Source organism: Hyla sarda, unplaced genomic scaffold (assembly GCF_029499605.1).
Source record: "Hyla sarda isolate aHylSar1 unplaced genomic scaffold, aHylSar1.hap1 scaffold_1108, whole genome shotgun sequence".
NCBI classification, from domain to species: domain Eukaryota; kingdom Metazoa; phylum Chordata; class Amphibia; order Anura; family Hylidae; genus Hyla; species Hyla sarda.
This window is the reverse complement of record NW_026607728.1, coordinates 1-120,939: the sequence shown is the minus strand read 5'-3', so window position 1 is coordinate 120,939 and position 120,939 is coordinate 1. Positions and strand designations below refer to the sequence as shown.

Below are 120,939 nucleotides of genomic sequence, written 5' to 3'. Positions count from 1 at the left end.
CCCTTTCACGGTTATCGCTTCTCGGCCTTTTGGCTAAGATCAAGTGTAGTATCTGTTCTTATCAGTTTAATATCTGATACGTCCCCTATCTGGGGACCATATATTAAATGGATTTTTGAGAACGGGGGCCGATTTCGAAGCTTGCTTCCGTCGCCCTATGCATTGACCCGATATGGCAGTATCTTCGGGTACAGTGCACCACCCCCTTACAGGGTTAAAAAGAAAGATTCCTACTTTCATTGCTACCTGCTTGCTGGCTAGCCAGCTAGCCAGCCCTGTGGGCCTTGCTGCTGCTGCAGCCAAAAAACAAAAGGTGGTGCTGCTGCTTCTGCTGCTTCTGCTTGTGTCTGGCCGCTGTTGGAGCGTCCAGGCACAGGACTTCTGCTGCTGCTGACTAAATGGCCTCCTTAATTGGATCATTTGAGTAGCCAGCACACCTGTGCAGGTAGGGCATGACATGATAGGCAGCTGCCTTGATAGCGGGTGGGTGCTGAATGTTCCTAATTGACAAAATAAGATTAATGCTTATGAAGAAATATAAAATCTCATCCCTTCCCCAATATCGCGCCACACCCCTACCCCTTAATTCCCTGGTTGAACTTGATGGACATATGTCTTTTTTCGACCGTACTAACTATGTAACTATGTAACATAACATGGGGGGGGGGGGGGGTCTCCTGGCTGTTCACACAGGTGTGTCATTGCTGTACATTGACCATGCATTGCTTCTGTGGTATTGCAAAGGCAAAGACAAATGCTTCCAGCCATCCATTGCACTAATGGATTGGTCATCAGCTGGCTGTCTATGTCCCGCATCAATATAGACCAAAGTACAGAGGGTTAGGCTATGCTATTGTGCACCTACCTGATGCATCAGAAGGTGCGAGGCCCTTGCTAAATTCTGTGCACAGACTTTGAGATCTATACTTTAGACTGTATCTAAACCTGCTCCAACATGGACTGACATTCTGGCCTACTTTCAGCCGATGCGACTTGTCTGTCGCTGAACAGTCGCTTTTTATGTATTCAGCACCTATGTATAATGTTGTAAAAATGCTCTAGAAGCTAAAGTCGCAGAAATGTCACACATATTTGGCCTGCAACTTTCTGTGCGACAAATTCAGACAGGAAAAATCAGTATAAATCCTTAGAAAATTATCCCCCAGTGTCTCCATCTGCTGGCGGTATTGAATAAGCATTGCTGCACTGATGGGGTATGCATTAGACGAAAAAAAAGAAGAAAAAGAAGAATAATACGCCCAGAAAAGAGGCGAAAAGGAGAAAAACGTAAAAAAACGTGAAAAAAAAGTAAGAGGAAGAGAAGGGAAAAAAAGGTGGAAATGGGTTTAAAAGTGATTTCGGCGGAGAAATATATATATATATATATATATATATATATATATATATATATATATATATACGCGCACACACACACATATATATAAACGTATTCTCCGTTGAGATATTGCAGCCGCTGCTGTGTCCAGGCCCAGGAGCCTTAGCACTGTGCTGTGATGTCACTCAATACCACTGACATCACTAGGTGTAAACAACATCTCTCCTTTGCTGTGTATGTGACTATGGAGCTGTTTGGTGATGTCGTCTATTATGGCCTTCATAGAAGCAACAGGAGATTGTTGCATCCATCTAGAACCCTCAGAACTACAGTGCTATGATGTCACTCACTTCCACAGGCCTTGCAGAGTGTAAACAACAACAACCCAGCTTTGTTGTGTATGTAACCATAGGGATTTGTGATGTCACCTAGAACCTTCACAGCAGCGACAGCTTTATGAGGAGCATCAGCACTGCTCTGCCTGAGCAGAACCATCACCGCCATAGGTTGTCAAATAACCCGGATTTAACCCACACAGGTAAGTCCAATGGGGTGCAGGCATGTCCTCTATGCTTACAGCTTCCCGTGGGTGTTGGTTTGATACCGTTTGGGGACAGCCAAGGAGGCATCTGCAGGCAACAAAGGTAGGTGTGTGCTTGTGTGTGTGTTTCCTATGCAGATCCTAAGCCCAGTGTCACATGCAAGTAGGAGGAGTAAGAAGGGTTCCTGGCAAATCCGGGTTATGGATTGCATTTAAAAAGGCCCCGTGGGAGTGCAATGGGCCCCTGTCTTGCTGCTTAGCAATAATGGTATGGGTTTAGGTTCTGCTGTGTGTACTGGTGGTTGACTGCCCCCCAGCCCAGAGTGTGCATGGAAAATTGTCTGGCAGCCTCCCTGACAGCAAGCAGTGATAGTGCCCATGAAGGGGACCTTGTTGGGCCTGCCCCTTTCACGGTTATCGCTTCTCGGCCTTTTGGCTAAGATCAAGTGTAGTATCTGTTCTTATCAGTTTAATATCTGATACGTCCCCTATCTGGGGACCATATATTAAATGGATTTTTGAGAACGGGGGCCGATTTCGAAGCTTGCTTCCGTCGCCCTATGCATTGACCCGATATGGCAGTATCTTCGGGTACAGTGCACCACCCCCTTACAGGGTTAAAAAGAAAGATTCCTACTTTCATTGCTACCTGCTTGCTGGCTAGCCAGCTAGCCAGCCCTGTGGGCCTTGCTGCTGCTGCAGCCAAAAAACAAAAGGTGGTGCTGCTGCTGCTTCTGCTGCTTCTGCTTGTGTCTGGCCGCTGTTGGAGCGTCCAGGCACAGGACTTCTGCTGCTGCTGACTAAATGGCCTCCTTAATTGGATCATTTGAGTAGCCAGCACACCTGTGCAGGTAGGGCATGACATGATAGGCAGCTGCCTTGATAGCGGGTGGGTGCTGAATGTTCCTAATTGACAAAATAAGATTAATGCTTATGAAGAAATATAAAATCTCATCCCTTCCCCAATATCGCGCCACACCCCTACCCCTTAATTCCCTGGTTGAACTTGATGGACATATGTCTTTTTTCGACCGTACTAACTATGTAACTATGTAACATAACATGGGGGGGGGGGGGGGGTCTCCTGGCTGTTCACACAGGTGTGTCATTGCTGTACATTGACCATGCATTGCTTCTGTGGTATTGCAAAGGCAAAGACAAATGCTTCCAGCCATCCATTGCACTAATGGATTGGTCATCAGCTGGCTGTCTATGTCCCGCATCAATATAGACCAAAGTACAGAGGGTTAGGCTATGCTATTGTGCACCTACCTGATGCATCAGAAGGTGCGAGGCCCTTGCTAAATTCTGTGCACAGACTTTGAGATCTATACTTTAGACTGTATCTAAACCTGCTCCAACATGGACTGACATTCTGGCCTACTTTCAGCCGATGCGACTTGTCTGTCGCTGAACAGTCGCTTTTTATGTATTCAGCACCTATGTATAATGTTGTAAAAATGCTCTAGAAGCTAAAGTCGCAGAAATGTCACACATATTTGGCCTGCAACTTTCTGTGCGACAAATTCAGACAGGAAAAATCAGTATAAAATCAGTATAAATCCTTAGAAAATTATCCCCCAGTGTCTCCATCTGCTGGCGGTATTGAATAAGCATTGCTGCACTGATGGGGTATGCATTAGACGAAAAAAAAGAAGAAAAAGAAGAATAATACGCCCAGAAAAGAGGCGAAAAGGAGAAAAACGTAAAAAAACGTGAAAAAAAAGTAAGAGGAAGAGAAGGGAAAAAAAGGTGGAAATGGGTTTAAAAGTGATTTCGGCGGAGAAATATATATATATATATATATATATATATATATATATAGTATATATATACGCGCACACACACACATATATATAAACGTATTCTCCGTTGAGATATTGCAGCCGCTGCTGTGTCCAGGCCCAGGAGCCTTAGCACTGTGCTGTGATGTCACTCAATACCACTGACATCACTAGGTGTAAACAACATCTCTCCTTTGCTGTGTATGTGACTATGGAGCTGTTTGGTGATGTCGTCTATTATGGCCTTCATAGAAGCAACAGGAGATTGTTGCATCCATCTAGAACCCTCAGAACTACAGTGCTATGATGTCACTCACTTCCACAGGCCTTGCAGAGTGTAAACAACAACAACCCAGCTTTGTTGTGTATGTAACCATAGGGATTTGTGATGTCACCTAGAACCTTCACAGCAGCGACAGCTTTATGAGGAGCATCAGCACTGCTCTGCCTGAGCAGAACCATCACCGCCATAGGTTGTCAAATAACCCGGATTTAACCCACACAGGTAAGTCCAATGGGGTGCAGGCATGTCCTCTATGCTTACAGCTTCCCGTGGGTGTTGGTTTGATACCGTTTGGGGACAGCCAAGGAGGCATCTGCAGGCAACAAAGGTAGGTGTGTGCTTGTGTGTGTGTTTCCTATGCAGATCCTAAGCCCAGTGTCACATGCAAGTAGGAGGAGTAAGAAGGGTTCCTGGCAAATCCGGGTTATGGATTGCATTTAAAAAGGCCCCGTGGGAGTGCAATGGGCCCCTGTCTTGCTGCTTAGCAATAATGGTATGGGTTTAGGTTCTGCTGTGTGTACTGGTGGTTGACTGCCCCCCAGCCCAGAGTGTGCATGGAAAATTGTCTGGCAGCCTCCCTGACAGCAAGCAGTGATAGTGCCCATGAAGGGGACCTTGTTGGGCCCGCCCCTTTCACGGTTATCGCTTCTCGGCCTTTTGGCTAAGATCAAGTGTAGTATCTGTTCTTATCAGTTTAATATCTGATACGTCCCCTATCTGGGGACCATATATTAAATGGATTTTTGAGAACGGGGGCCGATTTCGAAGCTTGCTTCCGTCGCCCTATGCATTGACCCGATATGGCAGTATCTTCGGGTACAGTGCACCACCCCCTTACAGGTTAAAAAGAAAGATTCCTACTTTCATTGCTACCTGCTTGCTGGCTAGCCAGCTAGCCAGCCCTGTGGGCCTTGCTGCTGCTGCAGCCAAAAAACAAAAGGTGGTGCTGCTGCTTCTGCTGCTTCTGCTTGTGTCTGGCCGCTGTTGGAGCGTCCAGGCACAGGACTTCTGCTGCTGCTGACTAAATGGCCTCCTTAATTGGATCATTTGAGTAGCCAGCACACCTGTGCAGGTAGGGCATGACATGATAGGCAGCTGCCTTGATAGCGGGTGGGTGCTGAATGTTCCTAATTGACAAAATAAGATTAATGCTTATGAAGAAATATAAAATCTCATCCCTTCCCCAATATCGCGCCACACCCCTACCCCTTAATTCCCTTGTTGAACTTGATGGACATATGTCTTTTTCGACCGTACTAACTATGTAACTATGTAACATAACATGGGGGGGGGGGGGGTCTCCTGGCTGTTCACACAGGTGTGTCATTGCTGTACATTGACCATGCATTGCTTCTGTGGTATTGCAAAGGCAAAGACAAATGCTTCCAGCCATCCATTGCACTAATGGATTGGTCATCAGCTGGCTGTCTATGTCCCGCATCAATATAGACCAAAGTACAGAGGGTTAGGCTATGCTATTGTGCACCTACCTGATGCATCAGAAGGTGCGAGGCCCTTGCTAAATTCTGTGCACAGACTTTGAGATCTATACTTTAGACTGTATCTAAACCTGCTCCAACATGGACTGACATTCTGGCCTACTTTCAGCCGATGCGACTTGTCTGTCGCTGAACAGTCGCTTTTTATGTATTCAGCACCTATGTATAATGTTGTAAAAATGCTCTAGAAGCTAAAGTCGCAGAAATGTCACACATATTTGGCCTGCAACTTTCTGTGCGACAAATTCAGACAGGAAAAATCAGTATAAATCCTTAGAAAATTATCCCCCAGTGTCTCCATCTGCTGGCGGTATTGAATAAGCATTGCTGCACTGATGGGGTATGCATTAGACGAAAAAAAAGAAGAAAAAGAAGAATAATACGCCCAGAAAAGAGGCGAAAAGGAGAAAAACGTAAAAAAACGTGAAAAAAAAGTAAGAGGAAGAGAAGGGAAAAAAAGGTGGAAATGGGTTTAAAAGTGATTTCGGCGGAGAAATATATATATATATATATATATATATATATATATATACGCGCACACACACACATATATATAAACGTATTCTCCGTTGAGATATTGCAGCCGCTGCTGTGTCCAGGCCCAGGAGCCTTAGCACTGTGCTGTGATGTCACTCAATACCACTGACATCACTAGGTGTAAACAACATCTCTCCTTTGCTGTGTATGTGACTATGGAGCTGTTTGGTGATGTCGTCTATTATGGCCTTCATAGAAGCAACAGGAGATTGTTGCATCCATCTAGAACCCTCAGAACTACAGTGCTATGATGTCACTCACTTCCACAGGCCTTGCAGAGTGTAAACAACAACAACCCAGCTTTGTTGTGTATGTAACCATAGGGATTTGTGATGTCACCTAGAACCTTCACAGCAGCGACAGCTTTATGAGGAGCATCAGCACTGCTCTGCCTGAGCAGAACCATCACCGCCATAGGTTGTCAATAACCCGGATTTAACCCACACAGGTAAGTCCAATGGGGTGCAGGCATGTCCTCTATGCTTACAGCTTCCCGTGGGTGTTGGTTTGATACCGTTTGGGGACAGCCAAGGAGGCATCTGCAGGCAACAAAGGTAGGTGTGTGCTTGTGTGTGTGTTTCCTATGCAGATCCTAAGCCCAGTGTCACATGCAAGTAGGAGGAGTAAGAAGGGTTCCTGGCAATCCGGGTTATGGATTGCATTTAAAAAGGCCCCGTGGGAGTGCAATGGGCCCCTGTCTTGCTGCTTAGCAATAATGGTATGGGTTTAGGTTCTGCTGTGTGTACTGGTGGTTGACTGCCCCCCAGCCCAGAGTGTGCATGGAAAATTGTCTGGCAGCCTCCCTGACAGCAAGCAGTGATAGTGCCCATGAAGGGGACCTTGTTGGGCCCGCCCCTTTCACGGTTATCGCTTCTCGGCCTTTTGGCTAAGATCAAGTGTAGTATCTGTTCTTATCAGTTTAATATCTGATACGTCCCCTATCTGGGGACCATATATTAAATGGATTTTTGAGAACGGGGGCCGATTTCGAAGCTTGCTTCCGTCGCCCTATGCATTGACCCGATATGGCAGTATCTTCGGGTACAGTGCACCACCCCCTTACAGGGTTAAAAAGAAAGATTCCTACTTTCATTGCTACCTGCTTGCTGGCTAGCCAGCTAGCCAGCCCTGTGGGCCTTGCTGCTGCTGCAGCCAAAAAACAAAAGGTGGTGCTGCTGCTTCTGCTGCTTCTGCTTGTGTCTGGCCGCTGTTGGAGCGTCCAGGCACAGGACTTCTGCTGCTGCTGACTAAATGGCCTCCTTAATTGGATCATTTGAGTAGCCAGCACACCTGTGCAGGTAGGGCATGACATGATAGGCAGCTGCCTTGATAGCGGGTGGGTGCTGAATGTTCCTAATTGACAAAATAAGATTAATGCTTATGAAGAAATATAAAATCTCATCCCTTCCCCAATATCGCGCCACACCCTACCCCTTAATTCCCTGGTTGAACTTGATGGACATATGTCTTTTTTCGACCGTACTAACTATGTAACTATGTAACATAACATGGGGGGGGGGGGGGGTCTCCTGGCTGTTCACACAGGTGTGTCATTGCTGTACATTGACCATGCATTGCTTCTGTGGTATTGCAAAGGCAAAGACAAATGCTTCCAGCCATCCATTGCACTAATGGATTGGTCATCAGCTGGCTGTCTATGTCCCGCATCAATATAGACCAAAGTACAGAGGGTTAGGCTATGCTATTGTGCACCTACCTGATGCATCAGAAGGTGCGAGGCCCTTGCTAAATTCTGTGCACAGACTTTGAGATCTATACTTTAGACTGTATCTAAACCTGCTCCAACATGGACTGACATTCTGGCCTACTTTCAGCCGATGCGACTTGTCTGTCGCTGAACAGTCGCTTTTATGTATTCAGCACCTATGTATAATGTTGTAAAAATGCTCTAGAAGCTAAAGTCGCAGAAATGTCACACATATTTGGCCTGCAACTTTCTGTGCGACAAATTCAGACAGGAAAAATCAGTATAAATCCTTAGAAAATTATCCCCCAGTGTCTCCATCTGCTGGCGGTATTGAATAAGCATTGCTGCACTGATGGGGTATGCATTAGACGAAAAAAAAGAAGAAAAAGAAGAATAATACGCCCAGAAAAGAGGCGAAAAGGAGAAAAACGTAAAAAAACGTGAAAAAAAAGTAAGAGGAAGAGAAGGGAAAAAAAGGTGGAAATGGGTTTAAAGTGATTTCGGCGGAGAAATATATATATATATATATATATTATATATATATATATATATATATATACGCGCACACACACACATATATATAAACGTATTCTCCGTTGAGATATTGCAGCCGCTGCTGTGTCCAGGCCCAGGAGCCTTAGCACTGTGCTGTGATGTCACTCAATACCACTGACATCACTAGGTGTAAACAACATCTCTCCTTTGCTGTGTATGTGACTATGGAGCTGTTTGGTGATGTCGTCTATTATGGCCTTCATAGAAGCAACAGGAGATTGTTGCATCCATCTAGAACCCTCAGAACTACAGTGCTATGATGTCACTCACTTCCACAGGCCTTGCAGAGTGTAAACAACAACAACCCAGCTTTGTTGTGTATGTAACCATAGGGATTTGTGATGTCACCTAGAACCTTCACAGCAGCGACAGCTTTATGAGGAGCATCAGCACTGCTCTGCCTGAGCAGAACCATCACCGCCATAGGTTGTCAAATAACCCGGATTTAACCCACACAGGTAAGTCCAATGGGGTGCAGGCATGTCCTCTATGCTTACAGCTTCCGTGGGTGTTGGTTTGATACCGTTTGGGACAGCCAAGGAGGCATCTGCAGCAACAAAGGTAGGTGTGTGCTTGTGTGTGTGTTTCCTATGCAGATCCTAAGCCCAGTGTCACATGCAAGTAGGAGGAGTAAGAAGGGTTCCTGGCAAATCCGGGTTATGGATTGCATTTAAAAAGGCCCCGTGGGAGTGCAATGGGCCCCTGTCTTGCTGCTTAGCAATAATGGTATGGGTTTAGGTTCTGCTGTGTGTACTGGTGGTTGACTGCCCCCCAGCCCAGAGTGTGCATGGAAAATTGTCTGGCAGCCTCCCTGACAGCAAGCAGTGATAGTGCCCATGAAGGGGACCTTGTTGGGCCCGCCCCTTTCACGGTTATCGCTTCTCGGCCTTTTGGCTAAGATCAAGTGTAGTATCTGTTCTTATCAGTTTAATATCTGATACGTCCCCTATCTGGGGACCATATATTAAATGGATTTTTGAGAACGGGGGCCGATTTCGAAGCTTGCTTCCGTCGCCCTATGCATTGACCCGATATGGCAGTATCTTCGGGTACAGTGCACCACCCCCTTACAGGGTTAAAAAGAAAGATTCCTACTTTCATTGCTACCTGCTTGCTGGCTAGCCAGCTAGCCAGCCCTGTGGGCCTTGCTGCTGCTGCAGCCAAAAAACAAAAGGTGGTGCTGCTGCTTCTGCTGCTTCTGCTTGTGTCTGGCCGCTGTTGGAGCGTCCAGGCACAGGACTTCTGCTGCTGCTGACTAAATGGCCTCCTTAATTGGATCATTTGAGTAGCCAGCACACCTGTGCAGGTAGGGCATGACATGATAGGCAGCTGCCTTGATAGCGGGTGTGGTGCTGAATGTTCCTAATTGACAAATAAGATTAATGCTTATGAAGAAATATAAATCTCATTCCTTCCCAATATCGCGCCACACCCCTACCCTTAATTCCCTGGTTGAACTTGATGGACATATGTCTTTTTTCGACCGTACTAACTATGTAACTATGTAACATAACATGGGGGGGTGGGGGGGGGGTCTCCTGGCTGTTCACACAGGTGTGTCATTGCTGTACATTGACCATGCATTGCTTCTGTGGTATTGCAAAGGCAAAGACAAATGCTTCCAGCCATCCATTGCACTAATGGATTGGTCATCAGCTGGCTGTCTATGTCCCGCATCAATATAGACCAAAGTACAGAGGGTTAGGCTATGCTATTGTGCACCTACCTGATGCATCAGAAGGTGCGAGGCCCTTGCTAAATTCTGTGCACAGACTTTGAGATCTATACTTTAGACTGTATCTAAACCTGCTCCAACATGGACTGACATTCTGGCCTACTTTCAGCCGATGCGACTTGTCTGTCGCTGAACAGTCGCTTTTTATGTATTCAGCACCTATGTATAATGTTGTAAAAATGCTCTAGAAGCTAAAGTCGCAGAAATGTCACACATATTTGGCCTGCAACTTTCTGTGCGACAAATTCAGACAGGAAAAATCAGTATAAATCCTTAGAAAATTATCCCCCAGTGTCTCCATCTGCTGGCGGTATTGAATAAGCATTGCTGCACTGATGGGGTATGCATTAGACGAAAAAAAAGAAGAAAAAGAAGAATAATACGCCCAGAAAAGAGGCGAAAAGGAGAAAAACGTAAAAAAACGTGAAAAAAAAGTAAGAGGAAGAGAAGGGAAAAAAAGGTGGAAATGGGTTTAAAAGTGATTTCGGCGGAGAAATATATATATATATATATATATATATATATATATATATATATGTATATATACGCGCACACACACACATATATATATAAACGTATTCTCCGTTGAGATATTGCAGCCGCTGCTGTGTCCAGGCCCAGGAGCCTTAGCACTGTGCTGTGATGTCACTCAATACCACTGACATCACTAGGTGTAAACAACATCTCTCCTTTGCTGTGTATGTGACTATGGAGCTGTTTGGTGATGTCGTCTATTATGGCCTTCATAGAAGCAACAGGAGATTGTTGCATCCATCTAGAACCCTCAGAACTACAGTGCTATGATGTCACTCACTTCCACAGGCCTTGCAGAGTGTAAACAACAACAACCCAGCTTTGTTGTGTATGTAACCATAGGGATTTGTGATGTCACCTAGAACCTTCACAGCAGCGACAGCTTTATGAGGAGCATCAGCACTGCTCTGCCTGAGCAGAACCATCACCGCCATAGGTTGTCAAATAACCCGGATTTAACCCACACAGGTAAGTCCAATGGGGTGCAGGCATGTCCTCTATGCTTACAGCTTCCCGTGGGTGTTGGATTGATACCGTTTGGGGACAGCCAAGGAGGCATCTGCAGGCAACAAAGGTAGGTGTGTGCTTGTGTGTGTGTTTCCTATGCAGATCCTAAGCCCAGTGTCACATGCAAGTAGGAGGAGTAAGAAGGGTTCCTGGCAAATCCGGGTTATGGATTGCATTTAAAAAGGCCCCGTGGGAGTGCAATGGGCCCCTGTCTTGCTGCTTAGCAATAATGGTATGGGTTTAGGTTCTGCTGTGTGTACTGGTGGTTGACTGCCCCCCAGCCCAGAGTGTGCATGGAAAATTGTCTGGCAGCCTCCCTGACAGCAAGCAGTGATAGTGCCCATGAAGGGGACCTTGTTGGGCCCGCCCCTTTCACGGTTATCGCTTCTCGGCCTTTTGGCTAAGATCAAGTGTAGTATCTGTTCTTATCAGTTTAATATCTGATACGTCCCCTATCTGGGGACCATATATTAAATGGATTTTTGAGAACGGGGGCCGATTTCGAAGCTTGCTTCCGTCGCCCTATGCATTGACCCGATATGGCAGTATCTTCGGGTACAGTGCACCACCCCCTTACAGGGTTAAAAAGAAAGATTCCTACTTTCATTGCTACCTGCTTGCTGGCTAGCCAGCTAGCCAGCCCTGTGGGCCTTGCTGCTGCTGCAGCCAAAAAACAAAAGGTGGTGCTGCTGCTTCTGCTGCTTCTGCTTGTGTCTGGCCGCTGTTGGAGCGTCCAGGCACAGGACTTCTGCTGCTGCTGACTAAATGGCCTCCTTAATTGGATCATTTGAGTAGCCAGCACACCTGTGCAGGTAGGGCATGACATGATAGGCAGCTGCCTTGATAGCGGGTGGGTGCTGAATGTTCCTAATTGACAAAATAAGATTAATGCTTATGAAGAAATATAAAATCTCATCCCTTCCCCAATATCGCGCAACACCCCTACCCCTTAATTCCCTGGTTGAACTTGATGGACATATGTCTTTTTTCGACCGTACTAACTATGTAACTATGTAACATAACATGGGGGGGGGGGGGGGGTCTCCTGGCTGTTCACACAGGTGTGTCATTGCTGTACATTGACCATGCATTGCTTCTGTGGTATTGCAAAGGCAAAGACAAATGCTTCCAGCCATCCATTGCACTAATGGATTGGTCATCAGCTGGCTGTCTATGTCCCGCATCAATATAGACCAAAGTACAGAGGGTTAGGCTATGCTATTGTGCACCTACCTGATGCATCAGAAGGTGCGAGGCCCTTGCTAAATTCTGTGCACAGACTTTGAGATCTATACTTTAGACTGTATCTAAACCTGCTCCAACATGGACTGACATTCTGGCCTACTTTCAGCCGATGCGACTTGTCTGTCGCTGAACAGTCGCTTTTTATGTATTCAGCACCTATGTATAATGTTGTAAAAATGCTCTAGAAGCTAAAGTCGCAGAAATGTCACACATATTTGGCCTGCAACTTTCTGTGCGACAAATTCAGACAGGAAAAATCAGTATAAATCCTTAGAAAATTATCCCCCAGTGTCTCCATCTGCTGGCGGTATTGAATAAGCATTGCTGCACTGATGGGGTATGCATTAGACGAAAAAAAAGAAGAAAAAGAAGAATAATACGCCCAGAAAAGAGGCGAAAAGGAGAAAAACGTAAAAAAACGTGAAAAAAAAGTAAGAGGAAGAGAAGGGAAAAAAAGGTGGAAATGGGTTTAAAAGTGATTTCGGCGGAGAAATATATATATATATATATATATATATATATATATATATATATACGCGCACACACACACACATATATATAAACGTATTCTCCGTTGAGATATTGCAGCCGCTGCTGTGTCCAGGCCCAGGAGCCTTAGCACTGTGCTGTGATGTCACTCAATACCACTGACATCACTAGGTGTAAACAACATCTCTCCTTTGCTGTGTATGTGACTATGGAGCTGTTTGGTGATGTCGTCTATTATGGCCTTCATAGAAGCAACAGGAGATTGTTGCATCCATCTAGAACCCTCAGAACTACAGTGCTATGATGTCACTCACTTCCACAGGCCTTGCAGAGTGTAAACAACAACAACCCAGCTTTGTTGTGTATGTAACCATAGGGATTTGTGATGTCACCTAGAACCTTCACAGCAGCGACAGCTTTATGAGGAGCATCAGCACTGCTCTGCCTGAGCAGAACCATCACCGCCATAGGTTGTCAAATAACCCGGATTTAACCCACACAGGTAAGTCCAATGGGGTGCAGGCATGTCCTCTATGCTTACAGCTTCCCGTGGGTGTTGGTTTGATACCGTTTGGGGACAGCCAAGGAGGCATCTGCAGGCAACAAAGGTAGGTGTGTGCTTGTGTGTGTGTTTCCTATGCAGATCCTAAGCCCAGTGTCACATGCAAGTAGGAGGAGTAAGAAGGGTTCCTGGCAAATCCGGGTTATGGATTGCATTTAAAAAGGCCCCGTGGGAGTGCAATGGGCCCCTGTCTTGCTGCTTAGCAATAATGGTATGGGTTTAGGTTCTGCTGTGTGTACTGGTGGTTGACTGCCCCCCAGCCCAGAGTGTGCATGGAAAATTGTCTGGCAGCCTCCCTGACAGCAAGCAGTGATAGTGCCCATGAAGGGGACCTTGTTGGGCCCGCCCCTTTCACGGTTATCGCTTCTCGGCCTTTTGGCTAAGATCAAGTGTAGTATCTGTTCTTATCAGTCTTTCATGCCGGTGGACAGTAACGCCGGTATGGGGCTGGTGGGGATGGGTGCTGCATGGAGGATGCAGGTGTACCAGGGCTTTCCGGGGCTGGTTCTGAGGAATCAGCTCGACGGCTGCCCCGATGTGACCTGTTCCCTCCGGGTCTCGCCATGAGGCTGAGAGGGTCTAGAGCCGAGGTACTTTGTGCCTCGGGGAGTGGTGACCCCGAGGTGCCGAAACTCACTGGGAGAATAGGCTCACTGAGTTGAAGCACGGGCACCATAATCTCTTCACCTTGTGGCACTCACCTCTTGATTCCCGGCCTTCTGGCTAGGATCAGAGAAATTTTTTATAGATCCGGCCGGATGTCCGGGCAGTATATCTGCACACATTCACTTATTTATTTCTTTTTTGTCTCACTGTGTCACTTTTTGCGTGTTGTGTGTTCACAGGATTGGTCAGGATGCGGTAGCCCTTCTGGGTGTCCCTCCTGGCGGTCTAGGGGAGGTGTGTGTGGCCATTAGGTTCCGCACCTCCCTGCAAACACCCCGGGTACTCCTGCTTTGGCAGGGTACCTACCGTAATCGGCTCTGCGGGCAGATACCTTGGCTAACGCCAAGGGGGATGCCGGGAGCATTTGTGGTCCCCTAGTAGCTTCGGCGAAAAGGGACATCGAACCTGGAACCTCGCAGGTACCTTTTGGTCCGGAGGCGAAGGGTAAGGTTTGTTGGGGGGCCTCTCTCCTATCGGAGAAGGGCTTGCGATAGACCGCATCCTTTGTGCACGTTTTTTTAGTGTAACACGTTTGCACTTTTTCTTGCACTTTGGGTGAATCGAAAGCACGTTCCTCGGCTTTAGAAATTTAAAAAAAAAAAAAAAAAAAAAATCTGTTCTTATCAGTTTAATATCTGATACGTCCCCTATCTGGGGACCATATATTAAATGGATTTTTGAGAACGGGGGCCGATTTCGAAGCTTGCTTCCGTCGCCCTATGCATTGACCCGATATGGCAGTATCTTCGGGTACAGTGCACCACCCCCTTACAGGGTTAAAAAGAAAGATTCCTACTTTCATTGCTACCTGCTTGCTGGCTAGCCAGCTAGCCAGCCCTGTGGGCCTTGCTGCTGCTGCAGCCAAAAAACAAAAGGTGGTTCTGCTGCTTCTGCTTGTGTCTGGCCGCTGTTGGAGCGTCCAGGCACAGGACTTCTGCTGCTGCTGACTAAATGGCCTCCTTAATTGGATCATTTGAGTAGCCAGCACACCTGTGCAGGTAGGGCATGACATGATAGGCAGCTGCCTTGATAGCGGGTGGGTGCTGAATGTTCCTAATTGACAAAATAAGATTAATGCTTATGAAGAAATATAAAATCTCATCCCTTCCCCAATATCGCGCCACACCCCTACCCCTTAATTCCCTGGTTGAACTTGATGGACATATGTCTTTTTTCGACCGTACTAACTATGTAACTATGTAACATAACATGGGGGGGGGGGGGGGGTGGTCTCCTGGCTGTTCACACAGGTGTGTCATTGCTGTACATTGACCATGCATTGCTTCTGTGGTATTGCAAAGGCAAAGACAAATGCTTCCAGCCATCCATTGCACTAATGGATTGGTCATCAGCTGGCTGTCTATGTCCCGCATCAATATAGACCAAAGTACAGAGGGTTAGGCTATGCTATTGTGCACCTACCTGATGCATCAGAAGGTGCGAGGCCCTTGCTAAATTCTGTGCACAGACTTTGAGATCTATACTTTAGACTGTATCTAAACCTGCTCCAACATGGACTGACATTCTGGCCTACTTTCAGCCGATGCGACTTGTCTGTCGCTGAACAGTCGCTTTTTATGTATTCAGCACCTATGTATAATGTTGTAAAAATGCTCTAGAAGCTAAAGTCGCAGAAATGTCACACATATTTGGCCTGCAACTTTCTGTGCGACAAATTCAGACAGGAAAAATCAGTATAAATCCTTAGAAAATTATCCCCCAGTGTCTCCATCTGCTGGCGGTATTGAATAAGCATTGCTGCACTGATGGGGTATGCATTAGACGAAAAAAAAGAAGAAAAAGAAGAATAATACGCCCAGAAAAGAGGCGAAAAGGAGAAAAACGTAAAAAAACGTGAAAAAAAAGTAAGAGGAAGAGAAGGGAAAAAAAGGTGGAAATGGGTTTAAAAGTGATTTCGGCGGAGAAATATATATATATATATATATATATATATATATATATACGCGCACACACACACATATATATAAACGTATTCTCCGTTGAGATATTGCAGCCGCTGCTGTGTCCAGGCCCAGGAGCCTTAGCACTGTGCTGTGATGTCACTCAATACCACTGACATCACTAGGTGTAAACAACATCTCTCCTTTGCTGTGTATGTGACTATGGAGCTGTTTGGTGATGTCGTCTATTATGGCCTTCATAGAAGCAACAGGAGATTGTTGCATCCATCTAGAACCCTCAGAACTACAGTGCTATGATGTCACTCACTTCCACAGGCCTTGCAGAGTGTAAACAACAACAACCCAGCTTTGTTGTGTATGTAACCATAGGGATTTGTGATGTCACCTAGAACCTTCACAGCAGCGACAGCTTTATGAGGAGCATCAGCACTGCTCTGCCTGAGCAGAACCATCACCGCCATAGGTTGTCAAATAACCCGGATTTAACCCACACAGGTAAGTCCAATGGGGTGCAGGCATGTCCTCTATGCTTACAGCTTCCCGTGGGTGTTGGTTTGATACCGTTTGGGGACAGCCAAGGAGGCATCTGCAGGCAACAAAGGTAGGTGTGTGCTTGTGTGTGTGTTTCCTATGCAGATCCTAAGCCCAGTGTCACATGCAAGTAGGAGGAGTAAGAAGGGTTCCTGGCAAATCCGGGTTATGGATTGCATTTAAAAAGGCCCCGTGGGAGTGCAATGGGCCCCTGTCTTGCTGCTTAGCAATAATGGTATGGGTTTAGGTTCTGCTGTGTGTACTGGTGGTTGACTGCCCCCCAGCCCAGAGTGTGCATGGAAAATTGTCTGGCAGCCTCCCTGACAGCAAGCAGTGATAGTGCCCATGAAGGGGACCTTGTTGGGCCCGCCCCTTTCACGGTTATCGCTTCTCGGCCTTTTGGCTAAGATCAAGTGTAGTATCTGTTCTTATCAGTTTAATATCTGATACGTCCCCTATCTGGGGACCATATATTAAATGGATTTTTGAGAACGGGGGCCGATTTCGAAGCTTGCTTCCGTCGCCCTATGCATTGACCCGATATGGCAGTATCTTCGGGTACAGTGCACCACCCCCTTACAGGGTTAAAAAGAAAGGTTCCTACTTTCATTGCTACCTGCTTGCTGGCTAGCCAGCTAGCCAGCCCTGTGGGCCTTGCTGCTGCTGCAGCCAAAAAACAAAAGGTGGTGCTGCTGCTTCTGCTGCTTCTGCTTGTGTCTGGCCGCTGTTGGAGCGTCCAGGCACAGGACTTCTGCTGCTGCTGACTAAATGGCCTCCTTAATTGGATCATTTGAGTAGCCAGCACACCTGTGCAGGTAGGGCATGACATGATAGGCAGCTGCCTTGATAGCGGGTGGGTGCTGAATGTTCCTAATTGACAAAATAAGATTAATGCTTATGAAGAAATATAAAATCTCATCCCTTCCCCAATATCGCGCCACACCCCTACCCCTTAATTCCCTGGTTGAACTTGATGGACATATGTCTTTTTTCGACCGTACTAACTATGTAACTATGTAACATAACATGGGGGGGGGGGGGGGGGTCTCCTGGCTGTTCACACAGGTGTGTCATTGCTGTACATTGACCATGCATTGCTTCTGTGGTATTGCAAAGGCAAAGACAAATGCTTCCAGCCATCCATTGCACTAATGGATTGGTCATCAGCTGGCTGTCTATGTCCCGCATCAATATAGACCAAAGTACAGAGGGTTAGGCTATGCTATTGTGCACCTACCTGATGCATCAGAAGGTGCGAGGCCCTTGCTAAATTCTGTGCACAGACTTTGAGATCTATACTTTAGACTGTATCTAAACCTGCTCCAACATGGACTGACATTCTGGCCTACTTTCAGCCGATGCGACTTGTCTGTCGCTGAACAGTCGCTTTTTATGTATTCAGCACCTATGTATAATGTTGTAAAAATGCTCTAGAAGCTAAAGTCGCAGAAATGTCACACATATTTGGCCTGCAACTTTCTGTGCGACAAATTCAGACACGAAAAATCAGTATAAATCCTTAGAAAATTATCCCCCAGTGTCTCCATCTGCTGGCGGTATTGAATAAGCATTGCTGCACTGATGGGGTATGCATTAGACGAAAAAAAAGAAGAAAAAGAAGAATAATACGCCCAGAAAAGAGGCGAAAAGGAGAAAAACGTAAAAAAACGTGAAAAAAAAGTAAGAGGAAGAGAAGGGAAAAAAAGGTGGAAATGGGTTTAAAAGTGATTTCGGCGGAGAAATATATATATATATATATATATATATATATATATATATATATATACGCGCACACACACACATATATATAAACGTATTCTCCGTTGAGATATTGCAGCCGCTGCTGTGTCCAGGCCCAGGAGCCTTAGCACTGTGCTGTGATGTCACTCAATACCACTGACATCACTAGGTGTAAACAACATCTCTCCTTTGCTGTGTATGTGACTATGGAGCTGTTTGGTGATGTCGTCTATTATGGCCTTCATAGAAGCAACAGGAGATTGTTGCATCCATCTAGAACCCTCAGAACTACAGTGCTATGATGTCACTCACTTCCACAGGCCTTGCAGAGTGTAAACAACAACAACCCAGCTTTGTTGTGTATGTAACCAAAGGGATTTGTGATGTCACCTAGAACCTTCACAGCAGCGACAGCTTTATGAGGAGCATCAGCACTGCTCTGCCTGAGCAGAACCATCACCGCCATAGGTTGTCAAATAACCCGGATTTAACCCACACAGGTAAGTCCAATGGGGTGCAGGCATGTCCTCTATGCTTACAGCTTCCCGTGGGTGTTGGTTTGATACCGTTTGGGGACAGCCAAGGAGGCATCTGCAGGCAACAAAGGTAGGTGTGTGCTTGTGTGTGTGTTTCCTATGCAGATCCTAAGCCCAGTGTCACATGCAAGTAGGAGGAGTAAGAAGGGTTCCTGGCAAATCCGGGTTATGGATTGCATTTAAAAAGGCCCCGTGGGAGTGCAATGGGCCCCTGTCTTGCTGCTTAGCAATAATGGTATGGGTTTAGGTTCTGCTGTGTGTACTGGTGGTTGACTGCCCCCCAGCCCAGAGTGTGCATGGAAAATTGTCTGGCAGCCTCCCTGACAGCAAGCAGTGATAGTGCCCATGAAGGGGACCTTGTTGGGCCCGCCCCTTTCACGGTTATCGCTTCTCGGCCTTTTGGCTAAGATCAAGTGTAGTATCTGTTCTTATCAGTTTAATATCTGATACGTCCCCTATCTGGGGACCATATATTAAATGGATTTTTGAGAACGGGGGCCGATTTCGAAGCTTGCTTCCGTCGCCCTATGCATTGACCCGATATGGCAGTATCTTCGGGTACAGTGCACCACCCCCTTACAGGGTTAAAAAGAAAGATTCCTACTTTCATTGCTACCTGCTTGCTGGCTAGCCAGCTAGCCAGCCCTGTGGGCCTTGCTGCTGCTGCAGCCAAAAAACAAAAGGTGGTGCTGCTGCTTCTGCTGCTTCTGCTTGTGTCTGGCCGCTGTTGGAGCGTCCAGGCACAGGACTTCTGCTGCTGCTGACTAAATGGCCTCCTTAATTGGATCATTTGAGTAGCCAGCACACCTGTGCAGGTAGGGCATGACATGATAGGCAGCTGCCTTGATAGCGGGTGGGTGCTGAATGTTCCTAATTGACAAAATAAGATTAATGCTTATGAAGAAATATAAAATCTCATCCCTTCCCCAATATCGCGCCACACCCCTACCCCTTAATTCCCTGGTTGAACTTGATGGACATATGTCTTTTTTCGACCGTACTAACTATGTAACTATGTAACATAACATGGGGGGGGGGGGGGGGGTCTCCTGGCTGTTCACACAGGTGTGTCATTGCTGTACATTGACCATGCATTGCTTCTGTGGTATTGCAAAGGCAAAGACAAATGCTTCCAGCCATCCATTGCACTAATGGATTGGTCATCAGCTGGCTGTCTATGTCCCGCATCAATATAGACCAAAGTACAGAGGGTTAGGCTATGCTATTGTGCACCTACCTGATGCATCAGAAGGTGCGAGGCCCTTGCTAAATTCTGTGCACAGACTTTGAGATCTATACTTTAGACTGTATCTAAACCTGCTCCAACATGGACTGACATTCTGGCCTACTTTCAGCCGATGCGACTTGTCTGTCGCTGAACAGTCGCTTTTTATGTATTCAGCACCTATGTATAATGTTGTAAAAATGCTCTAGAAGCTAAAGTCGCAGAAATGTCACACATATTTGGCCTGCAACTTTCTGTGCGACAAATTCAGACAGGAAAAATCAGTATAAATCCTTAGAAAATTATCCCCCAGTGTCTCCATCTGCTGGCGGTATTGAATAAGCATTGCTGCACTGATGGGGTATGCATTAGACGAAAAAAAAGAAGAAAAAGAAGAATAATACGCCCAGAAAAGAGGCGAAAAGGAGAAAAACGTAAAAAAACGTGAAAAAAAAGTAAGAGGAAGAGAAGGGAAAAAAAGGTGGAAATGGGTTTAAAAGTGATTTCGGCGGAGAAATATATATATATATATATATATATATATATATATATATATACGCGCACACACACACATATATATAAACGTATTCTCCGTTGAGATATTGCAGCCGCTGCTGTGTCCAGGCCCAGGAGCCTTAGCACTGTGCTGTGATGTCACTCAATACCACTGACATCACTAGGTGTAAACAACATCTCTCCTTTGCTGTGTATGTGACTATGGAGCTGTTTGGTGATGTCGTCTATTATGGCCTTCATAGAAGCAACAGGAGATTGTTGCATCCATCTAGAACCCTCAGAACTACAGTGCTATGATGTCACTCACTTCCACAGGCCTTGCAGAGTGTAAACAACAACAACCCAGCTTTGTTGTGTATGTAACCATAGGGATTTGTGATGTCACCTAGAACCTTCACAGCAGCGACAGCTTTATGAGGAGCATCAGCACTGCTCTGCCTGAGCAGAACCATCACCGCCATAGGTTGTCAAATAACCCGGATTTAACCCACACAGGTAAGTCCAATGGGGTGCAGGCATGTCCTCTATGCTTACAGCTTCCCGTGGGTGTTGGTTTGATACCGTTTGGGGACAGCCAAGGAGGCATCTGCAGGCAACAAAGGTAGGTGTGTGCTTGTGTGTGTGTTTCCTATGCAGATCCTAAGCCCAGTGTCACATGCAAGTAGGAGGAGTAAGAAGGGTTCCTGGCAAATCCGGGTTATGGATTGCATTTAAAAAGGCCCCGTGGGAGTGCAATGGGCCCCTGTCTTGCTGCTTAGCAATAATGGTATGGGTTTAGGTTCTGCTGTGTGTACTGGTGGTTGACTGCCCCCCAGCCCAGAGTGTGCATGGAAAATTGTCTGGCAGCCTCCCTGACAGCAAGCAGTGATAGTGCCCATGAAGGGGACCTTGTTGGGCCCGCCCCTTTCACGGTTATCGCTTCTCGGCCTTTTGGCTAAGATCAAGTGTAGTATCTGTTCTTATCAGTTTAATATATGATACGTCCCCTATCTGGGGACCATATATTAAATGGATTTTTGAGAACGGGGGCCGATTTCGAAGCTTGCTTCCGTCGCCCTATGCATTGACCCGATATGGCAGTATCTTCGGGTACAGTGCACCACCCCCTTACAGGGTTAAAAAGAAAGATTCCTACTTTCATTGCTACCTGCTTGCTGGCTAGCCAGCTAGCCAGCCCTGTGGGCCTTGCTGCTGCTGCAGCCAAAAAACAAAAGGTGGTGCTGCTGCTTCTGCTGCTTCTGCTTGTGTCTGGCCGCTGTTGGAGCGTCCAGGCACAGGACTTCTGCTGCTGCTGACTAAATGGCCTCCTTAATTGGATCATTTGAGTAGCCAGCACACCTGTGCAGGTAGGGCATGACATGATAGGCAGCTGCCTTGATAGCGGGTGGGTGCTGAATGTTCCTAATTGACAAAATAAGATTAATGCTTATGAAGAAATATAAAATCTCATCCCTTCCCCAATATCGCGCCACACCCCTACCCCTTAATTCCCTGGTTGAACTTGATGGACATATGTCTTTTTTCGACCGTACTAACTATGTAACTATGTAACATAACATGGGGGGGGGGGGGGGGGTCTCCTGGCTGTTCACACAGGTGTGTCATTGCTGTACATTGACCATGCATTGCTTCTGTGGTATTGCAAAGGCAAAGACAAATGCTTCCAGCCATCCATTGCACTAATGGATTGGTCATCAGCTGGCTGTCTATGTCCCGCATCAATATAGACCAAAGTACAGAGGGTTAGGCTATGCTATTGTGCACCTACCTGATGCATCAGAAGGTGTGAGGCCCTTGCTAAATTCTGTGCACAGACTTTGAGATCTATACTTTAGACTGTATCTAAACCTGCTCCAACATGGACTGACATTCTGGCCTACTTTCAGCCGATGCGACTTGTCTGTCGCTGAACAGTCGCTTTTTATGTATTCAGCACCTATGTATAATGTTGTAAAAATGCTCTAGAAGCTAAAGTCGCAGAAATGTCACACATATTTGGCCTGCAACTTTCTGTGCGACAAATTCAGACAGGAAAAATCAGTATAAATCCTTAGAAAATTATCCCCCAGTGTCTCCATCTGCTGGCGGTATTGAATAAGCATTGCTGCACTGATGGGGTATGCATTAGACGAAAAAAAAGAAGAAAAAGAAGAATAATACGCCCAGAAAAGAGGCGAAAAGGAGAAAAACGTAAAAAAACGTGAAAAAAAAGTAAGAGGAAGAGAAGGGAAAAAAAGGTGGAAATGGGTTTAAAAGTGATTTCGGCGGAGAAATATATATATATATATATATATATATATATATATATATATACGCGCACACACACACATATATATAAACGTATTCTCCGTTGAGATATTGCAGCCGCTGCTGTGTCCAGGCCCAGGAGCCTTAGCACTGTGCTGTGATGTCACTCAATACCACTGACATCACTAGGTGTAAACAACATCTCTCCTTTGCTGTGTATGTGACTATGGAGCTGTTTGGTGATGTCGTCTATTATGGCCTTCATAGAAGCAACAGGAGATTGTTGCATCCATCTAGAACCCTCAGAACTACAGTGCTATGATGTCACTCACTTCCACAGGCCTTGCAGAGTGTAAACAACAACAACCCAGCTTTGTTGTGTATGTAACCATAGGGATTTGTGATGTCACCTAGAACCTTCACAGCAGCGACAGCTTTATGAGGAGCATCAGCACTGCTCTGCCTGAGCAGAACCATCACCGCCATAGGTTGTCAAATAACCCGGATTTAACCCACACAGGTAAGTCCAATGGGGTGCAGGCATGTCCTCTATGCTTACAGCTTCCCGTGGGTGTTGGTTTGATACCGTTTGGGGACAGCCAAGGAGGCATCTGCAGGCAACAAAGGTAGGTGTGTGCTTGTGTGTGTGTTTCCTATGCAGATCCTAAGCCCAGTGTCACATGCAAGTAGGAGGAGTAAGAAGGGTTCCTGGCAAATCCGGGTTATGGATTGCATTTAAAAAGGCCCCGTGGGAGTGCAATGGGCCCCTGTCTTGCTGCTTAGCAATAATGGTATGGGTTTAGGTTCTGCTGTGTGTACTGGTGGTTGACTGCCCCCCAGCCCAGAGTGTGCATGGAAAATTGTCTGGCAGCCTCCCTGACAGCAAGCAGTGATAGTGCCCATGAAGGGGACCTTGTTGGGCCCGCCCCTTTCACGGTTATCGCTTCTCGGCCTTTTGGCTAAGATCAAGTGTAGTATCTGTTCTTATCAGTTTAATATCTGATACGTCCCCTATCTGGGGACCATATATTAAATGGATTTTTGAGAACGGGGGCCGATTTCGAAGCTTGCTTCCGTCGCCCTATGCATTGACCCGATATGGCAGTATCTTCGGGTACAGTGCACCACCCCCTTACAGGGTTAAAAAGAAAGATTCCTACTTTCATTGCTACCTGCTTGCTGGCTAGCCAGCTAGCCAGCCCTGTGGGCCTTGCTGCTGCTGCAGCCAAAAAACAAAAGGTGGTGCTGCTGCTTCTGCTGCTTCTGCTTGTGTCTGGCCGCTGTTGGAGCGTCCAGGCACAGGACTTCTGCTGCTGCTGACTAAATGGCCTCCTTAATTGGATCATTTGAGTAGCCAGCACACCTGTGCAGGTAGGGCATGACATGATAGGCAGCTGCCTTGATAGCGGGTGGGTGCTGAATGTTCCTAATTGACAAAATAAGATTAATGCTTATGAAGAAATATAAAATCTCATCCCTTCCCCTATATCGCGCCACACCCCTACCCCTTAATTCCCTGGTTGAACTTGATGGACATATGTCTTTTTTCGACCGTACTAACTATGTAACTATGTAACATAACATGGGGGGGGGGGGGGTCTCCTGGCTGTTCACACAGGTGTGTCATTGCTGTACATTGACCATGCATTGCTTCTGTGGTATTGCAAAGGCAAAGACAAATGCTTCCAGCCATCCATTGCACTAATGGATTGGTCATCAGCTGGCTGTCTATGTCCCGCATCAATATAGACCAAAGTACAGAGGGTTAGGCTATGCTATTGTGCACCTACCTGATGCATCAGAAGGTGCGAGGCCCTTGCTAAATTCTGTGCACAGACTTTGAGATCTATACTTTAGACTGTATCTAAACCTGCTCCAACATGGACTGACATTCTGGCCTACTTTCAGCCGATGCGACTTGTCTGTCGCTGAACAGTCGCTTTTTATGTATTCAGCACCTATGTATAATGTTGTAAAAATGCTCTAGAAGCTAAAGTCGCAGAAATGTCACACATATTTGGCCTGCAACTTTCTGTGCGACAAATTCAGACAGGAAAAATCAGTATAAATCCTTAGAAAATTATCCCCCAGTGTCTCCATCTGCTGGCGGTATTGAATAAGCATTGCTGCACTGATGGGGTATGCATTAGACGAAAAAAAAGAAGAAAAAGAAGAATAATACGCCCAGAAAAGAGGCGAAAAGGAGAAAAACGTAAAAAAACGTGAAAAAAAAGTAAGAGGAAGAGAAGGGAAAAAAAGGTGGAAATGGGTTTAAAAGTGATTTCGGCGGAGAAATATATATATATATATATATATATATATATATATATATATACGCGCACACACACACATATATATAAACGTATTCTCCGTTGAGATATTGCAGCCGCTGCTGTGTCCAGGCCCAGGAGCCTTAGCACTGTGCTGTGATGTCACTCAATACCACTGACATCACTAGGTGTAAACAACATCTCTCCTTTGCTGTGTATGTGACTATGGAGCTGTTTGGTGATGTCGTCTATTATGGCCTTCATAGAAGCAACAGGAGATTGTTGCATCCATCTAGAACCCTCAGAACTACAGTGCTATGATGTCACTCACTTCCACAGGCCTTGCAGAGTGTAAACAACAACAACCCAGCTTTGTTGTGTATGTAACCATAGGGATTTGTGATGTCACCTAGAACCTTCACAGCAGCGACAGCTTTATGAGGAGCATCAGCACTGCTCTGCCTGAGCAGAACCATCACCGCCATAGGTTGTCAAATAACCCGGATTTAACCCACACAGGTAAGTCCAATGGGGTGCAGGCATGTCCTCTATGCTTACAGCTTCCCGTGGGTGTTGGTTTGATACCGTTTGGGGACAGCCAAGGAGGCATCTGCAGGCAACAAAGGTAGGTGTGTGCTTGTGTGTGTGTTTCCTATGCAGATCCTAAGCCCAGTGTCACATGCAAGTAGGAGGAGTAAGAAGGGTTCCTGGCAAATCCGGGTTATGGATTGCATTTAAAAAGGCCCCGTGGGAGTGCAATGGGCCCCTGTCTTGCTGCTTAGCAATAATGGTATGGGTTTAGGTTCTGCTGTGTGTACTGGTGGTTGACTGCCCCCCAGCCCAGAGTGTGCATGGAAAATTGTCTGGCAGCCTCCCTGACAGCAAGCAGTGATAGTGCCCATGAAGGGGACCTTGTTGGGCCCGCCCCTTTCACGGTTATCGCTTCTCGGCCTTTTGGCTAAGATCAAGTGTAGTATCTGTTCTTATCAGTTTAATATCTGATACGTCCCCTATCTGGGGACCATATATTAAATGGATTTTTGAGAACGGGGGCCGATTTCGAAGCTTGCTTCCGTCGCCCTATGCATTGACCCGATATGGCAGTATCTTCGGGTACAGTGCACCACCCCCTTACAGGGTTAAAAAGAAAGATTCCTACTTTCATTGCTACCTGCTTGCTGGCTAGCCAGCTAGCCAGCCCTGTGGGCCTTGCTGCTGCTGCAGCCAAAAAACAAAAGGTGGTGCTGCTGCTTCTGCTGCTTCTGCTTGTGTCTGGCCGCTGTTGGAGCGTCCAGGCACAGGACTTCTGCTGCTGCTGACTAAATGGCCTCCTTAATTGGATCATTTGAGTAGCCAGCACACCTGTGCAGGTAGGGCATGACATGATAGGCAGCTGCCTTGATAGCGGGTGGGTGCTGAATGTTCCTAATTGACAAAATAAGATTAATGCTTATGAAGAAATATAAAATCTCATCCCTTCCCCAATATCGCGCCACACCCCTACCCCTTAATTCCCTGGTTGAACTTGATGGACATATGTCTTTTTTCGACCGTACTAACTATGTAACTATGTAACATAACATGGGGGGGGGGGGTCTCCTGGCTGTTCACACAGGTGTGTCATTGCTGTACATTGACCATGCATTGCTTCTGTGGTATTGCAAAGACAAATGCTTCCAGCCATCCATTGCACTAATGGATTGGTCATCAGCTGGCTGTCTATGTCCCGCATCAATATAGACCAAAGTACAGAGGGTTAGGCTATGCTATTGTGCACCTACCTGATGCATCAGAAGGTGCGAGGCCCTTGCTAAATTCTGTGCACAGACTTTGAGATCTATACTTTAGACTGTATCTAAACCTGCTCCAACATGGACTGACATTCTGGCCTACTTTCAGCCGATGCGACTTGTCTGTCGCTGAACAGTCGCTTTTTATGTATTCAGCACCTATGTATAATGTTGTAAAAATGCTCTAGAAGCTAAAGTCGCAGAAATGTCACACATATTTGGCCTGCAACTTTCTGTGCGACAAATTCAGACAGGAAAAATCAGTATAAATCCTTAGAAAATTATCCCCCAGTGTCTCCATCTGCTGGCGGTATTGAATAAGCATTGCTGCACTGATGGGGTATGCATTAGACGAAAAAAAAGAAGAAAAAGAAGAATAATACGCCCAGAAAAGAGGCGAAAAGGAGAAAAACGTAAAAAAACGTGAAAAAAAAGTAAGAGGAAGAGAAGGGAAAAAAAGGTGGAAATGGGTTTAAAAGTGATTTCGGCGGAGAAATATATATATATATATATATATATATATATATATATATATATATATACGCGCACACACACACATATATATAAACGTATTCTCCGTTGAGATATTGCAGCCGCTGCTGTGTCCAGGCCCAGGAGCCTTAGCACTGTGCTGTGATGTCACTCAATACCACTGACATCACTAGGTGTAAACAACATCTCTCCTTTGCTGTGTATGTGACTATGGAGCTGTTTGGTGATGTCGTCTATTACGGCCTTCATAGAAGCAACAGGAGATTGTTGCATCCATCTAGAACCCTCAGAACTACAGTGCTATGATGTCACTCACTTCCACAGGCCTTGCAGAGTGTAAACAACAACAACCCAGCTTTGTTGTGTATGTAACCATAGGGATTTGTGATGTCACCTAGAACCTTCACAGCAGCGACAGCTTTATGAGGAGCATCAGCACTGCTCTGCCTGAGCAGAACCATCACCGCCATAGGTTGTCAAATAACCCGGATTTAACCCACACAGGTAAGTCCAATGGGGTGCAGGCATGTCCTCTATGCTTACAGCTTCCCGTGGGTGTTGGTTTGATACCGTTTGGGGACAGCCAAGGAGGCATCTGCAGGCAACAAAGGTAGGTGTGTGCTTGTGTGTGTGTTTCCTATGCAGATCCTAAGCCCAGTGTCACATGCAAGTAGGAGGAGTAAGAAGGGTTCCTGGCAAATCCGGGTTATGGATTGCATTTAAAAAGGCCCCGTGGGAGTGCAATGGGCCCCTGTCTTGCTGCTTAGCAATAATGGTATGGGTTTAGGTTCTGCTGTGTGTACTGGTGGTTGACTGCCCCCCAGCCCAGAGTGTGCATGGAAAATTGTCTGGCAGCCTCCCTGACAGCAAGCAGTGATAGTGCCCATGAAGGGGACCTTGTTGGGCCCGCCCCTTTCACGGTTATCGCTTCTCGGCCTTTTGGCTAAGATCAAGTGTAGTATCTGTTCTTATCAGTTTAATATCTGATACGTCCCCTATCTGGGGACCATATATTAAATGGATTTTTGAGAACGGGGGCCGATTTCGAAGCTTGCTTCCGTCGCCCTATGCATTGACCCGATATGGCAGTATCTTCGGGTACAGTGCACCACCCCCTTACAGGGTTAAAAAGAAAGATTCCTACTTTCATTGCTACCTGCTTGCTGGCTAGCCAGCTAGCCAGCCCTGTGGGCCTTGCTGCTGCTGCAGCCAAAAAACAAAAGGTGGTGCTGCTGCTTCTGCTGCTTCTGCTTGTGTCTGGCCGCTGTTGGAGCGTCCAGGCACAGGACTTCTGCTGCTGCTGACTAAATGGCCTCCTTAATTGGATCATTTGAGTAGCCAGCACACCTGTGCAGGTAGGGCATGACATGATAGGCAGCTGCCTTGATAGCGGGTGGGTGCTGAATGTTCCTAATTGACAAAATAAGATTAATGCTTATGAAGAAATATAAAATCTCATCCCTTCCCCAATATCGCGCCACACCCCTACCCCTTAATTCCCTGGTTGAACTTGATGGACATATGTCTTTTTTCGACCGTACTAACTATGTAACTATGTAACATAACATGGGGGGGGGGGGGGGGTCTCCTGGCTGTTCACACAGGTGTGTCATTGCTGTACATTGACCATGCATTGCTTCTGTGGTATTGCAAAGGCAAAGACAAATGCTTCCAGCCATCCATTGCACTAATGGATTGGTCATCAGCTGGCTGTCTATGTCCCGCATCAATATAGACCAAAGTACAGAGGGTTAGGCTATGCTATTGTGCACCTACCTGATGCATCAGAAGGTGCGAGGCCCTTGCTAAATTCTGTGCACAGACTTTGAGATCTATACTTTAGACTGTATCTAAACCTGCTCCAACATGGACTGACATTCTGGCCTACTTTCAGCCGATGCGACTTGTCTGTCGCTGAACAGTCGCTTTTTATGTATTCAGCACCTATGTATAATGTTGTAAAAATGCTCTAGAAGCTAAAGTCGCAGAAATGTCACACATATTTGGCCTGCAACTTTCTGTGCGACAAATTCAGACAGGAAAAATCAGTATAAATCCTTAGAAAATTATCCCCCAGTGTCTCCATCTGCTGGCGGTATTGAATAAGCATTGCTGCACTGATGGGGTATGCATTAGACGAAAAAAAAGAAGAAAAAGAAGAATAATACGCCCAGAAAAGAGGCGAAAAGGAGAAAAACGTAAAAAAACGTGAAAAAAAAGTAAGAGGAAGAGAAGGGAAAAAAAGGTGGAAATGGGTTTAAAAGTGATTTCGGCGGAGAAATATATATATATATATATATATATATATATATATATATATATATACGCGCACACACACACATATATATAAACGTATTCTCCGTTGAGATATTGCAGCCGCTGCTGTGTCCAGGCCCAGGAGCCTTAGCACTGTGCTGTGATGTCACTCAATACCACTGACATCACTAGGTGTAAACAACATCTCTCCTTTGCTGTGTATGTGACTATGGAGCTGTTTGGTGATGTCGTCTATTATGGCCTTCATAGAAGCAACAGGAGATTGTTGCATCCATCTAGAACCCTCAGAACTACAGTGCTATGATGTCACTCACTTCCACAGGCCTTGCAGAGTGTAAACAACAACAACCCAGCTTTGTTGTGTATGTAACCATAGGGATTTGTGATGTCACCTAGAACCTTCACAGCAGCGACAGCTTTATGAGGAGCATCAGCACTGCTCTGCCTGAGCAGAACCATCACCGCCATAGGTTGTCAAATAACCCGGATTTAACCCACACAGGTAAGTCCAATGGGGTGCAGGCATGTCCTCTATGCTTACAGCTTCCCGTGGGTGTTGGTTTGATACCGTTTGGGGACAGCCAAGGAGGCATCTGCAGGCAACAAAGGTAGGTGTGTGCTTGTGTGTGTGTTTCCTATGCAGATCCTAAGCCCAGTGTCACATGCAAGTAGGAGGAGTAAGAAGGGTTCCTGGCAAATCCGGGTTATGGATTGCATTTAAAAAGGCCCCGTGGGAGTGCAATGGGCCCCTGTCTTGCTGCTTAGCAATAATGGTATGGGTTTAGGTTCTGCTGTGTGTACTGGTGGTTGACTGCCCCCCAGCCCAGAGTGTGCATGGAAAATTGTCTGGCAGCCTCCCTGACAGCAAGCAGTGATAGTGCCCATGAAGGGGACCTTGTTGGGCCCGCCCCTTTCACGGTTATCGCTTCTCGGCCTTTTGGCTAAGATCAAGTGTAGTATCTGTTCTTATCAGTTTAATATCTGATACGTCCCCTATCTGGGGACCATATATTAAATGGATTTTTGAGAACGGGGGCCGATTTCGAAGCTTGCTTCCGTCGCCCTATGCATTGACCCGATATGGCAGTATCTTCGGGTACAGTGCACCACCCCCTTACAGGGTTAAAAAGAAAGATTCCTACTTTCATTGCTACCTGCTTGCTGGCTAGCCAGCTAGCCAGCCCTGTGGGCCTTGCTGCTGCTGCAGCCAAAAAACAAAAGGTGGTGCTGCTGCTTCTGCTGCTTCTGCTTGTGTCTGGCCGCTGTTGGAGCGTCCAGGCACAGGACTTCTGCTGCTGCTGACTAAATGGCCTCCTTAATTGGATCATTTGAGTAGCCAGCACACCTGTGCAGGTAGGGCATGACATGATAGGCAGCTGCCTTGATAGCGGGTGGGTGCTGAATGTTCCTAATTGACAAAATAAGATTAATGCTTATGAAGAAATATAAAATCTCATCCCTTCCCCAATATCGCGCCACACCCCTACCCCTTAATTCCCTGGTTGAACTTGATGGACATATGTCTTTTTTCGACCGTACTAACTATGTAACTATGTAACATAACATGGGGGGGGGGGGGGGGGGGGTCTCCTGGCTGTTCACACAGGTGTGTCATTGCTGTACATTGACCATGCATTGCTTCTGTGGTATTGCAAAGGCAAAGACAAATGCTTCCAGCCATCCATTGCACTAATGGATTGGTCATCAGCTGGCTGTCTATGTCCCGCATCAATATAGACCAAAGTACAGAGGGTTAGGCTATGCTATTGTGCACCTACCTGATGCATCAGAAGGTGCGAGGCCCTTGCTAAATTCTGTGCACAGACTTTGAGATCTATACTTTAGACTGTATCTAAACCTGCTCCAACATGGACTGACATTCTGGCCTACTTTCAGCCGATGCGACTTGTCTGTCGCTGAACAGTCGCTTTTTATGTATTCAGCACCTATGTATAATGTTGTAAAAATGCTCTAGAAGCTAAAGTCGCAGAAATGTCACACATATTTGGCCTGCAACTTTCTGTGCGACAAATTCAGACAGGAAAAATCAGTATAAATCCTTAGAAAATTATCCCCCAGTGTCTCCATCTGCTGGCGGTATTGAATAAGCATTGCTGCACTGATGGGGTATGCATTAGACGAAAAAAAAGAAGAAAAAGAAGAATAATACGCCCAGAAAAGAGGCGAAAAGGAGAAAAACGTAAAAAAACGTGAAAAAAAAGTAAGAGGAAGAGAAGGGAAAAAAAGGTGGAAATGGGTTTAAAAGTGATTTCGGCGGAGAAATATATATATATATATATATATATATATATATATATATATATATATACGCGCACACACACACATATATATAAACGTATTCTCCGTTGAGATATTGCAGCCGCTGCTGTGTCCAGGCCCAGGAGCCTTAGCACTGTGCTGTGATGTCACTCAATACCACTGACATCACTAGGTGTAAACAACATCTCTCCTTTGCTGTGTATGTGACTATGGAGCTGTTTGGTGATGTCGTCTATTATGGCCTTCATAGAAGCAACAGGAGATTGTTGCATCCATCTAGAACCCTCAGAACTACAGTGCTATGATGTCACTCACTTCCACAGGCCTTGCAGAGTGTAAACAACAACAACCCAGCTTTGTTGTGTATGTAACCATAGGGATTTGTGATGTCACCTAGAACCTTCACAGCAGCGACAGCTTTATGAGGAGCATCAGCACTGCTCTGCCTGAGCAGAACCATCACCGCCATAGGTTGTCAAATAACCCGGATTTAACCCACACAGGTAAGTCCAATGGGGTGCAGGCATGTCCTCTATGCTTACAGCTTCCCGTGGGTGTTGGTTTGATACCGTTTGGGGACAGCCAAGGAGGCATCTGCAGGCAACAAAGGTAGGTGTGTGCTTGTGTGTGTGTTTCCTATGCAGATCCTAAGCCCAGTGTCACATGCAAGTAGGAGGAGTAAGAAGGGTTCCTGGCAAATCCGGGTTATGGATTGCATTTAAAAAGGCCCCGTGGGAGTGCAATGGGCCCCTGTCTTGCTGCTTAGCAATAATGGTATGGGTTTAGGTTCTGCTGTGTGTACTGGTGGTTGACTGCCCCCCAGCCCAGAGTGTGCATGGAAAATTGTCTGGCAGCCTCCCTGACAGCAAGCAGTGATAGTGCCCATGAAGGGGACCTTGTTGGGCCCGCCCCTTTCACGGTTATCGCTTCTCGGCCTTTTGGCTAAGATCAAGTGTAGTATCTGTTCTTATCAGTTTAATATCTGATACGTCCCCTATCTGGGGACCATATATTAAATGGATTTTTGAGAACGGGGGCCGATTTCGAAGCTTGCTTCCGTCGCCCTATGCATTGACCCGATATGGCAGTATCTTCGGGTACAGTGCACCACCCCCTTACAGGGTTAAAAAGAAAGATTCCTACTTTCATTGCTACCTGCTTGCTGGCTAGCCAGCTAGCCAGCCCTGTGGGCCTTGCTGCTGCTGCAGCCAAAAAACAAAAGGTGGTGCTGCTGCTTCTGCTGCTTCTGCTTGTGTCTGGCCGCTGTTGGAGCGTCCAGGCACAGGACTTCTGCTGCTGCTGACTAAATGGCCTCCTTAATTGGATCATTTGAGTAGCCAGCACACCTGTGCAGGTAGGGCATGACATGATAGGCAGCTGCCTTGATAGCGGGTGGGTGCTGAATGTTCCTAATTGACAAAATAAGATTAATGCTTATGAAGAAATATAAAATCTCATCCCTTCCCCAATATCGCGCCACACCCCTACCCCTTAATTCCCTGGTTGAACTTGATGGACATATGTCTTTTTTCGACCGTACTAACTATGTAACTATGTAACATAACATGGGGGGGGGGGGGGGGGGTCTCCTGGCTGTTCACACAGGTGTGTCATTGCTGTACATTGACCATGCATTGCTTCTGTGGTATTGCAAAGGCAAAGACAAATGCTTCCAGCCATCCATTGCACTAATGGATTGGTCATCAGCTGGCTGTCTATGTCCCGCATCAATATAGACCAAAGTACAGAGGGTTAGGCTATGCTATTGTGCACCTACCTGATGCATCAGAAGGTGCGAGGCCCTTGCTAAATTCTGTGCACAGACTTTGAGATCTATACTTTAGACTGTATCTAAACCTGCTCCAACATGGACTGACATTCTGGCCTACTTTCAGCCGATGCGACTTGTCTGTCGCTGAACAGTCGCTTTTTATGTATTCAGCACCTATGTATAATGTTGTAAAAATGCTCTAGAAGCTAAAGTCGCAGAAATGTCACACATATTTGGCCTGCAACTTTCTGTGCGACAAATTCAGACAGGAAAAATCAGTATAAATCCTTAGAAAATTATCCCCCAGTGTCTCCATCTGCTGGCGGTATTGAATAAGCATTGCTGCACTGATGGGGTATGCATTAGACGAAAAAAAAGAAGAAAAAGAAGAATAATACGCCCAGAAAAGAGGCGAAAAGGAGAAAAACGTAAAAAAACGTGAAAAAAAAGTGAGAGAAAGAGAAGGGAAAAAAAGGTGGAAATGGGTTTAAAAGTGATTTCGGCGGAGATATATATATATATATATATATATATATATATATATATATACGCGCACACACACACATATATATAAACGTATTCTCCGTTGAGATATTGCAGCCGCTGCTGTGTCCAGGCCCAGGAGCCTTAGCACTGTGCTGTGATGTCACTCAATACCACTGACATCACTAGGTGTAAACAACATCTCTCCTTTGCTGTGTATGTGACTATGGAGCTGTTTGGTGATGTCGTCTATTACGGCCTTCATAGAAGCAACAGGAGATTGTTGCATCCATCTAGAACCCTCAGAACTACAGTGCTATGATGTCACTCACTTCCACAGGCCTTGCAGAGTGTAAACAACAACAACCCAGCTTTGTTGTGTATGTAACCATAGGGATTTGTGATGTCACCTAGAACCTTCACAGCAGCGACAGCTTTATGAGGAGCATCAGCACTGCTCTGCCTGAGCAGAACCATCACCGCCATAGGTTGTCAAATAACCCGGATTTAACCCACACAGGTAAGTCCAATGGGGTGCAGGCATGTCCTCTATGCTTACAGCTTCCCGTGGGTGTTGGTTTGATACCGTTTGGGGACAGCCAAGGAGGCATCTGCAGGCAACAAAGGTAGGTGTGTGCTTGTGTGTGTGTTTCCTATGCAGATCCTAAGCCCAGTGTCACATGCAAGTAGGAGGAGTAAGAAGGGTTCCTGGCAAATCCGGGTTATGGATTGCATTTAAAAAGGCCCCGTGGGAGTGCAATGGGCCCCTGTCTTGCTGCTTAGCAATAATGGTATGGGTTTAGGTTCTGCTGTGTGTACTGGTGGTTGACTGCCCCCCAGCCCAGAGTGTGCATGGAAAATTGTCTGGCAGCCTCCCTGACAGCAAGCAGTGATAGTGCCCATGAAGGGGACCTTGTTGGGCCCGCCCCTTTCACGGTTATCGCTTCTCGGCCTTTTGGCTAAGATCAAGTGTAGTATCTGTTCTTATCAGTTTAATATCTGATACGTCCCCTATCTGGGGACCATATATTAAATGGATTTTTGAGAACGGGGGCCGATTTCGAAGCTTGCTTCCGTCGCCCTATGCATTGACCCGATATGGCAGTATCTTCGGGTACAGTGCACCACCCCCTTACAGGGTTAAAAAGAAAGATTCCTACTTTCATTGCTACCTGCTTGCTGGCTAGCCAGCTAGCCAGCCCTGTGGGCCTTGCTGCTGCTGCAGCCAAAAAACAAAAGGTGGTGCTGCTGCTTCTGCTGCTTCTGCTTGTGTCTGGCCGCTGTTGGAGCGTCCAGGCACAGGACTTCTGCTGCTGCTGACTAAATGGCCTCCTTAATTGGATCATTTGAGTAGCCAGCACACCTGTGCAGGTAGGGCATGACATGATAGGCAGCTGCCTTGATAGCGGGTGGGTGCTGAATGTTCCTAATTGACAAAATAAGATTAATGCTTATGAAGAAATATAAAATCTCATCCCTTCCCCAATATCGCGCCACACCCCTACCCCTTAATTCCCTGGTTGAACTTGATGGACATATGTCTTTTTTCGACCGTACTAACTATGTAACTATGTAACATAACATGGGGGGGGGGGGGGGGGTCTCCTGGCTGTTCACACAGGTGTGTCATTGCTGTACATTGACCATGCATTGCTTCTGTGGTATTGCAAAGGCAAAGACAAATGCTTCCAGCCATCCATTGCACTAATGGATTGGTCATCAGCTGGCTGTCTATGTCCCGCATCAATATAGACCAAAGTACAGAGGGTTAGGCTATGCTATTGTGCACCTACCTGATGCATCAGAAGGTGCGAGGCCCTTGCTAAATTCTGTGCACAGACTTTGAGATCTATACTTTAGACTGTATCTAAACCTGCTCCAACATGGACTGACATTCTGGCCTACTTTCAGCCGATGCGACTTGTCTGTCGCTGAACAGTCGCTTTTTATGTATTCAGCACCTATGTATAATGTTGTAAAAATGCTCTAGAAGCTAAAGTCGCAGAAATGTCACACATATTTGGCCTGCAACTTTCTGTGCGACAAATTCAGACAGGAAAAATCAGTATAAATCCTTAGAAAATTATCCCCCAGTGTCTCCATCTGCTGGCGGTATTGAATAAGCATTGCTGCACTGATGGGGTATGCATTAGACGAAAAAAAAGAAGAAAAAGAAGAATAATACGCCCAGAAAAGAGGCGAAAAGGAGAAAAACGTAAAAAAACGTGAAAAAAAAGTAAGAGAAAGAGAAGGGAAAAAAAGGTGGAAATGGGTTTAAAAGTGATTTCGGCGGAGAAATATATATATATATATATATATATATATATATATATACGCGCACACACACACATATATATAAACGTATTCTCCGTTGAGATATTGCAGCCGCTGCTGTGTCCAGGCCCAGGAGCCTTAGCACTGTGCTGTGATGTCACTCAATACCACTGACATCACTAGGTGTAAACAACATCTCTCCTTTGCTGTGTATGTGACTATGGAGCTGTTTGGTGATGTCGTCTATTACGGCCTTCATAGAAGCAACAGGAGATTGTTGCATCCATCTAGAACCCTCAGAACTACAGTGCTATGATGTCACTCACTTCCACAGGCCTTGCAGAGTGTAAACAACAACAACCCAGCTTTGTTGTGTATGTAACCATAGGGATTTGTGATGTCACCTAGAACCTTCACAGCAGCGACAGCTTTATGAGGAGCATCAGCACTGCTCTGCCTGAGCAGAACCATCACCGCCATAGGTTGTCAAATAACCCGGATTTAACCCACACAGGTAAGTCCAATGGGGTGCAGGCATGTCCTCTATGCTTACAGCTTCCCGTGGGTGTTGGTTTGATACCGTTTGGGGACAGCCAAGGAGGCATCTGCAGGCAACAAAGGTAGGTGTGTGCTTGTGTGTGTGTTTCCTATGCAGATCCTAAGCCCAGTGTCACATGCAAGTAGGAGGAGTAAGAAGGGTTCCTGGCAAATCCGGGTTATGGATTGCATTTAAAAAGGCCCCGTGGGAGTGCAATGGGCCCCTGTCTTGCTGCTTAGCAATAATGGTATGGGTTTAGGTTCTGCTGTGTGTACTGGTGGTTGACTGCCCCCCAGCCCAGAGTGTGCATGGAAAATTGTCTGGCAGCCTCCCTGACAGCAAGCAGTGATAGTGCCCATGAAGGGGACCTTGTTGGGCCCGCCCCTTTCACGGTTATCGCTTCTCGGCCTTTTGGCTAAGATCAAGTGTAGTATCTGTTCTTATCAGTTTAATATCTGATACGTCCCCTATCTGGGGACCATATATTAAATGGATTTTTGAGAACGGGGGCCGATTTCGAAGCTTGCTTCCGTCGCCCTATGCATTGACCCGATATGGCAGTATCTTCGGGTACAGTGCACCACCCCCTTACAGGGTTAAAAAGAAAGATTCCTACTTTCATTGCTACCTGCTTGCTGGCTAGCCAGCTAGCCAGCCCTGTGGGCCTTGCTGCTGCTGCAGCCAAAAAACAAAAGGTGGTGCTGCTGCTTCTGCTGCTTCTGCTTGTGTCTGGCCGCTGTTGGAGCGTCCAGGCACAGGACTTCTGCTGCTGCTGACTAAATGGCCTCCTTAATTGGATCATTTGAGTAGCCAGCACACCTGTGCAGGTAGGGCATGACATGATAGGCAGCTGCCTTGATAGCGGGTGGGTGCTGAATGTTCCTAATTGACAAAATAAGATTAATGCTTATGAAGAAATATAAAATCTCATCCCTTCCCCAATATCGCGCCACACCCCTACCCCTTAATTCCCTGGTTGAACTTGATGGACATATGTCTTTTTTCGACCGTACTAACTATGTAACTATGTAACATAACATGGGGGGGGGGGGGGGGGTCTCCTGGCTGTTCACACAGGTGTGTCATTGCTGTACATTGACCATGCATTGCTTCTGTGGTATTGCAAAGGCAAAGACAAATGCTTCCAGCCATCCATTGCACTAATGGATTGGTCATCAGCTGGCTGTCTATGTCCCGCATCAATATAGACCAAAGTACAGAGGGTTAGGCTATGCTATTGTGCACCTACCTGATGCATCAGAAGGTGCGAGGCCCTTGCTAAATTCTGTGCACAGACTTTGAGATCTATACTTTAGACTGTATCTAAACCTGCTCCAACATGGACTGACATTCTTGCCTACTTTCAGCCGATGCGACTTGTCTGTCGCTGAACAGTCGCTTTTTATGTATTCAGCACCTATGTATAATGTTGTAAAAATGCTCTAGAAGCTAAAGTCGCAGAAATGTCACACATATTTGGCCTGCAACTTTCTGTGCGACAAATTCAGACAGGAAAAATCAGTATAAATCCTTAGAAAATTATCCCCCAGTGTCTCCATCTGCTGGCGGTATTGAATAAGCATTGCTGCACTGATGGGGTATGCATTAGACGAAAAAAAAGAAGAAAAAGAAGAATAATACGCCCAGAAAAGAGGCGAAAAGGAGAAAAACGTAAAAAAACGTGAAAAAAAAGTAAGAGGAAGAGAAGGGAAAAAAAGGTGGAAATGGGTTTAAAAGTGATTTCGGCGGAGAATATATATATATATATATATATATATATATATATATATATATATACGCGCACACACACACATATATATAAACGTATTCTCCGTTGAGATATTGCAGCCGCTGCTGTGTCCAGGCCCAGGAGCCTTAGCACTGTGCTGTGATGTCACTCAATACCACTGACATCACTAGGTGTAAACAACATCTCTCCTTTGCTGTGTATGTGACTATGGAGCTGTTTGGTGATGTCGTCTATTATGGCCTTCATAGAAGCAACAGGAGATTGTTGCATCCATCTAGAACCCTCAGAACTACAGTGCTATGATGTCACTCACTTCCACAGGCCTTGCAGAGTGTAAACAACAACAACCCAGCTTTGTTGTGTATGTAACCATAGGGATTTGTGATGTCACCTAGAACCTTCACAGCAGCGACAGCTTTATGAGGAGCATCAGCACTGCTCTGCCTGAGCAGAACCATCACCGCCATAGGTTGTCAAATAACCCGGATTTAACCCACACAGGTAAGTCCAATGGGGTGCAGGCATGTCCTCTATGCTTACAGCTTCCCGTGGGTGTTGGTTTGATACCGTTTGGGGACAGCCAAGGAGGCATCTGCAGGCAACAAAGGTAGGTGTGTGCTTGTGTGTGTGTTTCCTATGCAGATCCTAAGCCCAGTGTCACATGCAAGTAGGAGGAGTAAGAAGGGTTCCTGGCAAATCCGGGTTATGGATTGCATTTAAAAAGGCCCCGTGGGAGTGCAATGGGCCCCTGTCTTGCTGCTTAGCAATAATGGTATGGGTTTAGGTTCTGCTGTGTGTACTGGTGGTTGACTGCCCCCCAGCCCAGAGTGTGCATGGAAAATTGTCTGGCAGCCTCCCTGACAGCAAGCAGTGATAGTGCCCATGAAGGGGACCTTGTTGGGCCCGCCCCTTTCACGGTTATCGCTTCTCGGCCTTTTGGCTAAGATCAAGTGTAGTATCTGTTCTTATCAGTTTAATATCTGATACGTCCCCTATCTGGGGACCATATATTAAATGGATTTTTGAGAACGGGGGCCGATTTCGAAGCTTGCTTCCGTCGCCCTATGCATTGACCCGATATGGCAGTATCTTCGGGTACAGTGCACCACCCCCTTACAGGGTTAAAAAGAAAGATTCCTACTTTCATTGCTACCTGCTTGCTGGCTAGCCAGCTAGCCAGCCCTGTGGGCCTTGCTGCTGCTGCAGCCAAAAAACAAAAGGTGGTGCTGCTGCTTCTGCTGCTTCTGCTTGTGTCTGGCCGCTGTTGGAGCGTCCAGGCACAGGACTTCTGCTGCTGCTGACTAAATGGCCTCCTTAATTGGATCATTTGAGTAGCCAGCACACCTGTGCAGGTAGGGCATGACATGATAGGCAGCTGCCTTGATAGCGGGTGGGTGCTGAATGTTCCTAATTGACAAAATAAGATTAATGCTTATGAAGAAATATAAAATCTCATCCCTTCCCCAATATCGCGCCACACCCCTACCCCTTAATTCCCTGGTTGAACTTGATGGACATATGTCTTTTTTCGACCGTACTAACTATGTAACTATGTAACATAACATGGGGGGGGGGGGGGGGGGTCTCCTGGCTGTTCACACAGGTGTGTCATTGCTGTACATTGACCATGCATTGCTTCTGTGGTATTGCAAAGGCAAAGACAAATGCTTCCAGCCATCCATTGCACTAATGGATTGGTCATCAGCTGGCTGTCTATGTCCCGCATCAATATAGACCAAAGTACAGAGGGTTAGGCTATGCTATTGTGCACCTACCTGATGCATCAGAAGGTGCGAGGCCCTTGCTAAATTCTGTGCACAGACTTTGAGATCTATACTTTAGACTGTATCTAAACCTGCTCCAACATGGACTGACATTCTGGCCTACTTTCAGCCGATGCGACTTGTCTGTCGCTGAACAGTCGCTTTTTATGTATTCAGCACCTATGTATAATGTTGTAAAAATGCTCTAGAAGCTAAAGTCGCAGAAATGTCACACATATTTGGCCTGCAACTTTCTGTGCGACAAATTCAGACAGGAAAAATCAGTATAAATCCTTAGAAAATTATCCCCCAGTGTCTCCATCTGCTGGCGGTATTGAATAAGCATTGCTGCACTGATGGGGTATGCATTAGACGAAAAAAAAGAAGAAAAAGAAGAATAATACGCCCAGAAAAGAGGCGAAAAGGAGAAAAACGTAAAAAAACGTGAAAAAAAAGTAAGAGGAAGAGAAGGGAAAAAAAGGTGGAAATGGGTTTAAAAGTGATTTCGGCGGAGAAATATATATATATATATATATATATATATATATATATATATATATATACGCGCACACACACACATATATATAAACGTATTCTCCGTTGAGATATTGCAGCCGCTGCTGTGTCCAGGCCCAGGAGCCTTAGCACTGTGCTGTGATGTCACTCAATACCACTGACATCACTAGGTGTAAACAACATCTCTCCTTTGCTGTGTATGTGACTATGGAGCTGTTTGGTGATGTCGTCTATTATGGCCTTCATAGAAGCAACAGGAGATTGTTGCATCCATCTAGAACCCTCAGAACTACAGTGCTATGATGTCACTCACTTCCACAGGCCTTGCAGAGTGTAAACAACAACAACCCAGCTTTGTTGTGTATGTAACCATAGGGATTTGTGATGTCACCTAGAACCTTCACAGCAGCGACAGCTTTATGAGGAGCATCAGCACTGCTCTGCCTGAGCAGAACCATCACCGCCATAGGTTGTCAAATAACCCGGATTTAACCCACACAGGTAAGTCCAATGGGGTGCAGGCATGTCCTCTATGCTTACAGCTTCCCGTGGGTGTTGGTTTGATACCGTTTGGGGACAGCCAAGGAGGCATCTGCAGGCAACAAAGGTAGGTGTGTGCTTGTGTGTGTGTTTCCTATGCAGATCCTAAGCCCAGTGTCACATGCAAGTAGGAGGAGTAAGAAGGGTTCCTGGCAAATCCGGGTTATGGATTGCATTTAAAAAGGCCCCGTGGGAGTGCAATGGGCCCCTGTCTTGCTGCTTAGCAATAATGGTATGGGTTTAGGTTCTGCTGTGTGTACTGGTGGTTGACTGCCCCCCAGCCCAGAGTGTGCATGGAAAATTGTCTGGCAGCCTCCCTGACAGCAAGCAGTGATAGTGCCCATGAAGGGGACCTTGTTGGGCCCGCCCCTTTCACGGTTATCGCTTCTCGGCCTTTTGGCTAAGATCAAGTGTAGTATCTGTTCTTATCAGTTTAATATCTGATACGTCCCCTATCTGGGGACCATATATTAAATGGATTTTTGAGAACGGGGGCCGATTTCGAAGCTTGCTTCCGTCGCCCTATGCATTGACCCGATATGGCAGTATCTTCGGGTACAGTGCACCACCCCCTTACAGGGTTAAAAAGAAAGATTCCTACTTTCATTGCTACCTGCTTGCTGGCTAGCCAGCTAGCCAGCCCTGTGGGCCTTGCTGCTGCTGCAGCCAAAAAACAAAAGGTGGTGCTGCTGCTTCTGCTGCTTCTGCTTGTGTCTGGCCGCTGTTGGAGCGTCCAGGCACAGGACTTCTGCTGCTGCTGACTAAATGGCCTCCTTAATTGGATCATTTGAGTAGCCAGCACACCTGTGCAGGTAGGGCATGACATGATAGGCAGCTGCCTTGATAGCGGGTGGGTGCTGAATGTTCCTAATTGACAAAATAAGATTAATGCTTATGAAGAAATATAAAATCTCATCCCTTCCCCAATATCGCGCCACACCCCTACCCCTTAATTCCCTGGTTGAACTTGATGGACATATGTCTTTTTTCGACCGTACTAACTATGTAACTATGTAACATAACATGGGGGGGGGGGGTCTCCTGGCTGTTCACACAGGTGTGTCATTGCTGTACATTGACCATGCATTGCTTCTGTGGTATTGCAAAGGCAAAGACAAATGCTTCCAGCCATCCATTGCACTAATGGATTGGTCATCAGCTGGCTGTCTATGTCCCGCATCAATATAGACCAAAGTACAGAGGGTTAGGCTATGCTATTGTGCACCTACCTGATGCATCAGAAGGTGCGAGGCCCTTGCTAAATTCTGTGCACAGACTTTGAGATCTATACTTTAGACTGTATCTAAACCTGCTCCAACATGGACTGACATTCTGGCCTACTTTCAGCCGATGCGACTTGTCTGTCGCTGAACAGTCGCTTTTTATGTATTCAGCACCTATGTATAATGTTGTAAAAATGCTCTAGAAGCTAAAGTCGCAGAAATGTCACACATATTTGGCCTGCAACTTTCTGTGCGACAAATTCAGACAGGAAAAATCAGTATAAATCCTTAGAAAATTATCCCCCAGTGTCTCCATCTGCTGGCGGTATTGAATAAGCATTGCTGCACTGATGGGGTATGCATTAGACGAAAAAAAAGAAGAAAAAGAAGAATAATACGCCCAGAAAAGAGGCGAAAAGGAGAAAAACGTAAAAAAACGTGAAAAAAAAGTAAGAGGAAGAGAAGGGAAAAAAAGGTGGAAATGGGTTTAAAAGTGATTTCGGCGGAGAAATATATATATATATATATATATATATATATATATATATATATATATATATACGCGCACACACACACATATATATAAACGTATTCTCCGTTGAGATATTGCAGCCGCTGCTGTGTCCAGGCCCAGGAGCCTTAGCACTGTGCTGTGATGTCACTCAATACCACTGACATCACTAGGTGTAAACAACATCTCTCCTTTGCTGTGTATGTGACTATGGAGCTGTTTGGTGATGTCGTCTATTATGGCCTTCATAGAAGCAACAGGAGATTGTTGCATCCATCTAGAACCCTCAGAACTACAGTGCTATGATGTCACTCACTTCCACAGGCCTTGCAGAGTGTAAACAACAACAACCCAGCTTTGTTGTGTATGTAACCATAGGGATTTGTGATGTCACCTAGAACCTTCACAGCAGCGACAGCTTTATGAGGAGCATCAGCACTGCTCTGCCTGAGCAGAACCATCACCGCCATAGGTTGTCAAATAACCCGGATTTAACCCACACAGGTAAGTCCAATGGGGTGCAGGCATGTCCTCTATGCTTACAGCTTCCCGTGGGTGTTGGTTTGATACCGTTTGGGGACAGCCAAGGAGGCATCTGCAGGCAACAAAGGTAGGTGTGTGCTTGTGTGTGTGTTTCCTATGCAGATCCTAAGCCCAGTGTCACATGCAAGTAGGAGGAGTAAGAAGGGTTCCTGGCGGGTTATGGATTGCATTTAAAAAGGCCCCGTGGGAGTGCAATGGGCCCCTGTCTTGCTGCTTAGCAATAATGGTATGGGTTTAGGTTCTGCTGTGTGTACTGGTGGGTTGACTGCCCCCCAGCCCAGAGTGTGCATGGAAAAATGTCTGGGCAGCCTCCCTGACAGCAAGCAGTGATAGTGCCCATGAAGGGGACCTTGTTGGGCCCGCCCCTTTCACGGTTATCGCTTCTCGGCCTTTTGGCTAAGATCAAGTGTAGTATCTGCATTTGGTCTGGTCGGAAGGTGTCTGTGGTACCCCGCTTCTCGGCCTTGGGGGATTGTCTCTCCTTACGAGGACTTCACCCCCTTGCTGCTATTGGGGAGCGGGCTTAGTCCACAGACAACGGGTTGCGATCCCCCTGTCTCTGGGACCCTTTGTGTCTCAGAAGGCATTTTCGGTACGTTGAGCGTTACCTGTAGCTTCGGAAGCACCTAGGGTACCCCCGACCTCTGCCTTGGGTAAGGGTTCCGCTATTATAGCGGGGATATTCCGAGCCCCTGCTGCTATTGGGGAAGGGGCTTAGTCCTGGGTGTGGAAGATGGCCGTTCTCCTGGGCTTTTCCCCTCTGGGGAAATGTCGATGCGAAATACCATCCGCATAGAGGTGTCGGAGAGCCATCGTCAGTTGAAGAACCTCCGCTTCATTGCGGAGGGTGATTCTTCTTGACTACTTCCGCCTCAATAGGGAGGACATCCTGTGTCTAAATGACCAGAAAGCCGTGGCCTGTATACCGTCACCTTCACGGCCACGGCGTGTTGCGATAACATCTATGCAGACCTTGTCTGGTGCGGACCAGAGGGACGATCGACTCGACGGTCTTTCGTTCCAGTTCCTCTATGGTGAGGAACATATACCGTTGGTGGTGGCTATGCACAGCCCTCATTGTGACCACGGAGGATATAGCCACTTTTCTTTGGCGATACTCGCGAAGAGGTGCGATTCGCAAACAAAATATTGAACTCCGTGCGGTTCTGGAACGGCAAGAGGAAGTTCTGGGTCAAGCTCCGTAAGGATCCCGGTGGTATTGGGGGTCTTTGCCATCCGCCCCCCAAATTTTGCCATCGGAGAGTTCGGGGCTTCCTGTTCTATCCTCAAATGCCTATGTATTGCCGAAATTGCTTGAAGGTTTGGCCACACCCAGGAGACCTGCGGCGCGGAGCGTGTGATTCGCTGCAATAGGTGTGGCCAAGAAGGTCACATAGCCTCAAGATGTAGCCATACGATAAGGTGTAACCTCTGCGGAGAGGAAAATCATGATTTTAATTCCTGTCCCCATAAAGCAAAAACTACGATGGGTGGGTCAAGGCTGGGCCCACCCAAAGAGGGGACAGGACAAAAGACGTCCTTTTTAAGATGCCCAAACCCCAGAAGGCAGGTACTGATGGGTCCAGGCCCAAGACCTCTGGTGCTCCATCGGGGGGCCCACCGGTGTAGTGCTAGGGGGAGGCCATGGGGATTCCACGAAGCCCGGCGGGTGATCGAGTTTACTGCCCGGAAATTGAAAGACGTCGATCGACTTCCTACCTGGCTCAAGAGCCCGCCGAAACTTCTGAAGGGGGCTCACCTGTGGCGGGTGGCAGCCGACGGGCCTCGGTGGGGGCAGAGGTGGACCCAAAATTGCAGCATAAGCCAGGTACTGGCTTGGCCCAGGGTCGCCCTGCTCCGGACGAAGAGGCCCCGGTGAAAGCCCGCCGGAAGGGGAGCCAGGTGGCCAGGTCTGAGCCCGGTCCTGTTACTCCGCCTATACAGGACAGGGCCAAGAAGACAAGTGGCGCCAAACCAGGGTTTGCTGCCCCGCCAGCAGTGGACCCGATGGGTAAAACTGGCCATCGTCGATCGATGGGGAAGTTGGAGCAACAGTCCTCAGCAACGCTTGCTGGGGAACTAAGCGATGAAAACTTCCCAAGGTAGCGGCAAAGGTTCCGGAAAAGAGGCCTCACAGGCCCCTGTGCAGCAGTTCCAGTCGTCAAAAGATGAAAGAAGACGCAGATCCATCAGCCGGGGCCAGAGATTACATCGAGTGAGAGCAACACAGAGGATATGGACAGCAGTATGACATTTAAAAGACAAAGAGAAGAAGAAGAGGAAGACATTCAAAGGAAAGCGGCGTGCCGTAGTTCGGACGAGAGCGAGCTCAGGGTCGGGGCATCATCGATCTCAAGCTCCGACCCTCAGAACATTAAGGAGCTGATGACCCCGCAGGCGGGGGATGACGGTACGCAGGCTTATTATTGGACTTTGATTCTCCAAGCACGGACTCTCCATAAACTATGCCTATCCCTGTAAAAATTGCCTCACTCAATGTGAGGTCCTTAAAGAGCCCTGATCGCAGGGCTGCTTTATTTTCTTATCTAGAGACATGTGACTTTGACCTTTGCCTGCTACAAGAATGTGGAATCCCTAGTAAAATGGACTATAAAGACTTAAAAGAAGACTGGAAGCTGGGCCCATCCATATGGTCCGGTGCAAATGACTGTCGTTCTGTGGGTGTTCGGCTGCTCTGCCGAGGCCAGTCCTTTTCTATTCATACAGTAACTGAGATTGGTGCCTGGCAGAGCTCTTTTAATTCATCTATATTTTAATGGACTTTTAATTCGTGTTTTTAAATGTGTATGCCCCTCCTGATAAACAGGAGCGGGCAGAACTATTTGAAATTTTACCACTGTTTTGTGTTGGGTCTTCCCCCCTGCTGGTGGGAGGTGATTTTAAACTGCATACGTGATGGGGGAACACCGGCAGGGTGGGGATATTAATCGTAAAGACCGCACTTCTTACCTGCTTAAAAATTTTATTGATGATTTTAACTTGAAAGATTGCTGGAAGGATCTCTTGCCGGAGGACCCGGGCGCCACATGGTCCCAATGGGAAGAGTGAGCTCCAGAATCGATTTTATTTTTTCCTCTAGAGCTTTTAAACCCCTGAAATGCACGCTCGAGCAGAATATCTTCTCTGATCATAAGCTCCTCTTGGTGGGTCCTGGAGCTAGAGGGGGGAGCAAAAAGCAAAAAGGGGCCTCTGGGAGATTAAACACCACACTCCTAGAGGACCCTGAGATAAAAGAGGAGTTTGTGCGGACACTACCAATGCTGGCAATCACAAAGAAAACCCCACGAGCCTATGCTGCACTGGTGGGAGGGCACCAAATCTAAAATCAGATTTTTTTTTATCAAAGCAGGTAAGAAGAAGGCAAAAATGGAAAAACAGTGGTTTTATGTTCTTAACATGCGTTTAAATGTACTTTTTAATTGAAAGAAGCCTGGTATGGATGTAGAAAATGATATTTTAAACCTTAAAACTGAAATAAAACATGCCATAGAAAAGAAAGGGAAACAAATCATTTTTAACTCACATGTGCAAGCACCTGGAGGAGGGCGAGAAATGTTCCCGTTTTCTTTTTAAAAAAGTGATGAATAGGAGGGATATCATCCAAAACCTTGAGGGTGAATCCACTCCAAAAGGCATGTTAGATGCAGTTTTTAACTTCTACCAAGCTTCTTTTTTAATAAGAAAGATCTTAATCCATCCTTTTTAGAACATGTTCTTAATTCCCTTGATTTTAAGCTAGATGTTTTAGACCAGGAGGTTTTATCCCGTGATCTTAACTTAGATGAACTTTTATTTGTTTTAAAAGTTTTCTAGTGGGAAGGCCCCTGGGGAAGATGGTTTACCCATCGAATTTTATTTAGCTTTTTGGGATATTTTAAAGGATGATATGGTTTTATTGTATAAAGAAACTTTTATTGTTAATGAACTTCCCCCTTCTGGAGGAGGGGGATTGTATCATTACTTTTTAAAAAGGGTGAAAAGGATATGCTAAAAAATTGGCGCCCCATCACACTTTTAAATGTCGATTATAAAGTTTTAGCCAAGTTATTAGCTGTCCGTTTTAAACCTTTTATTCATAAATTAATTCACCTCAAATCAGGTTTGTGGGTACCTGGAAGGTCTATAGCTGGAATCCCTAAATATTTTAAGAGATGTTTTATGGTATTTTAAGGATAGAAATCAAACTGTAGCAATTTTATCTTAGACTTTGAAAAAGCCTTTGATAGGGTCTCCATGAATACCTGTTTTAGTTCTTAAAAAGATGGCAGTGCCTGAAACGATTTTAAGCCGAATCATGCTTTTATACCGATCCTGTTTTAGTCAAGTCTCTGTTAATGGCTTTTTAACCAGCGGTGTTCCTCTTTTATCAGGTGTCAAACAGGGCTGCCCCCTGTCCCCACTCCTTTTTATTTGCGCAATCGAACCACTGATGGCCCTCCTCAGAAAAGACCGGGTAGTAAGAGGGAAGAGGCGTACCGATACCTGGTGGAGGAGGGACCCATCTAAAGGTGTTGGGGTACATGGATGATGTCACCATACTGTGCCCGGACTCTCCATCCATGAGGGGGGCATTGAGGAACACCAGCTATTTCTGCGAGGTCTCTGGTTTTAAGCTAAACACAGATAAATGTGACTGTTTTTATATTGGCTCCTGGGATTCATCCATCACCCCAGGAGTCACAATGCAACAGGATCAAATTAAAGTTTTAGGTATTGTTTTTAACCAGGTCAATGATGGGAGCCCTAACTGGGATTCAGCTATAGCTAAGATGGAGAAGAAGATTTTAATGTGGAATCTTAGAAACCTTACCATGGAGGGGAAGATTTTAATAATAAAGATGGTTTTACTCCCTATTATGCTATACATTGCCATGGTATTTCCTCCATCTATTTTATACATTAAAAAAGTAACTAGAATTGTTTTTACTTTTTTATGGGGTTCAAAAATGGAGAAATTAAAGCGTGATTTTATGTACAAAAGTAAAGATAATGGCGGGAAAGATGTTCCTAACCTTTTTACTTTCTTTTACATAAAGTATTTCTGTTTCTGTTTTAAAATTATTAAATCCGATGGCATTTTTAGCTGCTTTTTAAGGTACGCTGCGGGCATGGTTTTTAAAAGATGGTTGCGCATCCCTCTGAACGCTCCGGTGCTTCTGTGTCCCCCAAAACATTATGTGGTGTTGGAAAAGACAGTCAGGCTCCTAGGTCTCCAAGATTTGGAGCCTGACATACTGGGGGACCAGAGAAAGGTATCAAAGGTCCTCAGGCGGAGTGAGGTTACCCTGGCAGTGTCCAATTTCACACAGGCAAGATCCAAAAAGGTATGGCGGAACGTGTACGGGAAGTTTCTGGCGAATGTACACAGGGATCTTGCCTGGGCAATCGTCCACCAGTGCCTCCCTACTCGTGAGTTCCAGCACAGGCGAGGACTGGTGGCGAGAGCCAAGTGCCCGAGAGATGGCTGCGGAGTGGACGAAACGGTGCTGCACATATTTTGGAACTGCCCTTTTGCACGGGAGCTTTGGAGGAAGGTAGGCCCACTTTTGAAGTGGGCCTGCGGCCTAAAAGATTTTAATCACGAATGTGTCTTTTACGGTCTTTTTAACTGCCCCAATTTTAAACAGCAGATGATCTGCTGGATGATTATTAATTGTTTTAAAAATGCCATCTGGAAAGTTAGGAACATCTTACTTTTTAAACATGATTTTATTGATGTTAAAAACTGTATAAAGCTGGCCCTGAGTGAGATGTACATCTATTACCTAAGAGACAAGAAACAGTTGGGGGCCAGCGAGGCAGCATCCATGTGGTGTCTGCCTCTATGGAACGAAATAACAATATAATCAGTTTTTATGACATTTGTATAATGTTTTATCCTGCCATTTTTATTTTTTCTCCTTTTATAACTGGTTTTATTATTTGTATTTTAAAACTTTTGTGAACCTTTTATTATTTTGCATTTTAAATTCTGTATGGTTTCTTATTTATTCAATAAAATTTTGTTGAAACCTTATCTGTTCTTATCAGTTTAATATCTGATACGTCCCCTATCTGGGGACCATATATTAAATGGATTTTTGAGAACGGGGGCCGATTTCGAAGCTTGCTTCCGTCGCCCTATGCATTGACCCGATATGGCAGTATCTTCGGGTACAGTGCACCACCCCCTTACAGGGTTAAAAAGAAAGATTCCTACTTTCATTGCTACCTGCTTGCTGGCTAGCCAGCTAGCCAGCCCTGTGGGCCTTGCTGCTGCTGCAGCCAAAAAACAAAAGGTGGTGCTGCTGCTTCTGCTGCTTCTGCTTGTGTCTGGCCGCTGTTGGAGCGTCCAGGCACAGGACTTCTGCTGCTGCTGACTAAATGGCCTCCTTAATTGGATCATTTGAGTAGCCAGCACACCTGTGCAGGTAGGGCATGACATGATAGGCAGCTGCCTTGATAGCGGGTGGGTGCTGAATGTTCCTAATTGACAAAATAAGATTAATGCTTATGAAGAAATATAAAATCTCATCCCTTCCCCAATATCGCGCCACACCCCTACCCCTTAATTCCCTGGTTGAACTTGATGGACATATGTCTTTTTTCGACCGTACTAACTATGTAACTATGTAACATAACATGGGGGGGGGGGGGGGGTCTCCTGGCTGTTCACACAGGTGTGTCATTGCTGTACATTGACCATGCATTGCTTCTGTGGTATTGCAAAGGCAAAGACAAATGCTTCCAGCCATCCATTGCACTAATGGATTGGTCATCAGCTGGCTGTCTATGTCCCGCATCAATATAGACCAAAGTACAGAGGGTTAGGCTATGCTATTGTGCACCTACCTGATGCATCAGAAGGTGCGAGGCCCTTGCTAAATTCTGTGCACAGACTTTGAGATCTATACTTTAGACTGTATCTAAACCTGCTCCAACATGGACTGACATTCTGGCCTACTTTCAGCCGATGCGACTTGTCTGTCGCTGAACAGTCGCTTTTTATGTATTCAGCACCTATGTATAATGTTGTAAAAATGCTCTAGAAGCTAAAGTCGCAGAAATGTCACACATATTTGGCCTGCAACTTTCTGTGCGACAAATTCAGACAGGAAAAATCAGTATAAATCCTTAGAAAATTATCCCCCAGTGTCTCCATCTGCTGGCGGTATTGAATAAGCATTGCTGCACTGATGGGGTATGCATTAGACGAAAAAAAAGAAGAAAAAGAAGAATAATACGCCCAGAAAAGAGGCGAAAAGGAGAAAAACGTAAAAAAACGTGAAAAAAAAGTAAGAGGAAGAGAAGGGAAAAAAAGGTGGAAATGGGTTTAAAAGTGATTTCGGCGGAGAAATATATATATATATATATATATATATATATATATATATATATATACGCGCACACACACACATATATATAAACGTATTCTCCGTTGAGATATTGCAGCCGCTGCTGTGTCCAGGCCCAGGAGCCTTAGCACTGTGCTGTGATGTCACTCAATACCACTGACATCACTAGGTGTAAACAACATCTCTCCTTTGCTGTGTATGTGACTATGGAGCTGTTTGGTGATGTCGTCTATTATGGCCTTCATAGAAGCAACAGGAGATTGTTGCATCCATCTAGAACCCTCAGAACTACAGTGCTATGATGTCACTCACTTCCACAGGCCTTGCAGAGTGTAAACAACAACAACCCAGCTTTGTTGTGTATGTAACCATAGGGATTTGTGATGTCACCTAGAACCTTCACAGCAGCGACAGCTTTATGAGGAGCATCAGCACTGCTCTGCCTGAGCAGAACCATCACCGCCATAGGTTGTCAAATAACCCGGATTTAACCCACACAGGTAAGTCCAATGGGGTGCAGGCATGTCCTCTATGCTTACAGCTTCCCGTGGGTGTTGGTTTGATACCGTTTGGGGACAGCCAAGGAGGCATCTGCAGGCAACAAAGGTAGGTGTGTGCTTGTGTGTGTGTTTCCTATGCAGATCCTAAGCCCAGTGTCACATGCAAGTAGGAGGAGTAAGAAGGGTTCCTGGCAAATCCGGGTTATGGATTGCATTTAAAAAGGCCCCGTGGGAGTGCAATGGGCCCCTGTCTTGCTGCTTAGCAATAATGGTATGGGTTTAGGTTCTGCTGTGTGTACTGGTGGTTGACTGCCCCCCAGCCCAGAGTGTGCATGGAAAATTGTCTGGCAGCCTCCCTGACAGCAAGCAGTGATAGTGCCCATGAAGGGGACCTTGTTGGGCCCGCCCCTTTCACGGTTATCGCTTCTCGGCCTTTTGGCTAAGATCAAGTGTAGTATCTGTTCTTATCAGTTTAATATCTGATACGTCCCCTATCTGGGGACCATATATTAAATGGATTTTTGAGAACGGGGGCCGATTTCGAAGCTTGCTTCCGTCGCCCTATGCATTGACCCGATATGGCAGTATCTTCGGGTACAGTGCACCACCCCCTTACAGGGTTAAAAAGAAAGATTCCTACTTTCATTGCTACCTGCTTGCTGGCTAGCCAGCTAGCCAGCCCTGTGGGCCTTGCTGCTGCTGCAGCCAAAAAACAAAAGGTGGTGCTGCTGCTTCTGCTGCTTCTGCTTGTGTCTGGCCGCTGTTGGAGCGTCCAGGCACAGGACTTCTGCTGCTGCTGACTAAATGGCCTCCTTAATTGGATCATTTGAGTAGCCAGCACACCTGTGCAGGTAGGGCATGACATGATAGGCAGCTGTCTTGATAGCGGGTGGGTGCTGAATGTTCCTAATTGACAAAATAAGATTAATGCTTATGAAGAAATATAAAATCTCATCCCTTCCCCAATATCGCGCCACACCCCTACCCCTTAATTCCCTGGTTGAACTTGATGGACATATGTCTTTTTTCGACCGTACTAACTATGTAACTATGTAACATAACATGGGGGGGGGGGGGGGGGGGTCTCCTGGCTGTTCACACAGGTGTGTCATTGCTGTACATTGACCATGCATTGCTTCTGTGGTATTGCAAAGGCAAAGACAAATGCTTCCAGCCATCCATTGCACTAATGGATTGGTCATCAGCTGGCTGTCTATGTCCCGCATCAATATAGACCAAAGTACAGAGGGTTAGGCTATGCTATTGTGCACCTACCTGATGCATCAGAAGGTGCGAGGCCCTTGCTAAATTCTGTGCACAGACTTTGAGATCTATACTTTAGACTGTATCTAAACCTGCTCCAACATGGACTGACATTCTGGCCTACTTTCAGCCGATGCGACTTGTCTGTCGCTGAACAGTCGCTTTTTATGTATTCAGCACCTATGTATAATGTTGTAAAAATGCTCTAGAAGCTAAAGTCGCAGAAATGTCACACATATTTGGCCTGCAACTTTCTGTGCGACAAATTCAGACAGGAAAAATCAGTATAAATCCTTAGAAAATTATCCCCCAGTGTCTCCATCTGCTGGCGGTATTGAATAAGCATTGCTGCACTGATGGGGTATGCATTAGACGAAAAAAAAGAAGAAAAAGAAGAATAATACGCCCAGAAAAGAGGCGAAAAGGAGAAAAACGTAAAAAAACGTGAAAAAAAAGTAAGAGGAAGAGAAGGGAAAAAAAGGTGGAAATGGGTTTAAAAGTGATTTCGGCGGAGAAATATATATATATATATATATATATATATATATATATACGCGCACACACACACATATATATAAACGTATTCTCCGTTGAGATATTGCAGCCGCTGCTGTGTCCAGGCCCAGGAGCCTTAGCACTGTGCTGTGATGTCACTCAATACCACTGACATCACTAGGTGTAAACAACATCTCTCCTTTGCTGTGTATGTGACTATGGAGCTGTTTGGTGATGTCGTCTATTATGGCCTTCATAGAAGCAACAGGAGATTGTTGCATCCATCTAGAACCCTCAGAACTACAGTGCTATGATGTCACTCACTTCCACAGGCCTTGCAGAGTGTAAACAACAACAACCCAGCTTTGTTGTGTATGTAACCATAGGGATTTGTGATGTCACCTAGAACCTTCACAGCAGCGACAGCTTTATGAGGAGCATCAGCACTGCTCTGCCTGAGCAGAACCATCACCGCCATAGGTTGTCAAATAACCCGGATTTAACCCACACAGGTAAGTCCAATGGGGTGCAGGCATGTCCTCTATGCTTACAGCTTCCCGTGGGTGTTGGTTTGATACCGTTTGGGGACAGCCAAGGAGGCATCTGCAGGCAACAAAGGTAGGTGTGTGCTTGTGTGTGTGTTTCCTATGCAGATCCTAAGCCCAGTGTCACATGCAAGTAGGAGGAGTAAGAAGGGTTCCTGGCAAATCCGGGTTATGGATTGCATTTAAAAAGGCCCCGTGGGAGTGCAATGGGCCCCTGTCTTGCTGCTTAGCAATAATGGTATGGGTTTAGGTTCTGCTGTGTGTACTGGTGGTTGACTGCCCCCCAGCCCAGAGTGTGCATGGAAAATTGTCTGGCAGCCTCCCTGACAGCAAGCAGTGATAGTGCCCATGAAGGGGACCTTGTTGGGCCCGCCCCTTTCACGGTTATCGCTTCTCGGCCTTTTGGCTAAGATCAAGTGTAGTATCTGTTCTTATCAGTTTAATATCTGATACGTCCCCTATCTGGGGACCATATATTAAATGGATTTTTGAGAACGGGGGCCGATTTCGAAGCTTGCTTCCGTCGCCCTATGCATTGACCCGATATGGCAGTATCTTCGGGTACAGTGCACCACCCCCTTACAGGGTTAAAAAGAAAGATTCCTACTTTCATTGCTACCTGCTTGCTGGCTAGCCAGCTAGCCAGCCCTGTGGGCCTTGCTGCTGCTGCAGCCAAAAAACAAAAGGTGGTGCTGCTGCTTCTGCTGCTTCTGCTTGTGTCTGGCCGCTGTTGGAGCGTCCAGGCACAGGACTTCTGCTGCTGCTGACTAAATGGCCTCCTTAATTGGATCATTTGAGTAGCCAGCACACCTGTGCAGGTAGGGCATGACATGATAGGCAGCTGCCTTGATAGCGGGTGGGTGCTGAATGTTCCTAATTGACAAAATAAGATTAATGCTTATGAAGAAATATAAAATCTCATCCCTTCCCCAATATCGCGCCACACCCCTACCCCTTAATTCCCTGGTTGAACTTGATGGACATATGTCTTTTTTCGACCGTACTAACTATGTAACTATGTAACATAACATGGGGGGGGGGGGGGGTCTCCTGGCTGTTCACACAGGTGTGTCATTGCTGTACATTGACCATGCATTGCTTCTGTGGTATTGCAAAGGCAAAGACAAATGCTTCCAGCCATCCATTGCACTAATGGATTGGTCATCAGCTGGCTGTCTATGTCCCGCATCAATATAGACCAAAGTACAGAGGGTTAGGCTATGCTATTGTGCACCTACCTGATGCATCAGAAGGTGCGAGGCCCTTGCTAAATTCTGTGCACAGACTTTGAGATCTATACTTTAGACTGTATCTAAACCTGCTCCAACATGGACTGACATTCTGGCCTACTTTCAGCCGATGCGACTTGTCTGTCGCTGAACAGTCGCTTTTTATGTATTCAGCACCTATGTATAATGTTGTAAAAATGCTCTAGAAGCTAAAGTCGCAGAAATGTCACACATATTTGGCCTGCAACTTTCTGTGCGACAAATTCAGACAGGAAAAATCAGTATAAATCCTTAGAAAATTATCCCCCAGTGTCTCCATCTGCTGGCGGTATTGAATAAGCATTGCTGCACTGATGGGGTATGCATTAGACGAAAAAAAAGAAGAAAAAGAAGAATAATACGCCCAGAAAAGAGGCGAAAAGGAGAAAAACTTAAAAAAACGTGAAAAAAAAGTAAGAGGAAGAGAAGGGAAAAAAAGGTGGAAATGGGTTTAAAAGTGATTTCGGCGGAGAAATATATATATATATATATATATATATATATACGCGCACACACACACATATATATAAACGTATTCTCCGTTGAGATATTGCAGCCGCTGCTGTGTCCAGGCCCAGGAGCCTTAGCACTGTGCTGTGATGTCACTCAATACCACTGACATCACTAGGTGTAAACAACATCTCTCCTTTGCTGTGTATGTGACTATGGAGCTGTTTGGTGATGTCGTCTATTATGGCCTTCATAGAAGCAACAGGAGATTGTTGCATCCATCTAGAACCCTCAGAACTACAGTGCTATGATGTCACTCACTTCCACAGGCCTTGCAGAGTGTAAACAACAACAACCCAGCTTTGTTGTGTATGTAACCATAGGGATTTGTGATGTCACCTAGAACCTTCACAGCAGCGACAGCTTTATGAGGAGCATCAGCACTGCTCTGCCTGAGCAGAACCATCACCGCCATAGGTTGTCAAATAACCCGGATTTAACCCACACAGGTAAGTCCAATGGGGTGCAGGCATGTCCTCTATGCTTACAGCTTCCCGTGGGTGTTGGTTTGATACCGTTTGGGGACAGCCAAGGAGGCATCTGCAGGCAACAAAGGTAGGTGTGTGCTTGTGTGTGTGTTTCCTATGCAGATCCTAAGCCCAGTGTCACATGCAAGTAGGAGGAGTAAGAAGGGTTCCTGGCAAATCCGGGTTATGGATTGCATTTAAAAAGGCCCCGTGGGAGTGCAATGGGCCCCTGTCTTGCTGCTTAGCAATAATGGTATGGGTTTAGGTTCTGCTGTGTGTACTGGTGGTTGACTGCCCCCCAGCCCAGAGTGTGCATGGAAAATTGTCTGGCAGCCTCCCTGACAGCAAGCAGTGATAGTGCCCATGAAGGGGACCTTGTTGGGCCCGCCCCTTTCACGGTTATCGCTTCTCGGCCTTTTGGCTAAGATCAAGTGTAGTATCTGTTCTTATCAGTTTAATATCTGATACGTCCCCTATCTGGGGACCATATATTAAATGGATTTTTGAGAACGGGGGCCGATTTCGAAGCTTGCTTCCGTCGCCCTATGCATTGACCCGATATGGCAGTATCTTCGGGTACAGTGCACCACCCCCTTACAGGGTTAAAAAGAAAGATTCCTACTTTCATTGCTACCTGCTTGCTGGCTAGCCAGCTAGCCAGCCCTGTGGGCCTTGCTGCTGCTGCAGCTAAAAAACAAAAGGTGGTGCTGCTGCTTCTGCTGCTTCTGCTTGTGTCTGGCCGCTGTTGGAGCGTCCAGGCACAGGACTTCTGCTGCTGCTGACTAAATGGCCTCCTTAATTGGATCATTTGAGTAGCCAGCACACCTGTGCAGGTAGGGCATGACATGATAGGCAGCTGCCTTGATAGCGGGTGGGTGCTGAATGTTCCTAATTGACAAAATAAGATTAATGCTTATGAAGAAATATAAAATCTCATCCCTTCCCCAATATCGCGCCACACCCCTACCCCTTAATTCCCTGGTTGAACTTGATGGACATATGTCTTTTTTCGACCGTACTAACTATGTAACTATGTAACATAACATGGGGGGGGGGGGGGGGGGTCTCCTGGCTGTTCACACAGGTGTGTCATTGCTGTACATTGACCATGCATTGCTTCTGTGGTATTGCAAAGGCAAAGACAAATGCTTCCAGCCATCCATTGCACTAATGGATTGGTCATCAGCTGGCTGTCTATGTCCCGCATCAATATAGACCAAAGTACAGAGGGTTAGGCTATGCTATTGTGCACCTACCTGATGCATCAGAAGGTGCGAGGCCCTTGCTAAATTCTGTGCACAGACTTTGAGATCTATACTTTAGACTGTATCTAAACCTGCTCCAACATGGACTGACATTCTGGCCTACTTTCAGCCGATGCGACTTGTCTGTCGCTGAACAGTCGCTTTTTATGTATTCAGCACCTATGTATAATGTTGTAAAAATGCTCTAGAAGCTAAAGTCGCAGAAATGTCACACATATTTGGCCTGCAACTTTCTGTGCGACAAATTCAGACAGGAAAAATCAGTATAAATCCTTAGAAAATTATCCCCCAGTGTCTCCATCTGCTGGCGGTATTGAATAAGCATTGCTGCACTGATGGGGTATGCATTAGACGAAAAAAAAGAAGAAAAAGAAGAATAATACGCCCAGAAAAGAGGCGAAAAGGAGAAAAACGTAAAAAAACGTGAAAAAAAAGTAAGAGGAAGAGAAGGGAAAAAAAGGTGGAAATGGGTTTAAAAGTGATTTCGGCGGAGAAATATATATATATATATATATATATATATATATATATATATATATATACGCGCACACACACACATATATATAAACGTATTCTCCGTTGAGATATTGCAGCCGCTGCTGTGTCCAGGCCCAGGAGCCTTAGCACTGTGCTGTGATGTCACTCAATACCACTGACATCACTAGGTGTAAACAACATCTCTCCTTTGCTGTGTATGTGACTATGGAGCTGTTTGGTGATGTCGTCTATTATGGCCTTCATAGAAGCAACAGGAGATTGTTGCATCCATCTAGAACCCTCAGAACTACAGTGCTATGATGTCACTCACTTCCACAGGCCTTGCAGAGTGTAAACAACAACAACCCAGCTTTGTTGTGTATGTAACCATAGGGATTTGTGATGTCACCTAGAACCTTCACAGCAGCGACAGCTTTATGAGGAGCATCAGCACTGCTCTGCCTGAGCAGAACCATCACCGCCATAGGTTGTCAAATAACCCGGATTTAACCCACACAGGTAAGTCCAATGGGGTGCAGGCATGTCCTCTATGCTTACAGCTTCCCGTGGGTGTTGGTTTGATACCGTTTGGGGACAGCCAAGGAGGCATCTGCAGGCAACAAAGGTAGGTGTGTGCTTGTGTGTGTGTTTCCTATGCAGATCCTAAGCCCAGTGTCACATGCAAGTAGGAGGAGTAAGAAGGGTTCCTGGCAAATCCGGGTTATGGATTGCATTTAAAAAGGCCCCGTGGGAGTGCAATGGGCCCCTGTCTTGCTGCTTAGCAATAATGGTATGGGTTTAGGTTCTGCTGTGTGTACTGGTGGTTGACTGCCCCCCAGCCCAGAGTGTGCATGGAAAATTGTCTGGCAGCCTCCCTGACAACAAGCAGTGATAGTGCCCATGAAGGGGACCTTGTTGGGCCCGCCCCTTTCACGGTTATCGCTTCTCGGCCTTTTGGCTAAGATCAAGTGTAGTATCTGTTCTTATCAGTTTAATATCTGATACGTCCCCTATCTGGGGACCATATATTAAATGGATTTTTGAGAACGGGGGCCGATTTCGAAGCTTGCTTCCGTCGCCCTATGCATTGACCCGATATGGCAGTATCTTCGGGTACAGTGCACCACCCCCTTACAGGGTTAAAAAGAAAGATTCCTACTTTCATTGCTACCTGCTTGCTGGCTAGCCAGCTAGCCAGCCCTGTGGGCCTTGCTGCTGCTGCAGCCAAAAAACAAAAGGTGGTGCTGCTGCTTCTGCTGCTTCTGCTTGTGTCTGGCCGCTGTTGGAGCGTCCAGGCACAGGACTTCTGCTGCTGCTGACTAAATGGCCTCCTTAATTGGATCATTTGAGTAGCCAGCACACCTGTGCAGGTAGGGCATGACATGATAGGCAGCTGCCTTGATAGCGGGTGGGTGCTGAATGTTCCTAATTGACAAAATAAGATTAATGCTTATGAAGAAATATAAAATCTCATCCCTTCCCCAATATCGCGCCACACCCCTACCCCTTAATTCCCTGGTTGAACTTGATGGACATATGTCTTTTTTCGACCGTACTAACTATGTAACTATGTAACATAACATGGGGGGGGGGGGGGGGGGGTCTCCTGGCTGTTCACACAGGTGTGTCATTGCTGTACATTGACCATGCATTGCTTCTGTGGTATTGCAAAGGCAAAGACAAATGCTTCCAGCCATCCATTGCACTAATGGATTGGTCATCAGCTGGCTGTCTATGTCCCGCATCAATATAGACCAAAGTACAGAGGGTTAGGCTATGCTATTGTGCACCTACCTGATGCATCAGAAGGTGCGAGGCCCTTGCTAAATTCTGTGCACAGACTTTGAGATCTATACTTTAGACTGTATCTAAACCTGCTCCAACATGGACTGACATTCTGGCCTACTTTCAGCCGATGCGACTTGTCTGTCGCTGAACAGTCGCTTTTTATGTATTCAGCACCTATGTATAATGTTGTAAAAATGCTCTAGAAGCTAAAGTCGCAGAAATGTCACACATATTTGGCCTGCAACTTTCTGTGCGACAAATTCAGACAGGAAAAATCAGTATAAATCCTTAGAAAATTATCCCCCAGTGTCTCCATCTGCTGGCGGTATTGAATAAGCATTGCTGCACTGATGGGGTATGCATTAGACGAAAAAAAAGAAGAAAAAGAAGAATAATACGCCCAGAAAAGAGGCGAAAAGGAGAAAAACGTAAAAAAACGTGAAAAAAAAGTAAGAGGAAGAGAAGGGAAAAAAAGGTGGAAATGGGTTTAAAAGTGATTTCGGCGGAGAAATATATATATATATATATATATATATATATATATATATACGCGCACACACACACATATATATAAACGTATTCTCCGTTGAGATATTGCAGCCGCTGCTGTGTCCAGGCCCAGGAGCCTTAGCACTGTGCTGTGATGTCACTCAATACCACTGACATCACTAGGTGTAAACAACATCTCTCCTTTGCTGTGTATGTGACTATGGAGTTGTTTGGTGATGTCGTCTATTATGGCCTTCATAGAAGCAACAGGAGATTGTTGCATCCATCTAGAACCCTCAGAACTACAGTGCTATGATGTCACTCACTTCCACAGGCCTTGCAGAGTGTAAACAACAACAACCCAGCTTTGTTGTGTATGTAACCATAGGGATTTGTGATGTCACCTAGAACCTTCACAGCAGCGACAGCTTTATGAGGAGCATCAGCACTGCTCTGCCTGAGCAGAACCATCACCGCCATAGGTTGTCAAATAACCCGGATTTAACCCACACAGGTAAGTCCAATGGGGTGCAGGCATGTCCTCTATGCTTACAGCTTCCCGTGGGTGTTGGTTTGATACCGTTTGGGGACAGCCAAGGAGGCATCTGCAGGCAACAAAGGTAGGTGTGTGCTTGTGTGTGTGTTTCCTATGCAGATCCTAAGCCCAGTGTCACATGCAAGTAGGAGGAGTAAGAAGGGTTCCTGGCAAATCCGGGTTATGGATTGCATTTAAAAAGGCCCCGTGGGAGTGCAATGGGCCCCTGTCTTGCTGCTTAGCAATAATGGTATGGGTTTAGGTTCTGCTGTGTGTACTGGTGGTTGACTGCCCCCCAGCCCAGAGTGTGCATGGAAAATTGTCTGGCAGCCTCCCTGACAGCAAGCAGTGATAGTGCCCATGAAGGGGACCTTGTTGGGCCCGCCCCTTTCACGGTTATCGCTTCTCGGCCTTTTGGCTAAGATCAAGTGTAGTATCTGTTCTTATCAGTTTAATATCTGATACGTCCCCTATCTGGGGACCATATATTAAATGGATTTTTGAGAACGGGGGCCGATTTCGAAGCTTGCTTCCGTCGCCCTATGCATTGACCCGATATGGCAGTATCTTCGGGTACAGTGCACCACCCCCTTACAGGGTTAAAAAGAAAGATTCCTACTTTCATTGCTACCTGCTTGCTGGCTAGCCAGCTAGCCAGCCCTGTGGGCCTTGCTGCTGCTGCAGCCAAAAAACAAAAGGTGGTGCTGCTGCTGCTTCTGCTTCTGCTTGTGTCTGGCCGCTGTTGGAGCGTCCAGGCACAGGACTTCTGCTGCTGCTGACTAAATGGCCTCCTTAATTGGATCATTTGAGTAGCCAGCACACCTGTGCAGGTAGGGCATGACATGATAGGCAGCTGCCTTGATAGCGGGTGGGTGCTGAATGTTCCTAATTGACAAAATAAGATTAATGCTTATGAAGAAATATAAAATCTCATCCCTTCCCCAATATCGCGCCACACCCCTACCCCTTAATTCCCTGGTTGAACTTGATGGACATATGTCTTTTTTCGACCGTACTAACTATGTAACTATGTAACATAACATGGGGGGGGGGTCTCCTGGCTGTTCACACAGGTGTGTCATTGCTGTACATTGACCATGCATTGCTTCTGTGGTATTGCAAAGGCAAAGACAAATGCTTCCAGCCATCCATTGCACTAATGGATTGGTCATCAGCTGGCTGTCTATGTCCCGCATCAATATAGACCAAAGTACAGAGGGTTAGGCTATGCTATTGTGCACCTACCTGATGCATCAGAAGGTGCGAGGCCCTTGCTAAATTCTGTGCACAGACTTTGAGATCTATACTTTAGACTGTATCTAAACCTGCTCCAACATGGACTGACATTCTGGCCTACTTTCAGCCGATGCGACTTGTCTGTCGCTGAACAGTCGCTTTTTATGTATTCAGCACCTATGTATAATGTTGTAAAAATGCTCTAGAAGCTAAAGTCGCAGAAATGTCACACATATTTGGCCTGCAACTTTCTGTGCGACAAATTCAGACAGGAAAAATCAGTATAAATCCTTAGAAAATTATCCCCCAGTGTCTCCATCTGCTGGCGGTATTGAATAAGCATTGCTGCACTGATGGGGTATGCATTAGACGAAAAAAAAGAAGAAAAAGAAGAATAATACGCCCAGAAAAGAGGCGAAAAGGAGAAAAACGTAAAAAAACGTGAAAAAAAAGTAAGAGGAAGAGAAGGGAAAAAAAGGTGGAAATGGGTTTAAAAGTGATTTTGGCGGAGAAATATATATATATATATATATATATATATATATATATATATATACGCGCACACACACACATATATATATAAACGTATTCTCCGTTGAGATATTGCAGCCGCTGCTGTGTCCAGGCCCAGGAGCCTTAGCACTGTGCTGTGATGTCACTCAATACCACTGACATCACTAGGTGTAAACAACATCTCTCCTTTGCTGTGTATGTGACTATGGAGCTGTTTGGTGATGTCGTCTATTATGGCCTTCATAGAAGCAACAGGAGATTGTTGCATCCATCTAGAACCCTCAGAACTACAGTGCTATGATGTCACTCACTTCCACAGGCCTTGCAGAGTGTAAACAACAACAACCCAGCTTTGTTGTGTATGTAACCATAGGGATTTGTGATGTCACCTAGAACCTTCACAGCAGCGACAGCTTTATGAGGAGCATCAGCACTGCTCTGCCTGAGCAGAACCATCACCGCCATAGGTTGTCAAATAACCCGGATTTAACCCACACAGGTAAGTCCAATGGGGTGCAGGCATGTCCTCTATGCTTACAGCTTCCCGTGGGTGTTGGTTTGATACCGTTTGGGGACAGCCAAGGAGGCATCTGCAGGCAACAAAGGTAGGTGTGTGCTTGTGTGTGTGTTTCCTATGCAGATCCTAAGCCCAGTGTCACATGCAAGTAGGAGGAGTAAGAAGGGTTCCTGGCAAATCCGGGTTATGGATTGCATTTAAAAAGGCCCCGTGGGAGTGCAATGGGCCCCTGTCTTGCTGCTTAGCAATAATGGTATGGGTTTAGGTTCTGCTGTGTGTACTGGTGGTTGACTGCCCCCCAGCCCAGAGTGTGCATGGAAAATTGTCTGGCAGCCTCCCTGACAGCAAGCAGTGATAGTGCCCATGAAGGGGACCTTGTTGGGCCCGCCCCTTTCACGGTTATCGCTTCTCGGCCTTTTGGCTAAGATCAAGTGTAGTATCTGTTCTTATCAGTTTAATATCTGATACGTCCACTATCTGGGGACCATATATTAAATGGATTTTTGAGAACGGGGGCCGATTTCGAAGCTTGCTTCCGTCGCCCTATGCATTGACCCGATATGGCAGTATCTTCGGGTACAGTGCACCACCCCCTTACAGGGTTAAAAAGAAAGATTCCTACTTTCATTGCTACCTGCTTGCTGGCTAGCCAGCTAGCCAGCCCTGTGGGCCTTGCTGCTGCTGCAGCCAAAAAACAAAAGGTGGTGCTGCTGCTTCTGCTGCTTCTGCTTGTGTCTGGCCGCTGTTGGAGCGTCCAGGCACAGGACTTCTGCTGCTGCTGACTAAATGGCCTCCTTAATTGGATCATTTGAGTAGCCAGCACACCTGTGCAGGTAGGGCATGACATGATAGGCAGCTGCCTTGATAGCGGGTGGGTGCTGAATGTTCCTAATTGACAAAATAAGATTAATGCTTATGAAGAAATATAAAATCTCATCCCTTCCCCAATATCGCGCCACACCCCTACCCCTTAATTCCCTGGTTGAACTTGATGGACATATGTCTTTTTTCGACCGTACTAACTATGTAACTATGTAACATAACATGGGGGGGGGGGGGGGGGTCTCCTGGCTGTTCACACAGGTGTGTCATTGCTGTACATTGACCATGCATTGCTTCTGTGGTATTGCAAAGGCAAAGACAAATGCTTCCAGCCATCCATTGCACTAATGGATTGGTCATCAGCTGGCTGTCTATGTCCCGCATCAATATAGACCAAAGTACAGAGGGTTAGGCTATGCTATTGTGCACCTACCTGATGCATCAGAAGGTGCGAGGCCCTTGCTAAATTCTGTGCACAGACTTTGAGATCTATACTTTAGACTGTATCTAAACCTGCTCCAACATGGACTGACATTCTGGCCTACTTTCAGCCGATGCGACTTGTCTGTCGCTGAACAGTCGCTTTTTATGTATTCAGCACCTATGTATAATGTTGTAAAAATGCTCTAGAAGCTAAAGTCGCAGAAATGTCACACATATTTGGCCTGCAACTTTCTGTGCGACAAATTCAGACAGGAAAAATCAGTATAAATCCTTAGAAAATTATCCCCCAGTGTCTCCATCTGCTGGCGGTATTGAATAAGCATTGCTGCACTGATGGGGTATGCATTAGACGAAAAAAAAGAAGAAAAAGAAGAATAATACGCCCAGAAAAGAGGCGAAAAGGAGAAAAACGTAAAAAAACGTGAAAAAAAAGTAAGAGGAAGAGAAGGGAAAAAAAGGTGGAAATGGGTTTAAAAGTGATTTCGGCGGAGAAATATATATATATATATATATATATATATATATATATATATATATATATACGCGCACACACACACATATATATAAACGTATTCTCCGTTGAGATATTGCAGCCGCTGCTGTGTCCAGGCCCAGGAGCCTTAGCACTGTGCTGTGATGTCACTCAATACCACTGACATCACTAGGTGTAAACAACATCTCTCCTTTGCTGTGTATGTGACTATGGAGCTGTTTGGTGATGTCGTCTATTATGGCCTTCATAGAAGCAACAGGAGATTGTTGCATCCATCTAGAACCCTCAGAACTACAGTGCTATGATGTCACTCACTTCCACAGGCCTTGCAGAGTGTAAACAACAACAACCCAGCTTTGTTGTGTATGTAACCATAGGGATTTGTGATGTCACCTAGAACCTTCACAGCAGCGACAGCTTTATGAGGAGCATCAGCACTGCTCTGCCTGAGCAGAACCATCACCGCCATAGGTTGTCAAATAACCCGGATTTAACCCACACAGGTAAGTCCAATGGGGTGCAGGCATGTCCTCTATGCTTACAGCTTCCCGTGGGTGTTGGTTTGATACCGTTTGGGGACAGCCAAGGAGGCATCTGCAGGCAACAAAGGTAGGTGTGTGCTTGTGTGTGTGTTTCCTATGCAGATCCTAAGCCCAGTGTCACATGCAAGTAGGAGGAGTAAGAAGGGTTCCTGGCAAATCCGGGTTATGGATTGCATTTAAAAAGGCCCCGTGGGAGTGCAATGGGCCCCTGTCTTGCTGCTTAGCAATAATGGTATGGGTTTAGGTTCTGCTGTGTGTACTGGTGGTTGACTGCCCCCCAGCCCAGAGTGTGCATGGAAAATTGTCTGGCAGCCTCCCTGACAGCAAGCAGTGATAGTGCCCATGAAGGGGACCTTGTTGGGCCCGCCCCTTTCACGGTTATCGCTTCTCGGCCTTTTGGCTAAGATCAAGTGTAGTATCTGTTCTTATCAGTTTAATATCTGATACGTCCCCTATCTGGGGACCATATATTAAATGGATTTTTGAGAACGGGGGCCGATTTCGAAGCTTGCTTCCGTCGCCCTATGCATTGACCCGATATGGCAGTATCTTCGGGTACAGTGCACCACCCCCTTACAGGGTTAAAAAGAAAGATTCCTACTTTCATTGCTACCTGCTTGCTGGCTAGCCAGCTAGCCAGCCCTGTGGGCCTTGCTGCTGCTGCAGCCAAAAAACAAAAGGTGGTGCTGCTGCTTCTGCTGCTTCTGCTTGTGTCTGGCCGCTGTTGGAGCGTCCAGGCACAGGACTTCTGCTGCTGCTGACTAAATGGCCTCCTTAATTGGATCATTTGAGTAGCCAGCACACCTGTGCAGGTAGGGCATGACATGATAGGCAGCTGCCTTGATAGCGGGTGGGTGCTGAATGTTCCTAATTGACAAAATAAGATTAATGCTTATGAAGAAATATAAAATCTCATCCCTTCCCCAATATCGCGCCACACCCCTACCCCTTAATTCCCTGGTTGAACTTGATGGACATATGTCTTTTTTCGACCGTACTAACTATGTAACTATGTAACATAACATGGGGGGGGGGGGGGGGTCTCCTGGCTGTTCACACAGGTGTGTCATTGCTGTACATTGACCATGCATTGCTTCTGTGGTATTGCAAAGGCAAAGACAAATGCTTCCAGCCATCCATTGCACTAATGGATTGGTCATCAGCTGGCTGTCTATGTCCCGCATCAATATAGACCAAAGTACAGAGGGTTAGGCTATGCTATTGTGCACCTACCTGATGCATCAGAAGGTGCGAGGCCCTTGCTAAATTCTGTGCACAGACTTTGAGATCTATACTTTAGACTGTATCTAAACCTGCTCCAACATGGACTGACATTCTGGCCTACTTTCAGCCGATGCGACTTGTCTGTCGCTGAACAGTCGCTTTTTATGTATTCAGCACCTATGTATAATGTTGTAAAAATGCTCTAGAAGCTAAAGTCGCAGAAATGTCACACATATTTGGCCTGCAACTTTCTGTGCGACAAATTCAGACAGGAAAAATCAGTATAAATCCTTAGAAAATTATCCCCCAGTGTCTCCATCTGCTGGCGGTATTGAATAAGCATTGCTGCACTGATGGGGTATGCATTAGACGAAAAAAAAGAAGAAAAAGAAGAATAATACGCCCAGAAAAGAGGCGAAAAGGAGAAAAACGTAAAAAAACGTGAAAAAAAAGTAAGAGGAAGAGAAGGGAAAAAAAGGTGGAAATGGGTTTAAAAGTGATTTCGGCGGAGAAATATATATATATATATATATATATATATATATATATATATATATATACGCGCACACACACACATATATATAAACGTATTCTCCGTTGAGATATTGCAGCCGCTGCTGTGTCCAGGCCCAGGAGCCTTAGCACTGTGCTGTGATGTCACTCAATACCACTGACATCACTAGGTGTAAACAACATCTCTCCTTTGCTGTGTATGTGACTATGGAGCTGTTTGGTGATGTCGTCTATTATGGCCTTCATAGAAGCAACAGGAGATTGTTGCATCCATCTAGAACCCTCAGAACTACAGTGCTATGATGTCACTCACTTCCACAGGCCTTGCAGAGTGTAAACAACAACAACCCAGCTTTGTTGTGTATGTAACCATAGGGATTTGTGATGTCACCTAGAACCTTCACAGCAGCGACAGCTTTATGAGGAGCATCAGCACTGCTCTGCCTGAGCAGAACCATCACCGCCATAGGTTGTCAAATAACCCGGATTTAACCCACACAGGTAAGTCCAATGGGGTGCAGGCATGTCCTCTATGCTTACAGCTTCCCGTGGGTGTTGGTTTGATACCGTTTGGGGACAGCCAAGGAGGCATCTGCAGGCAACAAAGGTAGGTGTGTGCTTGTGTGTGTGTTTCCTATGCAGATCCTAAGCCCAGTGTCACATGCAAGTAGGAGGAGTAAGAAGGGTTCCTGGCAAATCCGGGTTATGGATTGCATTTAAAAAGGCCCCGTGGGAGTGCAATGGGCCCCTGTCTTGCTGCTTAGCAATAATGGTATGGGTTTAGGTTCTGCTGTGTGTACTGGTGGTTGACTGCCCCCCAGCCCAGAGTGTGCATGGAAAATTGTCTGGCAGCCTCCCTGACAGCAAGCAGTGATAGTGCCCATGAAGGGGACCTTGTTGGGCCCGCCCCTTTCACGGTTATCGCTTCTCGGCCTTTTGGCTAAGATCAAGTGTAGTATCTGTTCTTATCAGTTTAATATCTGATACGTCCCCTATCTGGGGACCATATATTAAATGGATTTTTGAGAACGGGGGCCGATTTCGAAGCTTGCTTCCGTCGCCCTATGCATTGACCCGATATGGCAGTATCTTCGGGTACAGTGCACCACCCCCTTACAGGGTTAAAAAGAAAGATTCCTACTTTCATTGCTACCTGCTTGCTGGCTAGCCAGCTAGCCAGCCCTGTGGGCCTTGCTGCTGCTGCAGCCAAAAAACAAAAGGTGGTGCTGCTGCTTCTGCTGCTTCTGCTTGTGTCTGGCCGCTGTTGGAGCGTCCAGGCACAGGACTTCTGCTGCTGCTGACTAAATGGCCTCCTTAATTGGATCATTTGAGTAGCCAGCACACCTGTGCAGGTAGGGCATGACATGATAGGCAGCTGCCTTGATAGCGGGTGGGTGCTGAATGTTCCTAATTGACAAAATAAGATTAATGCTTATGAAGAAATATAAAATCTCATCCCTTCCCCAATATCGCGCCACACCCCTACCCCTTAATTCCCTGGTTGAACTTGATGGACATATGTCTTTTTTCGACCGTACTAACTATGTAACTATGTAACATAACATGGGGGGGGGGGGGGGGGTCTCCTGGCTGTTCACACAGGTGTGTCATTGCTGTACATTGACCATGCATTGCTTCTGTGGTATTGCAAAGGCAAAGACAAATGCTTCCAGCCATCCATTGCACTAATGGATTGGTCATCAGCTGGCTGTCTATGTCCCGCATCAATATAGACCAAAGTACAGAGGGTTAGGCTATGCTATTGTGCACCTACCTGATGCATCAGAAGGTGCGAGGCCCTTGCTAAATTCTGTGCACAGACTTTGAGATCTATACTTTAGACTGTATCTAAACCTGCTCCAACATGGACTGACATTCTGGCCTACTTTCAGCCGATGCGACTTGTCTGTCGCTGAACAGTCGCTTTTTATGTATTCAGCACCTATGTATAATGTTGTAAAAATGCTCTAGAAGCTAAAGTCGCAGAAATGTCACACATATTTGGCCTGCAACTTTCTGTGCGACAAATTCAGACAGGAAAAATCAGTATAAATCCTTAGAAAATTATCCCCCAGTGTCTCCATCTGCTGGCGGTATTGAATAAGCATTGCTGCACTGATGGGGTATGCATTAGACGAAAAAAAAGAAGAAAAAGAAGAATAATACGCCCAGAAAAGAGGCGAAAAGGAGAAAAACGTAAAAAAACGTGAAAAAAAAGTAAGAGGAAGAGAAGGGAAAAAAAGGTGGAAATGGGTTTATAAGTGATTTCGGCGGAGAAATATATATATATATATATATATATATATATATATATATATATATATACGCGCACACACACACATATATATAAACGTATTCTCCGTTGAGATATTGCAGCCGCTGCTGTGTCCAGGCCCAGGAGCCTTAGCACTGTGCTGTGATGTCACTCAATACCACTGACATCACTAGGTGTAAACAACATCTCTCCTTTGCTGTGTATGTGACTATGGAGCTGTTTGGTGATGTCGTCTATTATGGCCTTCATAGAAGCAACAGGAGATTGTTGCATCCATCTAGAACCCTCAGAACTACAGTGCTATGATGTCACTCACTTCCACAGGCCTTGCAGAGTGTAAACAACAACAACCCAGCTTTGTTGTGTATGTAACCATAGGGATTTGTGATGTCACCTAGAACCTTCACAGCAGCGACAGCTTTATGAGGAGCATCAGCACTGCTCTGCCTGAGCAGAACCATCACCGCCATAGGTTGTCAAATAACCCGGATTTAACCCACACAGGTAAGTCCAATGGGGTGCAGGCATGTCCTCTATGCTTACAGCTTCCCGTGGGTGTTGGTTTGATACCGTTTGGGGACAGCCAAGGAGGCATCTGCAGGCAACAAAGGTAGGTGTGTGCTTGTGTGTGTGTTTCCTATGCAGATCCTAAGCCCAGTGTCACATGCAAGTAGGAGGAGTAAGAAGGGTTCCTGGCAAATCCGGGTTATAGATTGCATTTAAAAAGGCCCCGTGGGAGTGCAATGGGCCCCTGTCTTGCTGCTTAGCAATAATGGTATGGGTTTAGGTTCTGCTGTGTGTACTGGTGGTTGACTGCCCCCCAGCCCAGAGTGTGCATGGAAAATTGTCTGGCAGCCTCCCTGACAGCAAGCAGTGATAGTGCCCATGAAGGGGACCTTGTTGGGCCCGCCCCTTTCACGGTTATCGCTTCTCGGCCTTTTGGCTAAGATCAAGTGTAGTATCTGTTCTTATCAGTTTAATATCTGATACGTCCCCTATCTGGGGACCATATATTAAATGGATTTTTGAGAACGGGGGCCGATTTCGAAGCTTGCTTCCGTCGCCCTATGCATTGACCCGATATGGCAGTATCTTCGGGTACAGTGCACCACCCCCTTACAGGGTTAAAAAGAAAGATTCCTACTTTCATTGCTACCTGCTTGCTGGCTAGCCAGCTAGCCAGCCCTGTGGGCCTTGCTGCTGCTGCAGCCAAAAAACAAAAGGTGGTGCTGCTGCTTCTGCTGCTTCTGCTTGTGTCTGGCCGCTGTTGGAGCGTCCAGGCACAGGACTTCTGCTGCTGCTGACTAAATGGCCTCCTTAATTGGATCATTTGAGTAGCCAGCACACCTGTGCAGGTAGGGCATGACATGATAGGCAGCTGCCTTGATAGCGGGTGGGTGCTGAATGTTCCTAATTGACAAAATAAGATTAATGCTTATGAAGAAATATAAAATCTCATCCCTTCCCCAATATCGCGCCACACCCCTACCCCTTAATTCCCTGGTTGAACTTGATGGACATATGTCTTTTTTCGACCGTACTAACTATGTAACTATGTAACATAACATGGGGGGGGGGGGGGGGGTCTCCTGGCTGTTCACACAGGTGTGTCATTGCTGTACATTGACCATGCATTGCTTCTGTGGTATTGCAAAGGCAAAGACAAATGCTTCCAGCCATCCATTGCACTAATGGATTGGTCATCAGCTGGCTGTCTATGTCCCGCACCAATATAGACCAAAGTACAGAGGGTTAGGCTATGCTATTGTGCACCTACCTGATGCATCAGAAGGTGCGAGGCCCTTGCTAAATTCTGTGCACAGACTTTGAGATCTATACTTTAGACTGTATCTAAACCTGCTCCAACATGGACTGACATTCTGGCCTACTTTCAGCCGATGCGACTTGTCTGTCGCTGAACAGTCGCTTTTTATGTATTCAGCACCTATGTATAATGTTGTAAAAATGCTCTAGAAGCTAAAGTCGCAGAAATGTCACACATATTTGGCCTGCAACTTTCTGTGCGACAAATTCAGACAGGAAAAATCAGTATAAATCCTTAGAAAATTATCCCCCAGTGTCTCCATCTGCTGGCGGTATTGAATAAGCATTGCTGCACTGATGGGGTATGCATTAGACGAAAAAAAAGAAGAAAAAGAAGAATAATACGCCCAGAAAAGAGGCGAAAAGGAGAAAAACGTAAAAAAACGTGAAAAAAAAGTAAGAGGAAGAGAAGGGAAAAAAAGGTGGAAATGGGTTTAAAAGTGATTTCGGCGGAGAAATATATATATATATATATATATATATATATATATATATATATGCGCACACACACATATAGATATAAACGTATTCTCCGTTGAGATATTGCAGCCGCTGCTGTGTCCAGGCCCAGGAGCCTTAGCACTGTGCTGTGATGTCACTCAATACCACTGACATCACTAGGTGTAAACAACATCTCTCCTTTGCTGTGTATGTGACTATGGAGCTGTTTGGTGATGTCGTCTATTACGGCCTTCATAGAAGCAACAGGAGATTGTTGCATCCATCTAGAACCCTCAGAACTACAGTGCTATGATGTCACTCACTTCCACAGGCCTTGCAGAGTGTAAACAACAACAACCCAGCTTTGTTGTGTATGTAACCATAGGGATTTGTGATGTCACCTAGAACCTTCACAGCAGCGACAGCTTTATGAGGAGCATCAGCACTGCTCTGCCTGAGCAGAACCATCACCGCCATAGGTTGTCAAATAACCCGGATTTAACCCACACAGGTAAGTCCAATGGGGTGCAGGCATGTCCTCTATGCTTACAGCTTCCCGTGGGTGTTGGTTTGATACCGTTTGGGGACAGCCAAGGAGGCATCTGCAGGCAACAAAGGTAGGTGTGTGCTTGTGTGTGTGTTTCCTATGCAGATCCTAAGCCCAGTGTCACATGCAAGTAGGAGGAGTAAGAAGGGTTCCTGGCAAATCCGGGTTATGGATTGCATTTAAAAAGGCCCCGTGGGAGTGCAATGGGCCCCTGTCTTGCTGCTTAGCAATAATGGTATGGGTTTAGGTTCTGCTGTGTGTACTGGTGGTTGACTGCCCCCCAGCCCAGAGTGTGCATGGAAAATTGTCTGGCAGCCTCCCTGACAGCAAGCAGTGATAGTGCCCATGAAGGGGACCTTGTTGGGCCCGCCCCTTTCACGGTTATCGCTTCTCGGCCTTTTGGCTAAGATCAAGTGTAGTATCTGTTCTTATCAGTTTAATATCTGATACGTCCCCTATCTGGGGACCATATATTAAATGGATTTTTGAGAACGGGGGCCGATTTCGAAGCTTGCTTCCGTCGCCCTATGCATTGACCCGATATGGCAGTATCTTCGGGTACAGTGCACCACCCCCTTACAGGGTTAAAAAGAAAGATTCCTACTTTCATTGCTACCTGCTTGCTGGCTAGCCAGCTAGCCAGCCCTGTGGGCCTTGCTGCTGCTGCAGCCAAAAAACAAAAGGTGGTGCTGCTGCTTCTGCTGCTTCTGCTTGTGTCTGGCCGCTGTTGGAGCGTCCAGGCACAGGACTTCTGCTGCTGCTGACTAAATGGCCTCCTTAATTGGATCATTTGAGTAGCCAGCACACCTGTGCAGGTAGGGCATGACATGATAGGCAGCTGCCTTGATAGCGGGTGGGTGCTGAATGTTCCTAATTGACAAAATAAGATTAATGCTTATGAAGAAATATAAAATCTCATCCCTTCCCCAATATCGCGCCACACCCCTACCCCTTAATTCCCTGGTTGAACTTGATGGACATATGTCTTTTTTCGACCGTACTAACTATGTAACTATGTAACATAACATGGGGGGGGGGGGGGGGTCTCCTGGCTGTTCACACAGGTGTGTCATTGCTGTACATTGACCATGCATTGCTTCTGTGGTATTGCAAAGGCAAAGACAAATGCTTCCAGCCATCCATTGCACTAATGGATTGGTCATCAGCTGGCTGTCTATGTCCCGCATCAATATAGACCAAAGTACAGAGGGTTAGGCTATGCTATTGTGCACCTACCTGATGCATCAGAAGGTGCGAGGCCCTTGCTAAATTCTGTGCACAGACTTTGAGATCTATACTTTAGACTGTATCTAAACCTGCTCCAACATGGACTGACATTCTGGCCTACTTTCAGCCGATGCGACTTGTCTGTCGCTGAACAGTCGCTTTTTATGTATTCAGCACCTATGTATAATGTTGTAAAAATGCTCTAGAAGCTAAAGTCGCAGAAATGTCACACATATTTGGCCTGCAACTTTCTGTGCGACAAATTCAGACAGGAAAAATCAGTATAAATCCTTAGAAAATTATCCCCCAGTGTCTCCATCTGCTGGCGGTATTGAATAAGCATTGCTGCACTGATGGGGTATGCATTAGACGAAAAAAAAGAAGAAAAAGAAGAATAATACGCCCAGAAAAGAGGCGAAAAGGAGAAAAACGTAAAAAAACGTGAAAAAAAAGTAAGAGGAAGAGAAGGGAAAAAAAGGTGGAAATGGGTTTAAAAGTGATTTCGGCGGAGAAATATATATATATATATATATATATATATATATATATATATACGCGCACACACACACATATATATAAACGTATTCTCCGTTGAGATATTGCAGCCGCTGCTGTGTCCAGGCCCAGGAGCCTTAGCACTGTGCTGTGATGTCACTCAATACCACTGACATCACTAGGTGTAAACAACATCTCTCCTTTGCTGTGTATGTGACTATGGAGCTGTTTGGTGATGTCGTCTATTATGGCCTTCATAGAAGCAACAGGAGATTGTTGCATCTATCTAGAACCCTCAGAACTACAGTGCTATGATGTCACTCACTTCCACAGGCCTTGCAGAGTGTAAACAACAACAACCCAGCTTTGTTGTGTATGTAACCATAGGGATTTGTGATGTCACCTAGAACCTTCACAGCAGCGACAGCTTTATGAGGAGCATCAGCACTGCTCTGCCTGAGCAGAACCATCACCGCCATAGGTTGTCAAATAACCCGGATTTAACCCACACAGGTAAGTCCAATGGGGTGCAGGCATGTCCTCTATGCTTACAGCTTCCCGTGGGTGTTGGTTTGATACCGTTTGGGGACAGCCAAGGAGGCATCTGCAGGCAACAAAGGTAGGTGTGTGCTTGTGTGTGTGTTTCCTATGCAGATCCTAAGCCCAGTGTCACATGCAAGTAGGAGGAGTAAGAAGGGTTCCTGGCAAATCCGGGTTATGGATTGCATTTAAAAAGGCCCCGTGGGAGTGCAATGGGCCCCTGTCTTGCTGCTTAGCAATAATGGTATGGGTTTAGGTTCTGCTGTGTGTACTGGTGGTTGACTGCCCCCCAGCCCAGAGTGTGCATGGAAAATTGTCTGGCAGCCTCCCTGACAGCAAGCAGTGATAGTGCCCATGAAGGGGACCTTGTTGGGCCCGCCCCTTTCACGGTTATCGCTTCTCGGCCTTTTGGCTAAGATCAAGTGTAGTATCTGTTCTTATCAGTTTAATATCTGATACGTCCCCTATCTGGGGACCATATATTAAATGGATTTTTGAGAACGGGGGCCGATTTCGAAGCTTGCTTCCGTCGCCCTATGCATTGACCCGATATGGCAGTATCTTCGGGTACAGTGCACCACCCCCTTACAGGGTTAAAAAGAAAGATTCCTACTTTCATTGCTACCTGCTTGCTGGCTAGCCAGCTAGCCAGCCCTGTGGGCCTTGCTGCTGCTGCAGCCAAAAAACAAAAGGTGGTGCTGCTGCTTCTGCTGCTTCTGCTGCTTCTGCTTGTGTCTGGCCGCTGTTGGAGCGTCCAGGCACAGGACTTCTGCTGCTGCTGACTAAATGGCCTCCTTAATTGGATCATTTGAGTAGCCAGCACACCTGTGCAGGTAGGGCATGACATGATAGGCAGCTGCCTTGATAGCGGGTGGGTGCTGAATGTTCCTAATTGACAAAATAAGATTAATGCTTATGAAGAAATATAAAATCTCATCCCTTCCCCAATATCGCGCCACACCCCTACCCCTTAATTCCCTGGTTGAACTTGATGGACATATGTCTTTTTTCGACCGTACTAACTATGTAACTATGTAACATAACATGGGGGGGGGGGGGGGGGGTCTCCTGGCTGTTCACACAGGTGTGTCATTGCTGTACATTGACCATGCATTGCTTCTGTGGTATTGCAAAGGCAAAGACAAATGCTTCCAGCCATCCATTGCACTAATGGATTGGTCATCAGCTGGCTGTCTATGTCCCGCATCAATATAGACCAAAGTACAGAGGGTTAGGCTATGCTATTGTGCACCTACCTGATGCATCAGAAGGTGCGAGGCCCTTGCTAAATTCTGTGCACAGACTTTGAGATCTATACTTTAGACTGTATCTAAACCTGCTCCAACATGGACTGACATTCTGGCCTACTTTCAGCCGATGCGACTTGTCTGTCGCTGAACAGTCGCTTTTTATGTATTCAGCACCTATGTATAATGTTGTAAAAATGCTCTAGAAGCTAAAGTCGCAGAAATGTCACACATATTTGGCCTGCAACTTTCTGTGCGACAAATTCAGACAGGAAAAATCAGTATAAATCCTTAGAAAATTATCCCCCAGTGTCTCCATCTGCTGGCGGTATTGAATAAGCATTGCTGCACTGATGGGGTATGCATTAGACGAAAAAAAAGAAGAAAAAGAAGAATAATACGCCCAGAAAAGAGGCGAAAAGGAGAAAAACGTAAAAAAACGTGAAAAAAAAGTAAGAGGAAGAGAAGGGAAAAAAAGGTGGAAATGGGTTTAAAAGTGATTTCGGCGGAGAAATATATATATATATATATATATATATATATATATATATATATATATATACGCGCACACACACACATAGATATAAACGTATTCTCCGTTGAGATATTGCAGCCGCTGCTGTGTCCAGGCCCAGGAGCCTTAGCACTGTGCTGTGATGTCACTCAATACCACTGACATCACTAGGTGTAAACAACATCTCTCCTTTGCTGTGTATGTGACTATGGAGCTGTTTGGTGATGTCGTCTATTATGGCCTTCATAGAAGCAACAGGAGATTGTTGCATCCATCTAGAACCCTCAGAACTACAGTGCTATGATGTCACTCACTTCCACAGGCCTTGCAGAGTGTAAACAACAACAACCCAGCTTTGTTGTGTATGTAACCATAGGGATTTGTGATGTCACCTAGAACCTTCACAGCAGCGACAGCTTTATGAGGAGCATCAGCACTGCTCTGCCTGAGCAGAACCATCACCGCCATAGGTTGTCAAATAACCCGGATTTAACCCACACAGGTAAGTCCAATGGGGTGCAGGCATGTCCTCTATGCTTACAGCTTCCCGTGGGTGTTGGTTTGATACCGTTTGGGGACAGCCAAGGAGGCATCTGCAGGCAACAAAGGTAGGTGTGTGCTTGTGTGTGTGTTTCCTATGCAGATCCTAAGCCCAGTGTCACATGCAAGTAGGAGGAGTAAGAAGGGTTCCTGGCAAATCCGGGTTATGGATTGCATTTAAAAAGGCCCCGTGGGAGTGCAATGGGCCCCTGTCTTGCTGCTTAGCAATAATGGTATGGGTTTAGGTTCTGCTGTGTGTACTGGTGGTTGACTGCCCCCCAGCCCAGAGTGTGCATGGAAAATTGTCTGGCAGCCTCCCTGACAGCAAGCAGTGATAGTGCCCATGAAGGGGACCTTGTTGGGCCCGCCCCTTTCACGGTTATCGCTTCTCGGCCTTTTGGCTAAGATCAAGTGTAGTATCTGTTCTTATCAGTTTAATATCTGATACGTCCCCTATCTGGGGACCATATATTAAATGGATTTTTGAGAACGGGGGCCGATTTCGAAGCTTGCTTCCGTCGCCCTATGCATTGACCCGATATGGCAGTATCTTCGGGTACAGTGCACCACCCCCTTACAGGGTTAAAAAGAAAGATTCCTACTTTCATTGCTACCTGCTTGCTGGCTAGCCAGCTAGCCAGCCCTGTGGGCCTTGCTGCTGCTGCAGCCAAAAAACAAAAGGTGGTGCTGCTGCTTCTGCTGCTTCTGCTTGTGTCTGGCCGCTGTTGGAGCGTCCAGGCACAGGACTTCTGCTGCTGCTGACTAAATGGCCTCCTTAATTGGATCATTTGAGTAGCCAGCACACCTGTGCAGGTAGGGCATGACATGATAGGCAGCTGCCTTGATAGCGGGTGGGTGCTGAATGTTCCTAATTGACAAAATAAGATTAATGCTTATGAAGAAATATAAAATCTCATCCCTTCCCCAATATCGCGCCACACCCCTACCCCTTAATTCCCTGGTTGAACTTGATGGACATATGTCTTTTTTCGACCGTACTAACTATGTAACTATGTAACATAACATGGGGGGGGGGGGGGGGGGGGTCTCCTGGCTGTTCACACAGGTGTGTCATTGCTGTACATTGACCATGCATTGCTTCTGTGGTATTGCAAAGGCAAAGACAAATGCTTCCAGCCATCCATTGCACTAATGGATTGGTCATCAGCTGGCTGTCTATGTCCCGCATCAATATAGACCAAAGTACAGAGGGTTAGGCTATGCTATTGTGCACCTACCTGATGCATCAGAAGGTGCGAGGCCCTTGCTAAATTCTGTGCACAGACTTTGAGATCTATACTTTAGACTGTATCTAAACCTGCTCCAACATGGACTGACATTCTGGCCTACTTTCAGCCGATGCGACTTGTCTGTCGCTGAACAGTCGCTTTTTATGTATTCAGCACCTATGTATAATGTTGTAAAAATGCTCTAGAAGCTAAAGTCGCAGAAATGTCACACATATTTGGCCTGCAACTTTCTGTGCGACAAATTCAGACAGGAAAAATCAGTATAAATCCTTAGAAAATTATCCCCCAGTGTCTCCATCTGCTGGCGGTATTGAATAAGCATTGCTGCACTGATGGGGTATGCATTAGACGAAAAAAAAGAAGAAAAAGAAGAATAATACGCCCAGAAAAGAGGCGAAAAGGAGAAAAACGTAAAAAAACGTGAAAAAAAAGTAAGAGGAAGAGAAGGGAAAAAAAGGTGGAAATGGGTTTAAAAGTGATTTCGGCGGAGAAATATATATATATATATATATATATATATATATATATATATATATATACGCGCACACACACACATATATATAAACGTATTCTCCGTTGAGATATTGCAGCCGCTGCTGTGTCCAGGCCCAGGAGCCTTAGCACTGTGCTGTGATGTCACTCAATACCACTGACATCACTAGGTGTAAACAACATCTCTCCTTTGCTGTGTATGTGACTATGGAGCTGTTTGGTGATGTCGTCTATTATGGCCTTCATAGAAGCAACAGGAGATTGTTGCATCCATCTAGAACCCTCAGAACTACAGTGCTATGATGTCACTCACTTCCACAGGCCTTGCAGAGTGTAAACAACAACAACCCAGCTTTGTTGTGTATGTAACCATAGGGATTTGTGATGTCACCTAGAACCTTCACAGCAGCGACAGCTTTATGAGGAGCATCAGCACTGCTCTGCCTGAGCAGAACCATCACCGCCATAGGTTGTCAAATAACCCGGATTTAACCCACACAGGTAAGTCCAATGGGGTGCAGGCATGTCCTCTATGCTTACAGCTTCCCGTGGGTGTTGGTTTGATACCGTTTGGGGACAGCCAAGGAGGCATCTGCAGGCAACAAAGGTAGGTGTGTGCTTGTGTGTGTGTTTCCTATGCAGATCCTAAGCCCAGTGTCACATGCAAGTAGGAGGAGTAAGAAGGGTTCCTGGCAAATCCGGGTTATGGATTGCATTTAAAAAGGCCCCGTGGGAGTGCAATGGGCCCCTGTCTTGCTGCTTAGCAATAATGGTATGGGTTTAGGTTCTGCTGTGTGTACTGGTGGTTGACTGCCCCCCAGCCCAGAGTGTGCATGGAAAATTGTCTGGCAGCCTCCCTGACAGCAAGCAGTGATAGTGCCCATGAAGGGGACCTTGTTGGGCCCGCCCCTTTCACGGTTATCGCTTCTCGGCCTTTTGGCTAAGATCAAGTGTAGTATCTGTTCTTATCAGTTTAATATCTGATACGTCCCCTATCTGGGGACCATATATTAAATGGATTTTTGAGAACGGGGGCCGATTTCGAAGCTTGCTTCCGTCGCCCTATGCATTGACCCGATATGGCAGTATCTTCGGGTACAGTGCACCACCCCCTTACAGGGTTAAAAAGAAAGATTCCTACTTTCATTGCTACCTGCTTGCTGGCTAGCCAGCTAGCCAGCCCTGTGGGCCTTGCTGCTGCTGCAGCCAAAAAACAAAAGGTGGTGCTGCTGCTTCTGCTGCTTCTGCTTGTGTCTGGCCGCTGTTGGAGCGTCCAGGCACAGGACTTCTGCTGCTGCTGACTAAATGGCCTCCTTAATTGGATCATTTGAGTAGCCAGCACACCTGTGCAGGTAGGGCATGACATGATAGGCAGCTGCCTTGATAGCGGGTGGGTGCTGAATGTTCCTAATTGACAAAATAAGATTAATGCTTATGAAGAAATATAAAATCTCATCCCTTCCCCAATATCGCGCCACACCCCTACCCCTTAATTCCCTGGTTGAACTTGATGGACATATGTCTTTTTTCGACCGTACTAACTATGTAACTATGTAACATAACATGGGGGGGGGGGTCTCCTGGCTGTTCACACAGGTGTGTCATTGCTGTACATTGACCATGCATTGCTTCTGTGGTATTGCAAAGGCAAAGACAAATGCTTCCAGCCATCCATTGCACTAATGGATTGGTCATCAGCTGGCTGTCTATGTCCCGCATCAATATAGACCAAAGTACAGAGGGTTAGGCTATGCTATTGTGCACCTACCTGATGCATCAGAAGGTGCGAGGCCCTTGCTAAATTCTGTGCACAGACTTTGAGATCTATACTTTAGACTGTATCTAAACCTGCTCCAACATGGACTGACATTCTGGCCTACTTTCAGCCGATGCGACTTGTCTGTCGCTGAACAGTCGCTTTTTATGTATTCAGCACCTATGTATAATGTTGTAAAAATGCTCTAGAAGCTAAAGTCGCAGAAATGTCACACATATTTGGCCTGCAACTTTCTGTGCGACAAATTCAGACAGGAAAAATCAGTATAAATCCTTAGAAAATTATCCCCCAGTGTCTCCATCTGCTGGCGGTATTGAATAAGCATTGCTGCACTGATGGGGTATGCATTAGACGAAAAAAAAGAAGAAAAAGAAGAATAATACGCCCAGAAAAGAGGCGAAAAGGAGAAAAACGTAAAAAAACGTGAAAAAAAAGTAAGAGGAAGAGAAGGGAAAAAAAGGTGGAAATGGGTTTAAAAGTGATTTCGGCGGAGAAATATATATATATATATATATATATATATATATATATATACGCGCACACACACACATATATATAAACGTATTCTCCGTTGAGATATTGCAGCCGCTGCTGTGTCCAGGCCCAGGAGCCTTAGCACTGTGCTGTGATGTCACTCAATACCACTGACATCACTAGGTGTAAACAACATCTCTCCTTTGCTGTGTATGTGACTATGGAGCTGTTTGGTGATGTCGTCTATTATGGCCTTCATAGAAGCAACAGGAGATTGTTGCATCCATCTAGAACCCTCAGAACTACAGTGCTATGATGTCACTCACTTCCACAGGCCTTGCAGAGTGTAAACAACAACAACCCAGCTTTGTTGTGTATGTAACCATAGGGATTTGTGATGTCACCTAGAACCTTCACAGCAGCGACAGCTTTATGAGGAGCATCAGCACTGCTCTGCCTGAGCAGAACCATCACCGCCATAGGTTGTCAAATAACCCGGATTTAACCCACACAGGTAAGTCCAATGGGGTGCAGGCATGTCCTCTATGCTTACAGCTTCCCGTGGGTGTTGGTTTGATACCGTTTGGGGACAGCCAAGGAGGCATCTGCAGGCAACAAAGGTAGGTGTGTGCTTGTGTGTGTGTTTCCTATGCAGATCCTAAGCCCAGTGTCACATGCAAGTAGGAGGAGTAAGAAGGGTTCCTGGCAAATCCGGGTTATGGATTGCATTTAAAAAGGCCCCGTGGGAGTGCAATGGGCCCCTGTCTTGCTGCTTAGCAATAATGGTATGGGTTTAGGTTCTGCTGTGTGTACTGGTGGTTGACTGCCCCCCAGCCCAGAGTGTGCATGGAAAATTGTCTGGCAGCCTCCCTGACAGCAAGCAGTGATAGTGCCCATGAAGGGGACCTTGTTGGGCCCGCCCCTTTCACGGTTATCGCTTCTCGGCCTTTTGGCTAAGATCAAGTGTAGTATCTGTTCTTATCAGTTTAATATCTGATACGTCCCCTATCTGGGGACCATATATTAAATGGATTTTTGAGAACGGGGGCCGATTTCGAAGCTTGCTTCCGTCGCCCTATGCATTGACCCGATATGGCAGTATCTTCGGGTACAGTGCACCACCCCCTTACAGGGTTAAAAAGAAAGATTCCTACTTTCATTGCTACCTGCTTGCTGGCTAGCCAGCTAGCCAGCCCTGTGGGCCTTGCTGCTGCTGCAGCCAAAAAACAAAAGGTGGTGCTGCTGCTTCTGCTGCTTCTGCTTGTGTCTGGCCGCTGTTGGAGCGTCCAGGCACAGGACTTCTGCTGCTGCTGACTAAATGGCCTCCTTAATTGGATCATTTGAGTAGCCAGCACACCTGTGCAGGTAGGGCATGACATGATAGGCAGCTGCCTTGATAGCGGGTGGGTGCTGAATGTTCCTAATTGACAAAATAAGATTAATGCTTATGAAGAAATATAAAATCTCATCCCTTCCCCAATATCGCGCCACACCCCTACCCCTTAATTCCCTGGTTGAACTTGATGGACATATGTCTTTTTTCGACCTCACTAACTATGTAACTATGTAACATAACATGGGGGGGGGGGGGGGGGGGTCTCCTGGCTGTTCACACAGGTGTGTCATTGCTGTACATTGACCATGCATTGCTTCTGTGGTATTGCAAAGGCAAAGACAAATGCTTCCAGCCATCCATTGCACTAATGGATTGGTCATCAGCTGGCTGTCTATGTCCCGCATCAATATAGACCAAAGTACAGAGGGTTAGGCTATGCTATTGTGCACCTACCTGATGCATCAGAAGGTGCGAGGCCCTTGCTAAATTCTGTGCACAGACTTTGAGATCTATACTTTAGACTGTATCTAAACCTGCTCCAACATGGACTGACATTCTGGCCTACTTTCAGCCGATGCGACTTGTCTGTCGCTGAACAGTCGCTTTTTATGTATTCAGCACCTATGTATAATGTTGTAAAAATGCTCTAGAAGCTAAAGTCGCAGAAATGTCACACATATTTGGCCTGCAACTTTCTGTGCGACAAATTCAGACAGGAAAAATCAGTATAAATCCTTAGAAAATTATCCCCCAGTGTCTCCATCTGCTGGCGGTATTGAATAAGCATTGCTGCACTGATGGGGTATGCATTAGACGAAAAAAAAGAAGAAAAAGAAGAATAATACGCCCAGAAAAGAGGCGAAAAGGAGAAAAACGTAAAAAAACGTGAAAAAAAAGTAAGAGGAAGAGAAGGGAAAAAAAGGTGGAAATGGGTTTAAAAGTGATTTCGGCGGAGAAATATATATATATATATATATATATATATATATATACGCGCACACACACACATATATATAAACGTATTCTCCGTTGAGATATTGCAGCCGCTGCTGTGTCCAGGCCCAGGAGCCTTAGCACTGTGCTGTGATGTCACTCAATACCACTGACATCACTAGGTGTAAACAACATCTCTCCTTTGCTGTGTATGTGACTATGGAGCTGTTTGGTGATGTCGTCTATTATGGCCTTCATAGAAGCAACAGGAGATTGTTGCATCCATCTAGAACCCTCAGAACTACAGTGCTATGATGTCACTCACTTCCACAGGCCTTGCAGAGTGTAAACAACAACAACCCAGCTTTGTTGTGTATGTAACCATAGGGATTTGTGATGTCACCTAGAACCTTCACAGCAGCGACAGCTTTATGAGGAGCATCAGCAATGCTCTGCCTGAGCAGAACCATCACCGCCATAGGTTGTCAAATAACCCGGATTTAACCCACACAGGTAAGTCCAATGGGGTGCAGGCATGTCCTCTATGCTTACAGCTTCCCGTGGGTGTTGGTTTGATACCGTTTGGGGACAGCCAAGGAGGCATCTGCAGGCAACAAAGGTAGGTGTGTGCTTGTGTGTGTGTTTCCTATGCAGATCCTAAGCCCAGTGTCACATGCAAGTAGGAGGAGTAAGAAGGGTTCCTGGCAAATCCGGGTTATGGATTGCATTTAAAAAGGCCCCGTGGGAGTGCAATGGGCCCCTGTCTTGCTGCTTAGCAATAATGGTATGGGTTTAGGTTCTGCTGTGTGTACTGGTGGTTGACTGCCCCCCAGCCCAGAGTGTGCATGGAAAATTGTCTGGCAGCCTCCCTGACAGCAAGCAGTGATAGTGCCCATGAAGGGGACCTTGTTGGGCCCGCCCCTTTCACGGTTATCGCTTCTCGGCCTTTTGGCTAAGATCAAGTGTAGTATCTGCATTTGGTCTGGTCGGAAGGTGTCTGTGGTACCCCGCTTCTCGGCCTTGGGGGATTGTCTCTCCTTACGGAGGGACTTCACCCCCTTGCTGCTATTGGGGAGCGGGCTTAGTCCACGGACAACGGGTTGCGATCCCCCTGTCTCTGGGACCTTGTGTCTCAGAAGGCATTTTCGGTACGTTGAGCGTTACCTGTAGCTTCGGAAGCACCTAGGGTACCCCCGACCTCTGCCTTGGGTAAGGGTTCCGCTTTTATAGCGGGATTCCGAGCCCCTGCTGCTATTGGGGAAGGGGCTTAGTCCCTGGGTGTGGAAGATGCCGTTCTCCTGGGCTTTCCCCTCTGGGGAAATGTCGATGCGAAATACCATCCGCATAGAGGTGTCGGAGAGCCATCGTCAGTTGAAGAACCTCCGCTTCATTGCGGAGGTGATTCTTCTTGACTACTTCCGCCTCAACAGGGAGGACATCCTGTGTCTAAATGACCAGGAAAGCCGTGGCCTGTATACCGTCACCTTCACGGCCACGGCGTGTTGCGATAACATCTATGCAACCTTGTCTGGTGCGGACCAGAGGGACGATCGACTCGACGGTCTTTCGTTCCAGTTCCTCTATGGTGAGGAACATATACCGTTGGTGGTGGCTATGCACAGCCCTCATGTGACCACGGAGGATATAGCCACTTTTCTTCGGCGATACTGCGAAGAGGTGCGATTCGCAAACAAAATCTTGAACTCCGTGCGGTTCTGGAACGGCAAGAGGAAGTTCTGGGTCAAGCTCCGTAAGGATCCCGGTGGTATTGGGGGTCTTTGCCATCCGCCCCCAAATTTTGCCATCGGGAGAGTTCGGGGCTTCCTGTTCTATCCTCAAATGCCTATGTATTGCCGAAATTGCTTGAGGTTTGGCCACACCCAGGAGACCTGCGGCGCGGAGCGTGTGATTCGCTGCAATAGGTGTGGCCAAGAAGGTCACATAGCCTCAAGATGTAGCCATACGAAAAGGTGCAACCTCTGCGGAGAGGAAAATCACGATTTTAATTCCTGTCCCCATAAAGCAAAAACTACGATGGGTGGGTCAAGGCTGGGCCCACCCAAAGAGGGGACAGGACAAAAGACGTCCTTTTTTAAGATGCCCAAACCCCAGATGGCAGGTACTGATGGGTCCAGGCCCAAGACCTCTGGTGCTCCATCGGGGGGCCCACCGGTGGTAGTGCTAGGGGGAGGCCATGGGGATTCCACGAAGCCCGGGCGGGTGATCGAGTTTACTGCCCGGGAAATTGAAAGACGTCGATCGACTTCCTACCTGGCTCAAGAGCCCGCCGAAACTTCTGAAGGGGGCTCACCTGTGGCGGGTGGCAGCCGACGGGCCTCGGTGGGGGCAAAAGTGGACCCAAAATTGCAGCATAAGCCAGGTACTGGCTTGGCCCAGGGTCGCCCTGCTCCGGACGAAGAGGCCCCGGTGAAAGCCCGCCGGAAGGGGAGCCAGGTGGCCAGGTCTGAGCCCGGTCCTGTTACTCCGCCTATACAGGACAGGGCCAAGAAGACAAGTGGCGCCAAACCAGGGTTTGCTGCCCCGCCAGCAGTGGACCCGGTGGGTAAAACTGGCCATCGTCGATCGATGGGGAAGTTGGAGCAACAGTCCTCAGCAACGCTTGCTGGGGAACAAGCGATGAAAACTTCCCAAGGTAGCGGCAAAGGTTCCGGAAAAGAGGCCTCACAGGCCCCTGTGCAGCAGTTCCAGTCGTCAAATGATGAAAGAAGACGCAGATCCATCAGCCGGGGGCCAGAGATTACATCGAGTGAGAGCAACACAGAGGATATGGACAGCAGTGTGACATTTAAAAGACAAAGAGAAGAAGAAGAGGAAGACATTCAAAGGAAAGCGGCGTGCCGTAGTTCGGACGAGAGCGAGCTCAGGGTCGGGGCATCATCGATCTCAAGCTCCGACCCTCAGAACATCAAGGAGCTGATGACCCCGCAGGCGGGGGATGACGGTACGCAGCTTATTATTGACTTTGATTCTCCAAGCACGGACTCTCCATAAACTATGCCTATCCCTGTAAAAATTGCCTCACTCAATGTGAGGTCCTTAAAGAGCCCTGATCGCAGGGCTGCTTTATTTTCTTATCTAGAGACATGTGACTTTGACCTTTGCCTGCTACAAGAATGTGGAATCCCTAGTAAAATGGACTATAAAGACTTAAAAGAAGACTGGAAGCTGGGCCCATCCATATGGTCCGGTGCAAATGACTGTCGTTCTGTGGGTGTTGGGCTGCTCTGCCGAGGCCAGTCCTTTTCTATTCATACAGTAACTGAGATTGTGCCTGGCAGAGCTCTTTTAATTCATCTATATTTTAATGGACTTTTAATTCGTGTTTTAAATGTGTATGCCCCTCCTGATAAACAGGAGCGGGCAGAACTATTTGAAATTTTACCACTGTTTTGTGTTGGGTCTTCCCCCCTGCTGGTGGGAGGTGATTTTAACTGCATACGTGATGGGGAACACCGGCAGGGTGGGGATATTAATCGTAAAGACCGCACTTCTTACCTGCTTAAAAATTTTATTGATGATTTTAATTTGAAAGATTGCTGGAAGGATCTCTTGCCGGAGGACCCAGGCGCCACATGGTCCAATGGAAGAGTGAGCTCCAGAATCGATTTTATTTTTTCCTCTAGAGCTTTTAAACCCCTGAAATGCACGCTCGAGCAGAATATCTTCTCTGATCATAAGCTCCTCTTGGTGGGCCTGGAGCTAGAGGGGGAGCAAAAAGCAAAAAGGGGCCTCTGGAGATTAAACACCACACTCCTAGAGGACCCTGAGATAAAAGAGGAGTTTGTGCGGACCTACCAATGCTGGCAATCACAAAGAAAACCCCACGAGCCTATGCTGCACTGGTGGGAGGGCACCAAATCTAAAATCAGATTTTTTTTTATCAAAGCAGGTAAGAAGAAGGCAAAAATGGAAAAACAGTGGTTTTATGTTCTTAACATGCGTTTAAATGTACTTTTTAAATTGAAAGAAGCTGGTATGGATGTAGAAAATGATATTTTAAACCTTAAAACTGAAATAAAACATGCCATAGAAAAGAAAGGGAAACAAATCATTTTTAACTCACATGTGCAGCACCTGGAGGAGGGCGAGAAATGTTCCCGTTTCTTTTTTAAAAAAGTGATGAATAGGAGGGATATCATCCAAAACCTTGAGGGTGAATCCACTCCAAAAGGCATGTTAGATGCAGTTTTTAACTTCTACCAGCTTCTTTTTAATAAGAAAGATCTTAATCCATCCTTTTTAGAACATGTTCTTAATTCCCTTGATTTTAAGCTAGATGTTTTAGACCAGGAGGTTTTATCCCGTGATCTTAACTTAGATGAACTTTTATTTGTTTTTAAAAGTTTTTCTAGTGGGAAGGCCCCTGGGGAAGATGGTTTACCCATCGAATTTTATTTAGCTTTTTGGGATATTTTAAAGGATGATATGGTTTTATTGTATAAAGAAACTTTTATTGTTAATGAACTTCCCCCTTCCTGGAGGAGGGGGATTGTATCATTACTTTTTAAAAAGGGTGAAAAGGATATGCTAAAAAATTGGCGCCCCATCACACTTTTAAATGTTGATTATAAAGTTTTAGCCAAGTTATTAGCTGTCCGTTTTAAACCTTTTATTCATAAATTAATTCACCCAAATCAGGTTTGTGGGGTACCTGGAAGGTCTATAGCTGAATCCCTAAATATTTTAAGAGATGTTTTATGGTATTTTAAGGATAGAAATCAAACTGTAGCAATTTTATCCTTAGACTTTGAAAAAGCCTTTGATAGGGTCTCCCATGAATACCTGTTTTTAGTTCTTAAAAAGATGGCAGTGCCTGAAACGATTTTAAGCCGAATCATGCTTTTATACCGATCCTGTTTTAGTCAAGTCTCTGTTAATGGCTTTTTAACCAGCGGTGTTCCTCTTTTATCAGGTGTCAAACAGGGCTGCCCCCTGTCCCCACTCCTTTTTATTTGCGCAATCGAACCACTGATGGCCCTCCTCAGAAAAGACCGGGTAGTAAGAGGCGTACCGATACCTGGTGGAGGAGGGACCCATCTAAAGGTGTTGGGGTACATGGATGATGTCACCATACTGTGCCCGGACTCTCCATCCATGAGGGGGGCATTGAGGAACACCAGCTATTTCTGCGAGGTCTCTGGTTTTAAGCTAAACACAGATAAATGTGACTGTTTTTATATTGGCTCCTGGGATTCATCCATCACCCCAGGAGTCACAATGCAACAGGATCAAATTAAAGTTTTAGGTATTGTTTTTAACCAGGTCAATGATGGGAGCCCTAACTGGGATTCAGCTATAGCTAAGATGGAGAAGAAGATTTTAATGTGGAATCTTAGAAACCTTACCATGGAGGGGAAGATTTTAATAATAAAGATGGTTTTACTCCCTATTATGCTATACATTGCCATGGTATTTCCTCCATCTATTTTATACATTAAAAAAGTAACTAGAATTGTTTTTACTTTTTTATGGGGTTCAAAAATGGAGAAATTAAAGCGTGATTTTATGTACAAAAGTAAAGATAATGGCGGGAAAGATGTTCCTAACCTTTTTACTTTCTTTTACATAAAGTATTTCTGTTTCTGTTTTAAAATTATTAAATCCGATGGCATTTTTAGCTGCTTTTTAAGGTACGCTGCGGGCATGGTTTTTAAAAGATGGTTGCGCATCCCTCTGAACGCTCCGGTGCTTCTGTGTCCCCCAAAACATTATGTGGTGTTGGAAAAGACAGTCAGGCTCCTAGGTCTCCAAGATTTGGAGCCTGACATACTGGGGGACCAGAGAAAGGTATCAAAGGTCCTCAGGCGGAGTGAGGTTACCCTGGCAGTGTCCAATTTCACACAGGCAAGATCCAAAAAGGTATGGCGGAACGTGTACGGGAAGTTTCTGGCGAATGTACACAGGGATCTTGCCTGGGCAATCGTCCACCAGTGCCTCCCTACTCGTGAGTTTCAGCACAGGCGAGGACTGGTGGCGAGAGCCAAGTGCCCGAGAGATGGCTGCGGAGTGGACGAAACGGTGCTGCACATATTTTGGAACTGCCCTTTTGCACGGGAGCTTTGGAGGAAGGTAGGCCCACTTTTGAAGTGGGCCTGCGGCCTAAAAGATTTTAATCACGAATGTGTCTTTTACGGTCTTTTTAACTGCCCCAATTTTAAACAGCAGATGATCTGCTGGATGATTATTAATTGTTTTAAAAATGCCATCTGGAAAGTTAGGAACATCTTACTTTTTAAACATGATTTTATTGATGTTAAAAACTGTATAAAGCTGGCCCTGAGTGAGATGTACATCTATTACCTAAGAGACAAGAAACAGTTGGGGGCCAGCGAGGCAGCATCCATGTGGTGTCTGCCTCTATGGAACGAAATAACAGTATAATCAGTTTTTATGACATTTGTATAATGTTTTATCCTGCCATTTTTATTTTTTCTCCTTTTATTACTGGTTTTATTATTTGTATTTTAAAACTTTTGTGAACCTTTTATTATTTTGCATTTTAAATTTTGTATGGTTTCTTATTTATTCAATAAAATTTTGTTGAAACCTTATCTGTTCTTATCAGTTTAATATCTGATACGTCCCCTATCTGGGGACCATATATTAAATGGATTTTTGAGAACGGGGGCCGATTTCGAAGCTTGCTTCCGTCGCCCTATGCATTGACCCGATATGGCAGTATCTTCGGGTACAGTGCACCACCCCCTTACAGGGTTAAAAAGAAAGATTCCTACTTTCATTGCTACCTGCTTGCTGGCTAGCCAGCTAGCCAGCCCTGTGGGCCTTGCTGCTGCTGCAGCCAAAAAACAAAAGGTGGTGCTGCTGCTTCTGCTGCTTCTGCTTGTGTCTGGCCGCTGTTGGAGCGTCCAGGCACAGGACTTCTGCTGCTGCTGACTAAATGGCCTCCTTAATTGGATCATTTGAGTAGCCAGCACACCTGTGCAGGTAGGGCATGACATGATAGGCAGCTGATAGCGGGTGGGTGCTGAATGTTCCTAATTGACAAAATAAGATTAATGCTTATGAAGAAATATAAAATCTCATCCCTTCCCCAATATCGCGCCACACCCCTACCCCTTAATTCCCTGGTTGAACTTGATGGACATATGTCTTTTTTCGACCGTACTAACTATGTAACTATGTAACATAACATGGGGGGGGGGGGGGGGTCTCCTGGCTGTTCACACAGGTGTGTCATTGCTGTACATTGACCATGCATTGCTTCTGTGGTATTGCAAAGGCAAAGACAAATGCTTCCAGCCATCCATTGCACTAATGGATTGGTCATCAGCTGGCTGTCTATGTCCCGCATCAATATAGACCAAAGTACAGAGGGTTAGGCTATGCTATTGTGCACCTACCTGATGCATCAGAAGGTGCGAGGCCCTTGCTAAATTCTGTGCACAGACTTTGAGATCTATACTTTAGACTGTATCTAAACCTGCTCCAACATGGACTGACATTCTGGCCTACTTTCAGCCGATGCGACTTGTCTGTCGCTGAACAGTCGCTTTTTATGTATTCAGCACCTATGTATAATGTTGTAAAAATGCTCTAGAAGCTAAAGTCGCAGAAATGTCACACATATTTGGCCTGCAACTTTCTGTGCGACAAATTCAGACAGGAAAAATCAGTATAAATCCTTAGAAAATTATCCCCCAGTGTCTCCATCTGCTGGCGGTATTGAATAAGCATTGCTGCACTGATGGGGTATGCATTAGACGAAAAAAAAGAAGAAAAAGAAGAATAATACGCCCAGAAAAGAGGCGAAAAGGAGAAAAACGTAAAAAAACGTGAAAAAAAAGTAAGAGGAAGAGAAGGGAAAAAAAGGTGGAAATGGGTTTAAAAGTGATTTCGGCGGAGAAATATATATATATATATATATATATATATATATATATATATATATATACGCGCACACACACACATATATATAAACGTATTCTCCGTTGAGATATTGCAGCCGCTGCTGTGTCCAGGCCCAGGAGCCTTAGCACTGTGCTGTGATGTCACTCAATACCACTGACATCACTAGGTGTAAACAACATCTCTCCTTTGCTGTGTATGTGACTATGGAGCTGTTTGGTGATGTCGTCTATTATGGCCTTCATAGAAGCAACAGGAGATTGTTGCATCCATCTAGAACCCTCAGAACTACAGTGCTATGATGTCACTCACTTCCACAGGCCTTGCAGAGTGTAAACAACAACAACCCAGCTTTGTTGTGTATGTAACCATAGGGATTTGTGATGTCACCTAGAACCTTCACAGCAGCGACAGCTTTATGAGGAGCATCAGCACTGCTCTGCCTGAGCAGAACCATCACCGCCATAGGTTGTCAAATAACCCGGATTTAACCCACACAGGTAAGTCCAATGGGGTGCAGGCATGTCCTCTATGCTTACAGCTTCCCGTGGGTGTTGGTTTGATACCGTTTGGGGACAGCCAAGGAGGCATCTGCAGGCAACAAAGGTAGGTGTGTGCTTGTGTGTGTGTTTCCTATGCAGATCCTAAGCCCAGTGTCACATGCAAGTAGGAGGAGTAAGAAGGGTTCCTGGCAAATCCGGGTTATGGATTGCATTTAAAAAGGCCCCGTGGGAGTGCAATGGGCCCCTGTCTTGCTGCTTAGCAATAATGGTATGGGTTTAGGTTCTGCTGTGTGTACTGGTGGTTGACTGCCCCCCAGCCCAGAGTGTGCATGGAAAATTGTCTGGCAGCCTCCCTGACAGCAAGCAGTGATAGTGCCCATGAAGGGGACCTTGTTGGGCCCGCCCCTTTCACGGTTATCGCTTCTCGGCCTTTTGGCTAAGATCAAGTGTAGTATCTGTTCTTATCAGTTTAATATCTGATACGTCCCCTATCTGGGGACCATATATTAAATGGATTTTTGAGAACGGGGGCCGATTTCGAAGCTTGCTTCCGTCGCCCTATGCATTGACCCGATATGGCAGTATCTTCGGGTACAGTGCACCACCCCCTTACAGGGTTAAAAAGAAAGATTCCTACTTTCATTGCTACCTGCTTGCTGGCTAGCCAGCTAGCCAGCCCTGTGGGCCTTGCTGCTGCTGCAGCCAAAAAACAAAAGGTGGTGCTGCTGCTTCTGCTTGTGTCTGGCCGCTGTTGGAGCGTCCAGGCACAGGACTTCTGCTGCTGCTGACTAAATGGCCTCCTTAATTGGATCATTTGAGTAGCCAGCACACCTGTGCAGGTAGGGCATGACATGATAGGCAGCTGCCTTGATAGCGGGTGGGTGCTGAATGTTCCTAATTGACAAAATAAGATTAATGCTTATGAAGAAATATAAAATCTCATCCCTTCCCCAATATCGCGCCACACCCCTACCCCTTAATTCCCTGGTTGAACTTGATGGACATATGTCTTTTTTCGACCGTACTAACTATGTAACTATGTAACATAACATGGGGGGGGGGGGGTCTCCTGGCTGTTCACACAGGTGTGTCATTGCTGTACATTGACCATGCATTGCTTCTGTGGTATTGCAAAGGCAAAGACAAATGCTTCCAGCCATCCATTGCACTAATGGATTGGTCATCAGCTGGCTGTCTATGTCCCGCATCAATATAGACCAAAGTACAGAGGGTTAGGCTATGCTATTGTGCACCTACCTGATGCATCAGAAGGTGCGAGGCCCTTGCTAAATTCTGTGCACAGACTTTGAGATCTATACTTTAGACTGTATCTAAACCTGCTCCAACATGGACTGACATTCTGGCCTACTTTCAGCCGATGCGACTTGTCTGTCGCTGAACAGTCGCTTTTTATGTATTCAGCACCTATGTATAATGTTGTAAAAATGCTCTAGAAGCTAAAGTCGCAGAAATGTCACACATATTTGGCCTGCAACTTTCTGTGCGACAAATTCAGACAGGAAAAATCAGTATAAATCCTTAGAAAATTATCCCCCAGTGTCTCCATCTGCTGGCGGTATTGAATAAGCATTGCTGCACTGATGGGGTATGCATTAGACGAAAAAAAAGAAGAAAAAGAAGAATAATACGCCCAGAAAAGAGGCGAAAAGGAGAAAAACGTAAAAAAACGTGAAAAAAAAGTAAGAGGAAGAGAAGGGAAAAAAAGGTGGAAATGGGTTTAAAAGTGATTTCGGCGGAGAAATATATATATATATATATATATATATATATATATATACGCGCACACACACACATATATATAAACGTATTCTCCGTTGAGATATTGCAGCCGCTGCTGTGTCCAGGCCCAGGAGCCTTAGCACTGTGCTGTGATGTCACTCAATACCACTGACATCACTAGGTGTAAACAACATCTCTCCTTTGCTGTGTATGTGACTATGGAGCTGTTTGGTGATGTCGTCTATTATGGCCTTCATAGAAGCAACAGGAGATTGTTGCATCCATCTAGAACCCTCAGAACTACAGTGCTATGATGTCACTCACTTCCACAGGCCTTGCAGAGTGTAAACAACAACAACCCAGCTTTGTTGTGTATGTAACCATAGGGATTTGTGATGTCACCTAGAACCTTCACAGCAGCGACAGCTTTATGAGGAGCATCAGCACTGCTCTGCCTGAGCAGAACCATCACCGCCATAGGTTGTCAAATAACCCGGATTTAACCCACACAGGTAAGTCCAATGGGGTGCAGGCATGTCCTCTATGCTTACAGCTTCCCGTGGGTGTTGGTTTGATACCGTTTGGGGACAGCCAAGGAGGCATCTGCAGGCAACAAAGGTAGGTGTGTGCTTGTGTGTGTGTTTCCTATGCAGATCCTAAGCCCAGTGTCACATGCAAGTAGGAGGAGTAAGAAGGGTTCCTGGCAAATCCGGGTTATGGATTGCATTTAAAAAGGCCCCGTGGGAGTGCAATGGGCCCCTGTCTTGCTGCTTAGCAATAATGGTATGGGTTTAGGTTCTGCTGTGTGTACTGGTGGTTGACTGCCCCCCAGCCCAGAGTGTGCATGGAAAATTGTCTGGCAGCCTCCCTGACAGCAAGCAGTGATAGTGCCCATGAAGGGGACCTTGTTGGGCCCGCCCCTTTCACGGTTATCGCTTCTCGGCCTTTTGGCTAAGATCAAGTGTAGTATCTGTTCTTATCAGTTTAATATCTGATACGTCCCCTATCTGGGGACCATATATTAAATGGATTTTTGAGAACGGGGGCCGATTTCGAAGCTTGCTTCCGTCGCCCTATGCATTGACCCGATATGGCAGTATCTTCGGGTACAGTGCACCACCCCCTTACAGGGTTAAAAAGAAAGATTCCTACTTTCATTGCTACCTGCTTGCTGGCTAGCCAGCTAGCCAGCCCTGTGGGCCTTGCTGCTGCTGCAGCCAAAAAACAAAAGGTGGTGCTGCTGCTTCTGCTGCTTCTGCTTGTGTCTGGCCGCTGTTGGAGCGTCCAGGCACAGGACTTCTGCTGCTGCTGACTAAATGGCCTCCTTAATTGGATCATTTGAGTAGCCAGCACACCTGTGCAGGTAGGGCATGACATGATAGGCAGCTGCCTTGATAGCGGGTGGGTGCTGAATGTTCCTAATTGACAAAATAAGATTAATGCTTATGAAGAAATATAAAATCTCATCCCTTCCCCAATATCGCGCCACACCCCTACCCCTTAATTCCCTGGTTGAACTTGATGGACATATGTCTTTTTTCGACCGTACTAACTATGTAACTATGTAACATAACATGGGGGGGGGGGGGGGGGTCTCCTGGCTGTTCACACAGGTGTGTCATTGCTGTACATTGACCATGCATTGCTTCTGTGGTATTGCAAAGGCAAAGACAAATGCTTCCAGCCATCCATTGCACTAATGGATTGGTCATCAGCTGGCTGTCTATGTCCCGCATCAATATAGACCAAAGTACAGAGGGTTAGGCTATGCTATTGTGCACCTACCTGATGCATCAGAAGGTGCGAGGCCCTTGCTAAATTCTGTGCACAGACTTTGAGATCTATACTTTAGACTGTATCTAAACCTGCTCCAACATGGACTGACATTCTGGCCTACTTTCAGCCGATGCGACTTGTCTGTCGCTGAACAGTCGCTTTTTATGTATTCAGCACCTATGTATAATGTTGTAAAAATGCTCTAGAAGCTAAAGTCGCAGAAATGTCACACATATTTGGCCTGCAACTTTCTGTGCGACAAATTCAGACAGGAAAAATCAGTATAAATCCTTAGAAAATTATCCCCCAGTGTCTCCATCTGCTGGCGGTATTGAATAAGCATTGCTGCACTGATGGGGTATGCATTAGACGAAAAAAAAGAAGAAAAAGAAGAATAATACGCCCAGAAAAGAGGCGAAAAGGAGAAAAACGTAAAAAAACGTGAAAAAAAAGTAAGAGGAAGAGAAGGGAAAAAAAGGTGGAAATGGGTTTAAAAGTGATTTCGGCGGAGAAATATATATATATATATATATATATATATATATATATATATATATATATATATATACGCGCACACACACACATATATATAAACGTATTCTCCGTTGAGATATTGCAGCCGCTGCTGTGTCCAGGCCCAGGAGCCTTAGCACTGTGCTGTGATGTCACTCAATACCACTGACATCACTAGGTGTAAACAACATCTCTCCTTTGCTGTGTATGTGACTATGGAGCTGTTTGGTGATGTCGTCTATTATGGCCTTCATAGAAGCAACAGGAGATTGTTGCATCCATCTAGAACCCTCAGAACTACAGTGCTATGATGTCACTCACTTCCACAGGCCTTGCAGAGTGTAAACAACAACAACCCAGCTTTGTTGTGTATGTAACCATAGGGATTTGTGATGTCACCTAGAACCTTCACAGCAGCGACAGCTTTATGAGGAGCATCAGCACTGCTCTGCCTGAGCAGAACCATCACCGCCATAGGTTGTCAAATAACCCGGATTTAACCCACACAGGTAAGTCCAATGGGGTGCAGGCATGTCCTCTATGCTTACAGCTTCCCGTGGGTGTTGGTTTGATACCGTTTGGGGACAGCCAAGGAGGCATCTGCAGGCAACAAAGGTAGGTGTGTGCTTGTGTGTGTGTTTCCTATGCAGATCCTAAGCCCAGTGTCACATGCAAGTAGGAGGAGTAAGAAGGGTTCCTGGCAAATCCGGGTTATGGATTGCATTTAAAAAGGCCCCGTGGGAGTGCAATGGGCCCCTGTCTTGCTGCTTAGCAATAATGGTATGGGTTTAGGTTCTGCTGTGTGTACTGGTGGTTGACTGCCCCCCAGCCCAGAGTGTGCATGGAAAATTGTCTGGCAGCCTCCCTGACAGCAAGCAGTGATAGTGCCCATGAAGGGGACCTTGTTGGGCCCGCCCCTTTCACGGTTATCGCTTCTCGGCCTTTTGGCTAAGATCAAGTGTAGTATCTGTTCTTATCAGTTTAATATCTGATACGTCCCCTATCTGGGGACCATATATTAAATGGATTTTTGAGAACGGGGGCCGATTTCGAAGCTTGCTTCCGTCGCCCTATGCATTGACCCGATATGGCAGTATCTTCGGGTACAGTGCACCACCCCCTTACAGGGTTAAAAAGAAAGATTCCTACTTTCATTGCTACCTGCTTGCTGGCTAGCCAGCTAGCCAGCCCTGTGGGCCTTGCTGCTGCTGCAGCCAAAAAACAAAAGGTGGTGCTGCTGCTTCTGCTGCTTCTGCTTGTGTCTGGCCGCTGTTGGAGCGTCCAGGCACAGGACTTCTGCTGCTGCTGACTAAATGGCCTCCTTAATTGGATCATTTGAGTAGCCAGCACACCTGTGCAGGTAGGGCATGACATGATAGGCAGCTGCCTTGATAGCGGGTGGGTGCTGAATGTTCCTAATTGACAAAATAAGATTAATGCTTATGAAGAAATATAAAATCTCATCCCTTCCCCAATATCGCGCCACACCCCTACCCCTTAATTCCCTGGTTGAACTTGATGGACATATGTCTTTTTTCGACCGTACTAACTATGTAACTATGTAACATAACATGGGGGGGGGGGGGGGGTCTCCTGGCTGTTCACACAGGTGTGTCATTGCTGTACATTGACCATGCATTGCTTCTGTGGTATTGCAAAGGCAAAGACAAATGCTTCCAGCCATCCATTGCACTAATGGATTGGTCATCAGCTGGCTGTCTATGTCCCGCATCAATATAGACCAAAGTACAGAGGGTTAGGCTATGCTATTGTGCACCTACCTGATGCATCAGAAGGTGCGAGGCCCTTGCTAAATTCTGTGCACAGACTTTGAGATCTATACTTTAGACTGTATCTAAACCTGCTCCAACATGGACTGACATTCTGGCCTACTTTCAGCCGATGCGACTTGTCTGTCGCTGAACAGTCGCTTTTTATGTATTCAGCACCTATGTATAATGTTGTAAAAATGCTCTAGAAGCTAAAGTCGCAGAAATGTCACACATATTTGGCCTGCAACTTTCTGTGCGACAAATTCAGACAGGAAAAATCAGTATAAATCCTTAGAAAATTATCCCCCAGTGTCTCCATCTGCTGGCGGTATTGAATAAGCATTGCTGCACTGATGGGGTATGCATTAGACGAAAAAAAAGAAGAAAAAGAAGAATAATACGCCCAGAAAAGAGGCGAAAAGGAGAAAAACGTAAAAAAACGTGAAAAAAAAGTAAGAGGAAGAGAAGGGAAAAAAAGGTGGAAATGGGTTTAAAAGTGATTTCGGCGGAGAAATATATATATATATATATATATATATATATATATATATACGCGCACACACACACATATATATAAACGTATTCTCCGTTGAGATATTGCAGCCGCTGCTGTGTCCAGGCCCAGGAGCCTTAGCACTGTGCTGTGATGTCACTCAATACCACTGACATCACTAGGTGTAAACAACATCTCTCCTTTGCTGTGTATGTGACTATGGAGCTGTTTGGTGATGTCGTCTATTACGGCCTTCATAGAAGCAACAGGAGATTGTTGCATCCATCTAGAACCCTCAGAACTACAGTGCTATGATGTCACTCACTTCCACAGGCCTTGCAGAGTGTAAACAACAACAACCCAGCTTTGTTGTGTATGTAACCATAGGGATTTGTGATGTCACCTAGAACCTTCACAGCAGCGACAGCTTTATGAGGAGCATCAGCACTGCTCTGCCTGAGCAGAACCATCACCGCCATAGGTTGTCAAATAACCCGGATTTAACCCACACAGGTAAGTCCAATGGGGTGCAGGCATGTCCTCTATGCTTACAGCTTCCCGTGGGTGTTGGTTTGATACCGTTTGGGGACAGCCAAGGAGGCATCTGCAGGCAACAAAGGTAGGTGTGTGCTTGTGTGTGTGTTTCCTATGCAGATCCTAAGCCCAGTGTCACATGCAAGTAGGAGGAGTAAGAAGGGTTCCTGGCAAATCCGGGTTATGGATTGCATTTAAAAAGGCCCCGTGGGAGTGCAATGGGCCCCTGTCTTGCTGCTTAGCAATAATGGTATGGGTTTAGGTTCTGCTGTGTGTACTGGTGGTTGACTGCCCCCCAGCCCAGAGTGTGCATGGAAAATTGTCTGGCAGCCTCCCTGACAGCAAGCAGTGATAGTGCCCATGAAGGGGACCTTGTTGGGCCCGCCCCTTTCACGGTTATCGCTTCTCGGCCTTTTGGCTAAGATCAAGTGTAGTATCTGTTCTTATCAGTTTAATATCTGATACGTCCCCTATCTGGGGACCATATATTAAATGGATTTTTGAGAACGGGGGCCGATTTCGAAGCTTGCTTCCGTCGCCCTATGCATTGACCCGATATGGCAGTATCTTCGGGTACAGTGCACCACCCCCTTACAGGGTTAAAAAGAAAGATTCCTACTTTCATTGCTACCTGCTTGCTGGCTAGCCAGCTAGCCAGCCCTGTGGGCCTTGCTGCTGCTGCAGCCAAAAAACAAAAGGTGGTGCTGCTGCTTCTGCTGCTTCTGCTTGTGTCTGGCCGCTGTTGGAGCGTCCAGGCACAGGACTTCTGCTGCTGCTGACTAAATGGCCTCCTTAATTGGATCATTTGAGTAGCCAGCACACCTGTGCAGGTAGGGCATGACATGATAGGCAGCTGCCTTTATAGCGGGTGGGTGCTGAATGTTCCTAATTGACAAAATAAGATTAATGCTTATGAAGAAATATAAAATCTCATCCCTTCCCCAATATCGCGCCACACCCCTACCCCTTAATTCCCTGGTTGAACTTGATGGACATATGTCTTTTTTCGACCGTACTAACTATGTAACTATGTAACATAACATGGGGGGGGGGGGGGTCTCCTGGCTGTTCACACAGGTGTGTCATTGCTGTACATTGACCATGCATTGCTTCTGTGGTATTGCAAAGGCAAAGACAAATGCTTCCAGCCATCCATTGCACTAATGGATTGGTCATCAGCTGGCTGTCTATGTCCCGCATCAATATAGACCAAAGTACAGAGGGTTAGGCTATGCTATTGTGCACCTACCTGATGCATCAGAAGGTGCGAGGCCCTTGCTAAATTCTGTGCACAGACTTTGAGATCTATACTTTAGACTGTATCTAAACCTGCTCCAACATGGACTGACATTCTGGCCTACTTTCAGCCGATGCGACTTGTCTGTCGCTGAACAGTCGCTTTTTATGTATTCAGCACCTATGTATAATGTTGTAAAAATGCTCTAGAAGCTAAAGTCGCAGAAATGTCACACATATTTGGCCTGCAACTTTCTGTGCGACAAATTCAGACAGGAAAAATCAGTATAAATCCTTAGAAAATTATCCCCCAGTGTCTCCATCTGCTGGCGGTATTGAATAAGCATTGCTGCACTGATGGGGTATGCATTAGACGAAAAAAAAGAAGAAAAAGAAGAATAATACGCCCAGAAAAGAGGCGAAAAGGAGAAAAACGTAAAAAAACGTGAAAAAAAAGTAAGAGGAAGAGAAGGGAAAAAAAGGTGGAAATGGGTTTAAAAGTGATTTCGGCGGAGAAATATATATATATATATATATATATATATATATATATATATATATACGCGCACACACACACATATATATAAACGTATTCTCCGTTGAGATATTGCAGCCGCTGCTGTGTCCAGGCCCAGGAGCCTTAGCACTGTGCTGTGATGTCACTCAATACCACTGACATCACTAGGTGTAAACAACATCTCTCCTTTGCTGTGTATGTGACTATGGAGCTGTTTGGTGATGTCGTCTATTATGGCCTTCATAGAAGCAACAGGAGATTGTTGCATCCATCTAGAACCCTCAGAACTACAGTGCTATGATGTCACTCACTTCCACAGGCCTTGCAGAGTGTAAACAACAACAACCCAGCTTTGTTGTGTATGTAACCATAGGGATTTGTGATGTCACCTAGAACCTTCACAGCAGCGACAGCTTTATGAGGAGCATCAGCACTGCTCTGCCTGAGCAGAACCATCACCGCCATAGGTTGTCAAATAACCCGGATTTAACCCACACAGGTAAGTCCAATGGGGTGCAGGCATGTCCTCTATGCTTACAGCTTCCCGTGGGTGTTGGTTTGATACCGTTTGGGGACAGCCAAGGAGGCATCTGCAGGCAACAAAGGTAGGTGTGTGCTTGTGTGTGTGTTTCCTATGCAGATCCTAAGCCCAGTGTCACATGCAAGTAGGAGGAGTAAGAAGGGTTCCTGGCAAATCCGGGTTATGGATTGCATTTAAAAAGGCCCCGTGGGAGTGCAATGGGCCCCTGTCTTGCTGCTTAGCAATAATGGTATGGGTTTAGGTTCTGCTGTGTGTACTGGTGGTTGACTGCCCCCCAGCCCAGAGTGTGCATGGAAAATTGTCTGGCAGCCTCCCTGACAGCAAGCAGTGATAGTGCCCATGAAGGGGACCTTGTTGGGCCCGCCCCTTTCACGGTTATCGCTTCTCGGCCTTTTGGCTAAGATCACGTGTGGATTTCTGTGCGTGGTTTGGGTTGAAAGGAGTGGTGATCGGGGCCCTCTTTACGGGGGGCCCTGGATTGTTGCTGAGCTGCGATCGTGGGTTATACCTGCGAGAAGGCGCGTGGACTTGAGGACACGGTGCGGATCTACGTTCCTGGCGAGCACCGGGGGACGATCGGACTTGACCAAATCGTTGTGGAGATTCTTCGCAAGCTTGATTACCTACAGGTATGGAATGTATTGGCTATACAGGATTTTCCTAGGCAAGGAATTTATGATATTACTTTTTGTGGTTCTGAGATTTGCCAGAGAGTCTATATGGATCTTGAAGAAATGAAGAGGAAAAGTGAGCCTGCTATAATGAAGAAGATTAAAGTGGAACCGTTATTTATGAATACAACAAAGGTAGTAATTGTCCACATGTATAATCCTAAGGTTTCTGATGAAATGGTTACAAACTTTTTGTTCCGGTATTGCGAGGAAGTGAAATTTATAGGAAGACTTAAGAACAAGTTTGGGTACTTTAATTGTAAGAGAAAGTTTATTGTAAAATTTAAAAAAGATGAAGGAATGCAAGATGGAAGGAAGAGCATACCACAGGTGTTTTCTATCGGAGGAGAGAGAGGTTTCTGCTTTTATGAAGGCCAGTTGCAATATTGTAGAAAGTGCCATGCCTATGGCCATGTGCAGGATTATTGCCCTGAGAAAGGAGAATGTTGCAGAAATTGTGGGAAAACTGGTCATGAAGCAAGTATTTGTACAGAGAAGAAGACATGTGATATCTGTGGAAGTGAGGAACATTTGGCAAGAGGCTGTGATATGTGGTATAAAAAGAAGAGAAGTTATGCTGATGCAGCTGGGAATAGAGGAGAACAAAGAGAAAAAGGGGGAGGGAGGTTTGTTCCTGGAGTTGGTGAGAGTGTGAGTGTGAGTGTTAATGTGGCACAGGTGGCTGAGGAAAGTTCTGTGATAGTGGAGCACATTAGCACTCAGGAGAGGTCAGGGGAGGAGGGTGTTTCCACTGCTGTGACTGGTGAGGAGACAGGTGTGGGAGGTGAATTTACCTTGGTGAAAAAGAAAAAAGCAAAAAAAGTGAAAGTGGTGGAGAAAATTGAGACAGTGTATGGTGATGTTCTTTCTAGTGAAGAGGCTATGGATGATATTGAATGTCCAAACCCAATTGTGGGGGAGGAGGAGGGAATGGAAGTTGTTGGGTCATCTCAGAGATCTCTAACACCTGGTCAGAGAGTTTCTCGCAGTAAGGAAGAAGAGGAGGAGGAAGATGAGGATGTGCAGGTTGTGAATAAAAGGTGTAAGACAGGGAGCTGGTCTGAGGATCAGGAAGCCCTTGTTCTTGGTAGTGATAATGAAATAGACAGGGACTCTAACATAGGGTCGCCTGATTGTTTTGCAAGTTTACATAGGAAAGTTGAAGGCCAAAATGTTAATTTCTAAGTTAAGATGGATTTTAAAGCATTTGGTTTTCTTTTCCTAGTTATTATGACTTTGGTTGTAACAACTATTAATGTAAGAAGTATTGAGTCTGAAATTAGGAGAGCTGCAATTTTTGATATTCTTGAGAATGTTAGAAGTGATGTGATATGTTTACAGGAGTGTGCAATAAAGTCAGCACCTTATGCAAATGAGTGGAAGTGTGGGCAGTCCTTCTGGTCCACATGTGCAGAAAACAAAAATGAAGGTGTTGGGATTTTATTGCGAAACAGGGACATTAAAGTTTTAAATTGCCAAACTTTAGTACCTGGTCGTTGTATGGTTTTAATTTTTGAGGTTTTGGGCAAGAGGATGAGAATTTTTAATGTGTATGCTCCAGCAGAAAAACAAGCACGTTTGTCTTTTTTAGAGTCCCTTAAGTTTTTTATCCCTGGTCGTGAAGATACTATTATTGTTGGCGATTTTAACTGCATTAGATCCGTCAATGATCGTGAGAGCTCTGCTGAGGTTAGAACTGATATTACTTCCAATGTTTTAAATCAAATTATTCAAGACTTGCATTTTACTGATGTTGGACTGATGGTTAGCACTGATGAAAGATATACGTACATATCAGATAGTGGCCGCTGTAAATCCCGGATCGATTACATCCTGGTCTCTGATGGGATTAAGGTGGTCCGGTGCAATCAAATGATGTCAACTTTCTCAGACCACAAGATGGTGTCGGCTGAGATAAGTGTCACAGAGTCCCTTCATTTTGGGAGGGGGCTCTGGAAATTAAATGTAAGTCTATTGGAAGATGAGGAAGTAATGGCTGGTTTTAATCATGTGTTTTTATCCTGTGTTTCTAAACAACCTGATTTTAGTAATGTCTTAGTGTGGTGGGAATGGGCTAAAGGAGAGTTTTCTAATTTCTTTAAGATGTTTTGCATAAAGAGAGCACAAGAGAAGAGGAGGAGTGATGAAAGGCTTGTATCCCGGTTAGAGACTCTCTATAAGTTTAAACGTGTTGGTGTGGAGGTGGAGGATGAGATTGTTAAGGTGAAGGGGGAGATGAAAAAAAGGTTGTTGGAAAAGGGAAGGAATATTGTATATAAGTCTAAAGTGCAGCACCTAGAAGAAAATGAGCAGTGTACACGGTATTTCTTTAAAAAATGTTTTAATGCTAAAGGTGTTTTTAAATCTGTTTTTACCCCTACGGGGGAAGTTTTTGGAGAGGAGATGGTGAAGGAGATTGGCAGATTTTATGAGACACTCTTTAGTAATAAGAGCAGAGCCAGTGAGACGGAGATGAATGATTATTGTAATATTTTGGAGAATAATGTTCCTGTTGAAAAAGTAGATTTTTTGATTGATGATGTTAGTGAAGGGGAGATCAAGCAGGCCCTGGGTAAGATGGCCAAAGGGAAGACACCAGGCTGTGATGGTCTCCCCGCTGAGTTTTATTCCGCGTTCTGGAATATTTTAAGTAAAGAGTTTACACGGGTGGTGCAATATGTTTTTAACTCAGGTGTTTTAGCTGAATCTATGAAGAAAGGGGTCATAACATTAATTCATAAAAAAGGTGATGGCAGAGATCTTAAAAATTGGAGACCTATAACTTTATTAAATTGTGACTACAAGATAATTGCTAAGATTGTGGCTAATAGACTGAGTGATGTAGTGGACCACCTTGTGGGAGAATACCAAGTTTGTGCAGTACCGAAAAGAAAAATAACAGATAATTTATTGCTTTTAAGAGACTCTATTTATTACAGTAACTTTAACAAGAATGCACTGTTTGTTGAGTCCATAGATTTCGAAAAGGCTTATGATAAGGTTGCACATGATTTTATGTTCATTGCTTTAAAACACTTAGGTATTCCAGAAAAGTTATTATCTGTTATTATGAGTTTTTATCATGGGGTGACAAGTCAGATTTTAGTAAATGGGCATGTGGGGCCTGCTTTTAATGTCTTGTCTGGAGTCAGACAGGGATGCCCACTCTCCCCAATTCTGTTTATATGCGTTATAGAGGGCCTGTTGAAGAATGTGCAGAAAGATAAATGTGTGAGTGGTTTTTTTATTCCAGGTAGTGATGGTAGTAAGTTAAAGGTTTTCAGTTATATGGACGATGTGGTTTTTACTTGTACATCCCAAGCAGATCTCAACAGAGTAAATTTGCATGTGAGGATTTTTTGTTGTGTGGCTGGGATGAATGTGAACTGGGGGAAGTGCCAATTATGCAGTTTTGGGAACCAAGAGAATATAGTAGTGGATGGTGTTAAGGAAAAAGAAGACATTGAAGTGCTAGGAGTGATATTTGATAAAGACCTCAAAGGAAAGAAAAGTTATGAGACTTTGGACAGTAAAATTGAGAAGAAGCTATCCTTCTGGAGGTTAAGGAACTTGTCACTTAAAGGGAAAGTTCTTATCATTAAGTCTGTAATCCTACCGCTTCTCTTGTATACGGCTATGGTGCTTCCTCCAGGGAAGTTATGGACTAGGAGAGTCACAAGGAAGCTTTTTGTGTTCTTCTGGGGGTCTAAGATGGAGAAAATGAGAAGAGAAGAAGTGATGAAGAGTATGAATTTGGGCGGATATAACTTTCCAAACATTGATCTGTTTTTAAAGGTGCACTATTTTCTTTTAATTTTTAAATTGATACAGTGCAATAATAGGGCGGCAGACATGAGTAAATACCTTGCAGGATGGTTGTTTTCCAAATGGGGCTGGTGTGAGAGGGATTTGAGGAGACCCATAGCACATGTGATACCTACCTTCTATGTGCTCCTCAGGTCTTTCAATGATCAATTTGGTTTGAGCTCTTTAGGTGAACCTGATAAAAAGAAAATAGAACAAGAAATAAGGAAAAATGAGAGATTATATGAAGTACCATTCTGCACTAATGCTCAGTCTGTGAAGATTTGGAAGTTTTTTAAAGTTATTGGACTATCAAACAGACAAAAAGACGTTAGTTGGATGTCCTTTCATGGCTGCCTCCCAACCCGATCTTTTTTAAATGGAAGAGGTTTGAGAATAAGTGACAGATGCCCAAGAGAGGGTTGTGGAGGTAGAGAAGACTTAGTGCACCTTTATTGGGACTGTTTTTATGCAAAATAATTTTTTATGTTTTTAAAGAAGTTTTTAATCCAACTCACTGGATATAACAGTTTTTCTTTTGAGAAAGTTTTTATTGGTCAAGATCTTAGTAAAAAGGAAGATACACGTACTAATTGGATTCTTTTTTCTGTTTTTAAAGAGGTTTTATGGGACTCACGCAATTTGCTTGTTTTTAAAAATGTTGTTATTTCTCCGAGGGAATTGAAAAGATTGTTTTTAGGAAGGATTTTTACTATCTTTCTACTGGACAAAAAGAGAATTGGTGAAGAAGAAGCGGAGAAAATCTGGATGCATACACGATGGAAAAATTTATAAGAAGTACGTAAAGGAGAAAGCTGTAAGTTTTTGACCAATTTCTGTGATTGTTTTTGACATGTTTTTTTGTTTGGTCACTTTTTCTTGGCACTCGGTTCCCTTAGTTAGTTTTTTCCGTATGATGTTTTTTCAGATATTGTTTTAAGTGACGAGTCTTGGTAGGTGACCTGATGATCGTCCAAACAATAGTCTGTAACTGAGGAAAAAAAAAAAAAAAAAAAAAATCTGTTCTTATCAGTTTAATATCTGATACGTCCCCTATCTGGGGACCATATATTAAATGGATTTTTGAGAACGGGGGCCGATTTCGAAGCTTGCTTCCGTCGCCCTATGCATTGACCCGATATGGCAGTATCTTCGGGTACAGTGCACCACCCCCTTACAGGGTTAAAAAGAAAGATTCCTACTTTCATTGCTACCTGCTTGCTGGCTAGCCAGCTAGCCAGCCCTGTGGGCCTTGCTGCTGCTGCAGCCAAAAAACAAAAGGTGGTGCTGCTGCTTCTGCTGCTTCTGCTTGTGTCTGGCCGCTGTTGGAGCGTCCAGGCACAGGACTTCTGCTGCTGCTGACTAAATGGCCTCCTTAATTGGATCATTTGAGTAGCCAGCACACCTGTGCAGGTAGGGCATGACATGATAGGCAGCTGCCTTGATAGCGGGTGGGTGCTGAATGTTCCTAATTGACAAAATAAGATTAATGCTTATGAAGAAATATAAAATCTCATCCCTTCCCCAATATCGCGCCACACCCCTACCCCTTAATTCCCTGGTTGAACTTGATGGACATATGTCTTTTTTCGACCGTACTAACTATGTAACTATGTAACATAACATGGGGGGGGGGGGGGGGGGTCTCCTGGCTGTTCACACAGGTGTGTCATTGCTGTACATTGACCATGCATTGCTTCTGTGGTATTGCAAAGGCAAAGACAAATGCTTCCAGCCATCCATTGCACTAATGGATTGGTCATCAGCTGGCTGTCTATGTCCCGCATCAATATAGACCAAAGTACAGAGGGTTAGGCTATGCTATTGTGCACCTACCTGATGCATCAGAAGGTGCGAGGCCCTTGCTAAATTCTGTGCACAGACTTTGAGATCTATACTTTAGACTGTATCTAAACCTGCTCCAACATGGACTGACATTCTGGCCTACTTTCAGCCGATGCGACTTGTCTGTCGCTGAACAGTCGCTTTTTATGTATTCAGCACCTATGTATAATGTTGTAAAAATGCTCTAGAAGCTAAAGTCGCAGAAATGTCACACATATTTGGCCTGCAACTTTCTGTGCGACAAATTCAGACAGGAAAAATCAGTATAAATCCTTAGAAAATTATCCCCCAGTGTCTCCATCTGCTGGCGGTATTGAATAAGCATTGCTGCACTGATGGGGTATGCATTAGACGAAAAAAAAGAAGAAAAAGAAGAATAATACGCCCAGAAAAGAGGCGAAAAGGAAAAAAACGTAAAAAAACGTGAAAAAAAAGTAAGAGGAAGAGAAGGGAAAAAAAGGTGGAAATGGGTTTAAAAGTGATTTCGGCGGAGAAATATATATATATATATATATATATATATATATATATATATACGCGCACACACACACATATATATAAACGTATTCTCCGTTGAGATATTGCAGCCGCTGCTGTGTCCAGGCCCAGGAGCCTTAGCACTGTGCTGTGATGTCACTCAATACCACTGACATCACTAGGTGTAAACAACATCTCTCCTTTGCTGTGTATGTGACTATGGAGCTGTTTGGTGATGTCGTCTATTATGGCCTTCATAGAAGCAACAGGAGATTGTTGCATCCATCTAGAACCCTCAGAACTACAGTGCTATGATGTCACTCACTTCCACAGGCCTTGCAGAGTGTAAACAACAACAACCCAGCTTTGTTGTGTATGTAACCATAGGGATTTGTGATGTCACCTAGAACCTTCACAGCAGCGACAGCTTTATGAGGAGCATCAGCACTGCTCTGCCTGAGCAGAACCATCACCGCCATAGGTTGTCAAATAACCCGGATTTAACCCACACAGGTAAGTCCAATGGGGTGCAGGCATGTCCTCTATGCTTACAGCTTCCCGTGGGTGTTGGTTTGATACCGTTTGGGGACAGCCAAGGAGGCATCTGCAGGCAACAAAGGTAGGTGTGTGCTTGTGTGTGTGTTTCCTATGCAGATCCTAAGCCCAGTGTCACATGCAAGTAGGAGGAGTAAGAAGGGTTCCTGGCAAATCCGGGTTATGGATTGCATTTAAAAAGGCCCCGTGGGAGTGCAATGGGCCCCTGTCTTGCTGCTTAGCAATAATGGTATGGGTTTAGGTTCTGCTGTGTGTACTGGTGGTTGACTGCCCCCCAGCCCAGAGTGTGCATGGAAAATTGTCTGGCAGCCTCCCTGACAGCAAGCAGTGATAGTGCCCATGAAGGGGACCTTGTTGGGCCCGCCCCTTTCACGGTTATCGCTTCTCGGCCTTTTGGCTAAGATCAAGTGTAGTATCTGTTCTTATCAGTTTAATATCTGATACGTCCCCTATCTGGGGACCATATATTAAATGGATTTTTGAGAACGGGGGCCGATTTCGAAGCTTGCTTCCGTCGCCCTATGCATTGACCCGATATGGCAGTATCTTCGGGTACAGTGCACCACCCCCTTACAGGGTTAAAAAGAAAGATTCCTACTTTCATTGCTACCTGCTTGCTGGCTAGCCAGCTAGCCAGCCCTGTGGGCCTTGCTGCTGCTGCAGCCAAAAAACAAAAGGTGGTGCTGCTGCTTCTGCTGCTTCTGCTTGTGTCTGGCCGCTGTTGGAGCGTCCAGGCACAGGACTTCTGCTGCTGCTGACTAAATGGCCTCCTTAATTGGATCATTTGAGTAGCCAGCACACCTGTGCAGGTAGGGCATGACATGATAGGCAGCTGCCTTGATAGCGGGTGGGTGCTGAATGTTCCTAATTGACAAAATAAGATTAATGCTTATGAAGAAATATAAAATCTCATCCCTTCCCCAATATCGCGCCACACCCCTACCCCTTAATTCCCTGGTTGAACTTGATGGACATATGTCTTTTTTCGACCGTACTAACTATGTAACTATGTAACATAACATGGGGGGGGGGGGGTCTCCTGGCTGTTCACACAGGTGTGTCATTGCTGTACATTGACCATGCATTGCTTCTGTGGTATTGCAAAGGCAAAGACAAATGCTTCCAGCCATCCATTGCACTAATGGATTGGTCATCAGCTGGCTGTCTATGTCCCGCATCAATATAGACCAAAGTACAGAGGGTTAGGCTATGCTATTGTGCACCTACCTGATGCATCAGAAGGTGCGAGGCCCTTGCTAAATTCTGTGCACAGACTTTGAGATCTATACTTTAGACTGTATCTAAACCTGCTCCAACATGGACTGACATTCTGGCCTACTTTCAGCCGATGCGACTTGTCTGTCGCTGAACAGTCGCTTTTTATGTATTCAGCACCTATGTATAATGTTGTAAAAATGCTCTAGAAGCTAAAGTCGCAGAAATGTCACACATATTTGGCCTGCAACTTTCTGTGCGACAAATTCAGACAGGAAAAATCAGTATAAATCCTTAGAAAATTATCCCCCAGTGTCTCCATCTGCTGGCGGTATTGAATAAGCATTGCTGCACTGATGGGGTATGCATTAGACGAAAAAAAAGAAGAAAAAGAAGAATAATACGCCCAGAAAAGAGGCGAAAAGGAGAAAAACGTAAAAAAAACGTGAAAAAAAAGTAAGAGGAAGAGAAGGGAAAAAAAGGTGGAAATGGGTTTAAAAGTGATTTCGGCGGAGAAATATATATATATATATATATATATATATATATATATATATATATATATACGCGCACACACACACATATATATAAACGTATTCTCCGTTGAGATATTGCAGCCGCTGCTGTGTCCAGGCCCAGGAGCCTTAGCACTGTGCTGTGATGTCACTCAATACCACTGACATCACTAGGTGTAAACAACATCTCTCCTTTGCTGTGTATGTGACTATGGAGCTGTTTGGTGATGTCGTCTATTATGGCCTTCATAGAAGCAACAGGAGATTGTTGCATCCATCTAGAACCCTCAGAACTACAGTGCTATGATGTCACTCACTTCCACAGGCCTTGCAGAGTGTAAACAACAACAACCCAGCTTTGTTGTGTATGTAACCATAGGGATTTGTGATGTCACCTAGAACCTTCACAGCAGCGACAGCTTTATGAGGAGCATCAGCACTGCTCTGCCTGAGCAGAACCATCACCGCCATAGGTTGTCAAATAACCCGGATTTAACCCACACAGGTAAGTCCAATGGGGTGCAGGCATGTCCTCTATGCTTACAGCTTCCCGTGGGTGTTGGTTTGATACCGTTTGGGGACAGCCAAGGAGGCATCTGCAGGCAACAAAGGTAGGTGTGTGCTTGTGTGTGTGTTTCCTATGCAGATCCTAAGCCCAGTGTCACATGCAAGTAGGAGGAGTAAGAAGGGTTCCTGGCAAATCCGGGTTATGGATTGCATTTAAAAAGGCCCCGTGGGAGTGCAATGGGCCCCTGTCTTGCTGCTTAGCAATAATGGTATGGGTTTAGGTTCTGCTGTGTGTACTGGTGGTTGACTGCCCCCCAGCCCAGAGTGTGCATGGAAAATTGTCTGGCAGCCTCCCTGACAGCAAGCAGTGATAGTGCCCATGAAGGGGACCTTGTTGGGCCCGCCCCTTTCACGGTTATCGCTTCTCGGCCTTTTGGCTAAGATCAAGTGTAGTATCTGTTCTTATCAGTTTAATATCTGATACGTCCCCTATCTGGGGACCATATATTAAATGGATTTTTGAGAACGGGGGCCGATTTCGAAGCTTGCTTCCGTCGCCCTATGCATTGACCCGATATGGCAGTATCTTCGGGTACAGTGCACCACCCCCTTACAGGGTTAAAAAGAAAGATTCCTACTTTCATTGCTACCTGCTTGCTGGCTAGCCAGCTAGCCAGCCCTGTGGGCCTTGCTGCTGCTGCAGCCAAAAAACAAAAGGTGGTGCTGCTGCTTCTGCTGCTTCTGCTTGTGTCTGGCCGCTGTTGGAGCGTCCAGGCACAGGACTTCTGCTGCTGCTGACTAAATGGCCTCCTTAATTGGATCATTTGAGTAGCCAGCACACCTGTGCAGGTAGGGCATGACATGATAGGCAGCTGCCTTGATAGCGGGTGGGTGCTGAATGTTCCTAATTGACAAAATAAGATTAATGCTTATGAAGAAATATAAAATCTCATCCCTTCCCCAATATCGCGCCACACCCCTACCCCTTAATTCCCTGGTTGAACTTGATGGACATATGTCTTTTTTCGACCGTACTAACTATGTAACTATGTAACATAACATGGGGGGGGGGGGGGGGTCTCCTGGCTGTTCACACAGGTGTGTCATTGCTGTACATTGACCATGCATTGCTTCTGTGGTATTGCAAAGGCAAAGACAAATGCTTCCAGCCATCCATTGCACTAATGGATTGGTCATCAGCTGGCTGTCTATGTCCCGCATCAATATAGACCAAAGTACAGAGGGTTAGGCTATGCTATTGTGCACCTACCTGATGCATCAGAAGGTGCGAGGCCCTTGCTAAATTCTGTGCACAGACTTTGAGATCTATACTTTAGACTGTATCTAAACCTGCTCCAACATGGACTGACATTCTGGCCTACTTTCAGCCGATGCGACTTGTCTGTCGCTGAACAGTCGCTTTTTATGTATTCAGCACCTATGTATAATGTTGTAAAAATGCTCTAGAAGCTAAAGTCGCAGAAATGTCACACATATTTGGCCTGCAACTTTCTGTGCGACAAATTCAGACAGGAAAAATCAGTATAAATCCTTAGAAAATTATCCCCCAGTGTCTCCATCTGCTGGCGGTATTGAATAAGCATTGCTGCACTGATGGGGTATGCATTAGACGAAAAAAAAGAAGAAAAAGAAGAATAATACGCCCAGAAAAGAGGCGAAAAGGAGAAAAACGTAAAAAAACGTGAAAAAAAAGTAAGAGGAAGAGAAGGGAAAAAAAGGTGGAAATGGGTTTAAAAGTGATTTCGGCGGAGAAATATATATATATATATATATATATATATATATATATATACGCGCACACACACACATATATATAAACGTATTCTCCGTTGAGATATTGCAGCCGCTGCTGTGTCCAGGCCCAGGAGCCTTAGCACTGTGCTGTGATGTCACTCAATACCACTGACATCACTAGGTGTAAACAACATCTCTCCTTTGCTGTGTATGTGACTATGGAGCTGTTTGGTGATGTCGTCTATTATGGCCTTCATAGAAGCAACAGGAGATTGTTGCATCCATCTAGAACCCTCAGAACTACAGTGCTATGATGTCACTCACTTCCACAGGCCTTGCAGAGTGTAAACAACAACAACCCAGCTTTGTTGTGTATGTAACCATAGGGATTTGTGATGTCACCTAGAACCTTCACAGCAGCGACAGCTTTATGAGGAGCATCAGCACTGCTCTGCCTGAGCAGAACCATCACCGCCATAGGTTGTCAAATAACCCGGATTTAACCCACACAGGTAAGTCCAATGGGGTGCAGGCATGTCCTCTATGCTTACAGCTTCCCGTGGGTGTTGGTTTGATACCGTTTGGGGACAGCCAAGGAGGCATCTGCAGGCAACAAAGGTAGGTGTGTGCTTGTGTGTGTGTTTCCTATGCAGATCCTAAGCCCAGTGTCACATGCAAGTAGGAGGAGTAAGAAGGGTTCCTGGCAAATCCGGGTTATGGATTGCATTTAAAAAGGCCCCGTGGGAGTGCAATGGGCCCCTGTCTTGCTGCTTAGCAATAATGGTATGGGTTTAGGTTCTGCTGTGTGTACTGGTGGTTGACTGCCCCCCAGCCCAGAGTGTGCATGGAAAATTGTCTGGCAGCCTCCCTGACAGCAAGCAGTGATAGTGCCCATGAAGGGGACCTTGTTGGGCCCGCCCCTTTCACGGTTATCGCTTCTCGGCCTTTTGGCTAAGATCAAGTGTAGTATCTGTTCTTATCAGTTTAATATCTGATACGTCCCCTATCTGGGGACCATATATTAAATGGATTTTTGAGAACGGGGGCCGATTTCGAAGCTTGCTTCCGTCGCCCTATGCATTGACCCGATATGGCAGTATCTTCGGGTACAGTGCACCACCCCCTTACAGGGTTAAAAAGAAAGATTCCTACTTTCATTGCTACCTGCTTGCTGGCTAGCCAGCTAGCCAGCCCTGTGGGCCTTGCTGCTGCTGCAGCCAAAAAACAAAAGGTGGTGCTGCTGCTTCTGCTGCTTCTGCTTGTGTCTGGCCGCTGTTGGAGCGTCCAGGCACAGGACTTCTGCTGCTGCTGACTAAATGGCCTCCTTAATTGGATCATTTGAGTAGCCAGCACACCTGTGCAGGTAGGGCATGACATGATAGGCAGCTGCCTTGATAGCGGGTGGGTGCTGAATGTTCCTAATTGACAAAATAAGATTAATGCTTATGAAGAAATATAAAATCTCATCCCTTCCCCAATATCGCGCCACACCCCTACCCCTTAATTCCCTGGTTGAACTTGATGGACATATGTCTTTTTTCGACCGTACTAACTATGTAACTATGTAACATAACATGGGGGGGGGGGGGGGGGGTCTCCTGGCTGTTCACACAGGTGTGTCATTGCTGTACATTGACCATGCATTGCTTCTGTGGTATTGCAAAGGCAAAGACAAATGCTTCCAGCCATCCATTGCACTAATGGATTGGTCATCAGCTGGCTGTCTATGTCCCGCATCAATATAGACCAAAGTACAGAGGGTTAGGCTATGCTATTGTGCACCTACCTGATGCATCAGAAGGTGCGAGGCCCTTGCTAAATTCTGTGCACAGACTTTGAGATCTATACTTTAGACTGTATCTAAACCTGCTCCAACATGGACTGACATTCTGGCCTACTTTCAGCCGATGCGACTTGTCTGTCGCTGAACAGTCGCTTTTTATGTATTCAGCACCTATGTATAATGTTGTAAAAATGCTCTAGAAGCTAAAGTCGCAGAAATGTCACACATATTTGGCCTGCAACTTTCTGTGCGACAAATTCAGACAGGAAAAATCAGTATAAATCCTTAGAAAATTATCCCCCAGTGTCTCCATCTGCTGGCGGTATTGAATAAGCATTGCTGCACTGATGGGGTATGCATTAGACGAAAAAAAAGAAGAAAAAGAAGAATAATACGCCCAGAAAAGAGGCGAAAAGGAGAAAAACGTAAAAAAACGTGAAAAAAAAGTAAGAGGAAGAGAAGGGAAAAAAAGGTGGAAATGGGTTTAAAAGTGATTTCGGCGGAGAAATATATATATATATATATATATATATATATATATATATATACGCGCACACACACACATATATATAAACGTATTCTCCGTTGAGATATTGCAGCCGCTGCTGTGTCCAGGCCCAGGAGCCTTAGCACTGTGCTGTGATGTCACTCAATACCACTGACATCACTAGGTGTAAACAACATCTCTCCTTTGCTGTGTATGTGACTATGGAGCTGTTTGGTGATGTCGTCTATTATGGCCTTCATAGAAGCAACAGGAGATTGTTGCATCCATCTAGAACCCTCAGAACTACAGTGCTATGATGTCACTCACTTCCACAGGCCTTGCAGAGTGTAAACAACAACAACCCAGCTTTGTTGTGTATGTAACCATAGGGATTTGTGATGTCACCTAGAACCTTCACAGCAGCGACAGCTTTATGAGGAGCATCAGCACTGCTCTGCCTGAGCAGAACCATCACCGCCATAGGTTGTCAAATAACCCGGATTTAACCCACACAGGTAAGTCCAATGGGGTGCAGGCATGTCCTCTATGCTTACAGCTTCCCGTGGGTGTTGGTTTGATACCGTTTGGGGACAGCCAAGGAGGCATCTGCAGGCAACAAAGGTAGGTGTGTGCTTGTGTGTGTGTTTCCTATGCAGATCCTAAGCCCAGTGTCACATGCAAGTAGGAGGAGTAAGAAGGGTTCCTGGCAAATCCGGGTTATGGATTGCATTTAAAAAGGCCCCGTGGGAGTGCAATGGGCCCCTGTCTTGCTGCTTAGCAATAATGGTATGGGTTTAGGTTCTGCTGTGTGTACTGGTGGTTGACTGCCCCCCAGCCCAGAGTGTGCATGGAAAATTGTCTGGCAGCCTCCCTGACAGCAAGCAGTGATAGTGCCCATGAAGGGGACCTTGTTGGGCCCGCCCCTTTCACGGTTATCGCTTCTCGGCCTTTTGGCTAAGATCAAGTGTAGTATCTGTTCTTATCAGTTTAATATCTGATACGTCCCCTATCTGGGGACCATATATTAAATGGATTTTTGAGAACGGGGGCCGATTTCGAAGCTTGCTTCCGTCGCCCTATGCATTGACCCGATATGGCAGTATCTTCGGGTACAGTGCACCACCCCCTTACAGGGTTAAAAAGAAAGATTCCTACTTTCATTGCTACCTGCTTGCTGGCTAGCCAGCTAGCCAGCCCTGTGGGCCTTGCTGCTGCTGCAGCCAAAAAACAAAAGGTGGTGCTGCTGCTTCTGCTGCTTCTGCTTGTGTCTGGCCGCTGTTGGAGCGTCCAGGCACAGGACTTCTGCTGCTGCTGACTAAATGGCCTCCTTAATTGGATCATTTGAGTAGCCAGCACACCTGTGCAGGTAGGGCATGACATGATAGGCAGCTGCCTTGATAGCGGGTGGGTGCTGAATGTTCCTAATTGACAAAATAAGATTAATGCTTATGAAGAAATATAAAATCTCATCCCTTCCCCAATATCGCGCCACACCCCTACCCCTTAATTCCCTGGTTGAACTTGATGGACATATGTCTTTTTTCGACCGTACTAACTATGTAACTATGTAACATAACATGGGGGGGGGGGGGGGGGTCTCCTGGCTGTTCACACAGGTGTGTCATTGCTGTACATTGACCATGCATTGCTTCTGTGGTATTGCAAAGGCAAAGACAAATGCTTCCAGCCATCCATTGCACTAATGGATTGGTCATCAGCTGGCTGTCTATGTCCCGCATCAATATAGACCAAAGTACAGAGGGTTAGGCTATGCTATTGTGCACCTACCTGATGCATCAGAAGGTGCGAGGCCCTTGCTAAATTCTGTGCACAGACTTTGAGATCTATACTTTAGACTGTATCTAAACCTGCTCCAACATGGACTGACATTCTGGCCTACTTTCAGCCGATGCGACTTGTCTGTCGCTGAACAGTCGCTTTTTATGTATTCAGCACCTATGTATAATGTTGTAAAAATGCTCTAGAAGCTAAAGTCGCAGAAATGTCACACATATTTGGCCTGCAACTTTCTGTGCGACAAATTCAGACAGGAAAAATCAGTATAAATCCTTAGAAAATTATCCCCCAGTGTCTCCATCTGCTGGCGGTATTGAATAAGCATTGCTGCACTGATGGGGTATGCATTAGACGAAAAAAAAGAAGAAAAAGAAGAATAATACGCCCAGAAAAGAGGCGAAAAGGAGAAAAACGTAAAAAAACGTGAAAAAAAAGTAAGAGGAAGAGAAGGGAAAAAAAGGTGGAAATGGGTTTAAAAGTGATTTCGGCGGAGAAATATATATATATATATATATATATATATATATATATATATATATATATATATATATATACGCGCACACACACACATATATATAAACGTATTCTCCGTTGAGATATTGCAGCCGCTGCTGTGTCCAGGCCCAGGAGCCTTAGCACTGTGCTGTGATGTCACTCAATACCACTGACATCACTAGGTGTAAACAACATCTCTCCTTTGCTGTGTATGTGACTATGGAGCTGTTTGGTGATGTCGTCTATTATGGCCTTCATAGAAGCAACAGGAGATTGTTGCATCCATCTAGAACCCTCAGAACTACAGTGCTATGATGTCACTCACTTCCACAGGCCTTGCAGAGTGTAAACAACAACAACCCAGCTTTGTTGTGTATGTAACCATAGGGATTTGTGATGTCACCTAGAACCTTCACAGCAGCGACAGCTTTATGAGGAGCATCAGCACTGCTCTGCCTGAGCAGAACCATCACCGCCATAGGTTGTCAAATAACCCGGATTTAACCCACACAGGTAAGTCCAATGGGGTGCAGGCATGTCCTCTATGCTTACAGCTTCCCGTGGGTGTTGGTTTGATACCGTTTGGGGACAGCCAAGGAGGCATCTGCAGGCAACAAAGGTAGGTGTGTGCTTGTGTGTGTGTTTCCTATGCAGATCCTAAGCCCAGTGTCACATGCAAGTAGGAGGAGTAAGAAGGGTTCCTGGCAAATCCGGGTTATGGATTGCATTTAAAAAGGCCCCGTGGGAGTGCAATGGGCCCCTGTCTTGCTGCTTAGCAATAATGGTATGGGTTTAGGTTCTGCTGTGTGTACTGGTGGTTGACTGCCCCCCAGCCCAGAGTGTGCATGGAAAATTGTCTGGCAGCCTCCCTGACAGCAAGCAGTGATAGTGCCCATGAAGGGGACCTTGTTGGGCCCGCCCCTTTCACGGTTATCGCTTCTCGGCCTTTTGGCTAAGATCAAGTGTAGTATCTGTTCTTATCAGTTTAATATCTGATACGTCCCCTATCTGGGGACCATATATTAAATGGATTTTTGAGAACGGGGGCCGATTTCGAAGCTTGCTTCCGTCGCCCTATGCATTGACCCGATATGGCAGTATCTTCGGGTACAGTGCACCACCCCCTTACAGGGTTAAAAAGAAAGATTCCTACTTTCATTGCTACCTGCTTGCTGGCTAGCCAGCTAGCCAGCCCTGTGGGCCTTGCTGCTGCTGCAGCCAAAAAACAAAAGGTGGTGCTGCTGCTGCTTCTGCTGCTTCTGCTTGTGTCTGGCCGCTGTTGGAGCGTCCAGGCACAGGACTTCTGCTGCTGCTGACTAAATGGCCTCCTTAATTGGATCATTTGAGTAGCCAGCACACCTGTGCAGGTAGGGCATGACATGATAGGCAGCTGCCTTGATAGCGGGTGGGTGCTGAATGTTCCTAATTGACAAAATAAGATTAATGCTTATGAAGAAATATAAAATCTCATCCCTTCCCCAATATCGCGCCACACCCCTACCCCTTAATTCCCTGGTTGAACTTGATGGACATATGTCTTTTTTCGACCGTACTAACTATGTAACTATGTAACATAACATGGGGGGGGGGGGGGTCTCCTGGCTGTTCACACAGGTGTGTCATTGCTGTACATTGACCATGCATTGCTTCTGTGGTATTGCAAAGGCAAAGACAAATGCTTCCAGCCATCCATTGCACTAATGGATTGGTCATCAGCTGGCTGTCTATGTCCCGCATCAATATAGACCAAAGTACAGAGGGTTAGGCTATGCTATTGTGCACCTACCTGATGCATCAGAAGGTGCGAGGCCCTTGCTAAATTCTGTGCACAGACTTTGAGATCTATACTTTAGACTGTATCTAAACCTGCTCCAACATGGACTGACATTCTGGCCTACTTTCAGCCGATGCGACTTGTCTGTCGCTGAACAGTCGCTTTTTATGTATTCAGCACCTATGTATAATGTTGTAAAAATGCTCTAGAAGCTAAAGTCGCAGAAATGTCACACATATTTGGCCTGCAACTTTCTGTGCGACAAATTCAGACAGGAAAAATCAGTATAAATCCTTAGAAAATTATCCCCCAGTGTCTCCATCTGCTGGCGGTATTGAATAAGCATTGCTGCACTGATGGGGTATGCATTAGACGAAAAAAAAGAAGAAAAAGAAGAATAATACGCCCAGAAAAGAGGCGAAAAGGAGAAAAACGTAAAAAAACGTGAAAAAAAAGTAAGAGGAAGAGAAGGGAAAAAAAGGTGGAAATGGGTTTAAAAGTGATTTCGGCGGAGAAATATATATATATATATATATATATATATATATATATATATATATATACGCGCACACACACACATATATATAAACGTATTCTCCGTTGAGATATTGCAGCCGCTGCTGTGTCCAGGCCCAGGAGCCTTAGCACTGTGCTGTGATGTCACTCAATACCACTGACATCACTAGGTGTAAACAACATCTCTCCTTTGCTGTGTATGTGACTATGGAGCTGTTTGGTGATGTCGTCTATTATGGCCTTCATAGAAGCAACAGGAGATTGTTGCATCCATCTAGAACCCTCAGAACTACAGTGCTATGATGTCACTCACTTCCACAGGCCTTGCAGAGTGTAAACAACAACAACCCAGCTTTGTTGTGTATGTAACCATAGGGATTTGTGATGTCACCTAGAACCTTCACAGCAGCGACAGCTTTATGAGGAGCATCAGCACTGCTCTGCCTGAGCAGAACCATCACCGCCATAGGTTGTCAAATAACCCGGATTTAACCCACACAGGTAAGTCCAATGGGGTGCAGGCATGTCCTCTATGCTTACAGCTTCCCGTGGGTGTTGGTTTGATACCGTTTGGGGACAGCCAAGGAGGCATCTGCAGGCAACAAAGGTAGGTGTGTGCTTGTGTGTGTGTTTCCTATGCAGATCCTAAGCCCAGTGTCACATGCAAGTAGGAGGAGTAAGAAGGGTTCCTGGCAAATCCGGGTTATGGATTGCATTTAAAAAGGCCCCGTGGGAGTGCAATGGGCCCCTGTCTTGCTGCTTAGCAATAATGGTATGGGTTTAGGTTCTGCTGTGTGTACTGGTGGTTGACTGCCCCCCAGCCCAGAGTGTGCATGGAAAATTGTCTGGCAGCCTCCCTGACAGCAAGCAGTGATAGTGCCCATGAAGGGGACCTTGTTGGGCCCGCCCCTTTCACGGTTATCGCTTCTCGGCCTTTTGGCTAAGATCAAGTGTAGTATCTGTTCTTATCAGTTTAATATCTGATACGTCCCCTATCTGGGGACCATATATTAAATGGATTTTTGAGAACGGGGGCCGATTTCGAAGCTTGCTTCCGTCGCCCTATGCATTGACCCGATATGGCAGTATCTTCGGGTACAGTGCACCACCCCCTTACAGGGTTAAAAAGAAAGATTCCTACTTTCATTGCTACCTGCTTGCTGGCTAGCCAGCTAGCCAGCCCTGTGGGCCTTGCTGCTGCTGCTGCAGCCAAAAAACAAAAGGTGGTGCTGCTGCTGCTTCTGCTGCTTCTGCTTCTGCTTGTGTCTGGCCGCTGTTGGAGCGTCCAGGCACAGGACTTCTGCTGCTGCTGACTAAATGGCCTCCTTAATTGGATCATTTGAGTAGCCAGCACACCTGTGCAGGTAGGGCATGACATGATAGGCAGCTGCCTTGATAGCGGGTGGGTGCTGAATGTTCCTAATTGACAAAATAAGATTAATGCTTATGAAGAAATATAAAATCTCATCCCTTCCCCAATATCGCGCCACACCCCTACCCCTTAATTCCCTGGTTGAACTTGATGGACATATGTCTTTTTTCGACCGTACTAACTATGTAACTATGTAACATAACATGGGGGGGGGTCTCCTGGCTGTTCACACAGGTGTGTCATTGCTGTACATTGACCATGCATTGCTTCTGTGGTATTGCAAAGGCAAAGACAAATGCTTCCAGCCATCCATTGCACTAATGGATTGGTCATCAGCTGGCTGTCTATGTCCCGCATCAATATAGACCAAAGTACAGAGGGTTAGGCTATGCTATTGTGCACCTACCTGATGCATCAGAAGGTGCGAGGCCCTTGCTAAATTCTGTGCACAGACTTTGAGATCTATACTTTAGACTGTATCTAAACCTGCTCCAACATGGACTGACATTCTGGCCTACTTTCAGCCGATGCGACTTGTCTGTCGCTGAACAGTCGCTTTTTATGTATTCAGCACCTATGTATAATGTTGTAAAAATGCTCTAGAAGCTAAAGTCGCAGAAATGTCACACATATTTGGCCTGCAACTTTCTGTGCGACAAATTCAGACAGGAAAAATCAGTATAAATCCTTAGAAAATTATCCCCCAGTGTCTCCATCTGCTGGCGGTATTGAATAAGCATTGCTGCACTGATGGGGTATGCATTAGACGAAAAAAAAGAAGAAAAAGAAGAATAATACGCCCAGAAAAGAGGCGAAAAGGAGAAAAACGTAAAAAAACGTGAAAAAAAAGTAAGAGGAAGAGAAGGGAAAAAAAGGTGGAAATGGGTTTAAAAGTGATTTCGGCGGAGAAATATATATATATATATATATATATATATATATATATATATATATACGCGCACACACA

At 45.7% G+C, this 120,939-nt stretch overlaps 47 non-coding genes and 2 pseudogenes across 47 annotated transcripts; all 49 read left to right on the top strand.

Annotated features, from left to right (window-relative positions):
- Nucleotides 1-13: 13 nt before the first annotated feature.
- LOC130301074 (U2 spliceosomal RNA) lies at nucleotides 14-204 on the top strand. Its single transcript, XR_008851791.1, has one exon. It is a non-coding gene; the product is annotated as a U2 spliceosomal RNA (small nuclear RNA).
- A 2,089-nt stretch (nucleotides 205-2,293) lies between these two features.
- LOC130301073 (U2 spliceosomal RNA) lies at nucleotides 2,294-2,484 on the top strand. The gene has a single exon (XR_008851790.1). It is a non-coding gene; the product is annotated as a U2 spliceosomal RNA (small nuclear RNA).
- A 2,101-nt stretch (nucleotides 2,485-4,585) lies between these two features.
- On the top strand, nucleotides 4,586-4,776 carry LOC130301072 (U2 spliceosomal RNA). The gene has a single exon (XR_008851789.1). It is a non-coding gene; the product is annotated as a U2 spliceosomal RNA (small nuclear RNA).
- Nucleotides 4,777-6,846: 2,070 nt separating this feature from the next.
- On the top strand, nucleotides 6,847-7,037 carry LOC130301071 (U2 spliceosomal RNA). The gene has a single exon (XR_008851788.1). It is a non-coding gene; the product is annotated as a U2 spliceosomal RNA (small nuclear RNA).
- A 2,080-nt stretch (nucleotides 7,038-9,117) lies between these two features.
- Nucleotides 9,118-9,308, top strand: LOC130301069 (U2 spliceosomal RNA). Its single transcript, XR_008851787.1, has one exon. It is a non-coding gene; the product is annotated as a U2 spliceosomal RNA (small nuclear RNA).
- A 2,091-nt stretch (nucleotides 9,309-11,399) lies between these two features.
- On the top strand, nucleotides 11,400-11,590 carry LOC130301067 (U2 spliceosomal RNA). The gene has a single exon (XR_008851785.1). It is a non-coding gene; the product is annotated as a U2 spliceosomal RNA (small nuclear RNA).
- A 2,084-nt stretch (nucleotides 11,591-13,674) lies between these two features.
- On the top strand, nucleotides 13,675-13,862 carry LOC130301082 (U2 spliceosomal RNA). Its single transcript, XR_008851798.1, has one exon. It is a non-coding gene; the product is annotated as a U2 spliceosomal RNA (small nuclear RNA).
- Nucleotides 13,863-14,566: 704 nt separating this feature from the next.
- On the top strand, nucleotides 14,567-14,747 carry LOC130301079 (U2 spliceosomal RNA; annotated as a pseudogene).
- Nucleotides 14,748-16,817: 2,070 nt separating this feature from the next.
- Nucleotides 16,818-17,008, top strand: LOC130301066 (U2 spliceosomal RNA). The gene has a single exon (XR_008851784.1). It is a non-coding gene; the product is annotated as a U2 spliceosomal RNA (small nuclear RNA).
- Nucleotides 17,009-19,093: 2,085 nt separating this feature from the next.
- Nucleotides 19,094-19,284, top strand: LOC130301065 (U2 spliceosomal RNA). The gene has a single exon (XR_008851783.1). It is a non-coding gene; the product is annotated as a U2 spliceosomal RNA (small nuclear RNA).
- Nucleotides 19,285-21,365: 2,081 nt separating this feature from the next.
- On the top strand, nucleotides 21,366-21,556 carry LOC130301076 (U2 spliceosomal RNA). The gene has a single exon (XR_008851793.1). It is a non-coding gene; the product is annotated as a U2 spliceosomal RNA (small nuclear RNA).
- A 2,081-nt stretch (nucleotides 21,557-23,637) lies between these two features.
- Nucleotides 23,638-23,828, top strand: LOC130301064 (U2 spliceosomal RNA). The gene has a single exon (XR_008851782.1). It is a non-coding gene; the product is annotated as a U2 spliceosomal RNA (small nuclear RNA).
- Nucleotides 23,829-25,906: 2,078 nt separating this feature from the next.
- On the top strand, nucleotides 25,907-26,097 carry LOC130301063 (U2 spliceosomal RNA). The gene has a single exon (XR_008851781.1). It is a non-coding gene; the product is annotated as a U2 spliceosomal RNA (small nuclear RNA).
- A 2,076-nt stretch (nucleotides 26,098-28,173) lies between these two features.
- LOC130301062 (U2 spliceosomal RNA) lies at nucleotides 28,174-28,364 on the top strand. Its single transcript, XR_008851780.1, has one exon. It is a non-coding gene; the product is annotated as a U2 spliceosomal RNA (small nuclear RNA).
- A 2,084-nt stretch (nucleotides 28,365-30,448) lies between these two features.
- Nucleotides 30,449-30,639, top strand: LOC130301061 (U2 spliceosomal RNA). Its single transcript, XR_008851779.1, has one exon. It is a non-coding gene; the product is annotated as a U2 spliceosomal RNA (small nuclear RNA).
- A 2,090-nt stretch (nucleotides 30,640-32,729) lies between these two features.
- Nucleotides 32,730-32,920, top strand: LOC130301060 (U2 spliceosomal RNA). The gene has a single exon (XR_008851778.1). It is a non-coding gene; the product is annotated as a U2 spliceosomal RNA (small nuclear RNA).
- Nucleotides 32,921-35,000: 2,080 nt separating this feature from the next.
- Nucleotides 35,001-35,191, top strand: LOC130301059 (U2 spliceosomal RNA). The gene has a single exon (XR_008851777.1). It is a non-coding gene; the product is annotated as a U2 spliceosomal RNA (small nuclear RNA).
- A 2,077-nt stretch (nucleotides 35,192-37,268) lies between these two features.
- Nucleotides 37,269-37,459, top strand: LOC130301058 (U2 spliceosomal RNA). The gene has a single exon (XR_008851776.1). It is a non-coding gene; the product is annotated as a U2 spliceosomal RNA (small nuclear RNA).
- A 2,084-nt stretch (nucleotides 37,460-39,543) lies between these two features.
- LOC130301056 (U2 spliceosomal RNA) lies at nucleotides 39,544-39,734 on the top strand. Its single transcript, XR_008851774.1, has one exon. It is a non-coding gene; the product is annotated as a U2 spliceosomal RNA (small nuclear RNA).
- A 2,088-nt stretch (nucleotides 39,735-41,822) lies between these two features.
- LOC130301055 (U2 spliceosomal RNA) lies at nucleotides 41,823-42,013 on the top strand. Its single transcript, XR_008851773.1, has one exon. It is a non-coding gene; the product is annotated as a U2 spliceosomal RNA (small nuclear RNA).
- Nucleotides 42,014-44,095: 2,082 nt separating this feature from the next.
- On the top strand, nucleotides 44,096-44,290 carry LOC130301083 (U2 spliceosomal RNA). Its single transcript, XR_008851799.1, has one exon. It is a non-coding gene; the product is annotated as a U2 spliceosomal RNA (small nuclear RNA).
- A 5,433-nt stretch (nucleotides 44,291-49,723) lies between these two features.
- LOC130301078 (U2 spliceosomal RNA) lies at nucleotides 49,724-49,909 on the top strand. Its single transcript, XR_008851795.1, has one exon. It is a non-coding gene; the product is annotated as a U2 spliceosomal RNA (small nuclear RNA).
- A 2,084-nt stretch (nucleotides 49,910-51,993) lies between these two features.
- LOC130301054 (U2 spliceosomal RNA) lies at nucleotides 51,994-52,184 on the top strand. Its single transcript, XR_008851772.1, has one exon. It is a non-coding gene; the product is annotated as a U2 spliceosomal RNA (small nuclear RNA).
- A 2,079-nt stretch (nucleotides 52,185-54,263) lies between these two features.
- LOC130301053 (U2 spliceosomal RNA) lies at nucleotides 54,264-54,454 on the top strand. Its single transcript, XR_008851771.1, has one exon. It is a non-coding gene; the product is annotated as a U2 spliceosomal RNA (small nuclear RNA).
- Nucleotides 54,455-56,523: 2,069 nt separating this feature from the next.
- Nucleotides 56,524-56,714, top strand: LOC130301052 (U2 spliceosomal RNA). The gene has a single exon (XR_008851770.1). It is a non-coding gene; the product is annotated as a U2 spliceosomal RNA (small nuclear RNA).
- Nucleotides 56,715-58,802: 2,088 nt separating this feature from the next.
- LOC130301051 (U2 spliceosomal RNA) lies at nucleotides 58,803-58,993 on the top strand. Its single transcript, XR_008851769.1, has one exon. It is a non-coding gene; the product is annotated as a U2 spliceosomal RNA (small nuclear RNA).
- Nucleotides 58,994-61,074: 2,081 nt separating this feature from the next.
- On the top strand, nucleotides 61,075-61,265 carry LOC130301050 (U2 spliceosomal RNA). The gene has a single exon (XR_008851768.1). It is a non-coding gene; the product is annotated as a U2 spliceosomal RNA (small nuclear RNA).
- A 2,078-nt stretch (nucleotides 61,266-63,343) lies between these two features.
- On the top strand, nucleotides 63,344-63,534 carry LOC130301075 (U2 spliceosomal RNA). The gene has a single exon (XR_008851792.1). It is a non-coding gene; the product is annotated as a U2 spliceosomal RNA (small nuclear RNA).
- A 2,089-nt stretch (nucleotides 63,535-65,623) lies between these two features.
- Nucleotides 65,624-65,814, top strand: LOC130301049 (U2 spliceosomal RNA). Its single transcript, XR_008851767.1, has one exon. It is a non-coding gene; the product is annotated as a U2 spliceosomal RNA (small nuclear RNA).
- A 2,086-nt stretch (nucleotides 65,815-67,900) lies between these two features.
- LOC130301048 (U2 spliceosomal RNA) lies at nucleotides 67,901-68,091 on the top strand. Its single transcript, XR_008851766.1, has one exon. It is a non-coding gene; the product is annotated as a U2 spliceosomal RNA (small nuclear RNA).
- Nucleotides 68,092-70,178: 2,087 nt separating this feature from the next.
- LOC130301047 (U2 spliceosomal RNA) lies at nucleotides 70,179-70,369 on the top strand. The gene has a single exon (XR_008851765.1). It is a non-coding gene; the product is annotated as a U2 spliceosomal RNA (small nuclear RNA).
- A 2,081-nt stretch (nucleotides 70,370-72,450) lies between these two features.
- Nucleotides 72,451-72,641, top strand: LOC130301045 (U2 spliceosomal RNA). The gene has a single exon (XR_008851763.1). It is a non-coding gene; the product is annotated as a U2 spliceosomal RNA (small nuclear RNA).
- A 2,080-nt stretch (nucleotides 72,642-74,721) lies between these two features.
- Nucleotides 74,722-74,912, top strand: LOC130301044 (U2 spliceosomal RNA). Its single transcript, XR_008851762.1, has one exon. It is a non-coding gene; the product is annotated as a U2 spliceosomal RNA (small nuclear RNA).
- Nucleotides 74,913-77,011: 2,099 nt separating this feature from the next.
- LOC130301043 (U2 spliceosomal RNA) lies at nucleotides 77,012-77,202 on the top strand. The gene has a single exon (XR_008851761.1). It is a non-coding gene; the product is annotated as a U2 spliceosomal RNA (small nuclear RNA).
- A 2,090-nt stretch (nucleotides 77,203-79,292) lies between these two features.
- Nucleotides 79,293-79,483, top strand: LOC130301042 (U2 spliceosomal RNA). The gene has a single exon (XR_008851760.1). It is a non-coding gene; the product is annotated as a U2 spliceosomal RNA (small nuclear RNA).
- A 2,073-nt stretch (nucleotides 79,484-81,556) lies between these two features.
- On the top strand, nucleotides 81,557-81,747 carry LOC130301041 (U2 spliceosomal RNA). Its single transcript, XR_008851759.1, has one exon. It is a non-coding gene; the product is annotated as a U2 spliceosomal RNA (small nuclear RNA).
- Nucleotides 81,748-83,824: 2,077 nt separating this feature from the next.
- Nucleotides 83,825-84,042, top strand: LOC130301084 (U2 spliceosomal RNA; annotated as a pseudogene).
- Nucleotides 84,043-89,431: 5,389 nt separating this feature from the next.
- On the top strand, nucleotides 89,432-89,617 carry LOC130301077 (U2 spliceosomal RNA). Its single transcript, XR_008851794.1, has one exon. It is a non-coding gene; the product is annotated as a U2 spliceosomal RNA (small nuclear RNA).
- Nucleotides 89,618-91,698: 2,081 nt separating this feature from the next.
- LOC130301040 (U2 spliceosomal RNA) lies at nucleotides 91,699-91,889 on the top strand. Its single transcript, XR_008851758.1, has one exon. It is a non-coding gene; the product is annotated as a U2 spliceosomal RNA (small nuclear RNA).
- Nucleotides 91,890-93,953: 2,064 nt separating this feature from the next.
- Nucleotides 93,954-94,144, top strand: LOC130301038 (U2 spliceosomal RNA). The gene has a single exon (XR_008851757.1). It is a non-coding gene; the product is annotated as a U2 spliceosomal RNA (small nuclear RNA).
- Nucleotides 94,145-96,239: 2,095 nt separating this feature from the next.
- LOC130301037 (U2 spliceosomal RNA) lies at nucleotides 96,240-96,430 on the top strand. The gene has a single exon (XR_008851756.1). It is a non-coding gene; the product is annotated as a U2 spliceosomal RNA (small nuclear RNA).
- Nucleotides 96,431-98,508: 2,078 nt separating this feature from the next.
- On the top strand, nucleotides 98,509-98,699 carry LOC130301036 (U2 spliceosomal RNA). Its single transcript, XR_008851755.1, has one exon. It is a non-coding gene; the product is annotated as a U2 spliceosomal RNA (small nuclear RNA).
- Nucleotides 98,700-105,859: 7,160 nt separating this feature from the next.
- Nucleotides 105,860-106,051, top strand: LOC130301081 (U2 spliceosomal RNA). The gene has a single exon (XR_008851797.1). It is a non-coding gene; the product is annotated as a U2 spliceosomal RNA (small nuclear RNA).
- Nucleotides 106,052-108,133: 2,082 nt separating this feature from the next.
- Nucleotides 108,134-108,324, top strand: LOC130301035 (U2 spliceosomal RNA). The gene has a single exon (XR_008851754.1). It is a non-coding gene; the product is annotated as a U2 spliceosomal RNA (small nuclear RNA).
- Nucleotides 108,325-110,410: 2,086 nt separating this feature from the next.
- On the top strand, nucleotides 110,411-110,601 carry LOC130301080 (U2 spliceosomal RNA). The gene has a single exon (XR_008851796.1). It is a non-coding gene; the product is annotated as a U2 spliceosomal RNA (small nuclear RNA).
- Nucleotides 110,602-112,679: 2,078 nt separating this feature from the next.
- On the top strand, nucleotides 112,680-112,870 carry LOC130301068 (U2 spliceosomal RNA). Its single transcript, XR_008851786.1, has one exon. It is a non-coding gene; the product is annotated as a U2 spliceosomal RNA (small nuclear RNA).
- A 2,082-nt stretch (nucleotides 112,871-114,952) lies between these two features.
- LOC130301057 (U2 spliceosomal RNA) lies at nucleotides 114,953-115,143 on the top strand. The gene has a single exon (XR_008851775.1). It is a non-coding gene; the product is annotated as a U2 spliceosomal RNA (small nuclear RNA).
- A 2,099-nt stretch (nucleotides 115,144-117,242) lies between these two features.
- Nucleotides 117,243-117,433, top strand: LOC130301046 (U2 spliceosomal RNA). Its single transcript, XR_008851764.1, has one exon. It is a non-coding gene; the product is annotated as a U2 spliceosomal RNA (small nuclear RNA).
- A 2,087-nt stretch (nucleotides 117,434-119,520) lies between these two features.
- On the top strand, nucleotides 119,521-119,711 carry LOC130301034 (U2 spliceosomal RNA). The gene has a single exon (XR_008851753.1). It is a non-coding gene; the product is annotated as a U2 spliceosomal RNA (small nuclear RNA).
- Nucleotides 119,712-120,939: the final 1,228 nt, after the last annotated feature.